Source organism: Xenopus laevis, chromosome 3S (assembly GCF_017654675.1).
Source record: "Xenopus laevis strain J_2021 chromosome 3S, Xenopus_laevis_v10.1, whole genome shotgun sequence".
NCBI lineage: Eukaryota > Metazoa > Chordata > Amphibia > Anura > Pipidae > Xenopus > Xenopus laevis.
In genome coordinates, this window is record NC_054376.1 from 82974158 (window position 1) to 83118336 (window position 144179).

The 144179-nt window shown below is 37.0% G+C and overlaps 1 protein-coding gene across 3 annotated transcripts; it reads left to right on the plus strand.

The window, feature by feature from the left end:
• Positions 1 to 18029: 18029 nt before the first annotated feature.
• cntn1.S (contactin 1 S homeolog) lies at positions 18030 to 98796 on the plus strand. Of its 3 annotated transcripts, none has more exons than XM_018254107.2 (24): positions 18030 to 18167; positions 38234 to 38326; positions 50996 to 51104; positions 60248 to 60374; positions 61106 to 61278; positions 62792 to 62887; positions 64129 to 64341; positions 65479 to 65578; positions 67585 to 67766; positions 68554 to 68678; positions 70356 to 70473; positions 70845 to 70995; positions 71626 to 71753; positions 75744 to 75919; positions 77325 to 77457; positions 80490 to 80648; positions 80890 to 81039; positions 83159 to 83229; positions 86854 to 87088; positions 88047 to 88150; positions 88607 to 88793; positions 89304 to 89416; positions 90281 to 90437; positions 96032 to 98796. In XM_018254107.2, exons 3-24 carry the CDS (start codon positions 51053 to 51055, stop codon positions 96109 to 96111), a joined length of 3030 nt encoding a protein of 1009 aa, XP_018109596.1. In that variant the 5' UTR covers positions 18030 to 18167; positions 38234 to 38326; positions 50996 to 51052; the 3' UTR covers positions 96112 to 98796. The 3 variants fall into 3 exon arrangements, with proteins under 3 accessions (XP_018109596.1, XP_041443446.1, NP_001081205.1); XM_041587512.1 differs by lacking the exon at positions 18030 to 18167 and adding an exon at positions 25549 to 25569; NM_001087736.1 differs by lacking the exon at positions 18030 to 18167 and having other exon boundaries at positions 38301 to 38326; positions 96032 to 96208.
• The last annotated feature ends 45383 nt before the right edge of the window (positions 98797 to 144179 follow it).

Below are 144179 nucleotides of genomic sequence, written 5' to 3' on the forward strand. Positions count from 1 at the left end.
GTGCCTTCAACTGCAGCTCCCCAACAACAGCAAATTCAAGCCTGTACCAATTTTCATTTTATTTAGTTTACAATGTTCTTTCTTTATTGAATGTGCTATCCTGTTTATTGGCCATAGCACAAGCTGAGCTTTATCAGAGCAAGCATTCATATTCCATAAATAGCATGTAATTATTAGATGACTGTTGCGTGAAGTCATCAAAGATGTTGCCTTCAGCAAAATGAGTTTCATTCTTTGGTCAGTGTGTTTGGTCTGACTAAGACTTCACGTAATGTAGTGTATGACATTATACAGTTCATGTCTATTTCAACAACGCTTTACTGTGTAAAAATAAACATCAAACACAAATTGCAATATATGCATATGATTGAATGAGCTGGGCCTTTGCTCTAGTTAATTCTGCCTTATGGAAATCTGCATTTTCAGCCACATTAGATTACAGATTGAGGGCATTTTTTTTATACAGTTTTATATTCATTAGGAGAAGGTATATACTAGTGATGTGCGAATTTGACCTGTGTAGCTTCACGAAAATTCATGAAGCGCGGGAATTTGCAGAAATGCATTAAAGTCTACGGGAGACGACATTTTTTTTTTTACACAAAACAAATCATGCAACAAATTTTTGACTTGCAACAATTTTTTCACCCATTAGAGTCTATGGGCTTTATTTTCGTGGCAAAAGTTGCTGAAAAATTTCACTCATCACTAGAATATATACCAAGCCATATCACAGACCTGTGCTTCATTTAACACATGGCTATTATGCTCTGGATATCTTGTTGAAAACATCAGTTTAGAAGAAAAAATGTCTTCTTTTTGGGATAAATAACATTTACTTCACTGGGACTTGTTTGATATTTTTTCTTTTTATAGAAACCAGTCTATACACATAATCTTGCAGGCTATGTGTATTTTACTTGCAGGCATCTTTAAGGAACAGTTCAGTGTAAAAAGAAAAACTGGGTAAATAGATAGGCTGTGCAAAATAAAATGAATAATCTATAAAGATTGAAGTGACTGGATGTCTAACATAACAGAGCACTACTTCCTGCTTTTCAGATCTCTAACTCTGAGTTAGTCAGTGACTTGAAGGGGGGCCACATGGGACATAACTGTTCAGGGAGTTTGCAATTGATCCTCAGCATTCAGCTCAGATTCAAAAGCAAATGAATATGACCCACGTGGTCCTCGTTTAAGTCACTGATTGGTTACTGCTTGATCAGTGGAAACCAAGAGAGCTGCAAAGCATGAAGTAGTGTTCTGGCTATTATGTTAGACATTCAGTCACTCCAGCCTTTATAGATTATAACAAACTATATTAGAAACATTTTTTTTTTCAAAGCCTATCTATTTACCCAGTTTTTTTTATACTGAACAATTCCTTGGATGATAGAATTGTTTTGATTATTATGGAATGTTTAAGTAGTGGAAATGTAACCCTAGTGGGAGCAACCTAAAACTAGAGGACAGGTTTGTTACATATTGAATACAAACAAAAGAAGATCTTATAGAGCCTCACATAAAAAGAAAATATTGACATGTATTCTTTCTTCCTCTAAGATTCCTACCAATGGTAATTAAAATGGTAATTTAAATGGATTTACTGTGGGTTCTCTGGTATCCTCTGATACACCAAAAATATACAGGCAGGTTAATTGCCTTCTGGTGAAATTAACCATAGTGAATGTAACAGGTTCCTTAGATTGTGTGCTCAATTGGGGCAGACACTGATGTGAATTCTCAACTATCAGTAGACAACAACAATACTGGGATGGCTTTATCCTTTCCATATGAATATTGAATGTGTGGGGGAAAAACTTTTTGTATCTTTTATGCAAAAATACAACACAGGATAATTGAAGCCGCAAAGTGATATTTTAATAACTGGTAAAGCAATGTAAGAAATGTAAGGCTACTTACTCTGAGAAGAATCAATAAGTCATAAGAACCATTAGTTTTCTCTTTACTAGAGCATAAATGGGTATGCATAAGAGGGAGCCATACCCTGACAAACTAAAAAAACATATCCCCAGAGTATATTGTTCTCGTTTATCTATAAACTCCAACCACATGTTCTATGTTCTTGCTGAACATTAAGTTGTGTTTGGATTAATGCATACTTTCCTTGACTATACCATTTTCTGTAATGATCAATACAAGGCTGTTATGCTATTTGAACGTAAGGAGACAAGGGAATTGGGGCACAGTTGGTAGGTATAATAGAAGTAATTAAATTATGCCTATAACTTATATGTCCAAATGTAAAATAAAAACCTTGAGCCCACAAATACCCAAGTTCTCACTTACATCCAAGAAAATAAAAACAGCACTACCCAAACTATTAACTCCCAAGGTATGTCTCCTAGTCATAGTGGATGAGTTTACCTAAGCGCAGCACTCTATTGTTTTATGCCAGGAAATATATCCTCTTGAACTGGATCTCCTTCCAGCCTTCCAAAATTAATGGCTGGCTAAAACTGATAAAAGTAACATTCCACTTGATACAACTCGTGCTGCAAGAGAATGTCATCAGAGATGCGACTTAGCATGGTGCTACCAGGCTAGCGGGGTTGTAGATACCTATACCTACCACTTCAATTCTATATGGGAAATAGATAAAGAACTACGCTTGAACCCAAATCATTGGGGGAGACTGAGTAAGTGTCTGAGGGTACCTGGCCAATGGACCTGTATACTAATGTACAGAAACTCAAATCGTACATACACTGTACTGAGATTATTGTAACTGACTAAGGAAACATGACTGTCTTTTTATTGTTTGTTGTTGCTATGAAAAATGCTAATTTAAAACCTTTAAAAGAAAATTTTGATCTTTGATGGTGATACTGACATACATTGTGGGAATATGCAAGTACCACTTAAATATTCTATATACAACTCTCTTTCAGTGATACATTTAGGCTGGTTTGTTAAAATGTAAACATTTTCTGACAGTCAAGAAAGAAAAAACAAATTCATTAAAGCAGACATCGATGTTCTACTGTTCTATGGGGTGCTAGGGCTCATTGGCATATTTCAGCTCTAACAACCTTCTGCATTGCTAAGCCCCAAAAATTGACAAGCACTGTACAAATTACCACATTTTCCACAATACTGACTTTTTATTAGCTTCTAGAATATATATACTTACCCATCTCCTTGCTCTTTTCACTCTCTCACACTCAGCTCTGCATAACAATGGCTAAGGGGGCTTAAAGGTGTATTGCTGTCCAGGGGGTACCAACTAGAATATCCCTTATTGTACACTTATAACTCTCTGCTTTCTTTATTGGAGGTGCAAAGAATTATGCTCTATGGTTCGATCAAGGTGCATTGTGGAGAGAAAAAACAGGTATTTTTTTACAGGATTTTCTTGATCCCCCCCAACTTAATTTTCCATATTGACACGCACTCATACTTACTGTTATATCATACATTTTTCTAAAATAGTCTTTATTATTTTTATTTTTTTTACAGTTTTTGAGCTATAAATGATTTAATATAGTGCATCCTCAACCTAACATTTTATTACTGTTACTTATTCACAAATGCAAATATCAGAAGATGACAATTTTGCTGACAGACCATTTTTTCCTTATTTCACAAAAGGTCTGGACGAAATGGATTTAAAAAAAAAAAAAAAAAAGAGCTATAATGTATGACTGGGAACTGAGCTAAGTGAAATACATTTATGCTTTTCCATTTTAATGAAATTCTGTACATTAGTAGAAAGGTGCTAAATCCTTTGACAGACACATATCAGTTATTAAGCCTCTTGCTCTGAGGAAGCAATCATTTAAAAGCTGGGAAGAATGCTGGGCAGTCTGTTCTTTGTTTGTCAAGATTAGATCTGCTCTCTGTGAAGAGCAATACATTTGTGAAACAGCAGTTGGGTTTTCACACTAAGACATAAGGACATGACAGTTTAACATACAGTTCTGTGGTATGCATCATAATATCTTTTTAATGCAGAAAGAAGGGACCAAATGTGCTGTAGTGTCAGTAGATAGAAGACCACAATGACGTGAAGTTGGATAAGTAACAACTTCTGTTGGTTTATATGTAACCTTTAGTAAAAATCGTTTTGTTTTCTTTTATGTGCTTTGATTCATTTAGGGGCACTAATAAAAGTGGTTACTGAAATAAAAATGTACAAAATTAAGTAAAAAAGAACACATTTATATTGCTCATTATATAACCATTCCATTGTAACTATCTGCTATCTGTAACCTTCTATCCTACAATACCTATAAAAAATTAACAATGCTAGCATTGGGATTTCTATATTATATGACCATCACAGTATAGTACACACTAAATTTACCATGAAGATTCTGAAAAAAAAAACATCACCAGGAGAGAAGCCAAAAACCTGTTTCGACCCATTTTGGCACTAACTACGTTTTTCCTGTGATATGAATATCAATTGAATACCAACAGTTTGCGTCTAGCAGCACCTGACCCATTGATTTCATGAGTTTCCATAATCTGTACACTTTTCTCGTATATGCAGGGGAGCGACTGGAGAAATGTTGACACCTGTGTGGTTTGAAGTTACTGGAGTGCAAGCAATGGTTAGATATACACCTAGATATGGCTATAGCATGTGCATCCTTAACACATACAAATATTTGCATTGACTACCTGGTTCTAGAGACATTCAAATATGTATCTGAGATATTTTTCAACATAAAGCCAAATTAGGAACACTTTAAGGGATAGTGGCCCTTTATGTGTATTCCAAATTGAATAGCTATAGGAGAAGTATTCCACAAGTAGGGGCCGATTTATCAAGGGTCGAATAGTAAATTTGAAATTGAATTAGAATTTTCGAAATATTTTTTTTGTTCAAAACTCCCAAATTCGAATTAGGAATAATCCAATCTCAATTCAAATTCAAAATTTAAGATTTATCAAACCTTTACCCTGTGAATAATTTAAATTCGACTATTGTTCATGTATAAGTGAATGGGAGAAGTCCAGTTACCCAGTTGAAGATGTTAATAGCCTTCCTGACATTCGATTAGAGTTTAGTCAAATTCTAACCGAATTTGATTTGAGTTTTCGAGTCGGTATTATTCGTTCAAGTTTGAATTTGAATTCAAATTCGAATTTTTTCTTAAATAACCTCACAATCGAATATATTCTAATTTATTAGCGTAAAAGGTCGAAATCCGACCTTTAATGAATGGGCCTCCAAGTGAATTCCATGTATTGTTGGAAAAGCTTTTGTAATTTGTGTCTAATGCAAGTTGATAATATGACAGTAAAATTCCTCAATACCAAAGTATTACTTATTTCAATTTGGGTCATGTGAAACCTCTAACTATATTCAGTTTTTTTCATGTTGGAAGGATTTGCCATACTCAACTGGGTAAACTGTTTTTTGTGCTTATATACTGTAATAATATAAGTTTTCTGCTACATCATGTAATACAGCAGGGAGCAGAGATGTGAATGCAGAATATATCCTATTCAGCAGAAAGATCGACAGAGCTTAAGAGATGTGTATAACAATATCGTTTTGGATTGTTTCCAAAAGCTTTTAATAAAAAGTAAAAGGGCAGACCTTCCTGTTCAGGATATATTATGAACTCTTGGGAACCAAAAGACCTATTAAATATACAGTATTAAATATATGTGTGTTTTTCATAGTGTTTATATCAGCTTTCTACTATAGTTAATGCCAAGTCACAACTGGGTAAAGTCAGATTCTGCTGAACTTAAAAAAAACTTAAAACAAACTGTGTATCAGCTTTGTTTCAGAGATGTACATTTCACATATTTCACTGCTGGTCCTATAACATTTGGTAATTTAAGGTTCAACCTGTGAATTCATCTCTGAAGTTCTGATTGGTGATATGCTTACCTTTTTATTCAATAAAGCTCTGATTTGTCAGTTTCATTTGATGGACTCCAGCCATAGCAATGGCCATTACCAGAGGAAACCCTGTTCTTAAACAGGACGCAAAAAAAATGTTACAATGAGACACTCTTTAGAATACAATGAAGGCATCTTTAAAAGACTCTTATTTTCTACAAACACATTTAGCCTCAGTATTTTGTAAAGGATGGTTCATCAAGTAGTATTCATTTTATAACCAAATAATCAATAAGAATGTCTGCAGTCAGAGCAGACTAATTTATTTTCTATCACCTCTGTTGATCCTTGATCAAGAAGGCCAGTACTTATAGTCTCAATTACATTTAAAAAGCTGTGACAAAAACCAATTATCACAGTCACAGGAGACATACTGTGAACCTCAGACTGTTTATGTGGGAACACAATGAAGTTGTTTATGTGGAAAAACATTGAAGTTGTTCTTTGCTGTGAACATCCTGTTCTTGTCTGTTTTTTCTTCCTTTATAAAGGGACACACCAATATAATTATTTAAATAGAGCATAATCTCTCATTAATTTGACTTATATACATATTTTGAGTTGAATTTGTTATTGCATGTATTGGAGTGATCGAATGGTCACCAGTCTCTGTAACATCAGTAACAATTTCCCACAAAGCAAATGATCATTCTTGCATTTGTATTAATAGCTCAATCAAGGCACAGAAATCACTGATTCTCTTTAAAAACACATCTTCCTTAGGGTCTTTCATGCCTAAACAGTTTTAGCATTTCCATTAGATAATCATTTAGTCAACACAAACCTTTTTATTGCCATCACCATGAATTTTCAAAATATATCTGTAGAATTAAGTCAAACCAACGAGACTTGCTGTGTTTTTTTCCTTGAAGATGTTTCAACAGTCATCCAACTGGCTTTCTCAATTCAAAATAACTTGTAAATAGGATCTTTTTTTTGGAAATATATCCTCTAGAATGTTGCTCCAATCAGCATAATCTGTTTATCATAATCCACAAGGATGTGATAAAGTTAGGTGTCGATTGTATTAGAATGATTGGAGCTTTGAGGTGTTAAACCTTCCAGGAAGAGGTGCAAAAACAGCATTGTATGTGGCAGACTATAGATATCACCCCCCCCGCCTCTATTCAAACTTGTTTTTTTTTTTTCCTTTTTACATATATGGCTCCTTTAACACCTCTTTTGAACCAGTCGCTCTGGTCTAGAATCTGGCAGTCCTCACGTGTGTCTTTTCTTTTAGGTGTAGGTACATGACTGAGTTATGACCAGAGGAGCTGGCTCTTCTGTGCTGCACCATACGCTGCTGTAACAGTTGTTTGGTTTCCCCCACATACAAATCAGAGCATTCCTCACTGCAATGCATACACAATGTTATTCTTGTGCTTTGGGGTTGGGTCTTTCGGGTGAACTAGTTGCTGCCTCAGTGTGCTACTGGGTTTAAAGCAGATAGGGATGTGGTGTTTGTTAAAAATCCTTTTTTTTCCAACACCCCAGCTACATATGGGAGGAACAAGTTCTTTCTCCTGTCCTGTTTTCCACCTTCACCTGTAGTCTTGGTGTTATTGCTTCTCTTTCTTCTGGTTTTCACAAAGGCCCAATCTGGAAAGCCACATGTCTTGAGGGTCCCTCTGAGATGTTCTATTTCTTTCAACTTAGCCTCTGTGCTGGTGGGGATCTTGTCTGCTCTGTGATGTAGAGTTTTGATGACCCTAGTTTGTGATCCAGTGGATGGTGGGAGTCAAACAGCAGGTACTGGTCTGTGTGGGTTGGTTTCCTGTAGACCTCTATTTCCAGCTTTCTACCCTCTCTGACTCTTATGACGCAGTCCAAAAAGCCAGTGTGTTATCTTGCACATCTTCTCGCGTAAACCTGATGTTATGGTCCACTGTGTTGATGTGTTTAGTGAAAGTCTGTACCTCCTGTGTGTGTATTTTAACCCTTGTGTCATCCACATATCAGAACCAATGACTGGGGTGATTTCTTTGAAGCTATCAAGGGCCTTTTTTTCCATTTCCTCCATGTACAGGTTTGCCACAATAGGTGATAGTGGAGATCCCATGGCACAGATATGCTTCTGCCTGTAGAACTTATCCTTGTACTTGAAATAGGTGGTACTTAGGCATAGGTCCAGTAAGGAACATACTTGCTCTGGGTTAAGCTTTGTTCTGTTGTCAAGGGTCTTGTCTTTTAGCAACTGTTTTCTCACTGTTTTAACTGCCTCTGCGATGGGAATGCATGTAAAAAGAGAAGTAAAATCATAGGATACCATGGTTTCTTCTGTGCCCAGTACCAACCCTTGGATCTTGTTAGTAAAATCCTGGGAGTTATGGATGTGATTCTCTGTATTTCCAACCAAAGGGGCTAGGATGTTGTCTATGTATTCTGCCACGTTGTTAATGCTGCTGACAATAGGTCTTAGAGGGTCCCCTTCCTTGAACTTATTTACAAGTTATTTTGAATTGAGAAAGCCAGTTGGATGACTGGTGAAACGTCTTTAAGGAAAAACACAGCGAGTCCAGTTGATTTGATGTATTTCTACAGATATACCATGATCTGGATGAATGAGAATCTTCACAAATATATACACATAATATAAATCTTAAAAATGTATTGAAGCAGGCTTTATTGATGCGTGTACAATCATTGTGTTTATGTGATATATTGCAATTTTGCCAACTCCATTGCCACACCATCTTATGGAAATCCTTCACGGACACATTTCTAGGTTGAAAGGAATGTTTTATGTTTCTGTTGTTTCTGTATCCACAGAATCTGCTTCATCACCTTTTTTATTTTTCATTAAGAGATTCTCATGACTTCACCAGTGACCCACAGTGACTACTTTCCCTATATATATTATGTCTCATTCTGGAGCTAATGGTAAAGAGAATCCAGTCCCTGTCCCAAATGTATTGTTTAAGCCATCCTATTCCAGTATTAGGCCTTCACTCTATTCATAACAGGAAAGACAACTACCTTTCCCATTACAGATCTTATGTTTACCCTTTGAACAATGATCATATCACTAGTAATGTTCCTTTTTACTGGAGAACATCCATTTACTAAATCAAAATCAGTGAAGCAATGCAGTAGAGAAAATGTACAAAAGGGTGTTTTATTTTCCCATTCACCTCTCCTTTTTTTTGCTCAGAACCAAGGTCCTTTTGTTAGCCAGTAAGATTCATTCATATTCACTAAGGACTAATTGGAAATGTAACATTCATTGAATGAAGATTAACTGTGCATTTGCCTAAATCACACTAGACTCGGTGCTACTTCAGAAGTAGGCTTGGATGTTTTCTGATCTGGATAAGTATTACTCTTAACACTAATATATCCTAATATTCTCAAAAAGTAAAGTGAATTTTCTCCACAATTAACTAAAAACATATGTTTGTCCTGTGTCTGATATATATTTGATGTGTATTATTTACAGTAAAAGCTTTGTCATGGATCCTTACGAAACTTACCTATTTTTTGTTTGCCTATACCTATACTCTTTCTTAATCTTGTGTACAAGGTATACAAGAAATAATGCAACTCATACCAATAAATGCCGCTATAGTAAATAACAGTAAATGGCCTGCAAGCAATCTTTAATAAATGTTTTATGTTGCAACCGACTTTGTAATAAAAAAACTTAAATTGAATCAAAATTCTCAATAATAAGAGCAAGAGCAAACCAATGTTATTCATTAGACAATTCGTTTTATTAATAATATTAACAACTATTATAGCAGTAGAAACATTTTTACATCAAACATAGAGATTACATACAGAACCTGACCAATACAAGAGGTAAAGAGGGCCTTTCCCATTAGAGCCTCCTGCCAAAATGGGGGAGGAGTATGAGCCATGCAAAATGCAAAGTGTAATTTTTTAATACAAACCAATGGTTTACCAACAATTCAGAATTTTCCCAGAATTCCAGCATAATAGCATTTGCCTGCTTAGTTTTGTTAGCTGTAATGATTATCAAACAAAATAAACCAAAAATCCAACTTCCTGTAAATTAGGACTGCTTCTTCAATATATAAAATTGCTCTTATAAATCCAGAAAAAATAGCCTTGCCAGTAGAATTCCCAATGGGAAAAAAGCTTAAAATCCAGGAGGATTTAGTGATATTTAAAGACAACCAATAAATGAGCAGCAAAATTAATTTTATTTGCATCGATATATGCATGGTTATCTCATTGAAACGTCTTATGTTATGACTCTCCAGTGAACAAAAGCTGCTGTAATTAGAATGAAGTGGTTCAATATTACTAAAATTCCTTTTGGATTATTGTTACTGCCAGACTTTCCTAAAACAGCCATGTAAGTAACAATGAAGGAAAAGATATATAAATTAATAAATGGGACTATGTGACATGGTCAGCCAATAGCAGAGATAAAAGTGATCAAATGTTGTATTATGAACCACCGGTAGTAAACGTATTGTCACAATTTTAGGTACGAGTCGCATACACTGCTTAGATAAAGAGGGAGCTTTAAAGTGATACTGTCATCAGAAAACATGTTTTTTTTCAAAACACAAAATCAGTTAATAGTGCTGCTCCAGCAGACTACTGCACTGAAATCCATTTCTCAAAAAAGCAAACAGATTTTTTTATATTCAATTTTGAAATCTGACATGGGGCTAGACATTTTGTCAATTTCCCAGCTGCCCCATGTCATGTGACTTGTGCCTGCACTTTAGGAGAGAAATGCTTTCTGGCAGGCTGCTGTTTTTCCTTCTCAATGTAACTGAATGTGTCTCAGTGGGACATGGGTTTTTACTATTGAGTGCTGTTCTTACTGTAGATCTAACATGCAGCTATTATCTTGTGTAAGGGAGCTGTTATCTGGTTACCTTCCCATTGTTCTGTTGTTTGGCTGCTGGGGGGGAAAGGGAGTGGGGTGATATCACTCTAACTTGCAGTACAGCAGTAAAGAGTGATTGAAGTTTATCAGAGCACAAGTCACATGACTTGGTGCAGCTGGGAAATTGACAAAATGTCTAGCCCCATGTCAGATTTCAAAATTGAATATAAAAAAATCTGTTTGCTCTTTTGAGAAATGGATTTCAGTGCAGCATTCTGCTGGAGCAGCTCTATTAACTGGTTCATTTTGGAAAAAATTTTTTTCCCATGACAGTATCCTTTTAAGTTGCCGCCAACTACTGTATGGTGTTTTGTGCCCCACGTAGACCATATCAATATAATCTGCCAGAAATGCACATGATAGTTCACTAACTCAATATCCCATGTGGCCTATTCCATGTTGGGAAGATATAACATCTAGAAATGCACATTTGACATTCTATTGTAACTCTCTGGAACCATAACAAAACTTTCTACTGACAGGACTTGTTTTCCGCAATATATATCTGTTTTTAAATTCCAACTTGTTAATCTGATTTAATTTTCCATAAACATTGATCCCAAGATCATCTAATAAACCATATTCATCTTAAGTTTATTTTACAAAGCAGATTTGTATCATTATGTTTTTCTGTCACATGGCTCAAGAGTAATAACTGAACAGTAACTATCCTTTATTTTCCTAAACATGCCACATGCCTATCTTATCAATGATAACACAAATGTGCCTATTGTGCTATTTTAAATAGTATGTAGTGTCATTAACAACTTAACATTAAACATTTTATTGTTCAAAGTTTTTAGCATGGCACAAAAAAACCTTGATTGTGGTGAATGGTGGCTTTCTTTGTGCCAACCACTTTAACTTAAATAATGCCACAGAAAAGCACCATCCTACGATAATAAGGGAATTGACTGTGCTAAAAATGTAACAACACCTTAAAGACGCTTTTTTATATTTACAAAAAAAATGAAAATTATACTGACCCAGCAGTATATTGTGAATATCAGGATAGACATGCAAACATCTACTAATCTCCATCTTTGCCATTAATGCTGCAAGCCTTTGGTTTCATATTTTGAACCAGTTGGTAAAAGCCTCCCATAAAAACTCAGCACAGACTCCTGTCATTCATAATATCACTCACGCTACACACCCTGAGCACTGGATACTTCAGTCACAACCAACCTCTCTCACTTCCTTGATTCCACAATCATAAAGAAATATACAAACATCCATCACGAAAACCCTGTCTTCATGAAAACCTCAGAAGTATCTATGTCATGCAGTTATCAGCAAGGATTTATTATGAAGGATGGGTCCTGGCAGACAAATTTGATTACTTTTTAGTAAATAGTTGGAAAGTGGTGTTGCAAAACATCTGATCTATCTGCATTTTGCCAAAGTTTATGATAGAGTGCTTCACAAATTACTTTTTTCTAAATTAAGGTGTCAGGGCGTTCTGGCAAGGAACAGGGTTAAACCTACCTGAAGCCTTCCACCAATCAACTGCTGGGGGAGGCTTTTTAGAGACTTTGTCTCTGATGACTTGCTGCCTGAGCAAACTGTTTTGTTTGTTGAAGAGGAAAGTTTATTTGAATTAGTCAGTGAGTTCCAGCTATCCGTTACATTTTGACCTTTGTTTGTCCAACTTTGATTTGTGTTAATTTTTGGGTACTGTGTTGTCTAGTTTATTGGCTACAGCCCAGTGCTGTTCTAGTTTGTACCTCTGTTTAATACCAGGTATCTACTATTGGTCACCCCTTTGTGTATAATCTGCTAGCCTCCTGCCTACACTCCTGTTTCACTCCTTAGAAGTGCAACTTGTCCCTTGTATATGAAGCAGCCTGTCCAACCATTCCTCTACTCCGTGTGTTATTCAGTAATGCTGCTCACTCCCTGCCACTCTGACACTGTTGTGAGTTATATTTCTGCATCCATTCACACTTGCAAACAAGCAGCTGGGGACGGGGCTTGCCAACACAAATCCTGGCATTGTTGTGAGTTATAGTTCTGTATCCAGGCATACTTGCAAGCAAGCAGCTGGGGCTTGTTCATAAAAATCCTGGCACTGTTGTAAGTTATAGTTAAACATCCATCTATATTTGTAAGCAAGGAGTTGGGGCTGATTAATAGAATTCCTGGCACTGCCGTGAGAATATAATTCTAATAAACACTTTAAGCCTCTAGAGTTCCACATTCTGTGCTAGTATTACAGGCTCAGCTACTGGGATTTAGCACTTTAGGGGAAAGTCACATAAGTGCAGGAAGGATTTTATTTCAGTAAAAGTGGTGTAAATGCAATCTCCATATTCACAAACTAAAATAAATAACTGCCTCTTTTAATAACTTGGTGAAAAAAACACAGTTTACAAGCGATGAGCACATTTTTTCACCAGGCAAGGATTTGCGGTGAAACTCCACACTTCACTATTTGCAAATAATTTCACAAAACTGCAGCAAAGAAAAAAGACAAAATTGGTGCAGAGACAAAAAAGTCGGCCTTATAAAAACAACCTTGACTTTATGCATTGGGATAAAAAAAAATCAGGGAAAACGTCCATTGACTTTAATACATTTGGAGTGAAAAAAAATTGTAGCCCGTAAAAAGTTTTTTTGACGCCCATTGACTTCGCAAATTCACCCATCGCTATTTACAGACACTTTTTTGAAAATGTCATCAAAATGACAAAAATGGAGAAGAAAAATTACGTTTCTAACAACATTTTCTGCCAGCGTTTTTAAAATAAGTAAAGCTCAGTGTAACTCTTCCACCTGTGTCAGCTCTACATTGCTTCCTTCAATCTTCATTCACTCCACTTTTAGGTGCAGTATGGGGAATTCAGCATATTAATCAGGATTAGCAGCCTATTGTGAGGGTACAAGCCCTGTTTTCACTATAGCCAGAACTGAATATAAAGAAAAAAAGTATAATAACAGAAAAATAAATAAATAGTATAATAGAAAAATATAAATTTTGCTATTTATTTGTTTACTGAATGAGACAATGTTAGCATTTTGAGTGAATATATGTTATAAAAGGAAAGTAAAGCCAACACAACAAATTTTCATTTTTGTACCAGCACACAGCCTACTCCTCATTATACCCTGAACTTCAGAGCTGCTCAGCACTGGTGTGTCCCTTCTGTTTCCAGCATATTGGTAATCAGTGAGCAGGTGCATACAAAGTGGAAGCTAAACTGAGATCTTAGTATACTGTACATGTTGCACCTAGTTGAGATATATAATGGCAATGAAACTCTCATGGCAAAGGATGGCACCTCTACAGTTCTAAATATGCGATGGGCCACAGTTAAGTTGGTGCAAGTGTAACTGATGCAGTTCGGGAAGGATGAAGGTTTTACTTCCCCTTTAACAGGAGACAATGCCTAATGGATATAATGTGTGGCACTGCATTCAACTGTGAAATTATAAATTCACTTAAAGTTTATTTGGTAAAGTACGTATTCTACTACCCTTTAACACTGGCAGAGAACCTTTTCTCTGAAAGGCGCAATCATTAGTATGAGGCAGATGGGCAGCTGACAAGTTTAGGAAGAGTAAAGACAAAAATTATCAGTAAAATGTTGTTTAAAATGTATTTGAAAGACAAATGTATGTTGGTCTTTTTAATGTTGTTGCACATCATGGATAGGAAACTGGCTACAGGATTGGGTACAAAGGGGGTTGTCAATGCTGCATTCTCTACTTGGAGTAAGGTTCTTAGTGGGTCCCGATTGCTTCTGGATTGGGTTCAGTTTTATTTAATTTGTTCATTAATGACTTAAGTGAGGTTATTGTAAGTTATGTGTCAGTGTTTGCAGAAGACACAAAACTATGCAGTCCAATTTATTCCATCCAGGATGTGGCATACTTGCAACAGGATCTTCACAATGGCGTAACTAGGGGACCACGGGCCCTGGTGCAAAACCTGCACCCACCCCTATGGCACCCAATGCTTCCCTAGAAGTCATTGCCACTGGATTCTGATAAACTGGCAATCTAGGCAGCTAGGTGGCAGATGAGATACAATGTCCATAAATGTAAGGCCATGCAACTGCAATGTAAAAATATGTAAGCCACTTATATCTTTAATTAAAAAGGCCATTGGAGTTCTTGTAGATAATAAACTTGACTGTAGTAAGTAATGCTAGTCAGCAGCTGCAGTGGCAAACAAGGTATTGAGCTGCATTAAACAAAAAAGGAAGTTAAATCTAAATATTCAGAAAGGATTTTTTACCATGAGAGCTGTGAAGTTGTGGAATTCTCTCATTGAATTAGTTGTACTGGCAGATACATTTGATAACGTCAAGAAGGGGTTGGACAGTTTTTTAGCAAATGAGAAAATACAGGATTATTGAAAGCATCTCTTAGTACAAGTTGATCCCGAGACTGGTCCGATTGTCATCTTTGAATCTGGATGGAATTTTTTCTCCCTCTGAGGCAAATTGAAGAGACTTCAGAAGGGATTTTTTTCTTGTCTTCCTCTGGACCAACTAGAAATTATACTTTGAACTTAATGGACTTGTGTGATTTTTCAGCATATGCTATAATGTTGTCAAACCTCAATCACAATGAAGCTCCTTTACAATGATCCTCCAGAGACCTTGATTCTGAGAAACCTTTATTACATGGAAACTCTATGACTGCTGTTCAAAAACCTCTCTGACCAATACCAATAGTATTGGGTATTGGGATGGACAATTTGCTTGACCAAGTTTTGTTGTGATTGATTTTTGTGGCATGGATGATAGAAGTCTGTTGTTATCATGTTTTGTCATGGTGAGGATTTATGATGATTTACAGTACCATTATTATCACAAACATTCACATCAAAAATGAGAAAGATCTCCTATGATTAACAGAGGTTTGTAGTAATGTGCATTTGGTGTGAGTGCTTTTATTTTGTGCTTGTGATCTAAATTTTAGTCACAATTAAAAATGACAGCTTTAAAATGAAATATATATACATATATATGTTTGTTGCGATATGGGATATACACTATAGTAGTCTTCCAAAGCAGAGCTGTGATGAAAAAGTAGCAGAAAGGCAAAAAATGATTGTTTCACTTATACTGACTAGTGGTGGGCGAATCTGTGCCGTTTCTGTTACCGTGAAATAATTTTGACACGTGTCAATTTTGATGTGTATATAAAAGATGAGTAGGTTCATGCAATCTTTGATAAATGTTTTATGTTGTAACCAACTTTGTAATAAAATACTTAAATTGAATCAAAATTCTCAATAATAAGAACAAGAGCAAACCAATGTTATTCATTAGACAATTCGTTTTATTAATAATACTAACAACTATTATAGCTTTGTACAGTAGTCAATGGGCGTCAAAAATTTTTGATGTGAGTGACAAACAATTTTTATACGCGCGACTATTTAGTCAAAATGCATTAAAGTCAATAGGCGTCCGAATAATTTTTAGCACAATTTTGTTGTAGGGGTGTATGCCATTTCATAGTAAGAGTTGTGTACGGGTCCAATATCGTATCTGACGATAGGAGGTGATTGTTGTTGAAATGCCTTGTAAGACTAATGTGAATTGTAGTTTGTTTAAATTGCACAAATAAATATTTTAAGTGAGATGCTGTGCCTATCTTTAATTTAAATGTCCGAATAATTTTGATGTGTGACAATTTTTATGCGAGTAACTATTTTTTTTTTGAGACAGCAGATTTTTTGCTGGCAAATTGTTGCTGCAGTTTCACAAACTTTTGCGACGAAAAGTGGAAATTCACGGCAAATTAGTGTCTGGTGAATTTATTCACCCATCACTAATACTGAATGATGCCCAGGAGATTTTATTTGTGAGGATTTAGTCAAGAAAAAAATCATTCCATTCATTAAATAATGTATATACTGTAAGTTTTGGGGAAATGTATACCCGCAAATTGCACTGCATGGAAATAGGGTAAGTGCAAAGTTATTTAAAGCCCCTAATATTTGTGTGTCTTTACTCTTATACCACTAGGAAGGATCCCTCCCCAATACCACTGATTTTAAGCAAAGGACTATGTTACCATTTGTGCAAAAACTCTGGAAAAGTGTTACCTGCCTTTCAGCACCTTGGATAGCAACTGTGCAGCTCCAAGCACTCCCACCCCTCCTCCTCCTCCCTAGCAACCACTCTGCCTGTAGTAACTAACCATAGTGAGTATGTGCTGGACTGACTACTCTTCCATTACAGGGGCTTATAAAGATGTCTGTGATTGCCTTTGAATAACATGTTGATGCCGCTGATAAATGGAGCCTTTAGAAATCCCTGCCTTACTTGCCTATATCTGAGGAAATAACCAGCAGCTTTAGATATCTATCTATAAATATAAATTGTATTCCATGACTAATGGGCAATATTAGCGCAGTTAATCTTTTCAGTAAGAAGATTTCAAGAATCAGGGGCGTTCCTGCCATGGCGGCAGGGAACGGGCAGTTACAAGGGGAGGCAAAAAGCCGCCTCCTGTAACTTTAAGAGTTGAATTTCTGGTTTTTAAACCGGAAATTCGGCTCTGCTAGAGCAGAAAGCGCAGTACGCGCTCATTACACTAGCAATGCCACACATTTTGACCAGCTCCAATGCTAAACTTTTAAGCTCGGAGCGGGGGGCGGCATCGGGGTTGGTGCCTCAGACGGCAGCAGCCCACGGATCGCTCCTGTCAAGAATTGAATATGTTGCATTATGGACAGGGCCGGATTTACATAGCGGGCGCCCCTAGGCCCACTGCCGTTCATCGCCCCTGTCCCCTCCCCTTTATTCGTGTAAATCATCTGGACTGGAGCAATGGGGATTGTCACACGGGAAATTTAAAAACCGAATGTATCTCTAGCGCATCCCCGGTGTATTTGAACCAATGTGGGTGTGGTTTTGGCAGCATACTGCCCCCCTAAAATCCTGGGCCCGGGTGTCCTTTCCACAAATCCGGGCCTGATTATGGATTTAAATAGGCTTTGCCCAGTTATCAGGTGAGTACACAGCGACAACAACTTCATTGCTAATAATTCTCTGGAACAATTGTTCAGAAAGAAATAGTCATTGGAGGGGCAGTTAGTATGCCTGGCCCAGAGAAGTTCAGTGCAATTCATGCTCTCAGCTGGTGGGGAAAAGTTGCCTGTTCACTTCCACAGCAGCAGCAGCAGCAACGTTCAGAATGCGGACACACTGCAGCTGGCTGAATCTTATGCACAGGAGCATCACTGCTCGGAATGACATCACCCTGAGCCAATCAACCGGCGCTGCTTCTGCCCCGAACCTCCTGTTTTCCCCCAATAGCAGCGCGGGGTGGGAGGGCTCAGTGCTGCGGAGAGGACTGGCTGGGCTGGGACTGCGGGCACATACCGAGCACGAGCGGGGGAGGGGGTTTGCCCAGGTGTTCGTAGAGCTGACAGCCCGGTGCTTCGCCAAGAACAAGGTAGGAGCCTGTTTCTCCCACAGACATGAATGTAGCTGTAACCATTCAGCCATGGGCAGACAGCGGGGATTGGGAGTCCTGGACTCCAGGAGAGGAGAGATGCTCAAGGGCAGAGAGGAAGAGGCTCGGGAAGGTGCAGTGTGAGCCATTGATCCCAATGCGCATTGTCGCTGTCTCCCCAGTCTATTTTCTGGCTTATTTAATGAGAGCAGGGAGTGTGCATGTGTCTGGCACTACTGAGCTGTGACCGGCATTTCAATGCTTGCCTTGGCACTGCCCGTTTTACTGCATCACTCGGGCACGATTAATGGCAATGAATTAGAGCCTCAATAGGGCGTCGTGTGTCCCTCCAGCTGTCCAATAATTGCGTCTCTGCAGCAGAGAATGGGGATTTCTCCGTGGTTTCAACTGGAGGGTCGCAGGTGGGATTGCCCCTGCCCACAACGCTGCTAACTATAATTCTCATGGCATGTCTGCACATCACATATGAATATATATGACTTGATTTATTACTATACAAATGACCCCTGATGATCAGCACCCTGTATCCCCCAAGCACATGTACCTATGAGCAGATCTTCTTGTTGCGGCATTGGGCAGCTGCTTGTGTAGCTTTTTACACTCCATTATAAGAATCTGTAGGAAGGGCTGGGGCTCATATACTAAGGGGCCAACACTCTACAGTATTTTTTCTGCTCTAATGTTACTGAACCATAAACCCAACATATGCCAAATTGCACTTATGTTTTGGTATTAGAGTCATTATCCCTCAAATATTAATCTGCACCTATCACCTACCCCAAAGTGTAGGGCTCCAGTATGACTCTGCATTCTTATGCGTTTTACATTTCAACACTAAGGCACAGTACCAATGACAAGCTAGTCTGCACACAGAACCCCCTCCTCATTGCTGAAAGACTTGGCACTTGATTCACAGAGCTTACACTTTAATGCACAGAGTTTCACTTGTGCATATTGAGTTTATTGGAACAAAAACACTGAACTATGGGAGAAAACACATTGAAGGTTGTATTAAAATCTTCACTGTACTATCCATGGCCTCTTGGTAAATGAGACTCCATGACTGTAAATTAATTTTCCCCTTGAAAGAGCATGTGTTAAAATGGCATACAGTCTATTTCATTGCCCGCCTAACCCAATGCTGTTCAGAATAAGGAGCTTCTGTCTGATTGATGTGGACACCACTGCAAGGGATCAGGGCGACCAGGGCAGTAATCAGCACCAGCTCATTATAAATGAATATTATTTTCCCCTGTTAGTTTCACCCTGTAACTTAAACTCCTTCATTAATTTTATTATGCTCATTTTATGGCAATATTTTACCTGGTCCTGATCTGTATATATATATATTGAAAATCTGTATATAAATGACAATCAGAACTACAGTATAATTGTAGTAAACTACACTGAAGTACTGCTTCCATTGCTAATACACTATTGGATTCATGTCTGATGCATTTGTTTAGTCAGAGGTCCCTCTCAGTCAAAAAATGATATGTTAAGGGATAATTTAGTGTATTTCAGTGAGTTGATCGGTAATATATGCTGTAGTCTAGTAATTCCCAGGAGCCTGTCTCATTATGCTGTGCACAGCCCCCTTGAGGTAATGCCTTTTACCTTGCTCTGCTTTTTTTTCCTTCCGTTGCTCTGTGAATTTGGCTACTGCCAGTGGCCTACAGGAGAGGTCTTTTTGGCTTTTGATCATTGAGGTTGGCATGACACCACGCATGTTACTACAGTTCTCCATGCAGTTAAGTGAACAGACATTCACACTGACTACAGTAGTACCTGCTGGAAAGCAAGGAATCCCGTGAGACTTACCGTAGTTGCTACTACAAAGTTTGTATCTGCTATTTCACCTTACACTGCAGGAGGTAGACAAAAAGGCCTTTAATCCATCAGATTCTAATGGGTTAGGTGTATGTGTGTAATATATGCATAAGCACATTTATATATAGTATATAGCATAAGAAAATAAGTTTATTCTAGGTTTTATGTATGAAGTCCTATTTAGAAGGTGTGGCACGGGGAAAATCTGCATTTGTTCAGTCTTATACAGATTAAATGCATGATAGGCTGTATTTGTGTGGATGCTTTTGTGTGATTTCTGTGAAGCCATGCACAGCAGATCTGTGAATACCAATATTGTCTGCCATTTGTCATCATCATCGCTGACCAGTATCATGATTGCCCTTGTGTGTGATGTTCTATTTTTTTTCATGAAGAATTGTTATCTAATGTCTGGGCTTTGTTAGCTGTCAGTAAGGTGATACTGTATCTTTCCATGGCTGTAGTATTATACAGGGCAATACTAAACTATCATTATGTAAATAAAAACCTTAAATAAAAATATCATGTCAGAAGAGGGAGATATATTAGCCAGTTCTGAGTTCAGTTAAAGCAATTGTGATTCTTAGTGGCCAAATGCTCTCTGTTAATATGTTGTGCAATCTAGCCATTGTAGTTTGGGATTATATTGTATATTATTTTATATTTAATTCTATAATCCTGATATATTATCCTAATATATTCTCTAAATTTAACGCCAACTAAGCTGTTTCTGGTCATTCCAACTTTTATGTCAGGTCTACCATGCAGAGTGCTTTGAGCCAGACAGCCTATTAGGGTGTGGTACGAGCCACACCTCTGTATGATAATGTACATCACATCTGTTTTTTTTTGCCTCAGTTGTGTATTTATATATATATATATATATATATATATATATATATACACACACACACACACAGAAATGTTATTGATGGGCTTGCCAATCATCGTCAATTATCTGCCATCGTCATCATCTGGGTGCAGTTGTTGGAGTAGGACATTATATGGATTGCTCACTGGTAGTATGATAGGCTATTACTGTTTTACTTGACATTGAAATGTATTTAATAAATTGAAACAGGATGTTGCTGAACCCATGTCCAGGGCCGGAACTAGGGGTAGGCAGAGGAGGCACCTGCCTAGGGGGCAGCGCTGTGGGGGCGCTGGGCAGGTGCCTGTTCAAGATTCTTCTGCCTACCCCTTGTCTGGATTCGCTCCCCACTGCAGGTCTCAACTACCCCGTCTGTCGCTTGCTCCTCTGCCCCTCCCTCCTCTGTCTATCCATCTCTCCCCTGTCCATCCCTCCCCTACACCAAACTGCCCCTCCGCTTCCCCTTCCTGCACCTATGTTATGGTGCAAGTACGCATGCGCGCGCGGGGGGGGTTAGCCAAAGGGGTTGCCTTGGGCACCTGGTCGGCTTGGCCCGGCCCTGACCATGATCGAATGTTTCTTCCATCTAAGCAGAAGCTTAGCAGAAATCATATGCCAAAGTCACAGAGGTCATTGCTTATATTTATAACTTGTCCTGAACATGCAACGCAATGAAGATAAGCAATGACTCATTAGGAAATCATTGATAAGGCAATCTTGCTTTCTGCATCAACAAGATTTGCTCTTGCAATATATATTGTATCACAGATCTCTTCAGATTTACAGAATGATTCTTGTCTTATCTCTCTGCAAGAAATCCGTTACATTGTTTCTCAAGTAACATTTGGATGCTTATCTGTACAGAATGAAGTCTGAACATTTGATAATGTTGCACTAAACAAACATAGGTCCTTCTTTATTAGCCTTGGTGCAATATGCTGCAGTTCAGTAACCCATAGCCTCTAAACAGCATTATCATTGACCACTCTAATTCTCAGGCAGTTAAATGAGTGAAAACTGCTAAATATCTGATTGGTGGTCCTAGATTAATGCACTGAGGTTAAGGGTTGTTATAGAGTGCTTACTGTTTGAAACGTGCCATGAGGATTGATAACCCTGAATTGTAGGATGAGCAACAAGTAGTGACAATTTAAACATATACTATTCAGGTCTACAATATATGTTAGTTTTCTTTCTTGTCTAGATTGAATTACTGTATATTTTGGGTATTTCATTTGGTGCCTTTTGTAGCTGTGTGCCATTCTTTGGCAATCCTCTAGATCTGGATGCTAAACTTGCAGACGGTAAGGTGTTTGTATATGGAGCTCCCAGCATCTGCAGTAAGTAATAATGGTAATGTTTTAGAAGTTGCTTAAAAGTTTGATCCGGGTCTAGTGACCCCTTGCAACTGATCTGTAGGTAGGATTTTCTGTTCATCTAAGCCCAGGTGCAAACTTTTTCAACTTTATTATGTTGCCCCAATGAATTAGAAAATCTTATAGTAGTTTGAAGCCTATTTTAAGCCAGAGTAGAAGGTTTCAGAAATCTGTGTGACCTCACACTGTGTTCATGGAATACCGGATGCATCTTGAAATTAACTAAAAAATACATTTCCATATACTTCACTTTGAATAAATAAATGAATGCAAATGAAGAAAATAACGAATTGTATCAGCTATAGGCCTGTCCTCAATGTAATGGCATTTTGTATCTTTTAAACCCATTTTCACATGAGAGGTGCTATCTATAGTATGTGTACTGGCATAATAAATAAAAAGCACAGAGCTGAATAGTTGTGTCCAGTTTTGTATTTCAGGACTCCTTTCTCCTTTTTTTTTTAACATCACTCAGGAAATGGAAAAGAATGATTCTGATTCATAAATAAATAATGCTAAAATGTAAATGTCTCTGCTGAAGGAATGATTATTCAATGCTTTTGCTTTAGACGTTTACCATGAAAAATCAGTAATTCTCAATAGTTGCAAAGTACAGTATGTGCAACAATTTTTATAACCATCCACCGTTCGCAGTAATGTCTAAAGAGATTGTTCATTTTTAAATTAGGCTTTAATCCCTTGGAAGCTGTTTTCAAGTCAAAATTGAAGATGAATAGTTTGGAGCCTAGTTTTCAGTTGAATGTTGAAAGGGTTAGTATAGGAAAGCTAATAATTAAATCAAACATACTAAACAAATCATGGCAAGCAACTGAAAGTTTGCTTAGAATATGACCTTATATAACATTATAGCGACCTTATATAACATTTAGCAACCTGGAAGCTGTTTTCAAGTCAAAATTGAAGATGAATAGTTGAGAACCTATATAACATAGTAAAAGTTAATGTAAGAGTGAACTTACCCTTTTAGAATACATCAAGAAAATGGCAAACAATAGTAACAATATGTTAGGTGTAATAAAGTAGAAAGGGTCAACTAAAGGAGACTGCATTTGCAGAGCTTGATCAAGCTAGCCCATAGAGGTGGGCTTAAAGACAAATGAATTCCCATGTGGTGCTTTAAACTCTTGTAGACTTGGGATGACTTTTTTTAAGTGATAATAACTATAAACTTGTTTGTGATTTTCCTCCCTGCTTTGACTGATAAAGGTAACTCATAAAGAGCATCCAGGCAAACCAGGCTAACATTAATTTGTGAGTCATGAAAACATGGGCTTGGTTGTAGATAGAAAATGCAACCTCAGTAATGACACTGTACTTACCATCTATGAGAAGCTGTGGATTGAAAATGCTTATTAACTGAAAGTAACAGGTTCCATCTATGAGAAGCTGTGAAGTGAAAATACATATTATTAACTGAAAGTAACAGGTTTACAGAATTATAAAAAAGCTGTTTTGTGAATACTTAAATAACCTCTTAAATTGGAACAAAACACAACTGGATGCCACCCCCACTCTTTCATTCTACCTAAATATAGTAGTTAAAGTGCTTATCTATTTTCTCTGAAATTGGAAATTTGAAGGAAAAGAGAGAATCCAGACATAGACTATTTGTACATTGGCTATTACATTGGGTAAATGCCAAGACAGTATACTGAATGGCACAAAAAACATTGCTTGACTGCTTTCCCTGGAAAATACCAAAGGCAAAATTTGAAGAGGGTTGTGGAGATTCAAGGTTAAATTGAATGTTATGGAAATGTTACCAAGCTCCCAAAAATTGATATAAACAAAAGCGACCACAAAGACATTACACAAAGACATTATTATCACATATTGATAACCATTTAAAGCTAATTCACCCTACTCATGGCAAAGTAAACACCATTTGGCAGGCCTGGTGTAAATAGGACATGAAGTGTATTGTCCTTTGTAAAACCCACACCTTGGACATTTAGGAATTATTTCATGTTAATTTTTGTAATTCTCAGGGATATGCTGATATGTGTACCATATATGCCTGATCATTGTAGGGATGTGATGTACAGAGTGTATGTGTGACACTTAAATGAGGTGTTTACTGTCCTGGAAAAATGAATCCATCTGTGGGACTGTTGGTTGAAGAAAATACTTCAAGAATTCTGCTGCTGGTTAAAAAGAGAGCCTATGGCCAAAATGATTGAAAAACTAAAAGGACATGTTGGATTTGTGTATTTTAGGAATGGTGTTTATGATGGGATTCCTGGTTGACAAAAACTCAAAGGTAAAGTTGTCAATCCAACCCACATCAAACCCACTTTGCATTAAAGCAGCAAGTATTTCTTTATAATACACAAAAGCCATGAATATCTTGTAAAATATATCCTTATAAACGGTGAGTAGTGATGTCATCAGTTATAAACGGTGAGTAGTGATGTAATTTCTGTCACATGACTCACTAAAATTTGTGTATTATAATTAATAAAGTACCCCCAGTTGTAAAATATGAGGATATTAGAAGTTACCTCGGAGTTCCATGACCTGTATAAAAACACTCGGCCTTAGGCCTCGTGTTTTTATATGGTCATGAAACTCCTCGGTAACTTATAATATCCTTATATTTTACAAGAGGGGGTACTTTATTCACTATATATTCAAAGGTATGTGTTCAAAAGGTAAAGCTTGGAATATGTGTTCCAATTGGCCCAACAACCCTTTCAAAAAGCACAATGTCACCACCTTTGTCTGCTTGCATCCTGCTCTAGTGCAGAGGGTTTATTATTACATTGAGATAATTATTGTACACAAGATACATGAATATCATGTAAAGTATAGCCTTATAAAAGGTGTTCAGTGATGTCATCAGTTATAATTGGTGCTCAGTGATGTGGTTTCTGTCACATGTGAGACTTCAAAACAAAATCCAATAAACACTTATTAGTCTGAAATCTAGTTGCTTTGGGGAACTGGATGATCATAAACTATACTCAACTGCAGAATATAATAACTCACTATACCCAACTGCAGAATATAATAACTCACAGAACTGTAGAGTATTTACATCCACTGTTTGAGCCAAGCGTCACTTGTAAAGGTCTTGTGATGGTTGTGACTGTGGAATGTGAAGATTTAACAGTGCACAAATTAGAGTGAATAATACCTCCCCTCTTACACAGAGTACTATAAATAGATCTAGCTGCTCCCATGTAGCCACAATAATGCAATTTAAAACTAACAAGGTGTAACACAGAGTAAGTGGACATCTAACGGTATACCCTGATACGGATTAGGGTTGTGAAGTGAAGTGGTAAGTACTGTATGTGATATGACAAATACCAGCAAAGAGAACTTGATCCTCACAAAGTAATATACTGTATCCTATTGCTTTCACAGCTGCTTCTTGAAAAATTCATATTTTTGTTTTCATGGTTTCCACTTATGTATCTCTAGTGTGTTATCCACAAGCCATTGTAACCACATGTAGCAACAACTAATCAACTTTTTTAATGGTTTTATCACATTTTATTTCCTAGGAAATACTACCTTGCTCTCTATTGTACTCAAATGACTAGGGTAGCGTGGTTCAGAAAATAATTTCCACTCCATCTGAATTTCTTGATTGGAATCCCTTTATGAGCATTCTTTGTTTTTTATATAAAATATACCTTTTTTGTATACCTGTTTTCTGTGCAATAAAGTACCTACTGTGCAGTATAAGTGTGCTTTGTGCTAAGGATTAACACATGCCACTTTGAGTGTGTAAAACACATGGTATTGTTCAATATATCTCTGACACACACAGTCAGAGTGGTTATATTAATACTGTGCAGGAGTTAATTGGATTAATTATTTGGAGCCATGTGACTTAATTGTGATCGACTTTTCACCTCTGAATTACTAGAGTGGTCCCTCCATCTGAACCTGATTGTTTTAATGATGAGTTTGATAAAGATGTGTTTATTTAAATCTCTGCAATAGCTGTTAGTTCTATTAACTATTGGCAAGAATTTTGTGACATAGTCAGTTTGACTTACTTGAGAATGTCCAGTATGTTTTAAGCAGAGGATCATCATAATGCTCTCATGTATAATTTCTCAGCAAAAGGAAGGAAACCCATTTATTATTATATAATAATATAGGTGAGGGTTTGAGACTGTTGGTCATTATCCCTTACAGATTCACGTCAATACTTAGTATACAGGTATGGGAATTGTTATCCAGAATGCTCGGGACCTGGAGCTTTCCGGATAATGGATCTTTCCGCAATTTGGATCTTCATACCTTAATTGTGCTAGAAAATTATGTAAACTTTAAATAAACCCAATAGGTTTGTTTTTACTTCCAACAAGGATTAATGATATCTTGGTTTGGATCAAATACAAGCAATTGTTTTTATTATTACAGAGAAAAAGATAATCATTTAAAAAAAAAATAGATTATTTGGATAAAAATGGCGTCTATGGGAGACGACCTTTCCGTAATTCAGAGCTTTCTGCATAATGGGTTTCCAAAAAATGGATCCCATACCTGTAGCAACATTTGCCATTTTGCTGGAGAAGAATGCTGCTGTGTTAGGGGCAGACTGTGAGCTTATTGTGTAACCATTCAGAGTTCAGTAAATTTAGTAGGGCTGCCTTATACCTTTTATCTTCACTGTTCCTGTTTATGGATTGCTCACTGGTAGTATAATAGGTTATTGCTGTTTTACTTTGCATTGAAATTTTTTTAAATACATTGAAACAGGCTGTTGCTGGACAATGACTGAATGTTTCTTCCATCTAAGTAGAAGCTTGCTTAGCAGAAATCATATGCCAAAGTCACAAAGGTAACATAGTAACATAGTAAGTTAGGTTGAAAAAAGACATGTCCATCAAGTTCAACCTTTCAACTTTTTTTAACCTGTCTAACTGCCAGTTGATCCAGATAACATCCCATTTGAAGCCTCTCCAATTTGCCTCAGAGGGGGAAAAATTCCTTCCTTACCCCAAAATGGCAATCGGACTAGTCCCTGGATCAACTTGTACCATGAATTATCTTCCATAACCCTGTATTCCCTCACTTGCTAAAAAGCCATCCAACCCCTTCTTAAAGCTATCTAATGTATCAGCCTGTACAACTGATTCAGGGAGAGAATTCCAAATCTTCACAGCTCTTACTGTAAAAAAAACCCTTTCTGAATATTTAGGCGGAACCTCTTTTCTTCTAATCTGACCACATGTCAGCTGGAAAGACCTACTGGTAAATAAAGCATCGAGAGATTATTATATGATCCCCTTATATATTTATACATAGTTATCATACATAGTTAAATCTGGGTGAAAAAAGCCTGAAGTCCATCAAGTTCAACCCCTCCAAATGAAACCCAGCATCCATACACACACCCCTCCATACAGATGAAGCCACTTGGATTTGTGAGTTAAATGCATCATAACTCTGGGTTAATTGAAGAAACTGTGTTATCTAAAGTCATCTTAACTCATGAAACGCATTTAACCTTTTCATTAGCATACCAAAGCACCATAGTTCACAATGGTGAACCCTTTAATTAGATGGGATGCTGTGACACAATTATCTGTGTTAAATGGGATATCTGGGTTTAGTTATTCTGTGTCAAACACACAAACCAAAGTGGCTTCATCTGTACTTTCACATAAATTATTTATACCCATACACTATTGATTTTAGTATCACAATAGCCTTTGATATTATACTTGTCCAAGAAATCATCAAAACCCCTCTTAAAACCATTAATAGAATCAGCCATCACAACATCAACCAACAGTGTAACCTCACTCCCCTCACCAACGCTGCTTTAGATGAAAGTTCTTTTCCTCTAGTCTAAAGGGGTGGCCTCTGATGCAGTGATCTTCTTTATGGGTAAAGGGATCCTCTGCTATTTGTCTATAATGTCTTCTAATGTACTTGTAAAGTGTAATCATGTCACATCTCAAGCATGGAGAAAACAACCCCAACCTAGACAGTCTACCCTCATAATTTAAGTTTTCCATCCCTCTAACCAGTTTAGTTGCACATCTCTGCACTCTCTCCAGCTCATTTATATCCCTCTTAAAGGGGTTGTTCACCTTCCAAACACTTTTTTCAGTTCAGCTGTTTTCAGACACTAAACTGTTTTTTTGCAGCATTTAGTTGATACATTTCTTATCAGCGTCTCTGGAGTATTAGCAACTATTGTATCAATTCCAACAGCTGCCTGTAATGAAACCCAGAGATTCTGCTCAGCAGGGACGAAGATAAGAAATGTATCAACTACATGTATCAATATAGAACAGTTTACAGCAGTGATCCCCAACCAGTAGCTCGTGAGCAACATGTTGCTCTCCAACCCCTTGGATGGTGCTCCCAGTATCCTCAAAGTAGTTGCTTATTTTTTAATTTCAAGCTTGGAAGCAAGTTTTAATTGCATAAAAACCAAGTATACTGCCAAATAGAGCTTCCTGTAGTCTGCCAGTCAACATAGGGGCTACCAAATAGCCAATCACAGTCCTTTTTTGGCACCCCAAGGGACTTTTTCATGCTTGTGTTGCTCCCCAACTCTTTTTACATTTGAATGTGGCTCATGGGTAAAAAAGGTTGGGGATCCCTGGTTTACAGGGTCGGCGACCCCCCCTCCCAGAACTGCTTTAGAAGGTGAAAAAAATGATTAGAAATGATTTCCTTTTCTCTCTAAAGCCTTGGCTCTGCATGTGAATGGGGACCTTAACTTATTTGCAAATTACTGTGTATAAAGCATGTTTTCATATTAGAGGAATATTTTTCCCTAACATTGACAAGAATTTACAAGGTCATATTATAATCCTGTGATCTACTGCATGCAAGGGCATGATAATTGCATTTATACCACTGATAACTGCCAAACCCCTCTCTTGATGGTTCTTAAATCATCCCCTTAGTCATTTATAACATATTCATAAAAATGTACTTTAAAGGAAATGCTATTGTGTATATTTAATATATAAAATACACATTTAGCAATTTTGGCATTCGGCTATTTAGTTATATAAAGGACTGCTGTAATACGGTATGGCAAATCACAAGTAAATGATATTTTAGACTAAAGTTTTCTGTGCAGCATAACCTATGTTTGTAGAGTTATAGGATATATTGGATCTCTTATCTGGAATGCTTGGGACCTGGGGTTTTCCAGATAAGGAATCTGAAATGAACAGCTTTAAATTTTACCAAATCCTTATGCGGACTGTGCTATCTGTCAAGTACAGTTCCGTTTCAGACAGATATATTAGATATGTTCCTTGCAGTATCTATCTTCCTCCTATTTTGCCCTAGTTCTAGATAGTCAATTGAATATTATAAGCTTTGTGCAAACAGTGTTGTACCGTATTACAAAATCAATAGTAATCGTTGAATTTATTGGACTGTAGTGCTATCCACATATTAGATACCTTTGTGCCTTCTGGGAGCAACCTATAGATTCAAATTCCTCAAGGACTATTAAACTGTCCTTGCTTATTATGTTTTATTAGATTATTTGACACAAACTCTGGGGATTCTGAATCCCCAAAGAGTCAGAACCCCAAACAAAGAGATCACAGGGATTTTATAAACTAGTAAAAATGGAGTTACTGGTGGGAGAGAGCATAGAGATATCACTCACAGCCAAGCAATAGGCTGTGCCCTCAAGGCCAGAGTATTAGTGACCAAGGCTAGCTTGAGAACAGAATACATCCAAGCCAGAAGGGCTCCCGAGGGAATCTGCATACACAGAATGTTATTCTCTCTCAGTAGCCTTAAGGAACAGTGCACCAATTTTAGAAACAATTATTAAGTGCATATTCCATCTTTCCAAGCATTGCAGATAATAGTCCCATATCAGAATGTCAATATATTTGTTTTTTGCTTTTGCAATGGTAATATTGGGACACACCTAGAAAGCGCAAACAACTCTTATATAAAATATGAAATGCTTATACAGAGACATATTGTATTCCAGGAGAATAAGGTGTAGCATAAGATACAGTGGCTCATGTGACAGGAATTTTCGGATAACTAAATATTCCAATTTTCAATAGACAGCTGCAACCAACTTTACACATGGAGACATGACCTTCAGACTTTTTATACAGATGTAATTTAAATTGAATACAGATCTCTGCAACAGTTATATCATAAGATTCGTGATTTGAAGTCTTATCTATTTAATTTCCTTTATCAAACTGGTAGTTTCAGAAATGGTACATTTGTCTGATTATAGCAACTTTTAAAATACAATTTATACTGACAAAAGTTTTTAAGGTCAGACATTGCTGCCTTATTACATTCTTATATAATTCTTCTTCCTAGAATGTAAACTCTATTATGCCAACATCAGTCTGGGGCTATTCCACACAAACCTTCATTTTCTCACTTAGGTGCAAAGAATGTTTGTCACTTCAAAATGCATTAGCTTAACAAATGAGCAACTTCCATCTTATTGGCTTTGTGCTAAACAAATAAGCTGTTTGAAAATTCCACAGACATCACTCATTATAGAGGAGCCCTGTATGGGGAAGTCGGTCACTAGCATTGCTGACTAAAAAAAGGCCCAAACACCTTGTATTCACATACAAAAATGCAATTAATCATAAATACTTTTCTTTAAAGTCAATGTTTTTTCTTCTGCTTTTCTATATTTGCTGTCATCCTTTCTGGCTGCAAATAAATAATTAATCATATTAGCCCTTAGGTAACCAATTTCAGCGGTTTGTCATTACGTTTACGTTTTAAGTGATCCATTCACTTGGTGAATGGCCCTGGCCTGTAAGAATAGAACTTAATTCTAAAGTTATTAATATTGAAGACGCAATATGGGAGGCTGGTATATTTGTTCACCTCCTTAACACTACTGTGTATTAAACTCAGAAATTGGTGTTTTTTATGTGAGCAAAACAGAGTTTCATTGGGATCTCCTTTTACCTCTGTAAAGTAAAATGTATTTATGCAAATATATGTTTTTTTTATATGTCATTTTTCCTTTGAGCAATTCGAAGAGTTTTTTATGCCATCCCGCTGGCAATTCGTATTCTTGGCGACGGGAAGGCATTTTGGGGAGATTAGTCGCCTGAATTAGAGAAGATTTGTTGCTGGGCGACTTATCTTCCCATCTGCAACCACCCTAAACTATCTAGTTTCTCTTCCTCCTGTGTCACCTATGCAACACTATGTCATTTTACTAGAATTGGGTCAATTAAAACTGAATCCTTCATTAGTTGAATCCTCAGTGTAAACAAACAAACAATAAACGTTCCAAAATCAGTTTTTTCCCTGCTCTCATCAACCAAGTGAACTCACTCAGAATAAAAAGTGTTTTTTTACCGACCTTAAAATCAACATTTCTATCAAATCATGAATCATTTCTATCTATCACTTCTTGTTTATAGTGGGAATATACTGACGTATATTTCTTTAACCAGCATTTGAAAGACATTTAATTTTCCATCTGTGTTTAACCCTGCGAAAGTCTTTTCAAGTAAATATATTGCAGAAAGATACATATTCAAAATAACTATTATTACTGCTAATGTATAAGTATTCTTTAAAACAATTACAATTCAATAAATCTAAATGTTTATTAGTGTATAGATGGCAAAGAAAGCTCATCATGTTTGCAGTAGGTAAACCCTGCATTATTTGCATTTTTTTGTCAGAAAAATACTGGGAAATGACTGGGAACAGTGATTTTTTTTTCCATAAACGGCAAACAAGCAAGAAAACACAACTGTGTATTAGCAAGACCCAGCTCTGCTGTTTATAATCCACTAAATCTGCTTAAATATGCAAGCTGGTAACCATGGCAGAGCCTAGTATTGTCGCAACTTGGGCTCATCCCAAAGCTTCGTCTGATTTATAGTGAGAGAAAAACTGTTTGGTTGCAAGGGAGAAAACAATCTGTTCTATTGCAAGTTTTATATATTAACTTATAGGACTAAAATGGCTGCATATACCTCTAAGGTCATCTTACTGATTAAATACCAATACTAATTGTGTTTGTGAAAGCGCCACGTGGTTATACTCACATATCCAATAGAGGTAGCATGGTGATAGGTGTCAGTTTCATTCAAGGCAGAGATAGCAAATGTGACCCCCTGTCGAGATGGATTGATAGGTTTAAGCTTCACCTTTAGGGTTTCAACCAATGTGGTCCGGATTCCCTACAGCAGAAAAGGATCAGGGAAAAGGATATAACCTGAATCTAACTTCAGGACTGTGGTCCCTTCACTTTAGGCTAGCAGAGCCTAGGGGAGCACTACATCCAGCTATCAATCTTTGTTGGAGCACAGACTGCTCTTGCTAGCTATTCCTGACTATCTCATGTACCTAGAATATATGTATATTTGAAAGTATTGATGCATTATTTTTCTGAATATACAAGTCTGAATGCTTCATGTGGCACAAGTATTGTTTAAAGTTGAAGATTTTAAATCCGATGACATCATTAAGCATTATTTGTGAAAATATATGTTATCTTGATTCTGGAAGTATTGGGTAACGAACCAAAACAACACAACATAAAAAGTGTTTTAACTGCAAAATTTAATTCAAGCAGTGAAGGTACAGGCGACATGTTTCGAGCCAGGGCCAGTCCCTATAGCCTTACCCAATAGTTCTACAATTGACTGCTGTGAGGTGAAGCACAGACACCATTAGGACTAACAGCCTTACCAAATTGCTAATCAATATAGCTGAAAAAAATCTTTCATACAGTTACATATTTTTCCTGTTATAGTTGAATAGCTGATCTTGTCCCAACACCCCCACCAGTGCTGCTCGTTTGCTTTATGAGTGACATTTTTTCTAGCATTTATCATACTCTATTATAGTGCTGCAAATATGAATAGTATCAGTAATCTGGGAATTTATTAGCAGAAATAAAACTTTATTTTGGATAAACCTTCTATTGCATGTTGCTTTTGCAAACCAATACCATTTATTTTCCTAATTGTTTATTTTAAAGGGGTTGTTTACCTTTGAGATAAGTTTTAGTATGATGTTGTAAGTAATATTCTGAGACAATTTGCAATTGGTTTTCATTTTTTATCATTTGTTTTTTTTTTTTTTAAACGTATTTAGCTTTTATTCAGCAGCTTTCCAGTTTGCAGTTTCAACAATCTGGTTTGCTAGGGCCAAAATTACCATAGCAACCATGCATTGATCTGAATGAAAGACTGGAATAAGAATAGGAGAGGCCTGAATAGAAAGATGATTAATTAAAAGTAGCAATAACAATACACGTGTAGCCTCACAGAGCATTTGTTTTTTTAGATGGGGTCAGTAACCCCCATTTAAAAGCTGGCAAGAGTCAGAAGAAGAAGAAGACAAATAATTATAAAAAAACAAAGAAAATACATAATAAAGAACAATTGAAAAGTTGTTTAGACCTGGTCATTCAATAACATACTAAAGGTTAACTTAAAGGTGAACTACCCCTTTAAGCATAGCAATTACAGAATTGCCCACCATACCTTAAATTTTGGTCAAAACCCCATATAGAAAATATAATGGAATTCCAATAAACAAACTTGTAGACAAATACAAAAGGAGTTATGTTTACTTTCCTGATCATACAATCCAGAGATCTAACCAGCAGTAATAGCATTAACCTGCAGGCTCATACTACTTTCTGCTTAAGGCTTTTATAATGAGCTTGTTCATATTGTAAGAGTTCACTTGGTACTCTTAACTAGTTTACAGGCTAAAAGCACCCTGAACTATTTAAAGGGAAATATACCCAAGATTTAACATTACTTTTTAATATTATATCACCCAAAGGTTATGATACTGTGCCCTTTGGTGAGTTATCATCATACAAACATCATAATACCACCTTGGCATAACAAAGCAATACACTTACAACTTATATTTGTACAAGGGCTTTTGTCATCAAAAAAGTAAACTAGAACTATAAATGCTTGGAAGGATTGGCTGGTCTAATGAGTGTCTATACTATTAAGGAAAAATGTAATATATATAACCTCGGCAGGTCTGAGATGGCGTTGTAGAGGGTGCCGCTGACAAACAAAAGTTCCAGCAACTTAAACTGGCAGCATATAGTAAATATATATATAGTAGAAATCGTAAAACTTAAAAGTAGAGCAGTATCTGCTAAAAAAATTAAGTAATGCAGGATGTTTAAGACAGGAGCTCAGGTCAAGCAAGGTGCAATATAATTTTGCACCCTTTGAACTTGTACCCTTTCTAATGAGCCCTAACCACTGACTGATGGAATAAGATGTAGGAAGACATGCAGAGGACGTTAATAGTTTCTGACCTCACAAGATTTGTCAGAATTAACGCCAAAGGTGTTAAAAAAACCTATAGTTTTATCAGCCCATGAATAAATATGCCTTTTAAAAGAAACATTTTTTTTTAAATATTAGATTCTTATCTTTGGACAAGTTATATTTTGTTTATGAATGTGTACTGATAACATGTTGCTCAATGTACCCCTTTTCTTTTTTCTGTACCCCTTCTGCTATTTTTGGAAAATAATAAACAGCTATTTGATAATAAATATTAGATTCTAGTTTTATTTTCTTGTCCATGCCAATCAATTAAATAAAGTAGAGTAAAGGGGAGTACCTAATTAGCAGGTTGCTAGTATAGAAATTTGCGTCCCTCATCCCACCCACATGCTGTACATGATTAAAAAGTACCAGAAGGATCTAAAAAGTAATACAGGTAAGGGATCTGTTATCTGAAAACCCGTTATCTGAAAACCCGTTAACCAGAAAGCTCTGAATTACAGAAATGCTGCCTCCCATAGGCTTTTATAATCAAATAATCCAAATTTTTAAAAATGGTTTCCTTTTTCTCTGTAATATTTCAACATTAACTTGTACTTGATCCCAACTAAGATATAATTAATCCTTAATGGAGGCAGAACCATCCTATTGGGTTTATTTAATGTTTACATGATTTAAGGTATGAAGATCCAATTTATAGGCATACAGTTTACTGGCATTGGATCAAAATGGCATATTGTTATTAATAAAGAATAAAGAAATGCCACATCTGTAAAAAATGCAGTGGTTTTGTGTCATGCACTTTTTAAAGCGCTTCTGATATTTCCCAGTAAACCTATGTTTTTTTAAAGGCTGGATGACATTGCCTGCTGAGTACTCTGTACTTATTTCCTATTTTGGTTGAAATTGCTTTGCAGGTTGTATTACATTTTCTTCCCAGCATGTCTTTATTTCAATGTGCTCTCTGCATTCTGTTAAGTACTCACTGTGTGAGATGTAACATTCTAAAGTTAATATTTTTAGCCTTATTCTTTGTATTGTTCTGCTTTATAATCAAATGTATAGCATGTTCTGCAACAAAACATCTGTCAATTTGCATCTACTTCATTTCTGATATGTAACACACCCGATAAAATAGGTGACATGTACTAGTTACACAGTTATTTGTCCTGACACAATGGTAGTGGTCCATTTTGCTGATTTTTTCTTTTGTGACTCTTGATCAATAGGCTGTAACTCGTATTTGCTGAAATATGCTTTTCTAAATAGAAATCACATATTAAAGTGTGTTCTGTTTTCTAAATCAGGTACATTTAAATGTTAACACTATGGTGTTTTTTGCTGGAATTTTAGCCTTTTCAAGCTTATAGAATTTTGCATACTGGTATGCTACTCTTCTGCTATTGGTGTTCAAGTCCAGGAGTCTATGGGGGGGGGAGTGGTTTTGTGTATAAACTGGAAAAAATACAGCTCAACACTATTGTCTATAGGTCCATTTACTTTCAAACGAATTGTGATTTTTTTCCCCCCACGAATCACAAGATATTAGTAGTTACTGTTTCTAAAAATCCAAGACTTATCAAGTGAAAAAACCACGAAAGCCTTTCATGGCAAACTTCACCAAATAAAAGTTGTCAAGGTGCTGTAGAAGTCAGTGGGAGGAGCAGTAACGTAACTAGCGGCGGCAGCCCGGGTGCGGGGTGTGCAGCCGGGCTCCCCACCCCCTTCTGTATGCGATTTTCACAGCGGTTTCAGCTGTGCGCAAGATTCCGGGGGGCCCTGAAGGGGTGCGGGCCCTGGTCCAATTGCACCCCCTGCTCCCCCGGTAGTTCCACCACTGGGGTGGAACGCGGATTCTGTTGGAATGTGAGAGGTTTTAGGAATTTTTTTCCCTACAAGCTTTTCGGGGTATTCTGATTTTCTTGGATTGTTCAGTGCGTTTTACCATCCTTACTTGGATACGTACCATGACAATGTGAGTTTAGTCGTGGTTTCAAGAATCTCTAAAACCACTAAAATCCGACCTTTAATAAATAAGCTTCCACGTCTCCCCTAAGCGCCTTTAGGGGCAGATTTAGCAAGGGTCGAATTTCGAATTTAAATAACTTCGAAATTTGAATGAAAAAAGACCAACCGAAATTTAATAAAGAAAAAAAATTAAGTTTTTTTTGCGGGTGAATAGTCCGTATTCCTTTGAATTCATCCCTAATCGAATCATATGAATCAAAGTTATAGCGCATTCGATCAAATTCGAATCAAAATATTTGAATTTTCAATTTTTTTTCAAATTCAAATCGAATTTGGACTATTCCCTTGTCGAAGTAAACAAAAATTATCCTAAATTCAAATTTTTTTAATTTTAATTTTCACTGCCCCATAGAGTTGTTTTATTTTTTAAATCATAAATTCATCTGTACAGGGTGCTGGTCCTTTACTGACTGAATATATTCCATTAAACCTTTCCTTGTAGGAGGGCTGTACCACAGTTTTTTTTGTCTCTACAAACTGTTGCTCATAATTAACTTGTGCCTCTTCTGACACCGGGCTCATTCATAGCCCTGAATCTTGTGAGTTTTAGCATCTGGTTGAAATCTTGAATGAAATGACCACACCTGGAGCCGATATTCAATGCCTCAGCACATTTGTCTAATGCTTACATCACAATTTATGATTATATATCATTATTTCTATATCTTTATCAAATAGAGTGCAGTCATCTGTAGATAAACTATTTTCTTATTAGTTGAAGCACATCCCTCTAAACCTATCATATAAAAATGTTTTATAAGATTTTAATATACAAAGCACTTGTCGATGTTGTTGACTTAGGGGCAGATTTCATTGGGTATTGAAATTTATATAGAAAGCAAAAGAGAAATTGCTTTAAAAAGTCATTATTTTTAAATTTTCAATTATTTCACACCACAATAGTGAATTAAATTCACCCATCACTACTTTACACATCTGTATACATATAATCTTAGATATAATCATTTATGATTGATATATATGTATGTCATTTGATTCACTGAAAAGATTTTAAATTATTGAATAAATATAATGTATTGAAACGTAATTTAAATGTGTAATGTATGTATTTGAAATGATGCTCCCACTCCCCTGTGACCCTGTGCCTTCATGGTCATAGAACTATTAAATAACTTAATATTACTTAACATTATAAAATATAATTTTCCCTAAATAGCTAGGGTAGAGAAAACCATTTAATTTTCTTTTTTGAACCAGATAAAATGTGTGTAAAAGCTGTGTTTTATAGACTTGCTTGACTCAGCAGGTATGGTTCCTGGGTTGAGCTTTTGCTGTCCTTTCTGTGATCAATAATCCATTACTAGATGTAGCAACTGCTCTAGGGAGTGCAGAAAGATTTGAATGTATTGAATTATGTATGCTGCTCTCTCGCTCTCTCTCTCTCTCTCGCTCAAAGGGTGATGAAAATGACTGGAGAGATTTTCTGCATAAAGTAACTGCAGGCAGACGCTTCATATCTTCCTTGGCTTTAGAGATGAGGTGTATCAGAAGGTTTGAAATAAAATTTCGCAGAATGCCTTGTTTAAATGCATTTTGCAGTACTGGGAGGGGAGACAGAGGCAGATATGTTTAGCAGGAGGTTTAAGGAAAGTCTATATACTGTAAAAAACAAAATCAATGATTTCCTTTGGTCACATCATGAGATTTGTCTTTTCTCTGCTGCAGGAATTACTATGTGGAAAATTTTGATGGGACCACATTCTACATGCTTTGCAGGATCCCAGTAACCAGGCTTTCCACTGTTATTCACTACTGAAGGTAGGAAGCTCAATTTCACTTTGGTTTGAGAAATGTTGTGATAAAAAGGTCAGCTGTTCAGATTTCTGTAGACAAATGCAGACTCGGGATAATTTGATAGCCGTTATTAAATGTATGCAGTACATAAAAATAATGTAGCATCCTTTCAGTGTTGTTGTCAGTGTGCTAAACTGCTTGTAATCATTATATACTCATATATATATATATATATATATATATATATATATATATATATATATATATATATATATATATTCTACTCACACTTATATATACACTAAGGGGCACATCCTCGAATAAAGGATTAGAAGGAAAAATACCTCAATTTTTTTTGGCTACCTCGACCTTCGACTACGACTTCGACTTCGAATCGAACGATTCCAACTAAAAATCGTTCGAATATTCGACCATTCGATAGTCAAAGTACTGTCTCTTTAAAAAAAAATTCGACCACCTACTTCGCCACCTAAAACCTACCGAGCACCAATGTTAGCCTATGGGGAAGGTCCCCATAGGCCTTCCTAGCAATTTGTGATCGAAGGAAAATCGTTCGATCGATGGATTAAAATCCTTCGAATCGTTCGATTTTTCATTCGATCGAATTGCGGTAAATATCGAAGTCGAAGGATTAAACTTCGATGGTCGAATATCGAGGGTTAATTAACCCTCGATATTCGACCCATAGTAAATGTGCCCCTAAGTTTATATACTTATATATAGTCTACTCACACTTAGAAACTTCTGCAAAAGATGGCATGGCATACATTTATAAAGTATTTAATACCACCCAAGCTTAGTAATGCAAATATATAAATATATATAAATATAAATATATATATTATATGTAGGGGTAATTGTCTCCTGTTTCTGGGGCATTAATGTAGAATGCAAAGCTTTAATAATGTTAACATCTCATTACCGGACACAAATGACCAGATAATCCAAATAATCACCCAAATTTACACTACATTTCAATTTCAATTGTGGAATTACATTGATGTGGCAGAACTGGGCTAGATTATGTTAGCAAATAACACCCCTCCTCTTTTATATTCTATCTGCATTTTTATTTTTCTGTAATAGGATTATTGTAAGAAGGATTTTGTGCAATGTTTTCAAATAGTGTTTGAAAGAAAATGCCAAGCTCTTGCAATGTAGGAATTTTTGACTCATGTCTATAATGATAAAACTGTCTGTCGCACATTTCTATCAATGCTAATGACAGCCTCTCCTGCCTAAATGTGTATATAGGGGATTTATTGTGTAAATATAAAACTACAACATTTTTTTTCAATTAGTTTAATAAAAAATACATTCTCTATTTGGGATGAGTGCATTATTTTTTAATGCATGTTTCATACAAATGGAACCCTCCATGACAAATATTTTAAACTATGGACAGACTATGTGGATGATCCACAGGTGGAGAAGAGCCGAATTTGCTCCTTTTTGTAGCTCCACTGGATATCAGTGTGTTGGTCTGAGTGCCAGTGTAGCAGGCCGATATGTGCATATCAGTGGAGCACACGTACAATACTATGGAGGAAAGCAGGTCATCTGGAGTGTGCAAAGCTGACAAAAAAAGTAATTACAAATGGCACTCACACCCTAGAAACAGTGCATTATATAGCTGATCCTGTATTCTCTCAGTGATTAAACAAAAACATTATCTGTTTTACCCATGAAATCAAGGCAATATCAACTGAACCCTTAGCAAAAGTTGTAAATTTACTGAGAACAGTGAGCTAGGGTTCAGAAAAACCATGAAACTGTGATTCCCTATTTAGAGTTAAAATCCTCTTTTAATTTCATATGGCAAGTTTGAAAAATGTTTACATTGAAGTGAGTGTAATATTACAATGGGAATTGTGTTTTGGGGAGAGGGGCTGCATAAGAAAAGAAAATGTAATTCTAAGTACATTTCCAATGCAAATGAATATTTATTCAACAAAATATTCAACAATTCTAATTATTTCTGACTTGCAATGGAAATCAGTATTTCTTTATCCATTTCTGTTCTGTGGGTCTAACTCTTGAAAGGATATACAGAAATCAGTTTTCCTCCTGGACTGTGTGACAGCTTCCTTCTGCTGTATTGTTTAATCAAAGGATAAGGAAAATTAAATTCACTTGGACAATGGGTTAGACATCCGCAAACATTTATGTCGGCGCTTTACTCCATAGTTTTAAATTTAGACGTGTCCTGGGTTTTATTGTCGTTCTATTGCGATTGTTTTTGTTCTGAATCTGTGTGGCGCTCTAGTTTATATTCTGATAAATATGCCCCATAGTGTGATGCAGCAGGCTGTCTCAGGTTGCCCCATTTCGAGTTAAATACAGTATAATCTATATACAGGTGAGGAAAATAGAAAAAAATATAAATTTTGATGACCAAAGAAATAAAAAGCATCATTCAGCTGTGAGAAATATGACCTTGAAATCGTCTTGGCTTTTTTTTTTGGAGACGTGCTTTTTGGAGACGTGGGGAAGGCGAATGGTGTAAAACACTGCAAGATAGATTTCCTGCCTTTTGCTGTATAGGTTTTGTTGCTAGAGAAAAAATATTTTTTGCAATTTATTGCACTGTTCAATACAATGTACTTCTTTTTTTTAGCTTACAGCTATTTATCAGCAATTGAAATCTTGCACGAAGAATGTATCCAGTCCCTGAAATGTTTTTCAGATGTTGATATATTTGATTTTATACAAGGAGTTATGACCAGGTTCTCTTGGATAAGTCCCCTATCCAATCCAATCCACTGATATGTCACAACCCCTAGTCTGCCCCATGACTTACAAGTTACAAACTTTTTAACCATAAATTTTTCCCTTCACAGAGGTTTGTTTCCTGATACATGACTGCACAATTAGGGTAGTAAATATGCATTATGGCATATACAGATGCACCATAATATACTGAATTATTCTGTTGATAGTGTAGTAGTCCTTAACATTTGTGAGTGGTGTTGTAACCTATAAAAGTATGTATACCTCAACTTTTTGTCATATTTCAGCTTCCGTTTATATGCTTGGTCCTGCTGACAAAGCTGTTTATTTTTAATATTCTTCAAACTGTATTTCTGTTAGCTTTTATGTTAACAAAGTTTATGACAGAGCTATAATTCAAGGGTAGTAGGCAAACATTGCCTCAGGCACTATAGGTGACCATACACTATAATATTTGCTGGCAAGGTCACCAAACAAGCATATCTTTGCTCCAATATAGCCACCAAAAGTGGGAAATATTGGGCTAATCTGATCTGCCCTAGGGCCCAACATTCGGATTACAGTGGGGGGGAATAGGTGCCGATGGGACAAGGATCACATCAACTAACTGATTAGTTTAAATTTGCTGGTGTATTCTGAGCAAACTGGCTAGATAAACAGAAACCCCAAAAAGTTTGGAAAAATATTCTAGTGAATGTAGAATGTAGAACTCAGGTGGTTTGCTAACAAAACGTTCTTCATTTTTTCATTACAAGACAACAAAATGGTTATTTCTTCCATAACGGTAGTTTTATTTATTTAATATGGCACGTGTAAAAATACTTAAGCCCAAAAGAAAGTCTTTATAAATAGAGAATAAATTAAAAAGCCGAAGGAAGATGATGTGTCTAGATGATATTTATTTCCAAAGACTTTAACTTTTTCTGTCAAGCTTTGCCAAGGCGGTGACATTTGCCTAATTGGCTTACATGCTGTAATGGGATTGTTCTGTTTCTTATCAGATGTTTTTAAAGAATTAAAATCATCTTATGTGGTGCCACATGCTTCTAGGTTTCCCATCATCTAATGTATGGGTTTATTTACTGTCAGTGGGGCAGGGTACAAAGTGCAAAAAGCAGATAGGCGGCACTATGCTCCTCATAGGCCACAGGGCTTGTACTCCATGAATACAGTGCTGTCTGCCTGCGTATGTATCTCCACTGTTGCCACGATAACTGGTGCATCATTCAGAAGAACAAGTTAAAGGACAACTATACCCCTCAAACAATGTAGGTCTCTATAAAAATATATTGCATAAAACAGCTCATGTGTAAAGTCCTGCTTCATGTAAATAAACAATTTTCATAATAAAATACTTTTTTAGTAGTATGTGCCATTGTATAATCATAAACAGAAAATTGCTATTTTAAAAAATAAGGGCCGCCCCCTTTGATTGTATGATTCACAGTGCACACAAACATACCAAACAAACCGTACGTTAGGTCACATGAGACAATCAACAGACTGAGTTGTGTCTTTTGCTTCCACACTTCTTCCTGTTACAGTTAGACTTGTAGTATTTCTGGTCAGGTGATCTCTGAGGCAGCACCAACACAAAATGGTATTTCAAGGCAAGAGATGTAAAAGGGCAATATTTACTTAAATATATAAACCAGTTTGATAAGATTCTTTAGTATGCCACTTAATTTGATATAAACTATCTGTTGTTCAAGTATTGATTTTGGAGGTATAGTTTTCATTTAAGAGCCTGTGCTACAGTGCATCATACATGGTTACATAGTTAGGTTGAGTCCATCAAGTTCAACCCCTATAGCCTCACTACAAGCAAGGCAGGATTTCTTTAACGGCCGCCCTAGGTCGTACTTCTATTCTGCGTGGCCCTAGTGCCCCTGGGCCTCATGGTCCTAGCACCCGCATTGCAGCCTCCTCGCGAGCACATGTGTCAGAGGAGCTGCACATCCCCAGTGCTCCCCAGAAAGCGGCTGAGCTGCATGCTGCCCCTCATATTTTGCTACCCTACGCCCAGGCCATTGTGGCCTCGCCTGATTACAAGATATTCTTTTTAACTAAATACATGAATTGAAATATATGCTGTACACAAATTTACACAGGTATCTATCAGTGCGTCTGTTTGTTAAAAATATCAAACTGCTGGAAATCCTTCATAATTCCTTGCTGATATTTAATTATGTCCCTAATAACAGATATATGAAACAAATATAGGGTAAAGAGATTGCTATGAATTTAATGACAGATTTGTGACCTCTGCTAAAATACACAGCACAAATCAGAACTTTAGGGGTGTGTTAACATTGGAGATCACCGGTGATGTTTCCCATAGCAACAGATCAGCAAGTACATTTCAATAGTTCCCAACAGAACTAGCGTTAACTATTGAGGAAGCAGACCCTGCAGTCTGCTTCTTCTATAGTTGTATAGATATCCTTCCCATCCTAGCTGTTCTCTCTACCTGAAAATTAGGTAATTAAAATATGCATAGAACACCCTGAGTGCTGATATTATATTCTGCATATGAACATGAAAGGTACTGAGTGCGGTATGCAGATTGGGTCTTATGGATGCTTCGGGTATGCCAAGGAACAGGGGAGCCTGAACAGTCGTGGGATCTGCTTTAAGGTTCTCCCCCATCATATCTTAATGCTGCTTTTTTTTGACCCGTAGCTAGTTAGCCCAGTACTACTTATGCCACTGGACTTAGCATATCTTCAGCATTTTGTATTACATATTTAAAAGTAGTGCTAGTTAAATTGAGTCTACTAATACATAATAGACAAAGAATTTCTATTTGACCTTCACAATATCAAAATTAACAATAAAAGCATTTGTATAAATATATATGTACAGCAGTATGTATATTCTGTTGTACAGTGAATATGCTAGAATGTTTACTGCTATATGCAGGCATGTAATTTCTGTACATTCTGAGCAGTTTGATATGTGTATATACAACTCTATCTGGTCATAACTCATTGTATACAAATCTGTCTGTCTGTCTGTCTGTCTGTCTGTCTGTCTGTCTATCTATCTATCTAATTAATCTATCTATCTATCTAATCTAGCTATATATCCTGTAGATGAAGCCTCTTCTAAATATCCTTGACAAGTCTTTTTCTCTAGGGCAATGCATTAGGGGAATCCTACTGTTATAGTTTACCATTGTTGAGGTCATGGGGTTCTTAAATACTGGTTTGTGTGCAGATTTGTGTATCTCACCCATCTCCCCAGTGTCTAGTTTTGAGCATGTGTAAGTATGATAACTCTGCAGGAAATCACGAATGACATTATTTGCTCTTCAGAAGATTACACAGGCTGTGATGCTTCTTTTTAAAAAAGGAGAATGTAATTTTCATCTTGATACCAGCAGTAAATAAATATATTTCTTTGTGCTTACAGACCTTTCCTCACTCTTCAATCTTAAATCATTGCATAAATAGCATTTACCCTTGCATCCATATCATATTGTTCTATGTAGCTCAGTTCTGTACTGTCCAATGCATGTACTGTATATGTAAATATGTATATATATAGATATATTAGAAATGAGACCGATGATCCTCTTTGCTACATAACTTATATGTAGAGAAGTGTTATGAATATGAAAAAGAACACTAACTAAATAGTTAAATGTGCTTTTTAATGTTGGAATTATTTTATCATCAGGGTTGCAAAGCAATTGGTTCAGAAAGGAAAGGGCAGGGCAGAAAGCAAAGTGTTGGTATAAAATCTTCTGTGGATCTGGGACTAGGTCACTTTGAGAGAATCCCTTACATACTGAAGGAATAGATGTATATACACATTCTTGGGTTTTGGGCTGTCTGGGCTATTCTTCATTCGCCTGTCTGCAAAGTACTGCAAAATATGTTGGCGCTATATAAATACATGTTAATAATAATAGATGCATTCCTTCAGGCACAATAAAACCGCAGCCCAGCATAGCACAAAATATAGTCAATTTGCATCAGGTTCATGGTAGGAGGCAGATCAAAAGACCTGACCCAGAAGTTAAGTGAGGGAGTCAATTACAAGCATGCCTTTGTCTACATTACTAATAACCTCTTAGCCACATTGATATGCTTTTGGACATTTGTAATACTTCTAAACTGGAGAGGAGGACCTATGAAATTGGCAGTGTGCTTCCTCAAGAATCAATCAATGATCATGAAGGAAATTTACAAACTTAAACTCTTGCTACAATTGGCAGTGAGGAAGACTTCTCATAATGTGGACTAATCTGTATCAGCTGCAAATTACAAACACAAATTGTTATATCCTATCACAGAATTCCCAGTAAATATGGTAATAATTGCTTGTTTTCACCCTTTTAACCTAAGATAGAGAGATTGTTAATTACTGTAAAGTGTTGTCATAAAAGGATAATTTTGCAACATGAAATTTTAGTTAAAAATATTTGTGCACAGAGAAGCTTTTGTGTCATTCTATGAATTTTTAAGCAGCTGTAAATTTAACTAATAAACTAAAATAGAACAATTAGGTGTCCATAATAGATAATATGGTGATAAGTATTTCCTTACATGCCACAAGGGTTGCCACCTGGCTGGTATTGCACAGGCCTGCCAAACATGAGCCAGAATTACAAATTTATCAGCGATGTATGGGTAGAAAGGCATATGACGGTGCTGAAGGAGGTAGAAGTAGAAAGAATAGCACCCATGGGAGAATTGGTGAGTTTTAATTGTGCCTGCCATTGTGCACTCTCTTGATAACTTTAAAGGAGAAGGAAAGTCTAAAATAGAATAAATCTAGAAATGCTGTATTTTGTATACTAAACATAAGCATTAACTTACTGCACCAAAACCTAATAAAACAAATGATTTATGTTTTCAAAGTTGGCCACAGGGGGTCACCATCTTGTAAACATCTTTGCAAGACCAAGACTGTGCACATGCTCAGTGTGGTCTGGGCTGCTTAGGTTAAATTAATTTAATTAACTTAAATGATCAAAACATTCAAAAAATATCTGCCAGAAGCCGATACAGCAAGACTGGTTAATAATCAGAATATACAGACTGCGCTGGGTCCTGTGTTGTCATATAATCTAATGTGGATTTTATTGTATTTGTATTGTTTAATACAAACTTTCTCCAACTCTGCAGAACCAGTGGCTGCAGCAAAATAATCCTTCAAATATAATCCCAGTTTAACTGTTTAAATTTGGCTCCATGATGTTTATCCCTGCAGCTGGAGTTGGAAACAGTAAAGGGGATGTAAAGGCAAAGCTAAAATCCAATACAAATCTCTACACAGTCACTGACTGCTCTACAGGGAAAAAAACAAGGCTGCTTGATTTTTGCATGGCTGTGAAGTAAGGTGGGGGCTCCCCCTGCTGTTCAGAAGTATGATTGTTTCCCTGCCCAGCAGTTAGGGACTACAGTAAATGAAGGGAGAATTTCACAGCATACAGTCAGGTTTCTTATAAAAATATATATATTTTAATTAATGTATATTGGAGATAGGTTTCTTTTTCATTAAAGAAAGTAAAAATGGGATTGTATTTTTTTGCCTTTACATGCCTTTTGTTTGTATAATGCATCTTCTGCCAATGTCTGTTTAAATTGGCAGACATGTTTGCAAAACTTCTTTCAGCCATAGGAAGCATCACCACCTTTCATTTTCAATGCTATAAGGGAAAGTACATATCCTCTTGTTCATTATTTATACATAGTAATTATAATCATTATTATAATTGTTAATAGAGTTAAATTGTTTACATATGGGTGAGGCAGTCTTAGGGAGTGTATAGGGAGATATAAAACATCTTGCTTGGACTGTTTTGATCACCATAACCATAAATTTAATGTGCTTTTTGACCATGGATCTTTTTCCAGAGTAGAGTTACATTAACAATTACTATGGGAATTATTTCATATAATAGAGTCCTACTCCCAGGAATCTTCCTATTGACTATAATGGTAAGGGATCAGAGATGATTATTAAAATGATATGGGCACAATGTTATTTCTTTGTGTGCAGGGGTTTATTTGCTTTGTTTGGCCTAACCTAACATAAAAAAAGGCAGTCTGAAGTATGATGTTTATTAAATAAAGTGCTGTTATGACAGCTCTAATTTTAAAACTAGGTTTTTGGTGAAAGAAAATAATCTTTTACAAAATCTAATCAGAATTCATTGGACTATCTGTAAGAATCACAGCAGCCTTATGCCCAGTTTTGTCTGCAAAGCAGTATAGAATGTATGGGCTTTACATGATCAGTAACAATCGATTAAAACATCAAACCATCAGTCAGATTTCTACTAAAATGAAAAATAGTACCCCACAAATTAAATATAGCTCTATTAAGCAAAACAACTGCCTTTCTACAATTAAAATATTATAATGGCTGATAATGCTGCTATCTGGCAGAATCTCTTAAACGAACATAAGGTGAAATTTGTATTTCATTGATTCTCTGACAAAATTTGCATTGCTGATCTTGTTTGACTTGACTGGCAGTGTAAAAATCCACTTCATGCTCACCATGGTCATTTATGGCCCTTTTAATGCAAAGCTGTTGAATAATAAATGTCCCAGAAGATACAAAATCTCCAGCTGGTTATTAAGTTGTATTAAGGGATTTGATTGTAAAGAAATGCTTGTACAGATGTTTTTGCCAAAACTTAGTTAACTACTCCTTGCATTGGGGTACTAGTTTTGTCATTTTTGCAGGGTGTTTATTGGGTTACTCTGGTTTCTTCCTATACAACAAAAACATACCAGCAGAGTAAATGACTTCTGATAAAATTGACCACAACGTGTTTGTACGTGAGAGGGAGATTTGATTGTAAGCTCCACAGGGCAGTGATTAAAGGGATTCTGTTTACATTACAAATAATTGACTCTACTGTATAAATAATTGATTCTAGTGTTAAAAATTTTATTCCTGAACCAACAAGTGTATTTTATCATGAAGCTGTAATATTGGTGTGTATCTCGGGTTATTGTGCTTTCAGAAAGAGCCAGCACTTTACAATGGAACAACTTTCAGATAAGCTATTGTGATCTGCCACTTGGTTTATACTGCTGCCTGTGTGCTGAAGGTGTTAGCAATAGACACGTACTGGAACGTAATGATGTGCCGCTCTCACATTCTTCTTTAGAGCTAAAGGTGCAATAGACCTACTGACGTGTCAGTACAGTAAAAACTAAAGAAGTATGCGAGAGTGGCGCGTCACTACGTTCAAAGAATGTCAGGCTGAATGGTCGGCCCCCACACATTTTCATCTCACCAAATCTGGCCCTTGTTGCAAAAGGTTTGGACACCCCTGGACTGTAACTGAAGGAGACACAGTGGGCTTTTTACTATTCAGTGCTATTCTCCTATCTACCATGGAGTTTTTATCTTGTGTCAGGGAGCTGCAGGGTCGGACTGGGCCATCGGGACACCAGGAAAAAACCTGGTGCATAATCGCGATGAAAACACAGTAGGCGCGCATGCGCAATCACGGGGAAAATCGAGTAGGAGAGCATGTGCAAGGGAGAAGAAACTGCACACGCACAATCGCAGTGCACCGCAGCGGAGCAAGGGACCAGAGGGGGGCCCAGAGAAAGCCGCCCCGATGGGCCTCTGGCCCCCTAGTCCGACCCTGGAGAGCTGTTATTTAGTTACCTGTCCATTGTTCTGTTAATAGGCTGCTGGAAAGGGAAGGGAGGGGTTAATATCACTCCAACCTGCAGTACAGCAGTAAGGAGTGACTGCAATTTATCAGAACACATGTCACATGAGGGCATATGAGAAACTGACTACATGTCTAGCCCCATATAAAATTTCAAAATGAAATATAAAAAACTGTTCGCTTTTTTGAAAATGGATTTAAGTGCACAATTTTGCTGGAGCAGCACTATTAACTGATGTTTTCACAGAATCCCTTTATTGTATAATCTCTCTAAAATATTGCAGAATATATTGGCGTGATATAAATAAATATATACAGTATATACTAAACAAGTTAGCCCCAGCACTCTCAATGTATAGCACCCTGAAAAAATATCCTTGCACAACTGAACTGTAAATTTCTTTAAAAAAGACACTTTTAGTTACAAAGTTTGTATAAAGCATGTGGGGGTTGGGAGAGCGAGCATTTAAGGAGAGAGCCACCTCCCCAAAATATAAAGTTTTTTAAAACGAAACAAGCTGAAATGCCGCTCCTCACCTTTCTTATTGGGTGCACGTGGGCAAGGCTTAATTTACATACTAAACAAGTTAGCCCCAGCACTCTCAATATATAACTCCCTGAAAAAATATTCTTGCACGACTGAACTCTAACTTTCTTAAAAAAAAGACACTTTTAGTTACAAAGTTTGTACAAAGCATGCATAAGCTGACGTACCAGTCAAGGCAGTGTCCATGCGTCAGTCCTATCCTAGGTGAAGAAAAGAAAATGTTACCTTTGGGGGGAGACAGACCATACCTGCTTTTCTCTTTATTTAGCATGATCTATATACTGTATATATATATATATATATATATATATATATATATATATATATATATATATATATATATATATATATATATATATATATATATATATATATATATATCTATATATATATATATCTATATATATATATATCTATATATATATATATCTATATATATATACCAGACACCCTTTAATTGCCAAGAGCATTGGATGGTCTCACTCAGCTTAAAGACAGGTTAATGCTTCCTTTCTAAACTGGTTGCCCCCACAAATAAAGCAGTGGTACTATTTACATGTTTTGAGCTTATTGGGCCTGACGAATATGGATGACAAATCTTGTTTAAAAAGCTGGTATTTTAATTAAGATGGGTGAGGAATATTCTTGGTCAAATTGCCAATAACCACCCCCTTCACAAAATAATATGTGTATATTCAAATTAATGGTTGTCAGTTGTTTTTCATCTTACAGTGATTAATAGCCTCTGTTCATTCAGTCTCCAAAATAGATGTTTTTAAGAATCTTCCTTCCACAGATGCAATTGTGTTGTAAAACTCCTTTGGTGTAGAGAAGGTTGCTAGGAAACATTTAGCTTGAAGATGAAGATGAAATTCCCTACTGAGCTTGTGATCAGATAAGCAATTAAAATCGTTTATAACATAAGCAGCAGCCACTGCAAGTAATAGTATTTTATAGTAAAAGGTGGGAATGGTTACCGAGGTATTTAATATAAATATGTGACGGTAAGGAACTGCGCAATTTATAACACAGCTCTTGTGTTCATACTGTAATTAGTGTCTGAGAGAAACTAATTACTTGAGAAGTACAACTGAAATGACATGGGTATGATCTGAAAAGACTTTAAGCTTCCATCAGACATTCTGTTCATATAATGAAATTAGACATTTCCTTAAAACACATTCAGTAGTTTAGAAAAGAATAAAGAAAAGGAATTGTGTGAAATTACATAATTAGGCCCAAAAATAAATTTACACCCAAAACTCATCAGAAAACAATATTTATTTGTTAAGTATTGGTTGGTAATGTATTGCAATAATATTGATATGCATCTCAGGATGTGTTATTATGTGTATTCTTCACCACTCCTTGTCACATCCTTCGGCCTCTGTTTATCCAAGTCTCCTTAGTGTGTAGAAAGAAAGCTAATGTTTTATAATCTCCTTACAGTATACCAGTATGGAGCCTAACTTAGTGGCCCAAATGACCTGGTTGATTGGCATAGCTAGAGAGTCTGTTTGTTCATTTTATACAGATAAATACCAATTTTGAAATATTTTTTAAATTATTTTTTAAAGGCAGTGTGGTTATTAAAGTTTAGAAAATGAAAAGCATTGCTGTAAGTACAGTCCTTGATAATGTTTTTGTATAAAAAAATATTCCTGTTTGCAATTAAAATAGCCATTTATTTTTTTTACTATTCGTTTTACAAATATTTATGTTTCAAATATTTTTTTTCAAACAGCTATATAAAATAAATTCAACATTTTGCACTTTGAACTGAACACTGAATTACATCAAAATGTGGCCTATACTAACCCAACTGGTGATATACGTCTTCCTCTGCTGGGCGGGTAAGTGAATTCATATATTTTTGATGTAATTACACAACTTAAAAACTCACTATGGTATTTAATTGCAATTTCTACCTTCATGACTAATGCAAGACTATTTTAATTAACATTTTGTGATTGAAAAATAATGCATATAGGCTGGACTCATTATCTCGTGCCTTGGTATATGGAGCTGTCCGAAAATTGGGATAGTGAGAACAATCAAATCCTGCAATATCAATGAAAAACATTTACTTTTATAGCCAGAACCAGTGACTATACTTTTCATTGTTTTCAAGTGTAAAAAAAAATCCACTTTGAAAAAAATGCAAATTCGATTTTTAGATCTATTTGACTTCTTCAATATAAAAATGCTAGTATGTATTACACTTTTGCCGGGATTAAAAGTCATGCTTCTAAGTTTAGAGATTCAATTACAACCCTTCAAAAGAAGCTATGGTACAATAGGGCTTATTTTTTTCTGCCTTTCAAGATATACAGTTTAGTCAGTGGTGCTCCAGCTGCCACAGGCAGTTCCATCTCTGAAACTGCAGAAACCAAATTAGTCACCAGCTGTGCTGTCTTATCTTGCATAGTTATGTCAGACAGGCACCATGTATACTTCTGTACAATGTACAATGTTATAGTTTTCTGTTCTTTTAGTTAAATATTTTGCATTTACAAAATTAAATTGAATTCCTCAGAGACATGCAAGAATTCCAATTTCTATTTATTAGCAAATTGCTTTTAACTATAAATGCTCTTGGCTGCCTGATGAACAAAGAATGATGACACTGATACTAGTCAGGGTGGCACATGGGTATTCCCTGGCATGCAAATAGCTTGCATATTATTCAGAACATGCCAGAAAAGAGCACCTGTAAGATAAGTGAATGGGCTATAAAACGTGTGAAAAGAGGGACAAGGGACCCCTTATTCTATATTTCTAAGCCAAATCAAATTGCAGTGTTCTGCAGCCCAAACCATAAACAGAGGTACATATGGTAAGTATATGGCACAACTTTGCTCCCTTCATTGCTCAAGCACATGCTTTTGCTAAAACAACAGTGTGTTAAAAAACAAATGTCTGAGGGGCGTGGCCTGCAACGCATGGAGTAGGACGCAGAGGTAAAGAGCTGCGGGTGATAATCCTGCATTAACCATGCTTACCTCCAATAATAACTCCCTCCGTCTTCACTACGGTACTCCAAATAGCTCCTGACTCTCCGATACAGCGACCCACTGAATATGGGGGAAAACAACGCTGCCAGAACACCAGGGCCATCCTGGTCAACAGACCCGCACCACGCAGTGTTGACCAGATTATTTTTTCACTTCCCCGAATGAAGCGCTGCAATGGATGGAAAGAAACTTTCTCCCCACCTTCACCTCCTCGAGGACCGAGAGGACAAGGATCACCGGGACCTGCACGACAAGAGAATTAAAAGAAATACACCCTTTTTTTCTTTTTCTTTCTTCTGCAACTACCCAGGAGAAAAGCTACCAAGAAAGAACCCAGAGCGACGGAAGTGACTAAATTGAGATCGACAACATCGCATTGGACCCTGGAACTAAGGCTTACACCCTTTGGTTCTCCCTCTACAGATATGTTTAATAGTTGGGGTGGGGGTGTTTTTTGCTCTGCTGCAACTGGACTATTACCTGGATGTCGTTGTCTTTAACCAACATTGTTTTCCCTGCCTATCCCCAAACATTCTCAATTTTTACACCTGGAACGTCACTCTACTGGACCTCTACCCACCATTGGACATTGATGATCCTTCTGTAAACACTCTTCATACTCATACCAAAGAGGTAAGACTGTTCTCATGGAATGTTTGAGGACTGGGAAACCCTACAAAAAGGGGACTCATTTTCAAAGTAATTAGAAGGGCCAAGCCACACTTAATTTTTCTCCAGGAAACCCATTTAAAGGGCCAAAAAGTATGTGCTAGGAGGAAACCATGGCTAGGTGCATATTACCACTCTACTTACTCCTCTTATGCAAGAGGTGTCTCGATTTTGGTTATTGGATCCTGTGCATTTTCTTTAACTAAACTGATGACAGATCCTGTAGGGCGTTTTTTGTTGATTGCATGTTCCTTAAATGGTAAAATGTATAACATAATCAATGTGTATATTCCACCCCCTTTCAATGAGTCATTGCTGTCACTTATTATGGAAAAACTTCTAGCCCTACCGTAAGCACCCACTATAGTAATGGGGGACTTTAACTTGGTTATGTCTGAACCACTAGATAGGTTGTACCCAGTTACTAGACCCTCCACCTCTCTATCCAAGTGGGCATCCACCTTTCACTTCACAGATTTGTGGAGAGAGAAACACCCGGAGGAAAAGAGATTTACTTGCTTCTCCACCTCACATAACACAATGTCACACATAGACCTGGCCTTTGGATCTCCCCAAAGTCTGATGCAAACTAAACAGGTTGAAATATTACCTGGGGGAATATCAGATCATTCCCCATTAATGTTATATATTGAAACAGCACCTTCACCTACTGGCAGAATATGGAAATTTAATTAATATTGGCTCCAGCAAGAGGACATAACCTCTGCAGTAGAAGGGTAGTTAAAAACCTATATTGAACTAAATAAGGAATCTGTTACCGCACAGATATTGTGGGATTCCATAAAGGCATATACCCGAGGTCTCTATATATTCAGCAAATTAAGTCCTACAACAGAAACACCCAACGTGAGATAACCAAACCAGAGGCTCAAGTCCTGCAGGCTGAAAAAAATTTCACCTAAAACCCGACTGTACAAATAAGACAGGACTGGATCACAACTCAAACAGCCCTATAAACTAAAAAAATTAAACAGGTAAAAAAAACACAAATATACCAAAAGGCTAGCACTTTTGCCACTGGTGACAAAAATGGTAAGCTACTGGCCCTGATATCCAGGGAATTAATGCCATTAACGAGCATACCAGCAGGTAAGGACAGCAATGACTCCTTGATAACTAATACAATAGAAATCAACAGAGTTTTTAAAGAGTATTACACAGATTTGTATTCTTCTCACATGACATGCACTACCTCATAGGTACAGGCCTATCTACAAACCATCCCCCTACCAAAGTTGGACATGGATGATATGGCTCTCTTAGAGGAACCCATCACAGAAATTGAATTAAGAGAAGCCATATCTTCCTTAGCGACAGGGAAAACCCCTAGATTGGATGATCTACCCCCCGAAATATACCAAAAGCATGGTGACACAATGATACCCATTTTGGCCCCATTATTAAATGAAGTAATAAAGGGGAAGATCTGCCAGACACCATGAGTGAAGCAATGATTACTCTAATATTAAAACCGGGAAAGGATCTACACAAATGCGCATCTTATAGACCTATATCTTTGATCAATGTGGATGCAAAAATGCTGGCAAAAAAACTTGCCCGGAGGCTTAATCAGATTATCATCAAGTTTATTTCCACAGATCAAACTGGTTTTATAACAGGCAGAATGACAGACATAAACATTCGTAGGCTGTTCACAAATATAGTTGCACCTCATAACAACCCAGGACACAGGGTCATTGTGGCATTAGACAATGAGAAGGCCTCTGATTCAGTCGAGTGGAGGTATCTATGGGCTATTATGGAATCTTTTCAGGGAGACCAGGCAGGGCTGCCCTCTATTGCCCCTATTGTTTGCTATTGCAATGGAACCCTTGGCAACCCTGATAAAGCATCAATAGAGGTTAAAGGGCTGCAGGTGGGACCCCTTACCGAGACAGTGGCGATGTATGCAGATGATACTATCCTCTTCTTGAAAAATCCCTATGTGGCTCTTTATGCAGCCCTATCAGTGATTAAAAATCACAAAAAATATTCTGGATTAACGATTAATTGGAACAAATCCGGTATTTTTCCCATTGACACCTTTCAGATGGAGCAGAGCAGATACAGAGCCCCCCTGCAATGGTCCACTACATTTAAATACTGATCTAGAAAAATATATGGACCTCAACTTACAACCTTAGTTATCAATGTTTGAAACCAAAATTAAAGTTTGGAACAACCTCCCACTAACATTCCTAGGCTGGATTAACCTCTTTAAAATGATACTACTCCCTAAATTTACATATTTATTCCGGCAGGCCCCAATCTCAATACCCGTAAACTTCTTCCAGAAACTTAAGTCACTGATAACCACATTCTACTGGGCAGCTTCTTCCCCCAGGACAGCCCTATCAACACTACAACATCCCGCTGATATGGGGGGTTTGGCTGCCCCAAATCTATTTCTTTACTACATTGCAACCAAACTGGTAAATGTATGGTGGTGGTATGCCCCAAATACACAAAATGCTGCTACCACAGTTGAAGCGCAACTTGCGGGCTCTTATGAGGCCCTAAAGAATTCATTGTACCAAGGTAACAGAGGTCTTATCACCACGACCCCCCTAATGAAAAATATAATACAAGTATGGAAGATAGCAATGCAATACTTCCCTAAGAAAGATAATGAATATTCAGGATGTCTTCCCTTATGGTACAACCCTCAATTACCCCAACTATGGAATAATCCCAGATGTCCAACTATGGGCTAAATACAAGATTTAATATTTAGGTCAAATAACTGAACATGGTGATATACTAACGTTTAATGCCCTAAAAGATAAATTTCTGCTGCCTAACAAAATGCACTTTAGATATTTACAACTACTACATGCCTACAGATCTAAAATGGGAACACTACAAATAGACACTACACCCAGGCGTCTGGAGGCATTGGCAAGTGAACCTGGTCTTTGTAAGCCTGTATCAAAATTTTACTCAAACAAACTCCAGAAACCTGTCCTGCAAAAGCTGTATAATAAATGGTCAATGGATGTCCCTCACCTTACTCCAGAAATGTAGGAAGACACTGACCTTACTCCAGAAATGTAGGAAGACACTGTAGAGTGCCACATGGCAATACTGATAAGTGCGAAAGATAAGATGATCCAATTTAGGGACCTACATCGAACCTACTTAACACCTCATAGGTTACATTTAATTAATCCTTCCATCCTGGATATCTACCCTAAATGCAAAGGCTCCCCAGCAAACTATATTAATATGGTATGGCAATGCCCACTCATCCACAAGTTTTGGAAGAAAATAACAGAAGAGATTAGTGAACTGTTGGCTCTTATAATTCCCCTAGACCCTTTGACTCTTCTTTTGAGTCAAGTAGAGGAAACTGCCCCTACAATGGCAGAGAGGGCATTGCTAAATTTCTTATTTAATCAAGCAAAAACGTTAAATGCTCTCAAGTGGAAATCTGAACACCCACTGAAAAAAAGCAGTGGATAGAAATGGTAAACAATTCAATACCACTTTATCAAATTACATATATGCGTAGAGGTTGTCCTAAGAAATTTGATAAGATTTGGTCCCCATGGCTTTCTGAACATATGCCATCATTGCTAATTCAAGATGATCTAGATCTTTAGAATCCCTCTACCTATCCTTAGCTCCTCCTCACGTGGCCAACTCTCCCCCCCCACCCCCCAAAGACGACAATATTCCAGAACTAATTGGATAATAAGTTTTTATTTTATAAGCAACGTACTCAGATGCCCAGTCACAGATACATAATGAAAGGTACTCCACTTGCAGGACATATATCATACATTAACAAACATAACCTTGTAAATGTATACTTACTTAATGTTGTTAAAAATGGGACAACTGTATACAATGCTTTTTTTCTATAATTCTCATGAATGCTCCTTCATTCTCTTTGTGTTGTTTGTTTGTGAAATTTAATCTCAATAAAAACAAATTAAAAAAAAAACAAATGTCTAAAAAACAGAAATAAATGCAAGAAAGGATTATTTGTTTTTCCTCATGTAAATTGTATTATAGAGTTTAGCTGTCTGACTGAATGTTATATAATGCAGTTACATGAAGGTCACAATTATCATTTAAAATGGTTTAACAGGGAGAGAGAACTGCGGGGGTTAGGTTTTAGTACATCCAGAAGGATAATTTCATTAACATGGATAGATGTGAAAAATATGCAGTTCATTGCGAACCTTATCAAGCAAAGAGAAATCTGGCTGGTATTTGCTCTCTCTCTCTCTACTGTGCACTTTGAAGGATGGATGACTCTCGCTCAGTGGCATTCAATATAGCATGTACAGCAAAGGCATTGAAGAGTAAATAGCATGGAACGTATTTTAGATTTGTGATTTCATTTTTATGCATTAATGAATAGAGTCCTTGTGAGTGAACTAGATATCAGCCATTAGTCAATAAAAATGAAACCACACCACAGGTGTCCATTCTTCCATGGCTTTGCTTATCATTTTATTGACTAATGACTTATATCTGCTTTCACTCACTATACACTGTGTCTTCTATTAGAGAGAGTCCATACAGTTAACATGGCATGGCTGATGGTTATAGAGCCTTCCTTTTAAATTGCTTGTCTTTATATTTAAGACCTGCTGGCCCAGACCCACTCCATGCAACCGCTCTCTTTACCTCTCTCTCAGACTCGCCAATGTGCAGGGTGAGGTGGCAGAGGAGGTTTTGCGACTGGGGGGCCCAGGGGACGGTGTGTGGGCCCTGGGCCCCCCGGTCCAACGCTGCATGCTGCTAAAAGCGGGCAGTACTGAATTCATGGGGGTAGCCACAGGTCTCTCCACATCTGAAACAGAACATAGACATTTGTTGCATTTCTATAAACAAAGTAGGCAGCCTTCAAAGTACAATAAAATGACAGATTGTGCCCCTTAATGATGTTCTTACTTTGTTTGGCTGGGTTATAATTTTGTTTTCCAAATTCATTTTTTTTACTGTTTTTCAGTGTTGTAACAAATATATACTTTTTCCCCCTGCTCTTTATTGTTTGAGATACAGATTGGACAAACTACACTGCTCTATGATATATTTGCCACCCTTTTCTGAAAGGGAGACTTTGGAAAATAATAGCAGCATTGTGCTGTAAAATAAAGCTTCTACCTCAGCTACTAGAAGACCAAATTGGCATTTGCTACATACCACACAGTGTGCAAAGTGCAAAAAAAAGGAAATTATTGTATATTGTACTTCTAGATATAATGGCAAATTAACTACAGACAGAGAAAAAGAAGAGAGATTGATCAATGCACATTCCCTGGTCCCGTGTCACATAAGTAATCTATGCAGATGCATGTATTTACCAAGACAGGGTTTTTTTAGTTACAAAATCATGATCATAAGATTGATAAGCCACCATACCACGTCAAGGTAAAACCCATATGGTGGTCCCTAACTATTTACCTCTGGTCATAATACTCAATTGCTAAAGCCTCCCGGCATAACAGCATTACCTGAAATAAAGGTCTCCAGACCCGGGCATTGGTTTTAATCATAGGGCTTTGCCCTCCCCCGCCATTAGCTTTCAAAGGAGAGAAATAACCTAGACAACAGCATTGGTTCCATGAGATTAATCCTCCCCCGCTTTTTCGGCTTTTAAGAGAGAGAGAGAGAGGCTGCCCAGACCAACACCTGTTTCCAAAGGCATGGGGCCACCATTTAAAGAGATGGGTGTGGGGCTGTTACAACCACATGGAAGCCTGGCCTGCTAAACAGAATAGAATTCTGAACAGAATAGATCTTTTACAATACAAAATGCAAAAAGGAAAAGGTTTAAATTCCATGCAACCAATAAACATACTTTAATTGTTTAAAACAAGGATTTGTCTTATTTACCCATGGGACCCCCTTCACTTTGCCTGGCAACAGTGAAACATTAATAGGATAAGATAGAATTTGATAAGAAAAATGACCAAATGTGTGTTTTGAGATTACGCTTCCCGTAAATGGAAGAGTCTTACACTAAGTCCTTTGACATAATAAGATTGTGGGGAAAATTAAATATTTGTTTGATGTAAATATTGACCCTTGCATATGGCAGCAGCCAGAGTATTCTTTGTGCTGGACCAATATTCATATTATTAATGAAATGAACATAGATCATCTCAGCTTTACACTGAACTAACTGTAGATACTGAATAATATTGGGAAGTCATGACTATGGAGAGATTAAAAGCTCACACTTGGTGATGTTGCTGTCCTTGAACTGTATGGTAAAAGAGCAAGTTCTCAAGATCAAAGCTGTGCTTCATAAAGAAGGTGCCTGATGTTGATTTTCATGGAATTTTAACGAGACAGTAAGGGGCCGATTCACTAAGCTCGAGTGAAGGATTCGAATGAAAAAAATTCGAATTTCGAAGTATTTTTTTGGTACTTCGACCATCGAATTGGTTAAATTCGTTCGAATTCGAACGAAATCGAACGAATCGAATGAAAAATCGTTCGACTATTCGACCATTCGATAGTCGAAGTACTTTCTCTTTAAAAAAACTTCGACCCCCTACTTCGGCAGGTAAAACCTACCGAAGTCAATGTTAGCCTATGGGGAAGGTCCCCATAGGCTTGCCTGTGATTTTTTGATCGAAGGATTTTCCTTCGATCGTTGGATTAAAATCCTTCGAATCGTTCGATCGAACGAAAAATCCTTCGATCGATCGATCGCAGGATTAGCGCTAAATCCTTCGACTTCGATATTCGAAGTCGAAGGATTTCAATTCGAGGGTCGAATTTCGAAGTATTTTTAACTTCGAAATTCGACCCTTAATGAATCTGCCCCTATATGTGTATACATTTTTAATGGGGTCTACAGTGTATTTTCAAGAAAATACTGTGGTATAGAAGATATGGAAGAGTCTAAATTATCATTCATTTATTAAAATTCCAAACCAGACTCAATTTGAATAACAAAATAGCGAAGGAAAAGCAATTAGAATTGCAAAATGTTCTGGCATGACTGGAGAAGTAGGAGGCATTCATTTCTGAATTATAGTTAATAAACTGTAATACCGATTAGTTTTTCATAAAATATTATGTTTTGTTTTTCCCTAGTGAGGAGAAGGGTAAATTGTGATTTGCATCTATATTTCTCTGATTCTCTCTATGTATAAATATAATATATATATATACACAGTATACACACATATTTTCAAGTGAGAAGATTAGAATTAACAGGTAATGTTTAAACTGCCATCCCTTGAGAATTTTTAGCCTTTGCTGGTGATTGGTTACTATCTATCTTGATTCATTGAAAACTGATTTATTTCATGTCATTATTTTAGAGGAAGGAAAAAGATATGGACCTGTCTTTGAAGAACAACCAATTGACACAATTTTCCCTGAAGAATCTAGAGAGGGCAAAGTCTCAGTGAACTGCAGGGCTCGAGCAAACCCTCCTCCTATTTATAAGTAATGTCATTTTGGTTGGTTATGATAACTTCATGTGCTATATATTGTATCTGTAGCTTAGAAAATTTTGTATGGTGCTGTAAATCTAAATTTCTTTACCAGCATATTGGTAAATATACAATATACAGAACCTACATTCCAATTTCATTCTATACTTGATGTTGAATATAAAGGAGAACTTAACTCTCCTCTGTATATTTTTAACTACAAGCCCACCCACAGAGGAGCATATCGTCAGCATGCCCTCCTGTGTTACTTTACCATGAGTTTCTTAATATGATTGTAGTTGACCACAATGTGTGCCTTTACCAGTGAAAAAAGGGCAAGAGATGCCAAATTCAAAAGGGGCATTTATCTTTATATTGTAAAATGCTATTTTTTATTATATCTAGAATATCAACATTTTGACAGTTTGATTTCTTATAATATAAACTAGAAACATTTTTGTTTTTTTAGCACAAGATATGTGACTGCTTGTTGTTCACAAAGAACCTTGTAATTACCATCAGCCATAAAGCGATGGTTACTCACAAAAACATGGCAGTTATTAAATATGCACACATATTAAGTATAGAGATATAAGGTTGCCCTTTATGCATAGTTATTTTTCACATGGCATATCCAAATTTTTCATACAAATATGACTGGCCCTCTTATTGACTTCAAGATTTGCATAATCCTCTAAACAAATACCAACATAGCTTATTATACTCTTTTTTTTTCTTTTTCAGGTGGAGAAAGAATAATTGGGAGATTGACTTTCTTAATGAGCATTACAGTTTGGTGGGCGGTAATCTTGTCATCCACAATCCAGACAAATACAAAGATTCTGCGAGATATGTTTGCATTGTATCAAATATGTATGGGAAAGTCTGGAGTAGAGAAGCCACTTTGAACTTTGGATGTAAGCATTTACGTATATACAGTACAGTATAAAAGTTGTAATTACTTTAGATAGTTTACAAATGAACAATATTTTCCTTCAATTGTCACTTTATCACTTCTGCATTAGTGTGTCAATGGAAAATGGCATATTATAAAATTCCAGTCATTTATTTTCCCTACAGGTCACTTAGATTTGGTGGATTAGCTCAGTTGCTCTGAACTAATGAGTCAACAATTGATTATATTAATATATATATATTCTCAGAGGAGAACAAATAGATGCAATTAGGAGCACTCACGGTTGTAGTGATAAAGGTATGTCTTTTTATTGGAGTGTTACAAACTACCCCACATCAACGCGTTTCGGTTCTCTCAGATTCTGAGAGAACCGAAATGCGTTGATGTGGGGTAGTTTGTAACACTCCAATAAAAAGACATACCTTTATCACTACAACCATGAGTGCTCCTAATTGCATCTATATATATATATATATATATATATATATATATATATATATATATATATATATATATATATATATATATATATCTTAAATAAGAGAAGGCAGGTTATCTACCAAAGTGCTGGATGAAGATTTATGGAGAGAACAGTGAATCTGTAAAAGTTCCCTGCATGTTTTGGAATGCATTTCTCCAAAGGGGATTGGTGATTTTGGTCAAAATTGATGCCACACTCACTGCAGAGAAGTACAGACAGATTTTGATCCATCATACAATACCTTTAGGGAGTAGTCAGATTAGTCCCAAATTCATTCTGCAGCATGACAAACACAAGGAAAAAATATTAAAGAACGTTCTGAAGCAAATACAATGCAGAAAACAAGGAATCTTGTAGCAGATGGTATCCCCCCCCCCAAAAAAAAAACCTGATTTTAACATCATTGATCTAGCCTAGGATTACTTGCAGACAGAGGCAGGTGCAAGTAAGACAACCAAAGTCTGCTATGGAATATGGAATGGTAGCATTTTCTCCAAGAACATCTTGAAAGACATTCTAAGCACATTAGAATGAGAACATAGTAACTCAAAAGGGGATACCTGCATTGATTGCTACAGTGCAGTTGCAGTGAAAGGAATTAAGTGTATACATTCTCACTCCTGAATTGATGCCAACCAGACATAGAAGTTTACAGCAAAAAAGCATCTTATTGTCATCGAAGTGCAAGCACAACTGCACCATCAGCTGCAATTGTCAGGCACAGCTCCCCCTGGTGACCACAATGCCACTGGAATTATGCACAAAAACACTTCATTGTTGGTAAAAAAAAAATGGCCATAGCATCTGAATTTGCACTTTGAAAATTGTGCACTAAGTTATCCTTTAAGTATAGCAACATCCAGTCTTGTTCTTCCAAGGTAAAATAAAAAAATTTGAATTGATTTTAATGGGAATATGCACCCAGTGCCAGAAATATTACTCTCTGTTTATTATAAGGAAACACCATCTAGATATGTTTTTCCTATGGTTGCAAAATAAATTCATTTAATAGAACACATTATATTTTTTATAGATCTGGATCCATTTCCTACGGAGGAACGATACGAAGTAAAAGTGAAGGAAGGAACTGGAGCAGTTCTAATATGTGATCCTCCTCCACATTTCCCTGGTAATCATTAAGCTTTTTTCTTTATGCTAAAGTACATTTTGATTGGAAATGTCTTTGGAAATCAGAGCAAGGTTGCCCCAAGGGTAAGCAATCCACTACACCATAATTTGTGGTCTTGAATTGTGTTTAGTACATGGGAATACCTAAAGCACCACACAATTAATTCACAATTCATTCTAGAGCATGCCTTAAGACAGGAGTCCCCAACCTTTCTTACCCATGAGCCACTTTCAAATGTAAAAAGAGTTGGGGAGCAACACAAGCATGAAAAAGTCCCCGGGGATGCCACATGAGGGGTACCAAGTAGCCTGTGAAAGGCTACTTGGTACCCCTCATGTGGACTAGCAGCCTACAGGAGGCTCTTTTTGGTAGTAAACCTGTTTTTTCTGCCAAAACTTTCTACCAAAACTTGCCTCCAAGCCTGGAATTCAAAAATAAGCTTTTGCTTCAAGGACAGTGAGAGCAACATCCAAGAGGTTGATGAGCAACATTTTGCTCACGAGCCACTTGTTGGGGATCACTGCCTTGAGATAATAAGGCTGGTTACTTTTTTAAGGTGCTGGTAAGGAATTTTTATTACAGTGAGAGCTATGAAGTTGTTGTGCTGGCAGATATAAAAACATTTGAAAAGTTTGAAAAAGGCATGAAACTTGATGGACATGTCTAAACCAAACTATGTCTAAACTATGAAATTCACAATCTTTCTTCCATAGGTGAATGGGGTTGCTAAATACTTTCCTGGTTCACAAATGCAAACTTTAAAATATGATTTTATTATAATACCATATAGTATATATTATTTTTCCACTAACAGTTTGTTAGTAAATACCTTTGCAGATTTACAAAACGTATATATTTAGATTTCAAAAAGCAATAACTGTTCACATGAAGGAAATGTTGTTCAATTCACATTTATTAGATTCTGCTATTAACTCTTTGATTACTAGTCAGATTTTTGCAATTAGATTTTGCAGAAGATAACACCTATGTTTACTGTGGCACAATTAAATAGACCTTATATTTCAACTATTTTACATTTGAAATAATTACATTTTTATTGTTGTAAAGTACTAGGGATAAGTCCTATGCGTTCTCTAATTTTGGGCACTAGAAATAGTATGCTAATTAGATCTCCTCTTACTATTCTTCGAAAGAACCAACATAGTTCTCAAATACACTGTACTGAATTGTTTGGTGTATACAGTATATATATTCCATTGTTTTTTCCTTCTCTTGTTTAGATGATCTTAATTATCGCTGGCTTTTAAATGAATTTCCTGTGTTCATCTCAACTGATAACAGAAGATTTGTTACACAGACAAACGGAAATCTGTATATTGCAAAAGTTGAGCAGACCGACCGAGGCAATTACTCATGTTTTGTCTCCAGTCCTTCTGTTACGAAAAGTGTATTCAGCAAATTTATATCACTTCTTCCACAAACTGATACTTCAGGTAAGAGATGTTATGTTGTTGACACACCTTTAGATACTTTCACTGGGTTGCAAGTGTCCTTACAATTGTTGCACTTGTTTGGTGTTGTGAGCAGCCATGTAGAAAAACATTTTGCTACATCTGTTTAGCAGCTATTTGTATTTTGCATGCCATCTATGTAGTATCCAAGATTCATTGTTTTTCAATTAGGTGCGCAGTTAAGGATAAAAGAGGCTGACCTAAAGTAACAGCTTTCAACATTTCAGTTAATATTCCAATGGTAAAATAAATAATGAAGGTCTACTGTCCCAACATCAGGCCTGATTTAAGTTAAATGTATGAAGTATAATTTATTAGAGGTATGTATGAAGTATAATTGCCTACTTCAGCCAAAGTCAAGTTGGCAAAACCAGAAACTATAGAGGCGCTTCACTCCATGAAGAATTCACGGAATCAGTTACACAGCCCAGGTTTTAAGATGCTGAAGCTCATAGAACGGTAGTAATATGTTCATCGCTTAAATAAAGCTCAAAATGCATAAATTCATTAGTGAACTCAAAATAACCTCAGAACAAGATGCAATGAATTGCAGGCCTCTCAAGCCCGTGATTATGTCTCAACAATAAAATACACGGTAACAATATAATGCACTGGAACATCAAGAAAATCATAATAGCTTGTCTCCACCAAAAATGACCTGGATGTCTTTAAAGGAGACCTTAATATATTAATGACTATACGTTTTGAAAATGATTCCTTTTTTAGAAAATCTTTTTTTCATTAATAGACTTGCTTACGTTATCCTACAAGTAGGCACCATTTTGTTATCAAGGCAAGCTTTGCATCATCCCAAAATCTCATTGGTGCCTCAGAAAAGGTTACCTGGTGCCCATGCACAGACTATACAGTTATAGACAGTGAGAAGGGTGGTAGCATGCGAAGAGATCAGTGACATCAAGAAGGTGCCTAAATGTAATGAAAGTGATTTATGTGCTTTAGGAATAGAGATGGGATAAACAATACATGATTGACAGCTGAGATTTTTAAATGAATTGGATTTCATGTTTAATTTGAAAATGACTTTTACTATACAGCTTTCTATGTCTGGATGACAGGTCCTCTTTACTATTTACTAATGGGATATTCTGTTTTTTTTAGAGAAACCTAAACGGTATACACCTGTTATTAATGTCAAATTTAAAGACACACGGGCCCTGAAAGATCAAAACGTCACACTAGAGTGTTTTGCTTTGGGAAAGTAAGTAATACGTTACCATGTATCAATGTATTTATGCAGGCAAATGACAGAATAGACTGTAGTAAAGCATCAAGCTGTTTAAAAATGTGAACATTATGGCTAGTATACATATTCAAATTTCAACAAATTTCAACAAAATAAATGTGGCTTGGCCCCCATGGCGCATATTTAATATTATAAAACTATTACATATTAATATACAGAACATCACCAGGCTTTGTCTGTTTTAAAAAACGGTGTACATTTTCGATGAGCTTTTTCTTAAAGTGACTTCCGCTGTAAGAAAGATAAAATAACAGTGGCAAATTGGACATTTCACCCAGCATAAATATGCCCCCTTGTCTTAGAGCAGTGATCCCCAACCAGTAGCTCGTGAGCAACATGTTGCTCTCCAACCCCTTGAATGTTGCTCCCAATGGCCTCAAAGCAGGTGCTTATTTTTGAATTCCGGGCTTGGAGAAAAGTTTTGGTTGTATAAAAACCAGGTATACTGCCAAACAGAGCCTCAATGTAGGTTGACAATCCTCATAGGGGCTACCAAATGGCCAATCACAGCACTTATTTGGCACCCCAAGAACATTTTTCATGCTTGTGTTGCTCCCTAACACCTTTTACTTCTGAATGTTGCTCACGGGTTCAAAAGGTTGGGGATCCCTGTCTTAGAGGGTCAGTAGAAACACTGTGTACTGTTACAGTATACTGTATAGCACAGATGATTTGTAAAACTGCACATTTTTCAATGGTGGTGCCTAATACAAATCATTTTTAAACTGCTCTTTTAACTTCATCATTAACAGAGATTATATCAAAGTACATCAGATTCAACCAGTCCTGATCTTCTAATAGCACAATGCTGTCATCTATCTGTTATAGAGTGCAGACAGCACCAGCAGAGCTGTCCCCTTGAAATCAGTTGAATTGAATGTTTTGATAGGGATGCTGGTAAAGTCATAGCCAATCACCATTCATTGTCTGGAGGTCTGAGGCATCACAGGGCATCATATACCCTACCCATGGGTATATCATAGTGAGTTGTACTGCTGCCAGTGGTATAGCTTGTGCTGCAAGGTGAATGGGTGGGAGGATAAAGGCATTATTTATCTTATACTGATTCTTGGAAGTGGGAAAGTGTTGCATTTACAGTTAATCTTCAGGAGGAGCTAAGCGAATCCTAAAATAAAATTAAAATGTTTGTGTGATAATCATATTATTATTTTTCAGCTTACAAATGCATATTTTCCTTGTTATTTTGTGTTCAAAGAAAATCTGTGTAATTCCCGTGTTTTCTTTTGCTATTTAAATTGCTTAATGGTAGCAGGGTAGTGTCAGTTGTGTATTCAGAAGATTTTTTTGTGGCATTCGTTTTGATGCCGAAAACCTTGTAAAAAAGACGCAATTTTTTTTGCGACTTATTATGGCCTGAATCTGTTCCAAGTCAGAATCCGAAAATAATCCATCTAAAACTTCCAAATTCATATAAAATCAATGGCAGATGTCCCCTTAACCATTCCCTCACTAAATGTTTGGAGTTTTCGTGGTTTTCTGGTGTTAAACTCAAAAAAAGTGTTTTTCCTGCAACAATCCAAAAAAGTTGTGTTTTTCTTGATCCGATATTTTTAAGTTTTTTTTTGTGATAAATAATGGCAAATTGTGGATTCTAGTATGGTCAGACTTTTTTTTATTTAAAAATCTGAATAATTTCGGATTTTGATAAATAACCCCCTCAATGTTGTACTATTTTTGTTATTTTGAAAACAAATCTCTTTGTGCATTGCAAACAGGTCTCTGTGTGATTGATCTTATGTTATCTGAGCAATACAATATAATGCAAATCATATCATTTCTGAAAGTGCATGGTAGATATTTGAGTTGCTGGCCTTTATGAAGAGCAATTATGGTGATATACAGTATTTATTGGAACAGATAGCAGTTTTTTCTTTGGGTAAAGTTCTCTTGTTTCCCACACACTCACAAATATGTATAAACATTGCTACCTTTACTTCTAGTCCTGTTCCTGTAATCACATGGAGAAAAATAAATGAGGCGATGCCAGCTTCAGCAGAAATAAGCATGTCTGGGGCTGTCCTAAAAATTTTCAATATCCAACCTGAAGATGAAGGGACATACGAATGTGAAGCTAAGAACATTAAAGGGCTGGACACACACAGAGCATATGTATATGTAGAAGGTATGACACGTGTTAAAATAATTGGGTTCTGCTAAGCAGCATTACAAAACTGAAGGGTTCCTCTGCCTCTTTGAATAAATATTCATAATGGTATTTCGTTTCTGCCTTATGATGACTTACACTACCTGACATTTGACAATACATTTTGAACTTAACAAAATGTTATAGTTTTGGTGAGTCTCACTTTATAATAGTGATAATATAATATAATAGTGGTTAATATAATTTTTATGTTTTCACCTTTTCCCCTTGCATAGTTTCATACTGGTAAAATTGCTGTTTAAAAATTCATATGCTGATTGCTGTACTTTCCCAATTTTTGAAGATGGATAGCTCTCCTAACAAAAAAATGATACAGAGAAATTATGAAATGAATTCATTAATAATGTTAAAAGGCTTGTTTCTAGGAAAGGGTAAAATTACTAATTTTCTGTCTTAAATTAAGAGTCACTGATCCCTTATAAGCCAAGATAAATTATTATGCAATGAAACTTTATACTGCATAGAATAAAATTACCTGCACTGATTTAGGATCTCCTCATGTTAATAATATACTGCTTTAGATTTCTATGAGCTATGAAACAGTCACTTAGAAATCTCATGTAATTCTACTGCTGGAAAATCAGATAATATGGATGTAAACAGAAAAGAGCTTAATTCCTTGGTTCATGTTACCAAAAAGCCAGTTGAATTTAGAGAGTAAAGACTTAATTTCCAGTTTTTAAATGTTGTATGTTCTTTGAAGTTTGGCCTAATATTCTAAAATATATATTTTCTTGGTTTCTAGGTGTGCCAGAATGGGTAGAACACATCAATGATACAGAAAGAGATATAGGCAGTGATTTGCACTGGTCCTGTGTTGTTAAAGGCAAGCCACAGCCTAGCATCAGATGGCTGAAAAACGGAGCGTCGGTAAGCACAATACGAACGCTTGATGTACTTTAGCAATGGAACAATAGTAGAGTGAACATCTGATTTATATAATAAATCAAATATATTAATTTATTTTCTCAAAACAGTTTCAATTAGGCAATGAAGTATATTTTTGGCATTCAATAGGTGCAGTATGTAGAAACAATGGGGATCGTTTATAGTTACATAGTTACATAGTTAAATTGGGTTGAAAAAATACAAAGTCCATCAAGTTCAACCCCTCCAAATGAAAACCCAGCATCCATACACACACCCTTCCCTACTTTCACATAAACTATATATACCCATATCTATACTAACTATAGAATTTAGTATCACAATAGCCTTTGATATAATGTCTGTCCAAGAAATCAGCCAAGCCATTCTTAAAGGCATTAACTGAATCAGCCATCACAACATCACCCGGCAGTGCATTCCACAACCTCACTGTCCTGACTGTGAAGGACCCCCTACGTTGCTTCAAATGAAAGTTTGTTTCTTCTAGTCTGAAGGGGTGGCCTTTGGTATGGTGATCCTCTTATGGGTAAAAAGGTCCCCTGTTATTTGTCCATAATGTCCTCTAATGTACTTGTAAAGTGTAATCATGTCCCCTCGCAAGCGCCTTTTTTCCAGAGAAAACAACCCCAGCCTTGACAGTCTACCCTCATAATTTAAGTCTTCAATCCCTCTAACCAATTTAGTTGCACGTCTCTGCACTCTCTCCAGCTCATTTATATCCCTCTTAAGGACTGGAGTCCAAAACTGCACTGCATACTCCAGATGAGGCCTTACCAGGGACCTATAAAGAGGCATATAAACAGTGGGCACATTTGCACGAGGGCAACCAATCAAATGTTGTCAAATTTCATTGTTCTACCTGCAGTTTTTGTAAAAAAAAGCTAATCACTGATTGGTTGCCATAGGTTATTGCCCAGGTGCAATTTTGTCCAGTGTTTATAAATGAGCCACGAGTGTCACATACACATTCCAGAAACCACTGTAAATACTTGCTGTGCCTGTGCATCGTGTCAGTGGTATACCTCCCGTCTTTTGACAGAGCAGATATAGATTTCAACGGTAAGCAGAATCATCCATGCAAAGTCCATTGCAATTACATGACAGCATTTTAGCTCTTCATTTGATTATTTTATAAAGAACCAGAAGGCAAGCACTGTTAGGGAGACTTTGGACGGGTTTCAGAAGCTTTTCGATCAAATTTATCAGTGCAAATAACTTAATTTACAAATAACTTTAAAACCATTGAAAAGTTTTAAATAATGTATATTTAAATAATGAATACTGGAAAGTTTCTTAGAAATATGTTTTCTTTTATTAGGCAAAATTATATTGTTGGGTTCACAACCCCTATAGTATCAATATTGACTAACAATAGAAAGCAAACTCATTAATAACATGCAGGAGTAAAAGAGTTTTGTTGGGCACTTGCAATTCAAACCTACTCAAAAAAGCTTTGTCAAAATGCAATTGATTGGCCAAGTAAGTTCCTACCAACAAGTATCTACCTTTATTATTGTCTTAAATTTTTTTGCGACCATGACACAAAGCTCTGTGTACATCATGCTGGAGAAATAGTAGGACCCCAGTAAGTAAGTAGTGATCCAGTTCGTTTAGTAACTTTTGAATAATGAGTAAGTTAAATCTGCTTCTTAATTTCAGTATGGAAAGGGTGAACTAAGAAAGAGTGGGCTGACTTTGGACGATGCCGGAATCTATCAGTGCATAGCAGAAAATATGCACGGAATTATTTATGCGAATGCAGAGTTAAAGATTCTCGGTTAGTAGATTTCACATTTTTGGAACAAGTTGTTGGTTTTCATGCAAAAATATTTCTCAAGAAATTTTGTGTTTTTTGTATATTTGCGAAATGCATGCAAGAAAATTGTTATTCATTTTCAAATACAATATATCAATTACTTTACATCCCACGCAGGTATCTAAATTCAGCATTGTATGCCTTGTATGTTATTGATATCTGTATCAATAGTTTCTCTCCTGTAGTTTTTAATCTCATTGCAGTAGATGATCTTCTACTGTACTTAATTTCCAGTATAAAAACTCAAAATACAAAATCCCAGTCATTTCTTTCTTTAAGCTTAAATGACGATGATGTAATTTTCTGTGACACCATTTTTGTTTCCCTTTTAGCTTTAGCACCAACATTTGAATTTACTCCTATGAGAAAGAAAGTTTTAGCTGCCAAAGGAGGACGTGTAATCATTGAGTGCAAGCCAAAAGCTGCTCCAAAAGCCAAATTTTCATGGAGTAAGGGGACGGAGCTGCTAATAAACAACAGTCGGTCAGTACTAAGAGTTGTGTATCTCTACTGTCATTTTAAGTGATCCCAACCAATGGCAGCTTTCGATGCCTGCATAAAAATAACCCAGGATTATGCAGATGGTTTATGTTATTTATGTATGTGTTTATTTTTGTCAGCACACAAATATTTGGCATGTCTCCACTGCCTTCTAATTTGTGCTGTAAAAGATCACATCCTAAGCAAAAGTCCAACACTATGATACATTATACAGCAAAAAGTACACTTTTCAGAAGTGTCAGATCTGTGGTATGTACAAACACAATATTATGGTAATATATTTATGCATTTGTACTTCCATTTACTGTTGGAAATGGAAATTAATGGTGTAGGATATATTTCTGCACTGGGGCTTCGAAGCTGAAGTTCTGCTGCTAGTGTGGCAAATAACACTTTATATGCAGAACAATACTGCAAATGATTTATAACAAATTGTATTGCTGTGTTGCCATCTATTGTTTTGAGGCAAACTCATCATATTCACAGATGGGATTCCTCCATTTCTGTAAGCAAAAGTTTTTTTTCTATTCTGTGTATAATCAGAATTTTTTATTTAATCTAACTAAATAACTTTGCCCGGAAAATGTTTGCTGTGTTTTATCTCTTAATTAGCGTATCAATCTGGGATGATGGTAGCCTGGAAATCCTGAACATTACAAAACTCGATGAAGGCAGCTATACTTGTTATGCAGAAAATGACAGAGGAAAAGCAAATGGCACTGCCGTACTTTCTGTCACGGGTAATTAAAGATAAATCATTATTTGCATGATATTCTAGAGAAGCTGTAAATAAACTCACAATACTGAGTATACATTATTCAGATTTACCTGAAATGTATAAAATAAGTTAATTGTAATGATTAATTAAACTTTCTATTGGAAAGATGTTATAAGAGTCTGTGACAGTATTCTAGGCTTTATTAAGCCTTGTTAGGTGATGCCCAGCTATTTACAGTAGAGCAAGGGTTATATATGACTATAACACACAAGGCAGGGCCTTTGATTTTGGAAGGTCGGAAGGAATGGTGTAGTTGAATTACAACTTACATAGATAGACACCAGGAGGTTCTTGCAGCTACAAAACAGAACAAAGTTCATTTGTCCAATACAAATGATCCAAGAGGCAAGGTATTATTAGATGTTAAAGTGCCAGGACAGTTCAGAAGATGCAATACATTCTGGCATCATGTGGATGCAGCTAGGGAAGTTTAAGGTGCACTTTTAGGATAGAATGCCCATACAAAGGAATGAGGGAGAATAATTCTAACCCTTATTCCCTATCCAGCTGCAGTTCCTTCACTTTAGGCTGACTTGGAGCATAGGGGAGTCCTGTCCCTACCACAAATCCTTGTTGGAGCACAGGCTTCTTGTGCTATTTAACCTCTCTATATCACTCTCCTAGAGAGAGTTATTAAAGAGTTAACCTTACTCTGGCTAAGCTGCCTTCACAGGGTCCCTGCTCCCTGGCTTATCACTGAAGGTACAGGTCACTCTAGGGCAGAACAGCTTTACTGGGATGTGTTGATCCCATGCTCAATGGAACAGATGGATCACTATGTTAAAGTGTGGCAGGAGGCGGTCATTCGCCAGTAGACCAATAACAGAAATATGTAAATTAAATAACTACATACATGGGCATCTGCCCAGCAACTAGAGAGATAATTCTATTAATGGAACAGACCAGGTAGATGCAGTAATCTACTGCAAAAGATGCCTTTTTATTTGACACTACATGTTTTGAGCAAAAATGCCCTTTGTCAAGGGCCCACTTGAAACATGTAGTGTCAAATAAAAAGGCATCTTTTGCAGCAGATTACTGCGTCTACCTGGTCTGTTCCATTAATAGAATTTGCACTGACTACTAGTACCGTGGACAGACCATAGATAGAGATAAGGAAGTGTAGGGATTTAAAGCCATAGGAATTAACGAAACCGATGCAAAAGAAAAAATGTTAGCACAAAGGAAAATTGTTCATTGGTGCATACTGTAAAACATGCAGCATTTTTGTATACTGCATGTTTTACAGTATGCACCAATGCACAAAGTATGCAATGGAACATCTTTTTGAAGTTAAGTGTGTGCCAAATAATTTAATTAGGCTGTTACAATATTCAGTGTAACATTTTTGAAGAATATTGCAGTTTCATATGCAAATGGGAGAACTTGAAATATTTAAAGTGATTTTGAAAGTGATTTTGATTTCTCATTTAAAACATAACCAAAATTCCCTCATTTTCAACATTTCTCTATGTCTAGTAGGAATTTAAAATATTTCTCTGGAGTCACTGTTGATTTATAGCTACAATTGCTTTTCATAATGCTATTTATATAATATATGCTATTTATATAATGTAATGAGTTTTGGCCACACTAGAGATGGTGCTGTGGGAGTAGAGCAAACATAGTAAGCCTAGAGGGAGCATGGGAAGCTACAAAAAGCATGACGTTATTTTAGCACTGCAGGTATTATACTCATTTAGAACCAAATTCATAAACTGAATTTTGCTGCATTATTCCTTGCTGCCCTGTCTCCTGATGTTGTTATGAAATGAATACATTGTGCGTGTGTTGAGGTCAGGTGGACCCAGTAGTAATACTATAAATTGTATGTTTCAGTCCAAAACGTGGGTTGATTTTAGGATTGTTGGCATCCTAAAAGTCAATGTAAATTATAAATAGTGTTTGATGCTCTTCTGTGGGCAAGAGTACTAAGAAAACATTTGAATGGCCACATCAATGCCAACTAGACCTATATCTAAAATGCCCACTACTGCAGCATTAATAAGGTTAAAAATAAATGCAAAACATATAACCCCAATTCTGACAGTCTGTTCTCAAAATGGAGCCAATCAAAGCAAACCCCCAACTAAACCAAACTGAATTGTAGAGCTCTAAGACACCATCAACATAATATAATAATAATAATAAACTAGATCTCCACTGTGGAACAAAAAACATTACAGTTCTCTGATAGGCACAACATGTTGATCTGCATACATTAAAAGCTGGTACTGAAAATCATTTAAAGAATCAAGAGAAACTGTATGTATTTCACCAATAATATGACTTTATGAGACAGTAAAAGATAATGAAAAATCCTCACACTGAAAGGCATGCTATAAGTTCCCTCCCACCATCTGATGTCATGGCATATAATTAAACCCAGTATGTATAAACCATAGATACTCACCATAACCATTTCTTTAGTTATTCAAGAAAGGGGCCAATTCAACTGCTCATTGAGGCCACTATGTGTAACAGTATTAAAGTCAATTTTATACCCATACTTCTGTCTCACAAGTGCTTCATCTAAATTCTGACCCAGATGGCTCAACATTTCACCCACACTAAATAGAGCCAAACATTTGCTACATGCAAAATCTCTTGCATCTGTATCGAAGTACCATTTGTAAAGGGTGGAAAAATATTTCATTCCTTACATATCTTGAGTGTCTCATTAAGATTTCTCTACTTCCTCCTACTTTCAAATAGTTTTACCTATATTTTACATAGGGTTACAAGGACAGATTATGGTGTATCCCACCTGTTTAGATTGACACTTAAAATGATTTTATACGGATGCAATATTTATCACTATTTTGCAATTGCTTTGACTTAAAATTGCTTATTGCTTCTTTTACAAGTATGCATTCCTTGTAGTTTACTAGACATAAACCAATGGGCAGACTCATTCACTATATGCTTGATACTTTTAAGGTTTAAAGGGTTGTAATGCCCAGTAGATCTTCATCATTCCCTATAATATGCCAGTATTTATGGATGTTCCAAGTATTACAACTACTTGTCACACTACAAGCTAGGACCTTTAGTACCACCATATCCTCATGTGTATTAGCTGTACTAATGTATGGAACACTCCTAGGCCTCTTACTAAATTCACACCTTCTAAAAAAAAGTTCCCACTAAAACTAAACAACTTCTACCACAAAATGTTAATTACTTAATGCCTGTCGGTAAACTGCCTCCAAAATCTCTTCCATGTAACCCTTCAACCAACTGCATTCCCTGATGATTTGAGCCTCGTTGGTAAATTCTGAAATATTACTACAGTTCCTCAGAACACAGAGTCTGAGTGGCCAGTGTTCGTAATGATAATTTGATTACATCTCTGATGATGATAGCTATTGAATGCATAAACAAAGTGGAATCTTCCTTTTTAAAATGTGTACAAGTGAGAAGTTGGACTATAATTTCAACATCTAAATATGTAGTTTGAATAGCCTTAAACTCAATACTAAAGAGCTAGATGTTTGATTGAGATATGCATAGCTCATCCTTGGTTCCTCCCCATACCAAAATTATACCCACTGTTTTATATCCACCATAATTTGACTTGTTAGAGATATATATGATGGTAATATACCTTCTGCTACTCCCAAAGGCCCACAAAGAGCCCCATATAATTTGGGGCCATGGCTATACAACAGATTTGTCTGTAAAAAGCACCATCAAAATAAAATTAATTGTGCTTATGTACATATATTTACACCCCTGTAAATACATAAGATATTTATATCCATAGTAACCTAGCTCATTATGAATGTTGGGTTAAATCTTGATATTCTTTTAACGTATTCTGGGATTTGTAGTCCAGCAACATGAGTTACATGTGGTAGAGCAACAGTGAATCTAGTATATCAGACCCTTTCTGTATATTCCAGCAGTAAGGCCCAATTTTGTTTATAAATTTGTTTCTCGTTTTTTCCAGCTGCCACAAAGATAACCCTTGCACCTTCAAATGCTGATGTGACTGTAGGTGAAAATGCAACCATGCAGTGCAATGCATCTCACGATCCCACATTGGACCTTTCATATATCTGGTCTTTAAATGGCTTTCCAATTGAATTTGACATGGAAGACAGACATTATGAACGGGCTATACGGGTATATAAAAGAGAATTTAGCTTGAATTACAGTAAAATGAAATGTCATTTTTTGTGAAAAGGTGTAATGATTACAAAGCAGTATTATGCTGTTAAAAAATACTGTGACTGTACTGAAGAAAATAACTTAATAATTCCCGTTATTGCAAAGGCAGTGTTAGTAATGTTTTGGCAAACATAACTAGGTAAAGCTGACTGTATGGTGACCAAATTAAGACATTTTTATGACAGAACTGCCTAATCATAAGCCGACATTTTCTTTGGCACTTTTAAAAGGTACATATCTTTCAGGAGGAAGACATGGCCTAGCGTTTAATTGATCAGCCTTAGGCGTGGATCTCATGCCAGTTTGATTCCCTGTGGCAACTCCTCGTGACCCTTTACAAGTCACTTGGGGCATATTTGTTATGCTGTGTAAAACGAAATTATCTGAAAAAACGGCATAAAAAGCTGTATAAAATAAATAGCGAGTTTATCAAGGTGTGTGTAATTTTACTCCATTTGAACACCAGATTTTATTCCGTTATTTGACATTGCTTCAGGTGAAAATGTATGTCATTTTTTACACGGCAAAGCCTAGTGATGTGTGGTGTATTATCCCACTGTTTTTTTATACAGCATAATAAACGTGCCCCATAATCTTGGGTACTTGGTGCTCTTAAAATGGCTGCCTTGCTTGCTGAAAAAGCACTTTGAGTCCCATGGGAGAAAACAATATATAAAAATTATTCCCTTTACCCTTTCATGTCAGTACCTGCCTCGGGGGAGTTTACACTCTTCCACATTCACACATTATGGTTAACCTTTTAATGTGGCTAATTGATGAAAGCTTAAACTGGCGAGTGCAATAGGATTCCTAGCAGTTCTGTCTGTTTTAGGATTTAAACAGACACAATGATCAAAGAGATTAGATATGAGTCAATTTAGCAGAATGTTTTCAACTTGATTGGTTAAATGCCATTCTGCCCTATAGAGTAGCAGTAACTAGTTAATCTCTCCTCAACAGCTGTGCTAAGTTGCTTGTCTAACAGATTGATTCTTCCAGCATGCATATATAAGACATAATGGAAATCCTTGCTTCTTGCATGTGATATGTTTGAGGAGGGAGAATTTAACCCAATGACAGTTGCCAGCAATGAACACTTCCACTTCTTAGGACTGAATAGCATTCAACCATTCAAAGCTGTTAAAACATTTTTACAAATCTGTGTGTGTTTTGTTAAACCAATAAAACCATAGTTTTGATAACTATTGTTAAAATGAAGAATAGCAGCCATTAATTGATCAGACCCTTAAGGATTTTGGATTGTGAAAGGAACCAAGATTACAGTGAGGAACCCCACTGAGCTAGTATCTGCGTTTTACTTGTACAGCATTATGAGTTTCATTTATCTGGTCTTTCTCAGCTGCCTTTGCAGAATGATGTGGGCAGCGAACTCATTATAAAAAATGCACAACTTAAACATGCTGGAAGATACACTTGCACAGCACAAACAATTGTTGACAACTCTTCAGCTTCAGCTGATCTTGTAGTCAGAGGTAAGAATACTATGATAATTGTCCTTGGTTGCAAAATAATATGCTAATATTTGGGTTAATTCCCATTTAGTATTTATCTTAAGGCGGCCATAGACACACAGATCCTATCGTACGAATCGAGGATTTTTACGATTTTCGGATCGTGTGTGGCGTGTGCCGACATCTTTCGTCCGGCGGAGATCAGTCGTTTGGTCGATCAGTCAGGTTTGATTTTGACCCGACCGATCCCGCCGGAGCCCACGGCACATCGTAAACGGATCGTTCGGCCATACGGCCGAACAATCAGATTACACCCGATATAGCCATGTTTGTTAATGGCATATCGGGGAAAGATCCGCTCATTTGCCAAAACGATCTGCCAAACGAGCGGATCTTTGCATCTATGGCCACCATTAGGGTGTTTTCGGCATCTGTTTCAAATGGGTTTAACAACATGTTCTTAAATGTGAATGTTTCTGTTTTTTCTAAATCTATTTTAGGGTTATGAATTGTACTGTCCAGTATGTTTTAAAAATTGTGTTGCAAATTAACCCCATTCAATCAATGTATAATTGCTAGGTATTGGGGCAAAAATGTATTCTAAATATAATGTGTTCCATTAGCTTCTCTTCAGTTACATTGCAAATTTTAGATTTCAAGACAAAAGATAATGCAAGTCGACACAAATTACATAGAGCTTGTTGTTTCTGTAACATATGGAATGCAGTTTGTCATGTTCACAAGACATAACCTACTGTGTTCAAACAGTGCAGTACTCATTGGAATTCTGCAGACAGTTCTGGAAACCTATTCATTACTTATGTACCTTATAGGAAATTATAAATGATGGACAAGTCTATTTATTGCTTATTCTTGTTACTGCAGCCAGCATTTTATGAAATATGGTTAAAGAAATGACAGTGTACAGCAAATAACACAAATCTTACATATTTGTAAAAGTAAAAATAAATACACACTATTATAAAATTTCATTCAGTGAATGATTCCATGATTAGTATATTCCTGTAGCCTGCAGGAACCAATCATTTCTCTGGACTGGCAGAGTGAATGTGTCAGAAGTAGATTTTGAGTTTACAAATTAAAATGAATTTGGACAACAATAGATATTTTTCTATTTCTATGTTTAATAATTTATCTGCTACAAAAATCAGAAATGATGGTTCCATTCTGTTACCAACCATTGAAAAACTGTCAGTCAAAATTTTTGAGATGTGGCACTGCAGTTAATTATTTAATAAAATGTTTGGTAGTGCATAAGAGTGTGAGTGAAGCAGAAATAACTTTAGGCTCTACTGCAAGTTTGTTTTAAAGGAGAACTAAATCTTAACTAAAGAAGTAGGGCAGAAATGTTGTACATTATGTTTTGGGGTTCTATACCAGCCCAAGGGTACTTACATGCATTTAGCAGGGAAGATCTGTGCCCCAGTAACTCCCCACCATCTTGTCTGCTGATTCACTGCACATGCTCTGTGCTGCTGTCACTTACTGATTATAGGGACTGACTCACAATATACTATATATTCATGCAACAGTTGTAGGATAGGAAGGAGCATAACAATCCGCAGACTTGGCTGCAAAATTCCTTTATTATCACAACATGTTTCGGATCATCATGGATCCTTTTTCAAGTGAAAAATACAATTACAAAAAAGACCAATTTATAACACAACACCCACAATGTTACTCCTCCCTCAGTGACATCATATGTTAATCAATCAATTATTTAAAGTAGCGTGCATTTCCCATCTTAAAGACGTGTTTATCCACCAGAGGAACTGTGCACCTTGCAACACACTGCAACATTAAAAACAATGTAACATTTAAAATATAACCTTAGTACTTAGAGACAACATTAAAATTGATACAATATTTTAATTCATAAAAGAATTACTTGAAAATTAGGCACTACTCTTTTCAGAGTCTGCCTACCATATGTGTCCGAAAACTGTGTCACTATTTTGGAAGATTAGAGTAGTGCCTAATTTTCAAGTAATTCTTTTATGAATTAAAATATTGTATCAATTTTAATGTTGTCTCTAAGTACTAAGGTTATATTTTAAATGTTACATTGTTTTTAATGTTGCAGTGTGTTGCAAGGTGCACAGTTCCTCTGGTGGATAAACACGTCTTTAAGATGGGAAATGCACGCTACTTTAAATAATTGATTGATTAACATATGATGTCACTGAGGGAGGAGTAACATTGTGGGTGTTGTGTTATAAATTGGTCTTTTTTGTAATTGTATTTTTCACTTGAAAAAGGATCCATGATGATCCGAAACATGTTGTGATAATAAAGGAATTTTGCAGCCAAGTCTGCGGATTGTTATGCTCCTTCCTATCCTACAACTGTTGCATGAGTATAAATTTGGCCTGGCTGGTGTGGCCTGAGTAGGAAAGTGAGCTACACAGGTGGAGATCGTTTGGATAAAACTACATTTTTGAATATACTATATATATAGAATATAAATGTCAGAATAAATTGTTGATTAGTAAATTATCCCGATTGTTAGTACATGGCAGCACAGAAACCAGTGCAAGTGCATCAGAGTTTAATAATCAGCCCTGTAGCATCAGTTTATATGGCAAACTTAATTTTCTCCTTGATAATTTGTGATGACCCCTAAGCTTAGCTTCTCAACAGCTGCCCAGAGCCCACTGAGCATGTGAGTGTCACTGACACTCCTAACAAAACCCAAGATCGGGAACTCCAGTGACAACTTTGAAGGCCTGGAACATTACTGCTATAGAGATAAGAGTGCACCTATAGGCTGGTGGAATAATATAGCATTTCTAGCCATATTTATTTTTTGATTTCGTTTAGTTTAGTTGTTTATATTTAGTTGTTTTCAATACTTTCCTTCTTAATGGGTTAGCAGGTTGGTCAGTTCTAAAGAATGCTTAATATTTTGTTACATACCCTTTATATCACCCTCGGTAACGAAATAATAGTCTGGAGCTTGATGTACTGTAAACATTCCTTACAAATGAAAGATATAGTATATTTGCTAATACCATGTGTGTATTTTCTAGGTCCCCCTGGTCCTCCAGGTGGTATCAGAGTAGAAGAACTAAGAGATACTTCTGTAAAATTAACATGGAGTAGTGGAACCGACAATCACCAGCCAATTTCTAAGTATAACATCCAGGCAAGAAATATTTTGTCTGACGACTGGAAAGATGTAAAGACAGGTGCGTCATAAAGTTAGATTACTGTTTTTATTAACATGTACTTGCTCTTCTTCTGATAATAAAAGAAATGCTTTCTTAACAGACCTTGAGTGAACCTATACTTGTGAATAATGGATGGATAATTATGAATCCTTGTGCACATCACAACATTTTTGGATATGTAATTTTTTTATCTTTTCCATGTAACAATGCCTTGTCTTCATATATGTTGTTAACGTTTGTTTTTTGTTAACTTTTCTAGAAAATCCAAACATTGAAGGATATATGGAGATGGCAAGAGTTATAGATCTGATTCCTTGGATGGACTATGAATTCCGGGTTATAGCAACAAACACATTAGGAGTTGGAGAACCAAGCTTGCCATCCCCAAAAATAAGAACAGAGGGAGCTGGTATGTACATATTGCTATCATAACTTTTGTGTAGTATGTCAGCTAGATGTAGTCAGTGTGTTATACTTAGAATTCAGTATCTTCTTCATGACTGAACATTAGCACTAGCTAAAAAGTTTCATGTCAAGTCTTAGGATTCATATGGTAGAATGTAATATTGGTCTCTAATGCAAAAAACATTTGTTATTCATTTGCAATGCGAATAAATGTTCACAGAGTGAACAATTATGCCTTTGCCCCTCACATGACCATTGAGAATTGTATAGTTTGCGATAGTGTGCAGTGTATGTAATAAAACTTCTTATTGAAAAACTTGTTATATTTGCTCAGAAAGTTTACACCACCTTCAAGCAGATGTAAAAGGTTCACAATGCACAATTAAGATTTGCAATGCAATAACAAGTCTAATGAAGAATATTACATTACCACATGCAAATTTGTACTCTTAATTGCACGCAAATGTGTTTGTTTTTATTATTTATTTTAAGGATGCACCAAATCCATTTTTTTGGATTCAGCCGAACCCCCGAATCGTTTGCGAAAGATTGGCCGAATAACAAACCGAATCCGAATCCTAATTTGCATGTGCAAATTAGGGGTGGGAAGGAAAAAACATATTTTACTTCCTTGTTTTGTGACAAAAATTCATGCAATTACCCTCCCTGTCCCTAATGTGCATATGCAAATTAAGGTTCAGATTCGGTTTGGCCAGGTAGAAGCATTCAACCGAATCCGAATCCTGTTGAAAAAGGCCGAATCCTGGTCGAATCCCGAACTGAATCCTGGATTCGGTGCATCCCTAATTTATTTATTATATTTCCCCCCTAGTATTTGATAAGAATCAATATATGTACATTATTTTAATATACCATTTGTGCAGCAGCCTGCTTATGTGATCAAACAAAAAAACTTTGCATTTGTCACTCAATCATGTCATAAAAACAAAGAAAATGATCTATACTGATCTGATTAAATGTTTTTTGCATCAATGTTTATATAGAATAAAATATATTTTAATTTAAAAAATGCACAGACAGTAACCTTTTTGAAAGCGATATTATGGGCATTAAATTTTGTCCTTTGATACTCTGCCGAATGCATGTTTGAATGAGTTAGATTGGCAGATAAACTGTTGCTGTTGAACTATTGTTATCAAAATTCATGCAATGCGTTTATGGCCACAGCATGTGAACGTGTCCATGTCAGTTTGTGAGCTTTATGGTGCCCCCGTCATGTTACAACTACCATTAAACAGACCTACCTTCAAAAGTGTTTTCTTTTTTTTTTTCTATGTTAACCCATGTATGCTCAGGGATACTCAACCTTTTGAACCCGTGAGCAACATTCAGAAGTAAAAGGAGTTGGGGAGCAACTCCTGCATGAAAAATGTTCTTGGGGTGCTGTGATTGGCCATTTAGTAGCCCCTATGTGGATTGTCAGCTTACATTGAGGCTCTGTTTGGCAGTTCACCTGGTTTTTATACAACCAAAACTTGCTTCCAAGCCTGGAATTTAAAAATAAACACCTGCTTTGAGGCCACTGGGAGCAACATTCAAGGGTTTGGTGAGCAACATGTTGGTTGCTGGTTGGGGATCACATAGATTGTGTTATTGACTCTAAGAGGGTTATTTACTAAAATCCGAATTTTCTTACTATTTAAATAAAAAAAAGTCAGACCAAACTAGAATCCACGATTCACCCTTATTTATTTTTAAAAAAGCTCAATTTAATCAGATCGGGGCAAAACACGATAAAAATCGAGCGGAAACCCGAATCATACAAATTTTTCAGAATTTTTCCTGAAAAGCCCAAATTTTTCAGATTTTTGCACAAAAAGGCCAAAGTAGTCGCGTTTTCTGGCTAATTCCAGTGCAGAAGCTTCCAAATAGGATAGGGACCTCTCACATTGACTTATATACAACAGGAGGTCTGAGATGGTTGATTTTCGGATTCAGACTTTTTGCAGCACCAGATTTTAATAAATCCCGAAAAATTCAAATTTTTTAAAAAAAGAAAACGAAAAATTCAAGTTTTGCACCAAAAAGCCAGACCAGACTTTAGTAAATAACCCCCTAGTTGTTTTTCCAGATTTGCTTATACTATTTATTTCTTCTTCTAGCACCTATTGTAGCTCCTGCAGAAGTTGGCGGTGGTGGTGGAAGCAATCGTGAGTTAACAGTAACATGGCAGGCAAGTATTACCATGACTGTAGTATTGAATAAGAAACCAACCTACTGGGTCATGTTTGAATAGTCCTGTAAAAGTGTGTGACTGGGTAATATTCAGTGTTATTTATACAATAACACATTTTCTCATCGACACTATCTTAGGAAATAAAGTGGCCTGAATACTGAGTGCAATTTCAAATGTTATTAGAACTTGAGAGAATAAATGGGTGCATGGAATGAAAAACATTAGTGCAAAAAAACAATTGAATTGCAATGTTCATTTTGCACATATTAGTTCTTGTGTAAATAATTTAGTGACTAGCAAACAGAAAATATTGCACCTTTTTCGTTTTGCACACATACATAGTAAATGTATAAATTAATTTATGAGAAACCTTGTAATTTTATGAAGCCTTGAGCACACATATCTGATCCTTTGAGATTCTGTTGCTGAAGCAATTCTATAAGGGAGTAACTAAAACGCTAAATTTCAGACGTGCAAACTTTGACAGTATAAGGGCTTCTCTGCAACATATTAAGTGGGAAATGCTTTTCACATGGTTAAACACAGAACAAAAATGGGAAGTCTTTAAAATGCTGCTGCTGCTGTCAGTATATTCCACTTGTAAGCAAGGAACATTGTTGCAAAGCAAGACCTTTTTGGTTCAATAGAAGTATTGGTGTTGAGGTGGATAAGAAAAGACGTGCTTTTAAAGCTTTCAAAATAACTGGGACAACCGAATCATTTATAAGGTACAAGGAGGCCAATAAATCATGCAAAGAAGCTATAAGGCAAGCTAAAATTGATATAGAAAAGGATACTGCAGCAAGCAGTAAAAAGAAAAATATATTTTTTGAATATGTTAATAGTAAAAAAATGAAGCAGGAAGGGGTGGGACCTTTACTATCAGAGGGGGTTGATGAAAACAAAATTAAAGCGCAGATTCTGAACTCATATTTTTCCATCTGTCTACACAAATGAGGTAACAGTTAATGATGGTTTATTCTTAATAGTCTCAATTCTAGTAATACAACTAATGATGCATTGTTCACACATGAGGAAATTCAAAAGAGACTAGAACATGTTAAGATTAACAAAGGTCCGGGGCCAGATGGTATTCATCCCAGGGTACTTAGCGAGCTTGACTCTGTGATTGCCAACCCTCTTTACTTAATTTTTCAGGATTCATTGAGGTCTGGAATGGTGCCGAGAGACTGATGAATTGCTAATGTGGTGCCTCTATTCAAAAAAGGATCCCGTTCTCAGCCTCAAAACTATAGGCCAGTTAGTCTGACGTCAGTAGTAGGAAAGCTTTTCGAAGGGTTAATAAAGGATAAGATACTGGACTTCATAGCAAATCACAATACCCTGAGTTTGTGCCAGCATGGTTTTATGCGTAATAGATCTTGCTAAACTAACTTAATTTCTTTTTTATGAGAAGGTAAGTAGGGACCTCGATTCTGGGATGGCAGTGGATGTGGTTTACTAAGACTTTGCTAAAGCATTTGATACAGTGCCACACAAAAGGTTACTGGTTAAATTAAGGAATGTTGGCCTGGAACATAGTATTTGTACCTGGATAGAGAACTGGCTAAAAGATAGACTACAAAGATTGGTTGTAAATGGAACATTTTCTAATTGGACCAGTGTTGTTAGTGGAGTACCGCAGGGCTCTGTACTAGGTCCCTTGTTTTTCAACTTGTTTATTAATGACCTGGAGGTGGGCATTGAAAGTACTGTTTCTATTATTGCAGATGATGCTAAATTGTGCAGAACTATAGGTTCCATGCAGGATGCTGCCACTTTGCAGAGTGTTCTGTCTAATTTGAGAAACTGGGCAGCAAACTGGAAAATGAGGTTCAATGTTGATAAATACAAGGTATGTATTTACCTTGTACAAGGTAAATACAAGGTTGATAAATACTTGCATTTATATTATTTTTGCACTTTGGCAAAAATAATATAAATGCAAGTTATACACTAAATGGCAGTGTGTTGGGAGTTTCCTTATATGAGAAGGATCTAGGGGTTTTTGTAGATAACAAGTTGTCTAATTCTGGGCAGTGTCATTCTGTGGCTACTAAAGCAAATAAAGTTCTGTATTGCATAAAAAAGGGCATTAACTCAAGGGATGAAAACATAATTACGCCTCTTTATAGGTCCCTGGTGAGGTCTCATCTGGAGTATGCAGTGCAGTTTTGGAATCCAGTCCTTAAGAGGGATATAAATGAGCTGGAGAGAGTGCAGAGTTGTGCAACTTAATTGGTTAGAGGGACGGAAGATTTAAATTATGAGGGTAGACTGTCAAGGTTGGGGTTGTTTTTTCTGGAAAAAAGGCGCTTGCGAGGGGACATGATTACACTTTACAAGTACATTAGAGGACATTATAGACAAATAGCAGGGGACCTTTTTACCCATAAAGTGGATCACCGTACCAGAGGCCACCCCTTCAGACTAGAAGAAAAGAACTTTCATTTGAAGCAACGTAGGTGGTCCTTCACAGTCAGGACAGTGAGGTTGTGGAATGCACTGCCGGGTGATGTTGTGATGGCGGATTCAGTTAATGCCTTTAAGAATGGCTTGGATGATTTTTTTGGACAGACAGAATATCAAAGGCTATTGAGATACTAAACTCTATAGTTAGTATAGGTATGGATATATATGACTTATGTGAAAGTATGGAGGGGTGTATGGATGCTGGGTTTTCATTTGGAGGGGTTGAACTTGATGGACTTTGTCTTTTTTCAACCCTATGTAACTATGTAGAATATTTAAAAAAAATGGTATTTAAAATAAGATGCAGATAATGACATTTACCATAGAGCATGTCCTCCACCGCCAGAGAAAATGCAGGAATTACTTGAGTGTATGGTTAAATACAACTTACTTCATTAATTTTCTATGTGGGAAACATTAAAAAAGAATGATAAATTTGCATTATCAATGATCACATTAGTTAACCCACCCACTAGCTAATAAAGTAAAAATAATCCCAAAACAGTTTGTGTTCTGTTGGTGGCTCTTAGCATTGTGCAGTTGTTTAGTTTGCTTCTGTGTACACTGTCACCATTATTGCTGTATTTCTGTAATGCACATTAAAGGAGAACTAAAGCTTAACTAAAAAGTAGACTAAAAATGTTGTACATTATTTTTTGGGCTTCTGTACCAGCTCCTTTCAGACAAATGGATTACTGGATTACCCACCTAATCTAATCATTTGGGCAAGTGCTGAGTGATCAAACCATGACCTGTGTTTGCCAGTTGGCTAAACTGCCCGGTAGTATTGCCATTTGGATGCTTAATTCACTATCCAACATGTGATACTATAAAGGTGCATATTGTCACTCTCATCATTAATTGTTTAAATACAGGAGTGCAAAGGTTCCCTTTTGCTGCAGTCTGGGTAAATACAGTAGAACAAGGATTGTATCAAAGGATGACAAATCAGGGGGCTATTACCAGACACTAGGCTGTGGAGGTGACACAGCACTGCATATAGAACTAGCACTGAAATTCACTGGCTTCATTACCTGCCATTTGTCATAATATGTTTTTAAATAATTAAATGCTTGATATCTGCTAAAACTATGTTGCCACTTTTTGCATTCAGTCTATAACTTTAACAAGGTATTTCCCTCTTAACAGCCTTTGTCACGTGAATATCATTATGGTGATGGCTTTGGCTATGGTGTCGCCTTCAAGCCCTTCAATGTCAGGGAATGGAGAAAAGTTATTGTTTCCAACCCTGAAAGTGGTCACTATGTGCACAAGGATGACACCATAACTCCAGCAACACAGTTTCAAATAAAAGTAAAGGCCTTTAATAAAGTTGGAGAAGGTCCATACAGCAGCACTGTTGTAGTATACTCAGCAGAGGATGGTAAGTGAAATAGGTTTGAACCTGATTTGCATTCACTCCCTGACTATGATCCACTTGTATAACTCAGTTCTAGGGAACAGAAAGGATATTCTATTTATTTATTTTGATGGGTAAAGGCACCTTAATTATAAAGAATCAACATATTTGCACTTGTTCTCAGGTCTCCTCTTACCTGGTGCCTCCTAGGATACAGCAGACTGTGCTGGCTTTAACAATTGCACCAGAGAATGAAATGCAGGGTACACAAAGATTTAGTAATGCTTGTATGTAGAAAATGCTTCACTGTGTGCAGATTATGTGTTAGGACAGTATCATGTACCTAATATCTAGGGGGCACATTTACTAAGGGTCGTATTTCGAAGTGAAAAAACGTCGAAAATCGACCATCGAATTGCAGTAGTACGATATTCGAAGTCGAAGGTTTTTTTGATCGAATATGGCCATATGTGATCGAAGTAAAATTGTTCGATCGATCGATTAAATCCTTCGATTCGAACGATTTAATCGATTGATCGAACGATTTTCAAAAAAAAACTTTGAATTCTAAAAACTTAGCCAAATGTTGGCTATAGGTTCTAGGAGGTCTCCATAGGCTAACATAGCAATTCGGTAGGTTAAAGGTGGCGAAGTGTCGACATTTTTTAAAGAGACAGTACTTCGATTTTCGAATGGTCAAATATTCAAAGTTTTTCCAATTCGAAATGAAGTCAAAGTCGAATTTGGCCTATTCGATGGTCGGAGTACCCAAAAATTACTTCGAAATTCGAAGTTTTTGTATTCGAAAATTCACTTCAACCCTTAGTAAATGTGCCCCTAGGTGTGCAAACTGCCGCAGCACACTGTGCTTCAGATTAGTAGCATGCTGCTTTATTTTAACATGAACCCTTGTCACAATAGCTTATAAATTATTCTCGCAGAAACAAAATTTGGACTATATTATGTCGTTCTTCTTTCCCAGTGCCTACAGAAGCCCCAACGGCAGTAGTATACAATATATTGTCATCTACTGAAGTATCTGTTGCCTGGCATCCAGTTTATGAGAAATCTATTGAAGGTTACCAGGTGGGTGCTGATATTCAGCCTCTTCACTCAGTAGTTTCATCCTCTGCACAGTCAAATGTTGCACTTTGATTTTCTACCCCAGTTGATAACACTTAATTCCATATTCCATTTCATAAATCTGTCTACAGATGTGTAACTTGATCACTAGTCAATGGATGTGCTCTTAACAGAAGAACCATTTTTCCAAAATAATTATGCTGTGTAAAGCAATCTATAAAGAAATTTGTCCTTTTAGAAAAAAATGTATTGGATTATAGAACAAACGTCACACACTTTTGCACTGATCACTTTGGTTGACTATTTGGCTTTCATTTTTAATACAGATTTTCATTAAAAATATATATATATATTTGTTTTAGTTTATTAAATATTTTCCATTTTAAAAGAGACTAGTATGCAATTAGAAGAGTTATATGCTGCCTTAATGACTGAAGGAAATCTGGTAAAATTCCTTAGGTTCGCTACTGGCGAATTCAAGACAAAGAAGCAGCAGCACATCGAGTACAAGTGAAAGCTGCAGATATTACAACCCGGCTTGAAGGATTGATGCCAAATACACATTACAACTTAGAAGTTCGGGCTTTTAATAGTGCTGGGGATGGGCCACCAAGCAGAACGCTAACTTTCCTAACAAGGAAAGCTCGTAAGTATTAACCATTGTAAAAGCACTCCACCAAATTAAAGTAATTTTTGTGCTCATTACATTTCTCACTTACTGTATAATTTGTATATGTGTTTATGATTATTGTCTGTAGCAAATACGATGCATCATAAAAGCATTAAAGATGTTTTATTTATATAGACAGAGAGCTGGTATTGCCCATAGCATACTGACATTTTAGGTTACTGTGCCATGGCTCTGTTTTGGGAATAGGAAACTGTCTAAGGGAAGTGCTGCTGCAGGTAGGTGGGCATTCTTCAGCAACATTGATATGTGAAGTTTTGAGCAGAAATATCTGCCATAAACATTGTTTTTCCAATTTACATTAACAGTGACTGCCAGTGATCCTGGACATTTTAGTTCTGCTTCGGAGTTCTGCTGTGATCTTAAATGACTGTGTCCAATTGCCTGTACTAGATCGACACTCTACTATCCATATTGACCCTGCTCTTAATGATATAAATGATATGTATTTTTCTTCTTTTCCTCCAGCTCCAAGTCAGAAACCTCAGATTACAAGTGCTGTGAGATATGGCTCACAGTATATTATCACCTGGGAACATGTAGCACATTTATCCAATGAATCTGCTGTGAATGGTTACAAGGTAACTTTAAAAACTAACAGGCTAACAGAGATCTGACACTACCAAAAAAAATTTCACTTTGAATTAAACCCTTCTCATACCTTTCATGATGTTATACCTCTATAGCCTTGCTATTTAACCTAGCTATATTCATGATAATGGTGGAATTTAAGTTGTGTAGTTAAAAATCACCATCAATTTTCTTTTCCAGCAATATAATACCAGGATATACTGCCAGGATATTCTTAAGTCTTTTATGTGTGAACAAGTGGCATAAAGTGTTTTTATCGTAAGCTTTAGATGGTTTCCAAGCACATTTTTCATATTTTTAAAATAAGCTGTATCTGGGATATTGGTTTATTTTTATTTTGCGGGAAATTCGTGATTTTTTGGCCGAAATGGGAGAAATTCGCCCATCACGGTTTATAACTTAAGTCTGCTAGGAAATCATGTAAACATTAAATAAGCCCAATAGACTGGGTTTGCTTCCAATAAGGACTAATAATATCTTATCTCAAGTTTAAAGTTCTATTTTATTATTACAGAGGAAAAATAAATCATTTTTTAAAATTTGGATTACTTCATTATAAGCAAGTCTATGGGAAATGGTCTTTTTGTAAGTTGCTTTCTGGATAATGGGTTTCCAGATAACAGATCCTAAACTGTATCTTACAAAGCTGCACCTATTCATGTCCCTGACATTTCCTCATGCCCACTCAATTATAGGCTTAAGGAATGTTCAGTCACGTTTATGAACTGTCACATGGAAACTGGCAGCTGTGATGTGTATAATCATCTCATTCTCTGATATATATATATATATACCTTTATATACTGTACATGCATTGTTTACAAAGCAGTATAACAGTACTTCTATCTGGCCAGGTTCTTTACAGGCAAGATGGGCAGAGAGATGGAAAGCTGTATACAACTCCCAAACATTCAGTAGAATTACCTGTCCCAGAAGAAGGAGAATATGTTGTTGAGGTCCGAGCTCACAGCGAAGGTGGTGATGGAGCAGTTGCTTACATTAAAATTTCTGGTGAGTCATGTGTAGCTACATCAGTCCACAAGGTACTAAAAGGCTGCACAGATATTGTACTCCATTTCATGTTTAAGAACCACATGAAAACACCAGTATTGGTGACATACTCATGAGAATCACATGGCTGTTTCTTACACTGGCTGTAAGCAGCCAGTATAACTCCTATATATTACAGTGCATTCTATTACTGATATAATTAATAATTAATTAATAACGTCAATGTACAATGTGTACTAAGAGCCAACTATTTTTTTAAAAAAAATTCCTTTTAGTTCTGACTCCTATACTTTCATAATGATTGCGTTCAAGTAAAAAATGCAAGTTCTTTTGATGCATTTTGATATGAAAGCACTTACCTTTGATTTTTGGGCAAGCTGTCTCCTAAGATATATATAAAAATAAAATGCTGATCCACCTTAAAAAGGGATACAACGCCATTTCATTCGTTTCACAAATCAAAAATTAAAATGATGCTTTAGGAATGTGTCCAGAAGTTACAAAGAATAGGGATGTAGCGAACGTCGGAAAAAAAGTTCGCGAACATATTCGCGAACTTGCGCAAAAATGCGAGCGGTTCGCGAACGGTTCGCGAACCCCATAGACTTCAATGGGAAGGCGAACTTTAACATCTAGAAAAGACATTTCTGGCCAGAAAAATGATTTTAAAGTTGTTTAAAGGGTGCAACGACCTGGACAGTGGCATGCCAGAGGGGGATCAAGGGCAAAAATGTATCTGAAAAATCTGCCTGTGTGTGCTTGGAGAGATAGTGTAGGGGGAGAGCTGTTAGTGATTTCAGGGACAGATGATAGTAAGCTTGCTGGCTAGTAATCTGCTTGATACTGCTCTGTATTGGAGGGACAGAAGTCTGCAGGGATTTGAGGGACATTTTAGCTTAGGTAGCTTTGCTGGCTAGTAATCTACTGTTCTCTTTAAACAACTGCCATACGTTGACCTTGTAGGCATTGTTTGCCCAGTTTTTTTGGACGCAGCCACTGAAGCACAGTTGCCAGAAAAAATATGCCATATAAATGCTGAAAATAGTAATTTTTCGCCATACGTTGACCTTGTAGACATTGTTTGCCCAGTTTTTTTTGGACGCAGCCACTGAAGCACAGTTGCCAGAAAAATTATGCCATATAAATGCTGAAAATATAAATTTTTTTGGTTGCAGCCACTGAAGCACAGAGGCCAGAAAAATTATGCCATATAAATGCAGAAAATATGCATTTTTTTGGTCGCAGCCACTGAAGCACAGTTGCCAGAATAATTATGCCATATAAATGCTGAAAATATAAATTTTTTTGGTTGCAGCCACTGAAGCACAGAGGCCAGAAAAATTATGCCATATAAATGCAGAAAATATGCATTTTTTTGGTCGCAGCCACTGAAGCACAGTTGCCAGAAAAAATATGCCATATAAATGCTGAAAATAGTCATTTTTTGCCATATACGTTGAGTCAACGTATGGCAAAAAATTACTATTTTCAGCATTTATATGGCATATTTTTTCTGGCCTCTGTGCTTCAGTGGCTGCGGCCAAAAAAACTGGGCAAACAATGCCTACAAGGTCAACGTATACACTACTACAGCGGTGGATACGGATTACGTAAAATATATGAATGCTGCTTGAAAAAAAGTAACTCAAGTGGTTTTTCTAGAGACGATAATATTATCAATATTTAGACAAAATGTGAACAAGCTCACACAGCTCGATGGCGGGTTGAAGAAAACAGTGTGCAAATAATGCCTACAAGGTCAACGTATACACTACTACAGCGGTGGATACGGATTACGTAAAATATATGAATGCTGCTTGAAAAAAAGTAACTCAAGTGGTTTTTCTAGAGACGATAATATTATCAATATTTAGACAAAATGTGAACAAGCTCACACAGCTCGATGGCGGGTTGAAGAAAACAGTGTGCAAATAATGCCTACAAGGTCAACGTATACACTACTACAGCGGTGGATACGGATTACGTAAAATATATGAATGCTGCTTGAAAAAAAGTAACTCAAGTGGTTTTTCTAGAGACGATAATATTATCAATATTTAGACAAAATGTGAACAAGCTCACACAGCTCGATGGCGGGTTGAAGAAAACACTGTGCAAATAATGCCTACAAGGCCAACGTATACACTACTACAGCGGTGGATACGGATTACGTAAAATATATGAATGCTGCTTGAAAAAAGTGACTCCGGTGTTTTTTCTGGAGACGGTAATATTATGGATATTTAGACAGAATGGGAACAAGGTCACACAGCTCGATGGCGGGTTGAAGAAAACAGTGTGCAAATAATGCCTACAAGGCCAACGTATACACTACTACAGCGGTGGATACGGATTACGTAAAATATATGAATGCTGCTTGAAAAAAGTGACTCCGGTGTTTTTTCTGGAGACGGTAATATTATGGATATTTAGACAGAATGGGAACAAGGTCACACAGCTCGATGGCGGGTTGAAGAAAACAGTGTGCAAATAATGCCTACAAGGCCAACGTATACACTACTACAGCGGTGGATACGGATTACGTAAAATATATGAATGCTGCTTGAAAAAAGTGACTCCGGTGTTTTTTCTGGAGACGGTAATATTATGGATATTTAGACAGAATGGGAACAAGGTCACACAGCTCGATGGCGGGTTGAAGAAAACAGTGTGCAAATAATGCCTACAAGGCCAACGTATACACTACTACAGCGGTGGATACGGATTACGTAAAATATATTATGGCTGCTTGAAAAAAGTGACTCCGGTGTTTTTTCTGGAGACGGTAATATTATGGATATTTAGACAGAATGTGAACAAGGTCACACAGCTCGATGGCGGGTTGAAGAAAACAGTGTGCAAATAATGCCTACAGGGCAAATAATGCCTAAAAGGTCAACTTATACACTACTACAGCGGTAGTAAAATAAAAAAAAGTAAAATAAAAAAAAATGAATATTAAAAAAAAAAATTAAAGTTGGTGCTGCTGAACTACTAGGAGCAGCAGATTAGCACACCAGTCCCACTCCCCAACACTGCTAGACTAATAGCACTGGGCTCTTATAGTAGTAGTAGTAGTAGTAGTAGTAAAACAACAAAAAAATAAATAAAAGCAGTCCTTACAAGGACTACTGTTATTGCAGCAGTCAGCAGATGAGATCAGAAGCAGGACAGCTGCCCACTGCAGCTACATACAGAGCACTGCAGTAGAAGGTAGATTACTAGCCAGCAAAGCTACCTAAGCTTAAATGTCCCTCAAACCCCTGCAGACTTCTGTCCCTCCAATAACAGAGCAGTATCAAAACGATTACTAGCCAGCAAACTTTCAACTGTCCCTGAAATCACTAACAGGCAGCAGCTCTCTCCCTACACTATCTCTTCAGCACACACAGGCAGAGTGAAAAAACGCTGCAGGGCTTCGGTTTTTATAGGGAAGGGGAGTGGTCCAGGGGAGAGCTTCCTGATTGGCTGCCATGTACCTGCTGGTCTGGGGTGAGAGGGCAAAAAATAGCGCCAACAATGGCGAACCCAAAATGGCGAACGTCGCGCGACGTTCGCGAACTTCCGGCGAGCGCGAACACCCGATGTTCGCGCGAACAAGTTCGCCGGCGAACAGTTCGCGACATCTCTAACAAAGAACCCCAGAACAACACAGGGATCAGATGGCCTAACAGGCCGTAGTTAAAGCCTCATGACTACCTCAAAAAACATATTAGGTGACAGAAAATTAGCATATCAGACTCAATTCACCTAGAGGGCCTTCTAGATTTCTTGAGTACTATACAGGTATGTGATCTATTATCTGAAATGCTTGGAACCCCAGGTTTTATGGATAATGATAGTTTCCATTATTTGTACCAGCATAACTTAAATAAATGTTTGCCACCATATTGATTCATTCCAGCCTAGCTGGTCTCAAGAACGAGGTACTGTTTTATTATTATAAAGAAAAAGGATGAAAAAAATTTGTATAATTTTCTTAAATTAGGATATAGCCTCTAGATGAGAAAGGAAGCGCATAATTTTTTTTTTATTACTAAGATGTCTGGTAAAGTCAAAATTAAACTGGGTCTTGCAGCACAACATAGACCCCAATTGGATCAAAGGAAACAAATGTGTATAAAATTATCATTATCATTATTATTATCCTTCAAGTTAAATACATTTGCAGAGGTTTTTCCTCATTTAGTTGGTTCTGGCACCATTGGTGCTTTCACTCTATGGACCCAGTCACATACACATAACACACATCAGGGTCATTTTCAGCTAGAGCCACTTAGCTTTTATATTTTGGAGTGTGTGAGGAAACCAGAGTACTCAGATAAGCACACATAAACACAGGCAGAACATACAGACATTAACACTACAGAAGTATGATTACAAATCACAGGAATTGTTGTGGTTAAAGGTTGTCGCTTGTTGACTCTGTTTGTCTCTCTTATTTTACTATACAATTATGAAACAAGAAATGCAATCACATTTAGTTCTCTCTACTTAAAGGGGACTTGTATAATAAATGTCCTTTTCAAATTAAAAATGAAACCCAAATTCGTTTTTCTATTAAAACATCCATAACTGTTGTATAGAAATTTAAAAATATCAGCTGTCAATCAGGCATAGAGGCAGGGCAGGCAATTACTTTCACTTTCCATTATACATTTCCTAGCTGTTACTGTACTTCTGACACCCCCCCTCACTGTCTAATTGAATATCCTAGACATCAGGTCCCCTATTCTGGTGCAGAAAAAAGATTTTGGTATGAAGCATATAAAATGGTGTCCGCCTGCTTGCTTTGATCGTGAATTCCAAGAAGGAAGGAAGCAAGATTTAAAGGGGACCCGTCACCCAAAAAAAATTATCCAAATCCTATTTTATCATGTTAGTCAAGCAAAATGAACTTTAATTACACTGTATAAATTATTTGAATCTTGTTTCCATCAGTCTGAGAACTCATAATAATATAGCAACCAGGAAGGAGCCATTTTGTGGACAATGTTATTAAGACAAGACTTGTATCATCTCAGAATCTTGTTTGTGCACCAGAATGGGGGACCTGATGTCCATCCCCATGTCCTGGTTACACAATTAAATCGTTAAGAGAACTGGGGGAATGTGAGGAGAGCAGTGACATGTAGGAAGTGCTGAATGGAAAGTGAAAGTAATTGCTTGCCCCACCTCTATGCCTAGGCATAGAGGTGGGGTAGGCAATACTTGATTGACAGCTGATATTTTTAAATGAGTTTACAAGAGCTATGAATGCTTTAATAAAAAAAAGAAATTGGATTTCATATTTAATTTAAGAAGGACTTTTATTATACAGATTTTTATGTCTGGGTGACGGGTCCACTTTAAACAATTAGTATAGTAAAGTTTATTTTGCTTGCCAATTACAATAAAAAAAAAATTAAAATTATTTCTTAGGGCTACAGGTCCCTTTAGTTAATCCATCAGAAGTGTCCTCCAGACACATCAGTCTTGTTGTTGGCATTTTGGAATTTTGAAGTTCTTGAATTTTCTTTCAAGGAAACGTGCATTGTGTTGAAACTGCCATATATATCAACTCTAGTAACACCAGTCTTTTCTTTCAATTGTAGGAGGTGCAACAGGGATTCTCCCCTCTTTTCTTGGAGTTCTTCTGCCAATCCTAAGCCTGCTGATGTATTTGGAATTTTGAATGTAGCTACATTTACAATGTCCTGAGTGCAGTGTACTCTCCTCACAGCTGAAGGCAATGATTTTTTTTTCTTTTCTTTTTAGTTGGAGATTACTCCGGTACCATCTTAAGACAAAAAAAAAAAAAAGATATTACCATACTGATTTATTGTGAACTGAAAAAAGGCATTCATGAACTCCACACATGAAGGGGTTATTTTCGAGGAAGAACGTTTTTAACTTGTTCCACTATGCCTTATGAAACACGTATGCCAATATTTGACAGTTGCATGATCAAACGGGCAAGTTACAGTGTTAAATTGCAATACCTTAGACTGTACAGTGAAAGCAAAGTCACCATGCATAGGTGATTTAATGAAATAAAACATTGTTATATATATATAATAGAGATACAAATGTTGTATATGGTTAGAGTAAGAAACAAATGCCATCTGTCTATGCTGTTTTGTGTGCTTCATCATTTTTACTGGCCCCTGTCTTTTGTTTGCAAGGTTCAGGCTTCTAGACTAGTAGTCAGAACAAAAACAGTCATTACATGACAAAAAAACGGATGTTTTCGCTACAATAATTGAATGTACTTTCTTAATATATGATAGGGTTGGGGGTATGGGGGGCAAAAGGTGACCATGTGAACTGGTTTCCATGTAGATCCATTGAGTGCATGAAATGAATGTAGATTTCCTTGGCATTACTAGGACTTAAGACGTCAGAGACATGTTACAAACATTGACTGGCAAACAACTTTGTTTTTATTGGTCATATGTCTATTATGGCATTAGCTATATTCTACAGTAATGCCAATGGTAATCCAACCATTAGGAATAATGTATACCTTTTGTCTGGTGGCTTATAGGCAAGAGGGAGAACATTGACAATGAACAATGGAATGTCCATATAGCACAGTGCTCTACTGGCTGAGAATTTAGGCACTTGCAATTGAATGGCCTTCAAGAGTATGATGTTTCTAATGGTCAGGCTGGTAAGACATTAACCCAAACCAACCCTGGATATTGGTCAGGTTAGAAATTTATATTTCCAGCACTGAAGATTTTATTATTAGTTCTTTATTATAAGACTACAATAATTGAAAGGCTTTGGAGTACTGGAAAGCCGTGCAAGCAAGTTGTTACCATTTGTTTGTTACTACATTGTCTTATCCTTTGTGTAATAGTTTCTAATGAAACATCCTGACATTTAATTAGGTTGTTTTTTATTAATTTTATTAGATTGCTTTATTTAGCAATACGCCAATTGTTCTGCATGTAACTATACCTACTGAGATGCAGTGGCTCCTACTTTTTAGTTACTTCAAAATGATCTCTCCATTCCAAGAAATTCAGGAGTGCAGGAGGTTTATAATTCTGTATCATGCAAACTGCTATTTTTCATCTCTACTTTGTTGCTGTTTACACTATGTGATCACAAATGGTGGATACAGTGTGGTAAGGGGTGGTACATTTTTAATGTGACTTTGTTCAGAGTTTGTTGTGTATAGTTGAAGATGTGAAGACTGTTGTCTGTGTGGTACAGTAAAAAAAAGTTGGTGCAGTATATTTGGAGAGATGGCAAATATCAATGACAAAGGCATCTGGGTAAAAAGCTTGTTAACAACCCCTTACTAATGAATGTGTTTGCTCTGCCTTTGTCTTTATCTTTTGTGTTCAGCCATCAAAATGGTTTCCAAGGCGCGCTTAAAATGTCAACGTTCTGTGTGAGTGGTATTGGGGGGAAAAAAACATTTTTTTTTTCAAGATGGTTCCAGTAACAGTGCAATGTTTTCATTTTCTTTTTCTTATTAGCACAAACTTGTTATATGATTAAATATAGCTATTTACTTTTTATATATAAATTACCCTACAGATTTTATTAATAGAAGAACAAAAATCTCAATTTACTATGTACTTGTCATAATGTATAAAGACTGCATTCTGAAAAACAACAAAACAAAGAATATTAATATAGAAGTGCCACTGAATTGATGTGGAAATGTTTAATACCTTGGGAGAAAAGCATATGTATTCGCACACAGTTGTGTGTGTGTTTGTAGATGAATATTCCTTACACATGACTTTATTTTCAAATGCATGATGCCCTTTTACCTTTCTACTATACACTATGTAAAAATGTGCTTGGATCTGAGGTGTAGAGAAAAGAACACTTGTTTAATGCAGATTTTGTTTTAAAGCAAATTTCAATGCTTCTTATATTCAATGCACTTACCATGTGTCAAAACTGGCATCACCCATTCACAGGACAAATCTGCAGTTGAGAATGGCCTTTTGAGACTGAAAATGCAAGATCATTTTTCAGACTAGAGCAATACCCACTCAGCGTTAACTTGTTCCATTTAAACACATTTTTTAACTACTTGCACATGTTTAATTTGCTTCTATTGAGATGTGTTTGGGTTTCTTTAATAATCGTGTAAGAGAATATTTGTTGCTTGAATTTTGTTTTATTTTACTTTATTGGTTTACATGTTATATTTTTTTTTAAAGTGGAATAGGTACAGTAGGAATGAGATTTTCTTTTTTTTTAATGAAGGAACCCAAGTTAAAATGTAATAAATATCAGTATTACTCACAATATAACTGTTGGCCTATACATTTACCAAAATGTTATGTTTTGTTAAAAAAAAACTTAAGTAAAAGAAAACTTCCACCAAATAAAGGTATTTGACAAACAATTTTCATATTTAATGATATGAGTTTTATTTCTGGTAAAATGTAACATAATGTGGCTCTGTGCTAAGGCTTAAGGGTTATTTCAATTAGTATATTTGCACAGAATATCATTTGAATGAACCTAATCAAGTCTGCTGAGCAAAGGTATCATCTCATGAGCATAACTATAAATAAGTTGTTACCTGTATGCACTATACGGCCTATTTTTGGTACTCCTTCGGTACTCAGGTGACAGTAACTGCTTTTCTGGTTGTTTGTGATTGTTTTTTTTTTTTGCATACATACAGTTCACACTAACCAAGAAAAAAGCAGTGTTGGTAAGTTCAGATGGAACCAAACCAAATACGTGTAAATAATGCCTTGCAGATACACCTGCATTGAACTCATTAACTTGGACTTATGTAGTAAAAGGTACATAAATGACCTGATATTTTACATATAAATTATACCTCCCAATTATACCTCCCAACGTTTGAGAAATGGAAAGAGGGGAAAAAAAACCTGTTTCGCGCAGCTCTGCAAACCTTGTTTTTGACCATGCCCATTTTATGACCACACCCCCTGATTACCATGTCCATTTTACAAAATTTGGCAGGTTATAGATGTTTGAACACAATTCTGGGAGTTTTAGTGCCATGTTTTATGGGTTATAACGCATAATGAATGCTAATGAAGGTGAATTTGCCCTTTTATCTGTGAGTCACAGACCTGTTTATCTTAAATAGCTACAATTGTATCTTTGCTTATCTTAAATTGTTACAGAAGGATCAAAGTGCAGGTGCTGAGTGTTCTGGATTCTGCCAAAAAGCATCTTTTCTTAATCAAGTCTCAGAAACTTAACAGCACTGGAGTCAGTGCAGGAGATCAAAGAGAAACTTTAAACTTTTTAATAAAAAGCCAGGACTGAGCTGAGCTGTCATAACCAGGACTGTCCCGCAGAAAATGGAACAGGCGGGAGGCAGTTCGGGGAAATTAGTCACCCCGGAGAAGTACATGATAGATTTCGAATTTTGAATTTTTTTTAAACTCAATTTGAATTTGGACTATTCCCTAGTCGAATTACACTAAAATAAACTTGAAATTCGAATTGTCAATCTGACCCTTGATAAAGCTGCCCCTAGGTCTTTCCTTTGATCAGTGGGAGGTATGATAAATGTGTTTTTATGTACAGAACTGATTCAACAAAACCATGATCGGCTGCATGTGCTGCAGGGGAAATGGTCTTTCTGTACTTCAGAGCTTTCTGGATAATGGATTTGGATAAAGAATGCATTTATATGCATTCCACCTCATGTTAAGCTGATTTCACTCTGCCCTTATTTCCAACAAGACAAATGCTATGTTCAGTATTGGAAACTGTGCATGGCATTAGACATTTTTTAAATGTTAATAGGAGTAGTTAACTATTTATTTAAAAAAAAAAAAAAAAAAAATGGAGTAAGATTATCACTAGTGTTTTAACAGGTAGCTTCACTGTTAAAAGAAAACTGAAATAACCTGGAATAAATTCTTAAATGGTAGTTATCAAAATTCACCAGCAGATGGCAATCTAACAAAAGTTTAAATTGACATACAAGTTACTTGAAAAAGATTAGACTACTCCATCTATATTTGTCACTCAGTATAGTCCCTGTCTTTCATGGGCTTTTATATTATTGGTTAATTTTGTTTTGCGTATTAGAATGTCATTGTAGGACCCATACTGTGTTTTAATCGTAGTTAAAACGTTCCCGTTAATACCTGCCTCATCTCAACTGCAGCAGGGCACATGCAGTCAATTTTTCTCTTTTAAATTACAGCCCAAAAACGAACATGTTTAAACAAACGTTATGTGACTAATAAGCAGTTGCTCCAGAAATCCTTTTGAGCAATATATATTTCCAAATGAATCTTTAAAATACCTTTTATGATCACATTTCAAGGCAGGAGAACAACTTGTGCAACGTTTTGTTCTGCTCTTTATGAAGCATAAAACACTGTGTAAAAAACATTTAATAAAACATTGCACAAATAGCAATAAAAGTTAGACTGTTATTGCCAATTTTAATTGTGCATTACTCACTTTTAAGGCATGCTGAAAGGTGACATAATCTTTTGGAGCCAACACAACATTCCAGTTTATTACACTTACTGCAACTATACTACAACTATAACATTTGGAAGATTTTGCTAAACATTTTCAGGATTCACAAAGGGTATATAAAATTTGCTCAGAGGAAAATGTGTTTGTGCAGAGGCATACATTTTTGCATTGCAAATACTTTCCCATTATTGACTTTTATTGCATTTCCCTGTTTGTGACCTCATATACTGATAGAAACTTGGATACACCCCCATCTAGTGGTACATTCTTTTACATGTAGTAATTGTTACCATCAAAGGGGTGGTTCACCTTTAAGTTAACTCTTACTATGTTAAAGAATGGCTAATTCTAAACAACTTTTCATTTGGTCTTCTTTATTAATTTTTTGTAGTTTTTGATTAATTTGCCTTCTTCTGACTCTTTCCAGCTTTCAAACAGGGGTCACTGATCTAAAAAATTGCAAATTTATTGTTATTGCTACTTTTTATTACTCATTTTTCTGTTCTGGCCTCTCCTATTCATCTTCCAGTCTCTTGTTTAAATCAATGCATGGTTGCTATGGTTATTTGGACCCTAGCAACCAGATTGCTGAAACTGCAATCAGGAGAGCTGCTAAATACAAAGCTAAATAACCCAAAAACCACAAATAATAAAAAATTAAAACCAATTGTAAATTGTCTCAGAATATCACTCTCCACATTATTCTAAAAAATAATTTAAATGTGATCAACCCCTTTAACATACACATAACAGTACTGTAATAATGTTTTAAAAAAGCTACTTATTTGGTTATCCAATTCATATAGGATACATTATATCTTTGTCAAAACCTAAATTAGGATAAAACCATGAAAATACCATCTATCAGAATAAAAACATATTCAGATTATATTCTTGATTAAGAATGTGGGGTTGTGAGGTTCCTATGTGTCCATGGCATCTCCTTAGGAAACAATCTTTCCCCCTTGTCCAAAAACATAATGGAATTATAGTGTGGCCACACTCATTGAAATACATTTCAATGAATGACTAAGAGGCTGTTGGGGTGTTTAAACTGGGCAAGAGGGTATGGAGTGGGTAAGTTAGAGTATTATAGGAAACTAATGGGGTTATGTAATAAAAGGCACTAAGTTTGCCAGGGGGCAGTAACCCATAGCTAGCAACCAATCAGCAGGTAGAATTTACTAGTCACCTGTTTAAATGCAAGCATCTTATTGGTTGCTATTGGTTACTGCCCCATGGCAAACTTAGTGCCTTATATTACATATGGGGGTATGTGTAGACAAGGCAGTGGGATTAGAAAAGGGTAATGGGGGATGAGCGAGGGGGCATTTCGTATACAACTAAGGAGATCCCACCGTTGGAAATAAAACTGTCTAACAGTAACTTTAGATCTAAGTCTTCAATGTGTAATCTAAATATCAGAGGAACAAGTAATAACCTCTGATGTTTCCTGGCAAATGCATGAAGCGTGAAGTTGAAGAGATGAAGATTATTGTGCTAAAAAATTATTTTATAATTGGAATCACTGGGCTGTGAATTTATATGGTTACACCAAAGCTACCCCACATGGTGCCCCTGAGCACCGCTGTGCTATTCTGCATATATAGTTAAGTGTTGCTGGACAGGACCATTATACTAGTAGAGCATTATACTGGGAGGAAGCAGGGAGGAGGGGCAGTGGAGGGTTGGCAGTGAATGGGGGCTTTTAGCTGTAGGGGGGTTACTTCATCTTTAAAAGCGGCTTGAATGATTTCTTGAACATGAATAATACCGAAGGTTATTGTGATCTTAAGCTCTACAATGCTCTTAATGTATGGTAGGCATTCACTCAAATTGCAGCTTGATGAATAACTTTGCGAATTAAAAAAACACTGAAATCCAGGGTAACTTTTAAACAGAAATAGTTTTCAAGGAAGATATAACTTGTAAGAGTTCCCCAGTTACCAGGGCATTTACCCGATTTCTGTCAATGATTTTGGCCAATTAGCTGCGAAAATCTGACGTGTGCATTTGGCTTTTGGAGAGGTCTGCGCATGTGCATGATGTCACTTCTGCTGATGTCACTTCCAGATCCAGAAAAATTTCAGGGCATCCTGTTGCACAACTCGGATCCTTTGGGAAGAGGTATGCCAGGGTTCACAGCTCTACATATCTATCCGTTTGCCTAGGTTTGCATTCACTTTCTTGGTTCTCCTCCACAGTTTTTCCATTCTCTCTGTTTCAGTAAGTCTCACATGCTTCCCCTTGGCAGAGAACAATGCAGCATTTTTACCCACAATTCCATCTTATTGTGGTTAAGTGCAGGGTTAAATTTGCAAGTGGGTTGTTTATTAATGAGGAGAAGGAATCACTTCTGCTTCACCATTAAAACTTTATGCACGTGTACTTCTTCGTGCTCTTTTGCAACTGACAGAGTCCAGGAACTCTGGAATTACCACCACATTCAGGGTGGAGGTAGCATCATGGTTCCCTTCTCTTAATACCTGCACATAATTATGGTAATAATGAGGGGCTGAGAGCAACAATGCCAAGCAATTTCAATGAATAGTGAATAGTGCAGAGCTTTGTGTCCATTTAAGTTTAGGCTTAGTTTTTTCACGTTCCCTCCTGCCCTGCAGGGTTTATGAGCCCTACGTTACCCCATACTTCCACTTGCTAGTTTTTGTCCATTAGATCCAACCAACTGTGCTCCAACTCTTTCATCCAGTAACAAAAACATGCACTCCAATCAATAAAGTAAGGGGACCCTTCCACATTTTAGTATAACATTATTTGCATATTACAAAAGTGCAAATCGTACTAGTGTGCACAATATTTTTAGGGGGAGGGTGAAGAGATGAACTAAAACAACGACAAGCTGCATAGAAACCAGGGATAGTATGCTGCAAAACATTTAACAATTGCAGCATATAAAGTCCTACAATATTATCCAGACCAAATCAAATCATCTCAATATATTAAATAACAAGTAGTATCTTCCTGCCTCAACACTATCTATACTACACCCAATATACTGTATATTTTTATTCATAATGTAATACAATTTCAATAAAACCTAGTTAAATTAGCGTAATATAATTTCATTCACACCTCTGAATAATGAAGAGACTACTTTGAGGCATCTCTCCTGATGTGTAACAATAGTCACACATAGTTGCAATAAAACCGCAGTGACACACCTTTGTCTTGCTTCTGCATTTGTTATTGTCACTCTGGTGTCACTTCAGTAAACAAGTTTAATAGGTTAAGTGTAATTGGCTGACATGTTCTATGAACTGTACTTATATTGTCACTGTTTTTTATAGCATCTCTTTATTTTCATATGCAGAAGTTACACTATTTAGTGGCTCAAAGCCATCACATCTACTCCATGGCTTGCTAAAGGCCACAGACCAAACTGAACACACACACACACAATATAGATCAGCCATAAAATCCAATCCAAGTAGTTTTAACAGATACGTTTGTGTGCTTGAAGCCACTATATACAAGTTATATGAATGATGCTGTATTTTACATGTTCAACCCAATTGATCAGAATGTTGGATTAGAGAATGAGGTTGTCTTTCTATAAGGTTCTAAATATCCTATCCAGGCTCTTATTAATGTGGGGTCTTGAAGGGTACTACACTATACAGGGGGTTATTTATCACAGTCACTTGCCGCAGTAACCCTAGTGCTACTTCGCCAGCACCCTGGATGCAACTTCGGATTTTAGTGAATTAGCGTTGTCCTGGAGAATCTACGCCTGGCGAAGTGTTGTGATGTGAGTAAAGCCGTCGCTGGGGAATTTTCGAAGGTTAGTGAATTTGCCCCATAGCTTCTACCAGTGCATACTAAGCATATTATATGTTTCTTACTTTAAAATGCTTTAATATTTTTGGTGTCACTGGTACTTTAACTGCATTTATGGAATTTTATACATACACTTGTGTAACATCAATAATTAATTATCCGGCTCAAGAACAATACTTTGAGTTTCAGTAATGGTTTGTCAGTAAGCATTTGATAATATGCCGACAATCATTTCCGCTCATCTAGGAAGCAGAACCACTTGCTGGGTCCCCTCAGGTACTGGACACATCTACTACAGCCGAGATATCCAACAACTTCCAAAATGACTGCTGAATTTCTTAAAAAAAGGTCTTCATGCCAAGGGTCAAACTAGAAACTATTTCTTTGTTGCCTGCAAAAAAAATAATCTGTTTAAGCTTAACAAAAAACATTTCAGATGGTTATCAAGATTATACCTCAGCACATAATTACTTTATTTACTCACACAAAAACAACACAGATCTCCATCTTATATCAAAAACGATTGTATAACAAATTGTGTTAGATTTTTATCTGCATCAGTCAAACCAGTAATATCATCAGCAACAAGTATATAGGATCTGTTATCAATAAACCCATTATTCAGAAGGCTCTGAATTACTGGAAGGCCATCTTCCATATAATTTAATAATTCTAATTTTTAAAAATGATTTACTTTTTCTCTGTAGTAACAACAGCTCCTTGTATTTGATCCTAGCTAAGATATCATTCATCCTTGAAGATCCTTTGAAGGCAAAACAATACTATTGGGACAACTTAATGTTTGAATAATTTTTTAGTAGACTTAAGGTATGGAGAGCCAAATTACAGATAGACCTGTTATCGAGAAAGCACTGGATCACCAGCATTCTGGATAACAGATCCCATACCTGTAATGTCAACAATACTGTTGCCATAACCCTGTCCCTTTGCTCCCATTTATGATCCTGAACTAAAGGTCCACTTATTAAAATGTATTGTCATAATGTTATTAGTAATGCATTTTGTAAGGAAGACTATGTATAATATATATATTTAAAGTTTATTTATCTGTATAGGAAAATTGTCATGCAGCAATAAAATTTATACTTTCCAGTAAGAGACAAGCAGAGAATAACCAGCAATAACTGACCGATATTGACTTAAGAAGGCATATGTTTTCCAGGAAAGGGACCTTTATTGCTTGTATGCAGTGCTATAATTACATCAAAGAGTTTAATGGAAATCCTGATTGGACTGTTGGAATAATGCATCCTCCGTTTTTAAAAAAAAATGAAATATTAATATTTTAAAAATAAAGTGTATACAGCTTGATGTCTTAAAGGCAACTAAAACCAGATATCAGTATTAGCTCATAGACTTAGTAATATAGTTTCCAGTCTGCCCATTGTGATTGCCCAGTTGGGTGCAATTGCACAGGCAGCGTATAGGAACTATAGTTATGCTTTGTACAGTCAGCATACTTTTGTGAAATACACTGTAAATAAGTTGCCTATTCCTTTAGACTTAAGGAGGCACAATATTGTAGCATAAATGTGCTGCTGCAGCATCTTGAACTTAACTCAAATATGTTTCTTGCATCGCTGAATAACTCCTGCAATTCCTGTTGAAATGAATAATGTGCAAGTTATAGAAGGCGTGTGTAGGGAACACATTTGTTTCTTTGAATCCAAGGTATGTAGCAAGGTGACATATAAAATAGTATTTGTTGGCTGCAGGGCTACCTTAAAGAAAGAGTGACTACTATTTTTATTAATACTGTTTGTGTTTTATCAAGTTAGCCATTTCAATCAGATCATTACTAATAAATAGCAATTTTTGTTATTCTAATCTTGTAACTACAGTGTTTCTTTTGGATATCAAACCTGCAGCTCTATAATGGATGCTAAGAAGTTATAAACACCTTCTCCTCTGGGTTTCAGCATATGCCTACCTCCCCCAGCTCTTTCGTTGGTATTTGTTTTCTCATCTGAATTAACACTTCTGGTTAGACTGATTTGGTTGGAGAGAAACTATGGCTGAGCCCACTTTCATAGTAGGGGACAATCCCTATAGTCCCTGCTGTTATATATCAATGTAAAATTGCACTTATAAGCATTTTTGCCATTCCATTTGAGGAGTCTACTGGCAGGAAAACATATAACTCTGAGAAGAGAAAGGCCTTGTGCTCTGCTTAAAGGAATTGTTTAGTATAAAAATAAAAACTGGCTAAACAGACAGGCTGTGAAAAAAATGTTTTCAATATAGTCAGTTAGCCAAAAATGCAGTCCATAAAGGCTGGATTGATGAAGACTGGATGTCTATTTTGCACAGCCTATCTACCTAGTTTTTACTTTTACACTGAACTGTTCCTTTAAACTAGAAAAAAAATCTAATTCCTTTCCTAACTTATTTTCTAAGCATATACTTTAAAGCTTTTCCCAACCTTATATTCACAAGAAGTATTTAACTGCCTGCCACTGCTTAGTTAACAGACTACAAGTCCTTCTTAACTAGCAATGAGGGGGGAGCTATGAGATCTTAAAAACGGACTAATTGCTAAATAGCACTACATAAGGTTTGGAAGTTAAAAGGAACTAGCAGGTATACATCTAAAGGATTATGTCCCCCTTATCTTATATGATAAGCAGCTTCCATATAATGATTGGTCTTACATGTACAGTATATACAAATGTCATTTTTTGCTTTATCAACTTGGACATTTGGAGCATTTTTGTTTCAGAAATAAATAAAAGACACACAAGACAGTTATTATTTTCTAAATATATAACTGGTAAATATAACATCCCTTAAAAAAAAAGATTTGGTAGGGTAAATGGAACATTGCATAGTTTGCATGGTTTCTGAACAATATAATGTTGTTATCCTGTAGTAATGTATGTACAGTATATGATTCTACAACGTATCAACAACCTCGCTTCTGAGCGCTGATCCAAAAGTTATACCAGTGCACAGCTGTAACTTTGACTATGTGTGCTTAAATAAAGAAGCCAATTTTGATATTACCAATGCCTCCCCTGTTTTGGATCAGCGCTCAGAAGCGAGGTTGTTGATACATCGTAGAAGCCGGTAAGGAAGAGACCGGGATCTCGTGAGAGTAGCGACCACTGGGGCAACACTGTACGGGTGAGCTCCGCCATTTACCACGCTAAGAATTTCATGTATATGATTCTACCTGGTAAAATCAACAGAGGAAGCAGCATATTACATTCTGAATCCAGCAGATGGCACAAAAGCCTAATTTTGTGAAACCTCAAATATATGTTTTTTTTTCTTTCTGTTTTGTTTGTTTTTAATACTTTGCTTATTAGCCTCATAGTAGTGATACATAGTCTAATTATTTTCAAGAGATGTTTATTTATGTCTTCTTTATTAAGGGCTGCAAACCTAGGTGAGGTACTGTAGATGCAGGTTGTGAGACTACATGGCATGGCATTCCTAAAGAACATTTGATACAAGCGGGCAATAATTGTTAATTAGCAACTCCAAGCTGTTTAAAATTGACTTGAACAACATAGCTTATAAAGAATGTATCTATAGCTTCATTTAAGCACAGAAAAAAACATTAAAAAGGATAAATGCAAACTCTTACCCCATTTTGACTGCTGTAAGATATTTTGATAATGTCAGTTGCAATGTAATTTTTTATATATATATATATATATATATATATATATATATATATATATATATATATATATATATACCTTCGTGGAATATATATATATATATATATATATATATATATATAAATTTAACATTACATATCTGATTTCTTTATTGATCCAGAGCTCAAGTACATATGTGCTGCAATTACTCCTTGTTCCATTATTCACTTTAGTAGTTGTAGCCTAAAAATAATGGAATATGTGAACAGTACATTGACAATACAAAGTGCTACATTTCCAGTACAATGTGTAGTACTAAGCAGGAAAAGTGATGAGCTTGCACCCCTACTCTCCACACTGTTAAATGCCCAGTCCTGGCTCCCCTTTGTGTGAAGGAGCTACTTTGGTTAAAAGTGTGTTGTCTACACTTAGTGTCCTGGGATTCCTAAGATTTTTAAACATCAAGTCAAAAATATGATGGTGCCAGCTCACAAACAGTTGTTATTATTATAAAACAGATTCAAAAATAATTACAGCAAAACTAAAGCACATCCCCCTCTCTTTTCCTCTATGCGCCCCAAACTTGCATGTCATTAATACACACAGTAAGGACTGTAAGCAAGTAAGCACTGACAGGTGCAGGGCCCTGTCCTTAAAGTAGAACTGAACCCTAAAAGTGAATATGGCTAAAAATACCATATTTTATATACTGAACTTATTGAACCAGCCTAAAGTTTCAGCTTCTCAATAGCAGCAATGATCCAGGACTTGTCACAGGGGGTCACCATCTTGGAAAGTGTCTGTGACACTCACATGCTCAGTGGGCTCTGAGCAGCTGTTGAGAAGTTAATCTTAGGGGTTGTTGCAAATTATCAAACAGAAAATAAGGTTTGTCTGTAATATAAACTGATGCTAAAAGGCTCATTATTAAAGTCTAATGCTAGTTGTACTGGGTTCTGAGCTGCCATGTCGTAATTATCTGTATTGAGTATTAATCAGCCTTATATTGTGACATTTCTATTCTGAATAAACAGGGTATTAGTCAGTCCCTAAGCTCAGATAACTGACAGCAGCACAGAGCATGTCCAGTGAATCAGCAAAAAAGAAGATGGTGAAATACAGAGGCATCTTTGGGGGCACAGATCTTTACTGCTAAAGGACTGTGGTTGCCTTGGGCTGGTATAGAAGCCCAAAACATATTGTACAACATTTCTGCCCTACGTCTTTAGTTAAGCTTTAGTTCTCCTTTAAGCAGCGGCTACCTTGTACCCTCCATAATTGCACTCTACTCTTTGTAATGTCGCAAGATGCAGAGCACAGCAATGGCCCAGACCCAATTACTGGGTAAATGAACACTAAGGATTGTATGACTTTGCACCCTATAATGCTCTAGCATCTAATACAATGGGGCTTTTTTAAATAACACCCTAATGTAATTTCATGAACTTATCTTTGTATCCAAGCAACTTCAGTCTTGATTATGCAAATGTTGGTGTGCCAGCATGGCATTGCGTTTTCTATATTTTGTTGTACTTTTGGAAAGAATTTTAAAAAAAGCTGGATTTCTGTATGCAATAGTGTCTTATTGATGCAGTTGTCCAGCTATCTGTAAACCAACAGATGTCTGTTACCTATGTCTTACTCTCATTAACCACTGCAACTCTTGTTGAACTTGTATACCCCCTTTACAACTCCTGTTATTACAATCCCTATTATTTTGGTTAAGAAATATATAGTATACTGAATATGGTTTTTGTTATGTCTTGTACCAAATGGGCAAAATCTGAAATGGAAAGTAAAGTTAGATTCTATTCTTGTAGCATCAAGTAAAAGCAACTCAGAAGTTGCTTGAGAAGCCATCTGTGTATACAGTATAAATCCCTCTCTTCTGTCTGCTTAGATAAGAACCAGCCCAGTATAAGAGTGATATAGTGCTCCTGTACTTGGTGAAGGTTGGTGTTAGTTTCAGACTTCCCTTGTGCAAGTGAAAAATGTGCCTTGCATCTAGTGTGCAATGCATAGATGTAAGCATGAGTGGCAAATGAATGCATGGCGCCAGTATATGCTGGGTTTCCATGGATACAGTATACAAAGGGAGACAAACTAATTTGGTTCTCAATTACTTTGCATCTGAAGAAAGTCTCTGTTGCCCTCACAGATTTATATAAACCGAGTCTGCAATAAGCCTGAAATGTATTAAACAGCCCACCTTTTTGGAATATTTATCTTAAATTGAGTTAAAAAATATTTTAAAGTACAAGATAAACAAATATAATAGAACTAGTGCAAAGGACGACACATAATTTAGCTGAAAGCTCATAAACAAGATCTAGAAGGAGTCATAAAAATTAACTGAAATTGATCTTAACATGGCAAAGGTCGATTGGAGCATAGACATTGTTATGGCCCACAAATATATAAATGGTGTATCCATGAAACAGGCGTATAAGTGTAGAACTGCAGTGTCTGAACAGGTCAAGGAAAGGTTTACATTTCTCACAAGAATATATATTTGATTTATATAGTATTCAAGCAATGAAAATTGCTTCCGCAGGGAATATTAACAGCACATTTAGTAAAGGGCAATTAAAATGGCATTGGCTAAGTTAATTGAGCACTTCATATCAAGGAAAGTTCTCTTTGTGAAATAATTTAATGCCTTAACTGTGCAGTGTTGGTTCTGAATCTTGAATGTGTTTTCCTATGGAATATGCTGTTATCTCACATAGCATTTGTATTGCCAGGAGCTTTTCAAATAATAGACCAGTTTTATTGAAACAATGCAATAGCCTCCGGGTCTCATAGAAAGTACGAGCAGTGAACACTAAATTGCTAATCCTACACAATACTGAAAGGATTATGTACATCCTTATGTGATTCTTTTACCATGGTGAGTATTTCCTGCCACTAGATAGCCATTCATTTGAGGGGACTTGTTTCATTTGATGCTAATAAATCTGTAAATCCCATGCAGTACCTTGCCATTTGGACTGGCCATAGGAATGTATAAAGGGCTTTTTTTTAACCAGGTTGCAACATGACAAAGTAACATTACAGTTGAGATTAAAACAAAACAAATGTCAATCTTGATTAAGATGCAATAGTTGACATTTATACCAGCATTCCATAAATACAGTTGTGTTCAGAATAATAGCAGTATGTTTAAAAAAGCGAAAATAAAGCTCAAAACAGAACGTGAAGAAAAGGGAATATTAGGAAAAAGAGAATATTATTACATTCACTGTATAAAATGAAAAATGTTTCAAGATTTTGCTTTCCTTTGTATTACTGAACTAATATTTAGTTGTACAATCATGGTTTCTGAGAACTGCTGCACATCTGTGTTGCATGGAGTCCACCAACTTCTGGCACTTGTTACATTCCACAATTCTTATGCATTTCTTGGTTTTGCTTCAGAAACGGCAATTTTGAAGTTTTCTATTGGATTGAGGTCTGGGGATTGGGCTGGCCACTGCCGAATGTCAATCCAGTTGGTCTGGAACCAAGATGTTGCTCATTTACCTGTGTGTTTGGGGTCGTTGTATTGTTGAAACATCCATTTCAAGGCCATTTTCTTTTCAGCATAAGGCAACATAACCTCTTCAAGTATTTATTGAAACGGATCCATGGTCCCTGGTATGCGATAAATAGGCTGAACACCTACAGTAGTATGAGAAACATCCCCATATCATGATGCTTGCACCACCATGCTTCACTGTCTTCACATTGTACTGTGATTTGAATTCAGTGTTTGGGGGTCATCTGACAAACTGTCTACAGCCCCATAACACTCTTGCTTTCATCAGTCCACAAAATGCTGCACTATTTCGCTTTAGGCCAGTCAATGTGTTCTTTGGCAAATTGTAAAATGTTCAGCTTTTTTTTTTCAACAATTGGCTTGGCTTCACATAGGAGTGTTTTAATTGTAACAGTACTCACAGGTAAAGTTACCTTTTCAGAGTTGATCATTGGCTGAGTCAATGCCATTTTGGCTATTTTTTTTTTTTTGAATGGTGGTTTTTCTTCCACGTCTTTCAAGTTTTGGTTGGCATTTTAAAACTATCATTTTCTGCACTTCTTTATATGTTTTCCCCTCTCCAATAAACTTTTCTCAAAGTACACTGTTCTTCCGAACAATATCTGGAAGGACCCATTTTACTCAGATTGTCAGAGAGAAATGCACTATAAGCAGCATGCACAACATTTGCTGCCTTCCTCCCTTAAATAAGGGCCGTATTTTTTCCACAGAATGAATGACCTCATGAAATGAACTCCACACTGCTATTATTTGGAACAAGATATTATTATTTTGAACAAGTCTCAGTTAATGGTCTGTTGGTTTTCTTTTAATTTACTAGCAGGTGTAGTATAGTATTTGCCATGTAGAAATATAATTTCTACCAAAAACAGTGATTGATCAGGTTAGTGATGTTGGACTGCTAATATTCTGAACACAACTGTATGCTGAAATTGCTGTTACATGTAAAAGTCATGCAAAGAATGTGAGTATTACTCCTGAATACATATCCTAACACTTCGTCTTAAACCCCTGTTCACATGTATAATACAGTGAAACAGACTATTGGCTATTCTGACTCAACTGCCCTGTCCATAATGCTGTAAAAGGACATTTAAAGGGATACTGTCATGGGAAAAAAAAAATTGTTCAAAATGAATCAGTTAATAGTGTGGCTGATCCAGCAGAATTCTTCACTGAAATACATTTCTCAAAAGAGCAAACAGATTTTTTTATATTCAATTTTGAAATCTGACATGGGGCTAGACATTTTGTCAATTTCCCAGCTGCCCCTGGTCATGGGACTTGTGCTCTGATAAACTTCAATCACTAGTAAAAACCCATGTCCCACTGAGACACATTCAATTACATTGAGAAGGGAAAAACAGCAGCCTGCCAGAAAGCATTTCTCTCCTAAAGTGCAGGCACAAGTCACATGACTGGAGGCAGCTGGGAAATTGACAAAATGTCCAGCCCCATGTCAGATTTCAAAATTGAATATAAAAAAATCTGTTTGCTCTTTTGAGAAATTGATTTCAGTGCAGAATTCTGCTGGAGTAGCACTATTAACTGGTGCGTTTTGAAAAAAAAAAATTCCCATGACAGTATCCCTTTAAGTTGTACAAGTGCTATGCATTTGTTCTCAACTTAATATTTTTTATCATCAATAACTCTTATTTTCTCTGCATATGTTCTTATGCCTAAAAAGGCTAAGGATTTATAGCCTAACACACTTTTAAATAAGAAGTACTAAGGACACTCTTACAGCAAGACCTGTTAGCGTTCACCTTTCTATATGTCTCTCTTTTCACCTTGCTCTATGCTTAACTCTACAGTGTGGTGTCTTCTCCTGTATAGTATACTGCTACACAGTATATATAACATGTACAAAATGTAGAGACCATTATCACATTTCACAGCATTTATATGTCATCCACACATTGATTCATAAACTATAAAGCAATATTGTTAGTTGTAAAGAAGGGAAAAAAACCTCAGTAAAAAAAATTTGAATACCACAGAGGAGTATGTAGCAAAAAACGTTCATACAATGCTAACATGGTGTGATGATACCTCTCTGTACATTCTAAAACATATGCTTTCCTGGTACATATATATATACTTCTATAGTTCTATCACTACATGACTGGTTCATAAAAGAACATGGTCCACAAACACTGGCTTGTGGTTCAGAGTACAGCTGAGTTGTGATGTTGCTGACTTAGTGAAATAGTGGTTGAGGTATTCCTTGTGGCTTAGGTTTTTACGAAAGTATTGATATCTTATACAGTAAGCTGTAAAGAGAAGGCCTACTCGCTCTCCTAACTTGTGTGCCTGATGTAAGTTGGGGAAGCTGCGTTATGTGAATAACTGTACTAATACAGGCAGTGATGTATTCATAGGGTAAGCACATGTCACGGGGCTTAACAATCACATCTTTTTAAACCATAGAGTAAGGTGAAAAATGTATTTACAGTATTAAAGTGGCAAATGTTAACATTTGGAGTATTTTCACAAAAAATAAATATTTGCTACATCACCAGTGTAGTAAGAGAACAGTACAGCAAATTTTGACGGCTTAACGTTGGTTGGTTCTACAGTGAATATTTATCAATTTACCAAGAGCACAAGATTACCATTTTCTCCAGGTTCAGGCTGGGGGCTTGCCTTCAAAAAGGCAATTATGGCAATTCACTACCTATAACATGCCACATTTAAAGCACTGCGTATCTTGACAGCGCTATATAAATAAATGATGATGATGATGACATTTCACTCACAGCCACGTTCTTAGGATTTTTAGTAAATATTAGATGTGTTGTGAAAATACACTGGACGATTTGAGGTAAAATCTGGTGATGTTGGACAAGGAGAAAATTTGCACAAATAAATTCACACACGTGCACCATGGGGGTAGGGTTGCCTCTTTTTCTGTTCTTGGGAAACGAACAGGGTGTATGATGTCAGGGGGTCAGGGCTGGTGACATCAGGGGCAGGACTGATGACATGGCTGATCACCATGTAATTAACTTCAGTGCCCTGTCCAGACTTCCTAATTTGGAAATCCAGACAGGAAGGTTTCACCCGGACAACCCTTCCAAATACCGGGCTGTCTGGGTTAAATCCAGACAGGTGACAACCCTTCATGGGGGTGAATTCATCTACTGTATATACAGGATCAAGACAGTGCTTGAAATTCATACCAGGGGGCTACTTTACTAACACAGGTAACTGCACCACTGCTATTACTCAAAGCAGCCAATCAGATTGTGGCCCAGGAGGTATAGGGGCCCCACAAGGCCCAAAATAAAAGCAATTTCAACATATATTGGTAAAAAAAAGGGCAACCTCTGGTTATGTTGGGGGTCCTAAAATTAATTTGCTGTGGGGCCCAGTAACATCTAGTTGCATTATTGGACACATCACTTATGGGTACAACCGTATAAAATCTGATCAGCTCCATTCAGTAGAGCTCAACCTAATATGTGTTGCTTCATTTAAAGAAAACAATGATGATTATTGGCTGAATTACTCTACCTCTCTCGAAGAACGCTGGCATTTAAGCAAATCCTGGTGTAAATGTTGAGCAAAAAAATGTCTTATCTGGAATAAAGGAAACTTTTTTTTATTTTTTAATAGGCCATTTTTCGACATGAAAGTGTTAATGTTTACCTCACATCTAGGATATGACCTATGGATTTGTATAAAACTAGGTATACACTGATATTGTTTTTTTTTAAAGAAACCATTATCAGCATTACAGTACACAGTTATCCAGTCTTATGAATAATACAGAGGTTTTCATGGTTATTATGTAGGCAATAAATGCAGCTCCTTCTAGACTATCAGGAGACTTGTAACACTGAATGCATTAGTTCTGCTTTCTGATAATAAATCATTTCAGTTTGTCAGGAGACTCCGGCTAACTTTTGCTCATGAGGTCTCCCTGAATCTAGTGGCAGAAGGCCATGAATAGAATTGAAGTTTTTGTATTGGTTTGGATTCTCCTGGGTGATAATTTCAGTGAGTGAGCTGGTTTGATAACAATTGGCGACACTGACCAGGTGTTACAAATGCTTTCTGTTTTATCTGTAATGGAATAAATCTTTCTGCCCTTAATCTGCTATTGGCATTTTTATTTCTCAGTTTGCTGCCCTCCATTGCCAGTGTTTCTCTGGTTAACCTTATAAGTAGGGTGGTGCTTACTGTATTATTTCTGGAGAAAAGTGTATTTGTTAAGAAGGATATTGCAGAAAGATTGCTGCATGCACAGCAGAAATCATTTTAATTATAACTCCTGCTGCTATGGGATCCCAGTTATCCAGAAAGCCCTGAATTACAGAATGGTCATCTCCCATAGACTCCATTATAGTCAAATAATCCAAATTTTTAAAAAGTATTTCCTTTTCTCTGTAATAATAAAACAGTACCTTGTTCATGCAAACAAGATATAGTGAATCCTTATTGGAAACGAACCAGCTTATTGGGTTTATTTAATGTTTACATGATTTTCTAGTAGAATTGATCTATGAAGATCTATATTACGGAAAAATCAGTTTACTGGAAAAACCTAGGTCCTGAGCATTCTGGATAACAGGTCCCATACCTGTAATGTACATCAAGTATTCAATCTAGTATAGGTAAATCTAAAACAACTGGACTTGCTGAGTAATCAATGAAGATGTTTCACTACTCATCCGAGCAGCTTCTTCAGTTCAACTGACTGGTGTGGGAAATTCTCGGCATATAAACTCTTCCACTAATCCAATCACAATGGCACGTTGTAACTCTTCAAAGAGGTGACATCTGAAGAAACATAGTCATCCCATATGTAGCTGGAGTGTCAGAGAAACTCAGGAGGATTTTCAACAAACACCACGTCCCTGTGTTTTTCAAACCTAGCAACACACTGAAACAAAAACTGGTATAGCCAAAGGATCAAACACCAAAAAAAAACAAAGCAATATATGGAGACCAGTGTAGCTAGGAGTGCACAAATCTATAGATTGGGGAGACAAAGCAACTACTCCCCAAGCGAATGGCTCAGCATAGGACGGCTACAGGGCAAGACTCAGCTTTCTTTCTACACCTGAAAGACAAGGGACACTCCTTTAAAGATAACAATGTCCAAATCTTGGATAAAGAAGATCGCTGGTTTGAACGAGGCGTGGAAGAGGCGATTCGTGTCAAGGTGCAGAAACCATCCCTGAACAGAGGCGGGGGCCTTCAACACCACCTGTCTGCTACATACAATGCTGTTCTAACATCTGTATCCCGGCAGTTTCAGAACACTTGACACATCCATTCATGCAACTCTCACAAGTAAAACCTGTTTCTAGGAGTTGCATGACACATTGGATAATCCTATCACAGTAACTACACAGAATCAACACCTCTGTGAATTTCTTCAGATGTCACCTCTTTGAAGAGTTACAATGTGCCATTGTGATTGGATTAGTGGAAGAGTTTATATGGCAAGGACTTCCCACACCAGTCAGTTGAACTGAAGAAGCTGCTTGGATGAGTAGTAAAACATCTTCATTGATTACTCAGCAAGTCTAGTTGTTTTTAGATTTACCTATACTAGATATACCATGACCTGGATGAATGAAAATCTTCATAGTCATATTGCCATAAAGTATTCAAAGACAAAAGTCCATACTATGGAAAGTATTTGTGATGGTTCGTCATCTTCTATGCTCAAAAATATCTTGAAAATCGGATTTAGGCCCAGTAATTTTCTGTACTTATTATCTATTTCATTAGGATATTACCCAGGTGCTTTGTATCCCACATTAAAGGACCAGTAACATCAATTTTTTTTTTAAAAAAAAAATTTTGTTAGTATACAATGAAAAAAACAAACACAAAGACAAATTAAAACATTGAAATCGCTAAGTCTTTATTAAGAAATAACTTACCGAAACTTCACTTGCGCTCCTCTTCAGAAAAAGTGATCCATCGTGCGGCACTCGATTTCTCCTCCCTGCCTTCCTTATAGGAGAAATTGAGCGCTGCATGATGGATCGTCGCCCTGTAGCCTTTTCAGAAGAGGTGTGCAAGCGGAGCTTCGGTAAGTTATTTCTTAATAAAGACTTAGCGATTTCAACGTTTTATTTTCTTTGTGGTTTTTCTTCATTGTATACTAACGAATTCTAAAAAAAATTTTGATGTTACTGGTCCTTTTAAATGAATAATCCATATTGTTATGTGTATCTCCTGATATAGACAGTGGGATGACTCAGATGCCTTTGGTTGATGTGGAAGGATAAAATGACATATGCGTATGTTGTGCATCTTTTTGTTTTGTCGAAACAAGCCACATAACAAATTTTTGATGCTGTTTCGCAAATATTTTTGCCAGAGGCAAAACCCAGAATAGTTGTGCTTGGTACTGATGCATCTGTCCTGATTCCTGTTCTGAATCATGCACAAGAACACATGCTGACACAGGGGAACTTGAACTACCGTCACCTACATACTGGGGATTATTCCATTATTCCCACAGCATCCTGTTAAAATGCTATTTTTACTATCTGGAGTGCAGGCACTATTAGCCAACACCTCCAGTAAAGAAAACTATTTTTTATATAATCGGTGTTCTGATTGTAGCAGTGAAACAGTTTGAAGTGAATACGAAAATAAAAAAGTCTAATACAAGAGTTACATTATTAATTTTTGGTTTTAGTTGCCATCTAAGACAAAATTAATTATAATTATATACAGTTTAAATAATTTGTAAAGTGAATATGTAATGTGACAGAATACTGAGTGTTGCTTTTATTGCTTGAAAAAAGACATAGTAATGCAATGAATGTATTCACAATACTAAAGAATTCCGCAGCAAGTAAAGGAGCTACTGTATTTATAATTACCACAGTAAAATATTATACAACAGAATAACACAGTATAAATTATATTTAACTGCAAAGAAAAACTAGGGTTTTTTGTCAGGTAGTAAAGGCAACCAATGCTTTTCTGCAGTGCATTTTAGAAAGCAATGTTTTTGTTTTCTATACGAATGTTTTTTGACTGATTTAGGAATCGGTTCAGAACATGTTGTATAAAACTATATATATATATATATACGCTATGACCATTGCTTTTTTTTTTTTTTACTGTGCTGGACACTGCAGGATTGCAATGTGTGCTGTCATTTTCAGCTTTAAAGAGTATTATGCTGTTGTGCCTAGAGAATTGAAACCCACAGACATTATTGGATTCTCACAATGATTACATCCAGTGACTGCAGGTTTTGTCTAATTGCCAATAAAACCCTTCCAAATCATACATGAAAAAACAGCACAGTGAGAAGGGATTGTACTGTAATTAAAGGGATTTGAAGGTAGCCATGTTAGCCACACAGAAGATCAACATAGTCCCTAGGAGACGTTGAGTATATGAGATACCCATGTGTACAAGAAACATCAATAAGATTATGACATTTAATTGGAGCAGCTGCCCATATTTTACCATTTTTTTGTTGCTGTTTTCTCATTTAGCTAATGAAAAATTATTTCCTCTATGACAGATTGCTCTCTGAATATTGACTCAGAGACTGTCAATTAGCTGTTCGGTTTCAGAAGAAAATATTCGGGGTGAGAGTAATGGTACAACTAAATTAATGGGAATGGCACTTCACTAACGCAGTTTTCAGAGATGCTGGTTATTAGGAGCTCACTGGGTGCAGATATATTAATGGTCATTTATCTTGAGAATCAAACAAAAGAGAACAAACTTTCAATGTTTATTGATGTTTCCCGTTGTAAATTTTAGTAATACATGCTTCTATATTTAATTCCTACTTCTAATGATTCCTGTGCCATTGGACTGGTTCATTCTGTTCTTATTACTTGTGTTCAGTTGCGCCGAGTTGCAAAGTACAGTGCCAATGAATCCAAGGAAGCTTTAAGGAGGTACATTCAGGGCTCACTGATAATGTTGCCTCTACAGAACCACACACTTTAGTGGCTTAGTGCAATAACAAGGGTTACCATGAATAGTCGGAATTTATCTAAAAAAAACCCCAAAACATGAAAAGTTGCCAGAAAAAAAGTAAAAAAGCTGTAGGAGGTGGCACCCCTGTTGTTTCCTTAGGTTGTAGCATCTGCGCCCACAAAAGATGTTTTAATGAATAATATGAAAATGTTGTTATTAATGGACCTGCCAGACAGACATTTAAGAAGTAAGATCACACCCCTTTAAAAAAATCTTGCACCTCAATTTGCATACAGATTACCAAAACTGGTGCTAATTTGCAACCATTTTGGTAAATTAGAAGCAAGTTGTGGCATGCTTATTTGGAGAACAGTACAGTGGTTAGTAAAGGATATCATGTTTATAGATTAGAAAAAGCTGACATTTAACACCATGTACATGAGTGTGAGCAACACAATAGTATGTGTATATATCACAAATAGTAGATTTATACACGGTGGAGGGTATAGCTGGTCCTGTAACTGTCTCACTGGTGCTCCGTCCCAGCACCAAAATATAGTACTATAGTTTCACAGAAATTGAGAACAGAAGGACGCTGGAGCAGATTTACTGCTAATGTGCAAATTTATTGTCCACACAACATGTTTCGGGCAACAAATGCCCTTTTTCAAGTGGGCATATGTTGCCCGAAACATGTCGTGTGGACAATAAATTTGCACATTAGCAGTAAATCTGCTCCAGCGTCCTTCTGTTCTCAATTTCTGTGAAACTATAGTATGTGTATATATGTATGCATATATACAGTCATATGAAAAAGTTTGGGAACTCCTCTCAGTCTGCATAATAATTGACTCCACTTTCAACAAAAAAGATAACAGTGGTATGTCTTTCATTTCCCAGGAACACCGGGTTGTTTTCTGAACAAAGATATTTAGTGAAGCAGTATTCAGTTGTATGAAATTAAAGCAAATGTGAGAAACTGGTTGTGCAAATAATTGGGTACCTTTTTAATTTTGGTAATTTGAATGCATGTAACTGCTCAATACTTATTACTGGCAACACCAAATTGATTGGATTAGTTTGTTAATCCTTGAACATCGTAGGCAGGTGTGTCCAATCATGAGAAAAGGTATTTAAGGTGGCCAATTGCAAGTTGTGCTTCTGTTTGACAAAGATTGTTCAGAATCATGGTTTAGAGGAAGGCTACAAAAAGCCATCTCAGAAGTTTAAACTGTCAGTTTCAACTGTACGGAATGTAATCAGGAAATGGAAGGCCACAGGCACAGTTGCTGTAAAACCCAGGTCTGCCAGGCCAAGAAAAATACAGGAACGGCATATGCGGAGGATTGTGAGAATAATTACAGACAACCCAAAGATCACCTCCAAAGACCTACAAGAACATCTTGCTGCAGATGGTCTATCTGTACATCGTTTTACAATTCAGCACAATTTGCACAAAGAACATCTGTATGGCAAGGTGATGAGAAAGAAGCCCTTTCTGCACTCACGCCACAAACAGAGTTGTTTGTTATATGCAAAGGCGCATTTAAACAAGCCACAGTCATTTTGGAACAAAGTGCTTTGTACTGATGAGACAAAAATGTAGTTATTTGGGCATAACAAAAAGCGCATTGCATGGAGAAAGAAGAACACCACATTCCAAGAAAAACACCTGCTACCTACTGTCAAATTTGGTGGAGGTTCCATCATGCTGTGGGACTGTGTGGCTAGTTCAGGGACTGGGGCCCTTGTTAAAGTTGAGTGTCGGATAAATTCAACCCAATATCAACAAATTCTTCAGGATAATGTTCAAGCATCAGTCACAAAGTTGAAGTTACGCAAAGGTTGGGTACTCCAACAAGACAATGACCATAAACACACTTCGAACTCTACAAAGGCATTTATGCAGAGGGAGAAGTACAATATTCTGGAATGGCCAGCACAGTCCCCCAACTTGAATATCATTGAAAATCTACGGGATGATTTGAAGCAGACTGTCCATGCTCAGCAGCCATCAAATTTAATTGTACTGCAGAGATTTTGTATGGACGAATGGTCAAAAATACTGCCATCCAGAATCCAGACACTCATCAAAGGCTATAGGAGGCATCTTGAGGCTTCTAGATTGCAAAAGGAGGCTCAACTAAGTATTGATGTAATATCTCTGTTGGGGTGCCTAAATGTATGCACCTGTCTAATTTTGTTATGATGGATATTGCATATTTTCTGTTAATCCAATAAACTTTATGTCACTGCTAAAATACTACTGTTTCCATAGGGCATGTTATATATTAAAAGGAAGTTGCTACTTTTAAAACTCAGACAATGATAATCAAAACGCCACCAAAGAATTAAGAGGGGCTCCCAAACTTTTTCATATGAATATATATATATATATATATATATATATATATATATATATATATATATATATATACTGTATATCTATATATCTGTTTGTACAGTGGTGCTTGAAAGTTTCTGCACCCTAGAATTTTCTATATTTTTATATGTGACCTAAAACATCATATTATTTTCAAACAAGTCCCAAATGTATATGAAGAAGACCTAGTTAAACAAATTAAACAAAAATTATTATATTTGGTCATGTATTGATTGGAAAAAAAAGATCCAATAACATAGAAGTATCATATAATTTGAAGGTGAAATCAGACTCTGGTCTGTTCAGTCAATGGGATGACAATTGTAGAATATTGTAGAATATTGCAGTTCTAAACAGGAAATCCTTCCACTTGTAGACTTATGATTTGAAAAAATAATTTTAAGAGATGCATGTGTAAAACCTGTACTCAGCTCAAAGATAACATATTTATTAAATATAATGGTGATGCTTACACAGAGCATTGCAGTAAATCAGGGAATGGCACAATCTAAACATTCCTTGAAAATTGAAGAAGTGTTGAAGCGTTTTATAATCTAGGCACGCACATACTATCAAATTCTACTGATGTACGCTTGCTTTTGGACTTTATAAAATAATGTACATTGAACATCTCTTAAAGTAACCAATTTGTGATACTTAACTTAGCTACAGCATATCTTATCTGACAGCTATACTGTTGTTATGCTATTATTAATAGCATGACCTACAGTGCTAGTTAGCGTCACTATCTTCACTATCACTCTTAACATTTAGCTATGTTGCTTCCAGTGTGCTGTCATCATTAAAAGTCATGAAATTGGAAACAGCAGGATAATTGGGGCAGACTTCTGATACACATATATGCACATACATGGGGTTGTTAAGGGGGTTAGACAATCTTCCAACAGACTACATCTCACTGCATCAGTTTTGATAGTCAAAGTGCATTTTCTCTGATTTAACTCATCGTTTTGAACTGTGGCCTTAGGTAATAAAAGCATGAACCACTATTATCCCTGTAAACAAATACATCTTCACATGACATGTCAAGGTAAAATATATTTTGTCTTTCCGTAGTCTGTCAAGATAAACTATAAACTTTGGCAGCAAGATAAAAAGATTGTTGAGTAATTTTGTGTATGGTATAGAGTGGTTTTAGTTCCTGTATTGTATATTTGTAATTCTATAATACTAAATCTTGGTAACTGATAAAGGTGCTTTTTTCTGGGACAGTTGAAGTAGTGGGCTCTGTTGCTCTAGGGAGTACAAGCTTAATACAAATAAATGCTTGTGGCTAGAAGAGCTAGTCATTCAAAATATAATAATATCAGATCACTGACTTTGGAAAATTACAAGATATTGTACTTTAGTGTTGCCTGTTCTGGCCTTAGGTTAAAAAATATTATGACTATTATCCAGCTAGCTGTTTGTAGGAATTGGGAGAAAATGAAAGTGTCCATCACTTAGGACATTGTAAGGATTCTCTCTAATAAAACATTATTATACTTTTTTATCCTCTGATATTAAAGTGTTTCAAGCCCTTTGGTTTTGTCTCATTGTCTGTTCCTAGAAAGCTACTTGGGAATCCTCATACTTATGAGGAATTCTCATCCTCATGAGGAATCCTCATCCTCATACATAAAGTAATAGCTATTGATGGAGTAAGCATTTATTATCAGACATCAAAAGTGTGGTCTTCAAACACAATATTGCTCCAAATCCACTGACATAACTGACTGGCATAACTGGAGGTCTGTATGAACAAATCGTGTGGGTCAAATGAAGTCTGACCCACAGTATCTGATCACAATCTAGATTGATCAAAAGTAAGACTCCAGTTGCTACAATGCCTTGCATATTCTGAGATCAACATATGTTTAAAGAAGGAGACGAGAAAAAGTATACAATTCATTGTAGTGTTTGGAGAACTGGCTGGAGGAGAGCTGAGTTTGGATACCTTATTTTTGTAGTACAAACTGTGACAGTAGCAGTAGCAAAAGACAGACAGAATCTGCTTTCAAATGTAATTTAATTTACAATTAACTAATATATAACTAATAAATAACAAATAAATAAACCAAAAAAATTTTTTATTGCAAAAACATTTTCATTTTCAGGAGGCCTTGTTTTCAGTATTTTGGCTGAAAAACCTAATGCCCTAATTTATGCTTCCCTGATCTTAAGTTTTCTTTCCTAACATTGGGTGCCTTTCCTGACCCTGCATGTTTGTTATTGTAATATAAACAATTTGACATAATGACAAAATTAGATAATATTATGGTCACTATTAGCCAAGTACTTTATTACTTGCATATTTATTATTTTCAGGATAAAAGGTGCCTGAGTTTAAAAGACCTAAAGGCCAAACAACTACTCAATACATCACTGGGTGATCTCATTGTGGACATTTCTATAGCATACAGTTGACTCTGTCTTTAGCTTAATTCAGCTGTGTCTGGTAGAGGTCCATTGGTTCCTTAAACAGCACCAGCTATGCATTACTTACTATTGGCCTTTTATCTAATCAAAGTAACTCTGCAGGCAGGGAAGTGTTTCCGTGTGTTGTTAAAAGTGGCAGGATAGGCAGATTTCTCTATTGCTATTTTACATTCAGAGTCATCCTGTGCCTTTAAAAGAATAGTAATGTCAAAAAAGGAAATAGATTTAAAGTAATAAAAATATAATGCAGTGTTGCTCTGCGTTAGTATAACTGCTGTGTTTGCTTCAGAAACACTACTATTGTCTATATAAATAAGCTGCTGTGTAGCCAGGTCCAGTTATTCAAAGGAGAAATGCTCAGCAGATAGCACATAAGCTCTGTAGAACATAATGGTGTTATCTGTTATCCACTATTTAAACTGTGCCATATAGCCATTTTTCAATTTCCGCCATTGCTACACAGCAGCTTGTTTATATGAACTATAGTAGTGTTTCGGAAGCAAACAAATCAGTTTTACTAGTGCAGGGCAAGAGTAAATGATATATTCATCACTTTAAAACAATTTAATTTTTTGACGTTACTGTTCCTTTAATACTAGATGTGTTCATATGTTTTTTCATATTTAAATTAAATTGCCCTCACTCAATAATGCAGATCCAGCAGTTGACATGCACAGGTTGAGTGAACTTGCTTCCAGCTTTATTATTCAGTTGATAACTATGTTAACACCACTACATTCCCGCATGCCTGTAGGGATCATGGCAACGAATGCTGTACAGTAACAGCTCAAAATATCCACTTTATTCAATAGCATTTCATAATTTTAAGGCAGATTCCGACTGCTGCAAGTGAGTGACTCATTGCTATAAATATTGGTACATTCTTTTTTAAACGAAGCAGTTTATCTTTAGTGCATCAGTACAGCTGTCTTTAATTTTTTTTTCTTTTGTGTCAGGTCAGTCTGACACTGGATGAACCTTTCAAGCATTCTGAAGGTATAAACCTTCCTTCTTAATATCTATTTTTAAAAAGCTTTGTAATAGTCCCATTTTACTTCATGGAAATATTCAACCAAAAAATTATAAAGAACACATTTGGCATATTACAATCCGACCTTAATAGATATTGTATATACTTCAAATCAGGATAAAAAGCATAGACTTGAAGTCAGGCATTTGGAATACAAGCTTTTGACCCGAAACAGTTTGTGGCTTCAAAGGAGAGAAAGAGGCTTTGAAGTTAGTGTTATGTTTTGGGTAGCCGAGGATGAGGAGAGTATAACGGTGCTTTATTAGCAGAGTCATGCAGGCATTACACAGCAGTAAGCTTTCACTTTCGCTTTTAAGCTGACAGGAAGTATGCACAGTATAAGTCTGGGCACAGTGACATCTACAGGCCATTTGTATAAACACCACAGTTAGCAACTTTTATCAACGTATTGGAGGCTTGTTTTTGGTCATACAATCAGATCATGCTGTTCTCTTTATTGTAAAATACAGGTGGAGGAAAGAAATATTTTTCTGAATGAGGGGGGGGGCAATTAATAAGACGGAAACACTTGAACTAATAGATGTTTAGAATAAATGAGTGATACGATATATGGCATAACATTTGCTCTCAACCACTTCTCTGCTCAAAGCCTCATGCTGTGTGCATGTTCTCCTTGCAGAAGCCTCAGCAACAATCTACAGATAATGGTAGTGGCACATGGGACCACATATTCAAAGGTTATGCTCATTATGCCAAGTCCTAACTTATACCACTGCAACTGAGCTACCTCTGCAATATTTTATAGTTTTCAAATAAGCTTTTATCAACCATAAAACAAGTTTCTTATGGCATTACTGGGTCAGCTTGCTAACTTTTGCTGCACTTTTGCTGGCCAGTAGCACTGGCGTTAGGGGTAGGGTAAAAAAATGCATTTGTGCCTGTACAACCACATCAGACATGCATGCATAAAAATAAAAAGAATGTATTTTACTGTGTGACAATTGTTGGGTATTTTTAGAGTACACTCTATCCCAGGAACGTCCAGCCCTGCGGTTGTTGTACAGAAACTCAAACCATTTCACCAACAGCAAATGTAATTTCCCACATTGCCATTAGAAGGAATTTAGGGGAGGAATTTCCTATACCAAAATTGTATTTATGATTTAAAGGAAACTGATACCCCAAAATAAATACTTAAAGGAGAAGTAAACCCTTGCTACTAAAATCATACTCCCCTACATATAACTCCCCATAGCCTAGGTGGTACCTTTGCTAAATGCCCCTAACTCTTCTACTTATGCCTCGGTGCAGATTCTGTCCAGTGGATTTCACTGGCGGCATCTTCTTCTCTTCGGTAATCTTTGGGAAGTAAGTGCCGTATTGGCTCATGTGCAGTTGGAGCAATTTTCTGTTTCGCAACAACTGTGCATGCATCGAAAGTCATGGAAATGGCCAAAGTGCTGGACGAAGACCCAAAGTTTACCGAAGAGAAGAAGATGGCGTCCGTGAACTCTGCTGGACAGAATCTGTACGAGGGGTAAGTGAAGAGTTAGGGGCATTTAGCAAAGGTACCACCTAGGCTGGGGGGAACAGGGAGGGGTTTCTATGTAGGGTATTGGATTTTAGTAGCAAGGGTTTGTTTCTCCTTTAAGCAACATAGAGTTTAAATTATATTATGTGGCATGTTAAGAATCTAACCAAACTGTAATATATATATATTTCATAAATATTGCCCTTCATATCTTTTCCCTTGAGCCTCCATTTCATGATGTTCTCTGTGCTGCCTCAGAGATCACCTAACCATAACTACTGCAGCTCTAACTGTAACAGGAAGAAGTATGGAAGCAAAAGACACAACTTTGTCTGTTAATTGGTTCATGTGTCCTAACATGTATGTGTGGCCTTGGTTTGTTTGTGTGCACCGTGACTTGTGGAATCCCAGGGATTACCTTTAGGATTACCCAATGGCACACACTACTAAAAATTTTATTATTATTAAAATAGTTTATTTACATAAAGCAGGGTTTTACATATCTGTTTTATTAAATATATTTTAGTAGAGGCCTACATTCTTTGGGGATATAGTTTTCCTATTTATACTATATAGGCAACTGTATCAGATGCTCCTTAGTCAATATTAAGCACAATATGTTTCTTAATTGTTTTGCCAATGGAAACTATTTCAACTTGCTATATCAAAACTTGTACATTTGTCTTCTAACACCAGCAGCAGTGTGTATTAAAGATTCCACTCACGGTATAAAGAAATGCGAAGGTTAATTTGAACAGTTTATTCATCTGTACATCAAAGGTGAAGTTATTTGTTTTTCTTCATAAAAAGAATTTTGTTCTTCTACATATCTGTGTGAAATGACAGGAAAATCATCTGACACATACAACTGTGAAAATATTATTACCTTTAGTTTGATCTTTCTATTCTCATAATCCAACTAGTGAAATAAACTGACATTTTCCACTTTTCCACTTCAGAGAAGGCATTTAATGCATCTATGTATTGCCATTGGCATCGGTCTTTCATCTAAACATCATGAAATTATTTAAAGGGTAGTAAATATATATTGTAGGCCTTTTTAGGTAATAATACTCTTCAATGTTTTATCATTTTTAACTGCTTTTACGTTTTGTATCAGTAAAGTATAGTAAATACAGCAACATTAAATATATAGCAACAGTAAATACAATATTTAGTGGCACTGCCATATGCTGAGGATTTAAATCTATGTAGGCAACAAACTGTCATCAATTCTAGGACAACAGAATTCTCTTCGAAAAGCAGAAATATATATAGTACTACTCTGGTGTTTTGACACTTTTGCCTACTTACTAGTCATAGACACTCTACATGGGTATCAGTATGATTATTATTATCTAGCATTGAAATACTTTTTATGTTTGATCACTTTTTGGTTCTGTATTATGATCAGTGCTATACAGGCCTACTAGAATCCTGCTGCTACCTTATGGTCCAAGCAGGTTTCTCTTCTGAACATACAGTTTGAATGGACCTTTGGACTTCTGGCTCAAATAATCAGCACAGTTGCTTTATTTGTTGAGGTATGGGATCCCTTTTCTGTTATCCAGAAGGAGCAAAGTGACTAATGTTAGCGAAAATTCGCCAACGGGCGCAGGCGTAACTTCGCTAGCAAAGGAGATAGACTCTATCTGTAATTTGCTCCCTTACGCCTGGCGAAGTTGCACTCTTGCGAAGGGATGTAACTACGCAAATTCACTAAGATGTGGATTTTACTGAACGTTACCTCTTGCGCCAGACTTGCCTTCGCCACCTCAGACCAGGAGAAGTGCATTAGAGTAGATAGGACTTCCTCAAAAAAAAAATGAACATTTTTCTAAGTCCCAAAAAATGCTGGAGACTTTTCATTTTTTAGGGTGATAGGCTGCAAAAGATTGTACAATTTTTCTGGGGTACCCGCCTTCCCCCCTACATTTCCTGACATATGGCACATAAACTATACACTGGGCTCATGTGTAGGGCAATATAACAACTCTATTTTCTTTTATTAAGTTTTCCTGGGCTTGTGTAGTGAAATGTATTGGCTGCAACATATATGTCAATTCAACTTTAACTTCCCGCCGTATGAAAATTAGGCAACACTAGCACAACTTTGCTTCGCTTGCCGCAGTAACGCTAGTGCAACTTCGCCAGTGTTCAGCGCCCTGGATGCAACTTCGTATTATAGTGAATTAGCGTTGTCCTGGCGAATCTATGCCTGGCGAAGTGTTTCGATGTGAGCTAAGTGGACGCTAGCGCAAATTTGCCTCTTAGTGAATCTGCCCCATAGACTTCATTTTAAGTAAATAATTCTAACTTTTGAAATTGATTTCCTTTTTCTGTAAAAATAGAAAAATACCATGTACTTAACTTTAATTGGTGGAAAAGGAATCCTATTGAGTTGATTTACAGTATGTATATATTGGAAAACTGCATTCAATACCACATCTTAAATTCTTATGAAAATGTTTGATCCATTTTCTCATCTTGTAAAAATAGTTTAGCAGATTAAAGACTAACTTGGCAGTTTGGACTTTGGCTTCCATTTAGATTTGTTATGATGTTTTCTCCTGATACAATTCACATACACATCCTCTGGAACCACTATAAATGCAATATTGTATCCATAAGCAATGTATACTGCAAAACTGTTTTAATCACGGTGAATTCTGTGTGAAATATTCCTGACTGAAAGCTGCATCTAGATCATTTATGCAATGACAAATCCATATGACAGTTGATCCGTGGGATCCTTAGTATAATAAAGTGACATACATGCAGAAGATAGATCAAAATTATGTTATTTCAATTGAATTTTTGCTTCTGTTTGAAAGTACACTTGAATTTCTGCGATGCATATACCTATAAACACATAGATTTATAAATATTAAAATAAGATCAACCATTTCAAAACTGTGCTGTGGGCAAGGTTATGGTTAAATTGAGCTTGATGTTTCCAGTGCAAAACAACATTTCTGGTAGTGTAATGATGCATTGTATGGTCTCTAGTATAATGAAACAAGCTCATGCAAAAAGTAAAAGCTATGATAAGATCTTACAAACCCATGTATTTCTTTTTTTTTGTTTAGGGCTTCTTAATAATTACAATTCTAATAATAAAAGATAAGATTTTCAAGCACATGTGTGGCAATTTCATTCTAAGTAGCTAATTTTACCCCTGTAAAATTCTCTGTTTAATAGTAGCTTATGTCTAGGGAATGGCATATGAGCAGATGGTCAGATTTATTGCAAAATACATTATCTACAGTGGAGTATAGAAATGAATTTCCCCAGAACAAAAGCACGCACTCCGCTATTATGAAGAAATCGAATGTATTTACCATATCAACACAAAGGAGGTTTTTTTCATTCACTGATTTCCATGATAAGCCACAGAAATGTTGTAGATAAATCTTAAACAAATTTATTGTGTTTGTAAGTGTGTGAAACATTCTTCATTTCATAGCAGACAAATTGTGCACAGCAGCCCAATCATGCCTCTATAAAGAAGAGAAAAAAATCCTACGAAATCCCTAAAGAACTGTTTGATCATCCCTCTAATCCACAGTGAACAGGTGATAGCAATAGCATACTAAGGGTTAGCTAACTGGAAGGTGAAGTTGGTAGCATGCCAACAGATACTCTTCTTTTGGGAAGAGATAAAAAGGAGTCAGTGGTACATGAAAATCAGTCTGCTACCTCCAGCAACTGTAAAATAGATCTCCATATACAGTACAAAGATCTCCATATACAGTACAAATATAGCATACAGTATATAGCATACTGGTAAATTCCTGTGTACAAACAGTTTCAGTGACTTTTTCATTTCTTTGGTGCATTGTAAGTTGAACAGTAAGACTAATCTTTGCAATATTTTCCTTGTGCCAATCTTTAGAGACTTTCAAAACCTTGTAGTCGAGGGACTGTTGGTGGGTGCAGAAAAAGAATTCCAGGTTTGTGACAGCAGAAGTTACATCATGCACAAAACCGCTCCTGAAACCGTCAAATCCACGCTGCGCATGTGCACTTCACACTACTGATGTCAATGAAATGTTCTAATGACTTGATTTTTGCAACAAATCGTTAGAAATAGTCAGGTTGGGGGAATGCAGAGCCGAAAATCTGGTAATTCCCAATAAAATCGAGGTAGTTGACAGCTCTTCGTCTTGTTTATTTCTACTCTTTTCCCTATGTTTCATCCTACCCATAAGAAAACATTTTCTCCATGGCAAATGATGCCACAAATATTTCCAACATAATGTAAGGCCAAAGGCCTCAGAGGTAGTGAGGACCAAGGGAGGAGGTAGCAAAAGTCCAAGTTCGCGGTACAAATAGGGATGAGACGAGAGAATGGTCAAACAGGCAATAATATCAGTCCAGGCAGAAGAGGTTCGAAGTCGAAGAATCAGGCAAGAGGTCGGTACACAAAATAGGCAAGAATATCACAAGAACACACCCAGGAATAGCAAGCTAAAACCTATAATTGGGCATAGGTGAATTCCCAGAGCTCCTTAATATAGTCCCAGATTTGGCGCCAATTTGGACGCATCGGCGTCATAACGTGCGCGCGGACGCGCTGGCGTCAGCGACTGACGCCGGCGCCAATTATTGACGCCGACGTTCCGCCATTCCGTCGCCGGCGACCAATCAGAGTGCGGGAAGAGGTCGTCGACATCCGGCTGCATCCGTGAGGAACCAGGGAGCCGCCATCTTGGACGCCATCTTGTAAACTAATTTCGGACTCCATTACAGTACCCCCCTCCCTAGGGGGGGCCTCAGGACCACCTGGGTTAGAAGGAAACTGCTGATGAAATTTTCGGACCAGGAGAGGAGCATGGACATCCGAACTTCTTATCCAGGAGCACTCCTCAGGGCCGAACCCCTTCCACTCAATGAGGTATTGTAGGGTACCCCTCGAAACCCGGGAATCCAGGATTCTTTTCACCTCAAATTCCTGATGACCGTCCACCATGACAGGAGCTGAGGAGGAAGAAGAAGAAGAAGTACCTGCAGGTTTGAGCAAGGAGACATGGAAGGCGTTCGGAATCCGCATTTCCGGGGGAAGTTGTAATCGGACCGCCACCGGATTGATGATCTCAGCGATGGAGAAGGGGCCAATAAACTTGGGACCAAGTTTAGGAGAGGGGACTTTGAGACGAATGTTCCGTGTAGACAGCCAAACCTTGTCACCGGGTGCATACGGAGGGGAAGGAATTCTTCTCTGATTGGCAAATTTTTTCTGGACCAAGGAACTTTTCTCCAGATTGACGACAGTGGCGTGCCAGATGGCTGACATGTGGGCAGCTTGGTCATTGGCGGCAGGGACATTGGTGAGTAATAAGTCCTGAGGAAAAGCCAAAGGGTTAAGACCATACATACAAAAAAAAAGGGGATTTTTCAGAAGAAACGTGTAAAGCATTGTTATGTGCGAATTCAGCCCACGGAAGTAGATCCGCCCAATCGTCTTGGCACAACGATACATGGCATCGAAGAAACTGTTCCAGGGCCTGGTTAACCCTCTCGGCTGCTCCATTAGACTGTGGATGGTAAGAAGAAGAAAATTGAAGAGAAACACCAAGGGCTTTACACAGGGACCTCCAAAACTTGGAAACAAATTGAGAACCACGGTCAGAGACAATTTCAGCAGGGAAACCGTGGAGGCGAAAAATGTGTTTAATAAATAATGAAGAAAGTTCAGGAGCAGAGGGGAGTTTCCGAAGAGGAGTAAAATGTGCGACTTTACTGAATCTATCAGTTACCACCCAAATAACTGTATAACCAGAGGAGTTAGGGAGATCCACAATGAAGTCCATAGATAGATGAGTCCATGGGCGAGAAGGGATGGGTAACGGTAGGAGTAGCCCTTTAGGAGGGGAACGTCCAGACTTGGATACAGCACACACAGAGCAAGAAGAAACAAAGTCTTTGACATCCTTTCTTAGGGAAGGCCACCATACAAGCGAGACAGAAGTTCAGTGGTTTTTTCTGATTCCAGGATGCCCGGCCTGTTTGGAGCTGTGGGACTGAACCAGAATGGAATGACGGAGTTCAGGAGGGACAAAAGCAACACCAGCAGGGGTTCCTACAGGAGCAGAGGATTGAACTGACAATAACTGGGAGGCCAAGGAAGGAAATAGAGCAGCGATGATCTTTGTAGGAGGTACAATGGATTCTGGTTCGACAGAAGAGATATCTTCGAGAAGAAAGCTTCTGGAAAGAGCGTCCGCCTTCTTGTTTCTAGCACCAGGACGAAAAGTTAGAATGAAATTAAAACGAGAGAAGAATAGTGCCCACCTGGCCTGACGAGGGTTGAGGCGTTTGAGTGTCTGGATATACTCTAGATTTTTATGGTCCGTAAAGATGGTCACAGGGACGGAAGAGCCTTCCAGCAAATGTCTCCACTCCTCTAGGGCAAGTTTAACGGCCAGTAACTCACGATTTCCAACATCATAATTCTGTTCAGAAGAGGTGAATTTTTTCGAGAAGAAAGCGCAAGGATGTAGTTTTCCATCAGTAGACGCTCTTTGGGACAAAATTGCTCCAGCACCGACATCTGAGGCATCAACTTCAATGAAGAATGGCTGGCAAGGTTCAGGGTGTCTGAGAATGGGAGCAGAAGAAAAAGAAGCTTTAAGATTCTTGAATGCTTCCAAAGCTGAAGATGGCCAATGCTGAGGCTTACCCCATTTTCGGATAAGAGAAAGAATGGGAGCAATTTTGGATGAGAACCCCTTGATAAATTGTCTATAATAGTTAGCGAAGCCAATAAATCTTTGGATAGCTTTGATACTGGTGGGGAGAGGCCAGTCCTGGATAGCGGAGATCTTGGCAGGATCCATTCTGAAACCCTGTTGAGAAATAATGTAACCAAGGAAAGAGATGGACGATACTTCAAAAGAACACTTCTCCAACTTGGCAAATAAGTTATTTCTCCGCAGACGGGAAAGGACTTCTTGGACTTGAAGACGGTGCTCAGCAAGGTTCCTGGAAAAAATAAGGATATCGTCCAAGTACACCACTACGTATTGGCCCAGTAAATCCCTGAAAATGTCATTTACGAATTCTTGGAAGACCGCGGGGGCGTTACAGAGGCCGAATGGCATTACAAGGTATTCATAATGCCCGTCGCGGGTGTTGAATGCGGTCTTCCATTCATCTCCCTCTCTGACCCGGATTAAATTATACGCCCCACGAAGATCCAACTTGGTGAAAAGACAAGCCCCTTTGAGTTGATCGAACAGTTCAGAGATGAGAGGAAGGGGATAACGGTTTTTAATAGTAATTTTGTTTAAACCTCTATAATCAATGCAGGGCCGCAAACCTCCATCTTTTTTCTCTACAAAGAAGAAGCCGGCTCCAGCCGGGGAAGAGGAAGGACGAATAAAGCCTCTTTGCAGATTCTCTTGAATGTACTCCTTCATGGCATGGGTCTCGGAAGGAGAAAGCAGGTAGGTGCGACCCCTGGGAGGCATGGTTCCAGGAAGGAGTTCGATGGGGCAATCATAGGGACGATGGGGAGGCAGGACTTCGGCAGACTTTTTATTGAAGACGTCAGAAAAGGCTTGATAAACAAAGGGCAAAGAAGAATTTGAAGACACAGATGAGACTTTAATGATGGATTTGGTGGGTAAACAATTTTGTTGGCAGAAAGAACTCCATCGGGAAATCTGAGACGAAGCCCAGTCTATTACTGGGTTATGAATATTCAACCAGGGTAAGCCAAGCACAACGGGAGTAGAAGGACAATCAATTAAAAGGAAGGACAGTCTTTCAAGATGCATAGTTCCCACAATAACAGAAAGTTCATCGGTGGAGTGGGAAATTGTAGCAGAAGACAATGGACGATCATCAATCGCCAATGCACGAAGGGGAACAGCCAGAGATCGCAGGGGAATGGAGTGGCTTTCAGCGAAGACTTTATCCATGAAATTCCCAGCTGCGCCGGAGTCAAGGAAAGCTTCAGAAGAAATCGTCTGGGTTCCAAAACGAATCTGCACAGGAAGGAGGAAGCGTTGAGCAGAAGAATGGGGAGAAGGAGCAATTCCACCCAGGTAAGTCTCCCCAGTCTTACCTAGGTGTTGGCGTTTCCCGGCTTCACTGGGCACTCATAGGCGAAGTGGGATTTTCCACCACAATAGAGGCAAAGTCCAGCCGCCCTTCTCCGAAGCTTCTCCTGTTCGGTCAGACGGGCCCGTCCGATTTGCATAGGCTCTTCCGAAGGCAGGGAAGAAGAAGAGGAAGCCGCAGGAGTAGGAGAAGGCAAGGTGGAAGCCGGATTGGGAAGGAAGGGTCTTTGAAATCGAGGAGCCAGAGTAGGTTGGAACCTGTGGAATCTCTTGGTTGGGGAGCGCTCTCTGTCGAGTTCAGCTTGAAATTCCCTCTGCCGAGTATCTACCTTTATGGCCAAGGCGACTAGATCTTCCCAACGGGATGGAATTTCCCTGGACACCAGATCACTCTTTATGCGTATCGCCAGGCCGTTGTAAAAGGCAGCGTGATACCCGTCATTATTCCACGAAGTCTCTGCAACCAGGGTGCGGAATTCAATAGCGTACTCTGAGACAGGGCGAGTTCCCTGTTGAAGATGGAACAGGCGTGCAGAAGAAGCTGTGGCCCGACCTGGAGCATCAAAGACCACACGAAGTTCGTGAACGAAGGACCTGGCATTGTCGATAATAGGATCCTCCTTTTCCCATAGAGGTGAAGCCCACTCCAATGCCTTCCCTTGCAGGCGGGAGAATATGAAGCCCACCTTGGCACGTTCGGAAACGAATTGGCTGGGTGAGAGTGCAAAGTGGACCTCGCACTGATTGATAAACCCACGGCAGGCTGCAGGATCACCACTGTAGAGTGGGGGAGCCAGAATGCGGGGCTCGGAGACGTGGAGTGGAGCCACAGATACAGGTACAGGTTCAGGATCAGCGGGTGTTAGAGCCGACAGCTTTGCCAGTATTGTTTCCAGAGCCTGACCAAAATGGGACTGCTGTACCTCATAGGACTGCATCCGGGAAGCCAGACCACGAAGCGCTCCACCGACATCAGGCGGCGCTGGATTTTCCTCCGAAGGGTCCATGGCCCAATTATAATGTAAGGCCAAAGGCCTCAGAGGAAGTGAGGACCAAGGGAGGAGGTAGCAAAAGTCCAAGTTCGCGGTACAAATAGGGATGAGACGAGAGAATGGTCAAACAGGCAATAATATCAGTCCAGGCAGAAGAGGTTCGAAGTCGAAGAATCAGGCAAGAGGTCGGTACACAAAATAGGCAAGAATATCACAAGAACACACCCAGGAATAGCAAGCTAAAACCTATAATTGGGCATAGGTGAATTCCCAGAGCTCCTTAATATAGTCCCAGATTTGGCGCCAATTTGGACGCATCGGTGTCATAACGTGCGCGCGGACGCGCTGGCGTCAGTGACCGACGCGCTGACGTGTGCGACTGACGCCGGCGCCAATTATTGACGCCAACGTCCATTCCGTCGCCGGCGACCAATCAGAGTGCGGGAAGAGATCGTCGTCATCCGGCTGCGTCCGTGAGGAACCAGGGAGCCGCCATCTTGGACGCCATCTTGTAAACTAATTTCGGACTCCATTACACATACCTGTGCCATATTTAATTACTTTTTTGGTCTCACACAAATAAGTACTGTGCATACTTTAAGATATTTACAGTACTTGTCTTGCATCGCCTATGTTTTGAGATTAAGCTCCTGAGAGTTCAAGATTATGCCTCACGTTCGCAACAGGAATATGCTGAAGTGATGTAATTGTAATTCTGTTTTGTCAGGAGAAGTGTGAGCAGTATTTATTAGAACAAGACTTATTTATTATTAATATTCTTGTACAGATGTAATTTACTGTAACATTTGCAGAAGCTCACTAAGGAGACTGTCTAAAACAGAATTATATAAGGTATAAAATATGTGTGAAGGTGTAGAAAGTACATAAAATGTTAAATTGTGGTGATAGGGGGTAATAGAATGGAGAGGTCAAAACATTTTAAAAGGAAATAGGAAAAATGAGAATTAATGGATGACATAGTGCAAGAGAGTTAAAGGACAAAAGTGTTATCTGCTTTCCCCTCTTCTTTTGTCATTTTTAGATTCTTTTCACAGTAGAACACATTTCTTTGACCTTTTCCTCGCTTGCTCCCTGCACCACTTTGCTATAAATAAATGTAATGCTGTTATTCTGACTATTCTGTAAGTTATACTGGCAATTTATTCTCAAGCACCTCTTCTTAATTCTTGCTGATTCTACAGCCTCCTTATGCTTTTATAGAACCCTCTAGTTTATATGGATAGCCATCATTCTCTCTCCTGATATACTGATATAGGTAAGAATGCAAGCTTTCAAGAAAAAAATCCCTTCATCAGGCAAATCCATTTTATGTATTCCTTTATACCATCCTTTGTGTATATATAATTGTCTTTCATCTCATGTTGCTGTCAAAATTGCATGTGTTATATCTATAGTGAATAAAGTACCCCCTCTTGTAAAATATAAGGATATTATAAGTTACAGAGGAGTTTCATGACCATATAAAATTTTTATATAGGTCATGGAACTCCGAGGTAACTTCTAATATCCTCATATTTTGCAACAGGGGGTACTTTATTTATTATAATACACAAATTTCAGGGAGTCATGTGACTGAAATGACATCAGAACTCACCGTTTATAACTGATGACATCAGAACTCACAGTTTATAAGGATATAATTTACAAGATATTCATGGCTTTTGTGTATTATATACATTATATATACAGTATGCCACAAGGAGGAGCACTCCCAATACAACTGTAGTCATTCGCCTTTGTGCAGATGAAGGTAAAAATTTACAGGAACACAACACTGCACTCAACAGGAACTGTACAAATTGATTTACTTTAAACTTAAATTTCCAACGTTTTGATCACAAGCTGTTATCTACAGTACATCAGGGAAATACGAACTAAAGTGTGGATCAAACAAACACTTAAAAACTCTCCCCCAGTGAAAGCAATACCAAGAAATACTTGCAATACAGACATAGTACACACTGCGATAGTGATTAAAATGAGTGATAAAAAAGGACAATTAAAGATAACTGTTGAAAAATGTATACATAAGAGAAAAATATATACATGAAAGCTAAAACATACAGAAAAAACAGAAAAAGATGCATCGGAAATTAACACATGGGCAGAGCCGTAATTAGAGGGGGACGGGCCCTGGCGCGGGACGTGCAGCCGGGCCCCGCCCCCCTCCGTACGGTCAGAAACGGCCTCATTAGAACAGTGGCGCGAGTCCCATAATGCAAGTGGGGGGCCGCTGGTACCTATTCATGATCATGTACAACCAGGTTTAGAACTGCAAGTATTGCCATCAAAAGAATCATGTGGCCCAGGGGATTTGTTACTGCTACATAAAAACACAGACCCTTGATACTGCAAGTTTACTATATTGTAAGATTTTACAATTTTTTTTAAATAATAGTGGACCCAATACAGAACGCCGAGGGAACCCACTAAGGACCTTACTTCAATTAGAGAATTTATCATTAACAACCACCCTCTCCATATAGATAGGGAACTGGCTACAGGATCCGGTACAATTTACTTAATTAAACCCAATAGCTCTTAGTTTAGAAAGCAGTCGTTTGTGGAGCACTGTATTAAATGCTTTGGCAAAATTCAAATAGATCACATCTACTGCTCCCCTGCTGACCAGCAGCTTATTTACCTCATCATAAAAACCAATCAAATTTGTCTGACAAAAGCTATCCTTCATAAAGCCATGCTGATTACTGCTGGTACTGCCATTCATCAGGACCAAATTTTGAATGTAATCCCTTAACAAGCCTTCAAATAATTTGCCCACCATGGATGTCAAATTAACTGACCGATAATTGCTGAGTTTGTAATCCCTTTTTAAATGCAGAAATTACATCAGCTTTCCTTCAGTCCCTAGGTACCACACCAGATGAAAGTGAGTCTGAGAAAATCAAAAATAGAGGCCAGTCTAAAATTTAAATAAGCTTTCTTATTACCCGAAGGTGTATTCCATCTGGCCCTGGCACCTTGTTCACAATTATTTTTAGTAAAGCTTTATGAACCATATCCTCAGCCAGTCACTGACTAGACTGGTCTGAGCCAACAGTGCAGTTATGAGGTGGGTCATGGAACTCTGACTTCTTTTTTTATAAACTGAATAAAATAACTGCTTTAGCACATTTGCCTTTTCTGTATCTGTTACAACCATATTGGTACCATTATTTAAAGGAGCAACACTCTCAACCTGCATCTTTTTACTATTAATATAATTAAAGAACTTTTTGGGGTTAGCCTTAGCCTCTGACGCAATATGCTCCTCACTTTCTATGTTGCCTTCTAGATTGCTGCTTAACAACATTTATTATAGTGTTTATATTCATTAAATGCAGCTTCTGTCCCCACAGACTTGTAGCTTTGAAATTCCTTTCTCTTCTATCCTATTAACTTCTTTGCCTCTCTGTTAAACCACATAGGATGGTTCTTGGTGCTTCTACATTTAATTCTTAAGTGAATAAATTGGGAACAGTAACAATTTAATATTTTAAATAGCAGCCATTTCTGTTTTGTGTTTTCAGCAGAAAACCTAATGCCTCAATCTATTCTCTGAAGGGAGACTCTTAAGGAGCCAAGTTTTGTCATATTCAGCTGTGCAACATTGCCTAAATATGGCCGTATCTCATTTCAGCTACAAGCAAAACACTTATCCAGTCTCTTATTATCTCCCACCTAGACTACTGCAACCTACTCCTTACAGGTATTCCAAACAGTTGCCTTGTACAACTCTAATCTGTTCTAAATGTTGCCGCCAGACTGTTGAGTGGTGAGATAGATTCATCTATCTCACCACTCCACATAAGCTGTTCCCCTATGTACAGTACAGTATATCCCTTTACTGGCTCCCAATCTCATCTAGGATTACATTCAAACTAACAATGAAGCCCCTCCCTATACAGTATTTCATCTCTGATCTTAAGTACACTCCTTCACACAACCTTACTTTTGTTTCTGACCTTTGCCTCTCTTGTCCCTCATCACTTTAAGATCTTTAAAAACTATTTGATCTGGTTTAGGTTCCTCCTTTAGGCAAAATATGATCTGATCAGAAAGAGATCAGTATTTATGCTAAAATGTAATTAGTCCTCAGAAAATAAACAAATCTCAGAAATGCACCCTGATTGTGTCAGATATTGTGTCCTGTGTACATATTTGCAGTATGCTGCTATAACATTGAGGGTAAGAAAGGAAGACCCATGTCATTCTATTTACTCTTGCATTGAATCCCACATTCCACTGTCCTATCAATGGTTAATATTGCAAGCGTCACTCAAGTTGTCCCTACAGTGTGCTACAGGTATGGGATCAGTTAACCAGAATGCTCGGGACCTGGGGTTCTCTGGATAAGGGATCTTTCTATAATTTGGATCATCGCCATCATTTAACTACTAATCTACTAAAAAATCACTTGAATGTTAAATAAACCCAATAAAATAGTTTTGACTCCAATAAGGATTTATTATACCTTTTTTAGGATCAAGTAAAGATAACATTACAGAGAAAAATTAAATATATTTTATGAAAGATAGCCTTCCCTTATTCCAAGCTTTGTCCAAGCTGAGTGATGACCAGCAATAGCTAAACACTTAATTGCTGTGGGCTGCATAAAGTAAATACCTACCCAATATTGAAATGCTTATTTTGTCAGGTGACATACTGATTAAGTACTATGATGACAATCTCATTCATCCAATTTGTACATTTCTTTCTAATTATTTACACTTACAAATTAAAGTGGTATGTTTTTCTAATAACCCCTTGGTCACATGCTTTGCTTTAAAGGGCTGTTGGTCACATACTGTATAGGAAAGCATTCTGTTGTGACATGCACCTATGCTCTAGAGAATTTAGTAGTAGGGATATTGGTAAATGCACATGATAAATAGCTATGTCCTTTTTACACCTTTATTTTATCTTGTACTTACTACGCACATAGAAATATGTAAGCAACAACACTTTATAACTGGAAATATTATTCGCACCAAAAGTATTTAGTGATTTCTGGATAGCCCCTCACCCCTCTGAATGATGGATGTCTTTGTAATTTAGAGAACCTGATTATCATAGTAAGATATTTCTATGTAAACCCTCCACATAACCTTCTTATCTCCTGCATCAGGCTCCCTGCCTGAACTGATTGTTAGAACAAAGGAGTCTGCACTGGAACAGGAACTTCTCTCAGAACCAAGTCCTTATCATCTATTTAACTGGCAAGAGCTGCCACTCACTCTGTCATTTTGCTTTGAGACATAATGAATGGGGTCTGTACTGCACACCGTAGATAACGAGCCAGACTGGAAGTGATTTAATTCCACACCAAATAAGATAAAACATTGATTACCCAGTATATGCTTTCAAGTTATTTGTTAGTGAAATTGATCTATTGGCTAAAAAGGACACAAAAACAAGAGACAATATCACCCGCTAACAGTTTTGTCAGTGCAAGTAAACACACTATACATTATGTCTCAGTTACTGTAAATCCTGACAAATAAATGCATTCTTAGGGTAAGGTCACACTGGGCATTTTGGGGAGAATCTCTGCACTGGCTAAAATGAAAAATTAGAAGGCGCTAATCACACATGGCAATGTGTATTCCGAAGTCGCCCGAAGTTTTCGAGGCAACTTCGGAAAACTAATCGCCGCGTGTGATTAGCGCCGGCGATTTTTCATTTTAGCCAGCGCACAGTGAGAGAGGGTGTTTGAGGAGATTGGTCCCCGAAAAGATGAGGCAATTAGTCGCCAGGCGACTAAATCTCCCCAAAACGCAAAGTATGACCTTACCCTTACAGCAGAGAAACACGCTCAGATCCGGGGAGATTAGTCACCCAGCAACAAATCTCTTCTTTTTTGGGGCAACTAATCTCCCCAAACTGCCTCCTGCCGGCTAGAATGTAAATCGCCGGTGTTATGGCAATCAGTACACTTTGTTTTCTGAAGTCGCACGGAAGTTGCCTCACTAGGAAACTTCAGGCGACTTCAGAGCGTGTGTCTCTGCCCTTACCATCATGTAGCAAATGGTAAGTGGTATAGTATGTGGCAATCTTCTGTAAGTGCACTTTGATATTATTTTCTGATATGCAAGAATTCATACAGTGCACATTCTGTTAAACTGCTTGAGAGTAATTAACTATTTACTATTTACTATTTAACTATAACTCAGTTTATAAAGCCCAGAAAGGTAATACAAATTAGAATAACATTTCTAAAAATGTAGAAATGAATAGCCCTGTTATATTGTTAGAAATATATTGCATTGTACATTTTAGTTGTGCAGAGTTAAACATCTTGGTGGGTCATTTATCAGTTATGGGGCAGGATGCAAAGTGCAAACATAGATGCAAATTTCATCATTGGTGAATACTTTGGAGTAAAGGCACCTGAACTTTTCAAATGAATACAACACAAAATGAGTTTGTTAGTTCAGGAAAGCTGGAGCTATAAATGCAGGGGCTGCATGACAAGGGATCCAAATGACCAGCAGCCAGAAAGATTGTCAGAATCAGATGTAGCTGTGTTTATGTGAGAAGGAATGAGTTAAAGGAGAAGGAAAGCTACGTAGGCATTTTATTGCCAATAGATTAGCTGCAATAGTGCAAGCTAGAATGCTATATTTATTCTGTAGAATGTTTTACCATACCTGAGTAAAAAGCTCTTGAAACTCTCTTGTTTGTTTAGAATAGGAGCTGCAGTATTAATGTGGGGTGACATCACTTCCTGCCTGAGTCTCTCCCTGCTCTGGGCTCAGATTACAGTAGAGAAGGGAGGGGGAGGGGGAAGAGGAGCAAACTGAGCATGCTCTTGCCCAGGGCAATGAGGTTTAAGCTGAAGGAAGGAAGTCTGATACAGAAGCCCATGTGTACACAATAGAAGGAAAGAAATGCTGTGTTTCTTTTGACAGGGGACTCAGAGCAGCACTACTTTGGGGGTTTACTGGTATATTTAGATGGACCTTTCTGATAAGACTTACTTAGTTTTAACCTTTCCTTCTCCTTTAAGGCAGATGGCGGCCCAGGGGTGGAGAAAGAGAGGGATGTGATGTCAGGGGAAGTAGCAGTTCACTTCCTTATCATCTGAGCAGGTGGAAACATACTATATTTTGCAAAATGTCAGGAGTTTCCTTCTTTATGTTTTCATATTATCTATTAATAACTGAATATGAATGTTTTCCTGAATGCGCTGTTACATTGTGGTTTCTGTCTGCATTGTATTCATTTTGTTAAATGAATGTCAAATGCTTGATCCAGGGAATGTTTCCGATTGCCACTGGGGTCAGGAAGGAATTTTTTCCCTCTTGAAGCATAATTGGCTGGGTTTTTGTCTTCCTTTGGATCAAAACAGTGGACATATGATATTATATTTTAAGTTGTATTTGTCACAGCAGCGGTAGGACCTTGCCAGAGTACTGCACAGGTACGTTTAGAAGAGGGAGAAAGGAGGTTCTCTCCTGTGACTGCACTGCTTGTGCTAGGTGACTGCCTACTTGGATTTCCTATTATACACTGCAGATGCAGGTGTGGCAACAGTTAAATTCTGGATTTAGAATATTGCCATGGGTTAGGCTGGCAAGGTCCTATTTATTTGATAAAATGTGAATAAATGCTGTAGCCATTTTACACCCATCTCTGTCTTCTGGTTTCATTAATAATAATGTATAATAATAATATATATAATGGGGTTCAGTGGGGTGGCTAAAGGCCAAGGGTCAAATTGAGGAGTCCCCTTGTTATGTATTTAGTGGTGGACTGCTGGAGAAATGTAAGAGTGAATGATGTGCTAGTTAGGGTTTTCTTGCCGATCCAGAGTTCAAAGGGTACTGTCTGCCTGTTGTAGGCAGTATGACCCCACGGTGCAATTGTGTTTTAAATAAACACAAAGGAGCCCAATTTTGTGTGCCTTTTGACAGGAGGACTTTGTAAAAATTACCCCTCTCTCTTGGTAGTTGGTGTGAATCATTTTCTTGCAGTCTTCTGACTACTTTAGAAAGCAG

Bases quoted from the DNA above. Each gene is read 5' to 3' on its own strand.
- cntn1.S (XM_018254107.2), top strand. From the start codon at position 51,053: ATGTGGCCTATACTAACCCAACTGGTGATATACGTCTTCCTCTGCTGG. The intron at 60,375-61,105 runs GTAATGTCATTT...TTTCTTTTTCAG, and splicing joins AACCCTCCTCCTATTTATAA to GTGGAGAAAGAATAATTGGG. The intron at 67,767-68,553 runs GTATGACACGTG...CTTGGTTTCTAG, and splicing joins AGCATATGTATATGTAGAAG to GTGTGCCAGAATGGGTAGAA.